This window comes from Tigriopus californicus, chromosome 3 (assembly GCF_007210705.1).
Source record: "Tigriopus californicus strain San Diego chromosome 3, Tcal_SD_v2.1, whole genome shotgun sequence".
Taxonomy (NCBI): Eukaryota; Metazoa; Arthropoda; class Copepoda; order Harpacticoida; family Harpacticidae; genus Tigriopus; species Tigriopus californicus.
Genome location: NC_081442.1, coordinates 1,464,977 through 1,590,310, shown reverse-complemented (window position 1 = coordinate 1,590,310; position 125,334 = coordinate 1,464,977). Strand labels below are relative to the sequence as shown.

Here is a 125,334-nt window from a genome sequence, read left to right as displayed (position 1 = left end):
TACTAATGTAACGGGCCGAAGGACTGCTAATCCGGAGAATGTTGGGCTAGGTCACTGACAAAGGACCAAGCGTGTCTTACTGAGACCGAGGTAGAAAGCGGCTGAGCGAACTGAACGCAATGTTTATTTGGTTCCTTAGAAGAAATGTGACCGCCATGAGAAACTCGGTGAAGTTTCCTATTGAAATCTAGTGATGGATCCAATCAAATTTCAAATTGAAGGTTGCCCGAAAAACGTTGAAAGTGACCGAACCCACCTGCCAGTTCTTTCGCAACGCAAAAGCTTAGGTTTAAGCCAAAAGGCAACCCTGGTTTGACGGAAGAAAAATCAGGGTTACTTCTTGAGGCTGCCTAATGGGTTTCTGCCAGAGTTCGGACTGACAACTCTACAAGTGCGAAGAAAAAGAGGAGACGCAATACAAGTTTTCAAGATCATGAAGAATATGGACCATTTGAAGCCTGGCGACTACTACAAATCGTAGAGCACAACCCAACAACAAGAGAGCAAACCATGAAAAACTTGTCCGTCCCAAGCGAGTTGGATCTACGGAAATATTTCTTTACGATTAGATCCATACCCTTATGGAATTCATTACATCCGAAGCTAGGAATGCGGAAGTTTGAACCAAATTAAATGCTTTTTTGAAATAACTTTTTAGATAAATAATGAAAATACTAGATATGATCAACCAAAACAACAACACCCACACAAATATCTTCCCAATGACCATCCCTTTGGTCCCTAAAGATGAAGTAAACTCTACTATATCACTCTATATCACTAATTTTCGAAATCAATTGAAAGAGCAATTTGGAATTTTTAACCTTCTGCCAGTCATCAATCTTTTGGTCCATAAGGCATCTGAGGACATGTTCTCTATTTTCGCTCCCATCGTAGTCGTTGAATTTTTACCCACTTGGTCCTACTGAGAGTATCAGATAGTTTCGTGAGCGCACATTTTGAAATGCGGCTGGGTAAACAGTACAATGGATGGTCTCCTGGGAATTGATTACAAACCCGTTTATTGTACTGTTTAGCCAACCGAGTGGTCGGTCGTCCGACATCCAGCGTCTAGAAATCCAAGTCTTAACCTTCCCAAAACTGATGAAGAGGCTGGGAAAAGCCCTTGGGACAAGGCCTTCTCGGCACTTCTTTCAACACTCCTAAACATCAGAAATGGAAATCAAAACCGCTGAATCGTTTTCTTATGCCGTTGCAACAAAGAGAAGCTTTCCAAGCCTGGTCTTGGATTTTACGAGTGAGACGTCGAATGCCAATCTGACAACAACAATCATCGCCGACTTCCTTTTTGATGATCTGAAGCTAGAGAAGCATGAAGTAACGAAAGTGTCCAAGTTTCCCAGTCCTCCCTCAAGGTTGAATTGCTCAAGAAAGCTGTTTGCAAATGCACGAGGGAGGAAGTCATCGTTGCCACACGGTTTGGCATCCTCTATGGTGGGATTGAGTTGAAGTGTCATATTCGAGGCGGAAGAAAGAACTCCAACCTGCGCTTACTGAATGTCCCCGACATTCCAGTATAAGTTGATTAGAATAGCCAAAGCGAACTATTGGCAAAATTATTTGACATCAACTTCCGCAATTCTCATTGAATATGGAGAGATGCCAAACACATTTTAGGATATGGCAACAAAGGCAAACCTACTACAAAATTAACGTAGGGCAATGTGGAAATTTACGGGAAAATGAAATAGCAACAACTTTCAACGACTATTTGTCTACAATAGGGCAATGTTTAAATGATGGACTAACGGATGTTGTGGAGGATATTGATTATCTAGACCACATTAACAACCCTTCCAATGGACGGAAGCGCTATTTCAAAGCAATTTCTTCTGACGAGGTCCTTTGAATTATTGAAAAAATGGCACGTAAAGACAGCTCGGCTTAGATGGAATGTCAAACACTGTTTTCAAAGTGATAAAATATGGAGTTGTGGGCCCATTGGCGAAACTTGTAAACATTTCATTGATCACTGGTTTCATTCCAAAGGAATGGAAAATTACCAAGGTCCTTCCTCTCCACAAAACAGGAAAGATAGATGATACCTCAAACTATGGATCAATTAGTGCAAGTTTCGCGTCAGATTAACTGGTCTTGAATATCCGAATTGCATTGCTCTGGTCGTACACTTTGCGGTCTTTGGACAATAGAAATCAACCCGGGAGCTCCTAGGTCAACATTTTCGACAATAAGCTTCTCTTTGCAAATCAGCTATTTAGCTTGAAGGACCTCAGTTAGGGTTGTCAACTTGAGCAAAGGAAGGCAGTGCCGAGCAATCAAATAAATCAAAATAATAATAAAAAATATATTAACCTAAATAAAACTTGGCACTTTGGGGACATGGAATAGGCATGCTGAAGGCTGGAATGGACATAAGGGAGGTTGCCTAAACAGGTCCTGGCCAAATGGCACATGGCCCGCAAACTCACACGACTCCTATCGAAAAATTTGGGGCAATTGGTGGCCATCTGTTTCCCCCAACGGCAAATTCCCATTGTAGATTTCTGCCAGTCAATCTCCCCGCAATGAACTTCCCCAACAGCAAACGCCCCAAGGGGTGAACTCCCCCACAGCGCAACCCCACAGTGAACTTCCCCACAATGAACTTACCCACAATGGACTCCCCAACAACAAACTCCCCCACAGTGAAGTCCCCCACAGTGAAGTCCCCCACAGTGAAGTCCCCACAGTAAACTCCTCCACAGTGAACTCCCCCCCCAGTAAAACCTAAATGATGCATTTTAAAACAAGCACCAAATATAGCAAAAATGATATAATATCCTTTCAAACCAAATTATGTAACCATTTATTGAGCACCAACAATGTGATGTGATTTCAAAGGACTCATTGTTCACTGGAATTTTTTGCAAAATGTGTTTTACTTCAATTTGCAAGACTTCATAAAAATCATTAGTAACCTATCTGAACAATCTTTCTAGTTCATCAAATTTTCTGATAGTTCAAAGTGGATTTTTTTTCACTTGAAAACAAAGTTTCAATTTTTTTGTTATTTAATTCCAAGTCATTCACTGAGTAACACATTCATTGCAAATTTAAGGAAAATCTTTTCATAGGGTATTTTCACATCTTTGGGATGTGCTGACGATCTGAAAAAGAGGTTTGCTTATGGGGGAGTTCACTGTGGGGGAGTTCACTGTGGGGGAGTTCACTGTTGGGGAGTTCACTGTGGGGAGTTCATGTGGGGGAGTTCACTGTGGGGAGTTCACTGTGGGGGAGTTCACTGTGGGAAGTTCACTGTGGGGGAGTTCACTCCTTGGGGAGTTTGCTGTTGGGAGAGTTCAATGTGGGGGAGTTGACTGGCGGAAAACTACTGTGGAGTTTGCCGTTATGGGAAACAGATGGGAACCCTGGGGACTACCAACACTAACCAACCCAATATCTAAGTCAAAACGGCCGGAACTGAGATTGATCCCAGAACCTTGGAGAACCTGATGACTGGAATGCCAAAATGAGTAAATATCTAAATTAAGATGAAAGGGTGTTACATTCGTAAAACAGCGCTTTTGGGATGCACTGCATGTCCATATTATTCTCGAAAACAAAAGCTCAGTGTTCTTTACTCCGCTCAAATTATTTGTGTAAATTATCTCGTTTTAGTATAATGGCATTAATATGCTTGGTAATAAAAAAAATGAACACATTGATTCTGTACTTGCCTTTTTCAGTGCATATTTATTTGGCATTTATGGCAGTACTTTTTTTACAACTCTAATGACCTTGAAATGTGCCATTTCGCACTTTTTTTACATGTGTCATCAAAACATGAAAATAAACCAGTTTGAAACAAATTGTGCAACTAAGGTCACTTTATTGCACCACTTTTGTTATGCCGTAGATAAGTAATCAAGAATTATCTAGAATGACTCGTAAAAATCGAGTAATTAAAAATTGATTGAAGCTTTTCAGAAACACTGAAATATGGCCAAAAGGGTTCGAGTCAATAAGGCCTCGTTTTCAGGAGAACCATAATTGTTCGTTGGCACATAATGCCCGAAGTCATGCAAAGCATTATCGATCTCAATCTCAAGGTGGTCGTCTTCCATGGCCACCAGATCGCTATGGCCCAACGTCCGGGTGGTCTTTTTTCTCTGGCTCAATTTGCCTTTTTTTCTCTTCTTCTTGGGCCCCGGTCCAGATTGGGCGGGGCACTCGGCTTCGTCTGGCTTGTTCTTCATCATTTGCGCCTCATGGAGGAACTTCCTCTGAGCGTCACTAGCGTATTTCATGATCATATTATGCGACAAGCCCAAATGTCGGCACACGTGGCTAGCTGAACACGCCTCATACCAACACAGCGTGCATTTTTTCTGCCCAGGGGTTAATGTACTCTCCGTGACCAGTTCCATGAGCCGCATCCGTAAATGATTGGACAAATGTTCCCGCGCCCGTCCCGGACGGCAATCATTCAGACAATCCGGACACTTGACCGTGGGTTCGCCATTTTGCGGGTAAAACGAGTGCTTGCTATCCTTCGACCGCTTCCGAACCGCCCGAATTTTCACACTGGGCTTCTTCTGAACCGGGACCTGGATCGGGAGGTCCGGCTCCAGCGCATCAGGCAGGCCATGGCGGTTCTTTTTATGCCTTTTCAACGCGATCTTTAACGGGAATATAGCGTAGCATTCGTCGCACACAAAAACCCGTGGTTTGGGCCAGTCCTGGTCGGCTTTGACTTGAGGTGGGACGGGGACTGGGACGGGGGGTGGCTGGGAGGGGTGGCTGGGCACGGTCGATTGGACGGCCTGGGCGGAAAAGAACTCGTCATAATCGGCGATGGGCACGCACAGTTCCAAAAGCTGACAGATATCGCGGAAAGGGGCGTAATCACTCTGGGCTAGGCGGACCTGCCCCGTGTAGATGACCTCGATGACCATGTCCATGTGCTCTTTGAGCACGCCGGGCACGGAGATGTTCAGGTCCAGCGGGATGAGTTGTTGGCCTATCAAGAAGCGTTGCATCAACTCTGTGAAGAGCCGCGAGATGCCGGCGAAGATCATTTGATGGGCGAACACGCGCCCGTTGCTGCAATGGAACACCAGGTCCGTGGCTTGAGCCGAGCTTTGGCACCGCCGAAAGTCGGCCAACACGCCTTGGCTCTCCCAATCCAGCAGCATGGGGCCGGTCGACGGGTTCGCGGGTACGCGGGTTGGCGGGTTGGCGGGGTCAAGGCGTGGGTGGCTGAGGGGGTTGAGTGTCAATGTTGGGATTGAGAATATCCTGAAATCCTAGGAAAGTCAACTGGGATTCAGTGTCACTTGGGTTTGGCTCGAATTGGGTGGGATTGCGCAGGATGATTCATGGATCATGGTGACCTATGGTAAGATTTTAAATGCTATGGTTGAGGCCAGCTCCCGGTACCAGTCAACACTCTTGCCTGCCAAAGCCAGTCATGCACATTGGGCCCTTCAAATTAGTTTGAATGGAGCGGACCTTTTCTTCATAGTACCCTAAAAAGCAGGATCAGCCTCTCAAAACCGAATGGTACCCGCCGACCACTGGATTTTGGCCTAAATGTCCCCATAGCCAAGGGCATAGGTCAGGCCAGGAGGCAGGGCAAATATTGTTCTTATCTCTTTTAATGAACTCTATGACTATTGACTAATCGAGGCGTCCAAGCGTTTGTTATTTATCAGTATTCATTGATGTATCATGTTAGCTTTCTCATCCCTCAAGTCACAAGTGGAAGACCTATGTATAGCGTGAAAGCCCAAATGAAAAAGGGGGTTTATAAACATATTTTTCTAAGTTTCGTACAAAATTTGCATCATTAAGTTGCAAATGTGTCGCTGTCCTGACCTTCTCTCAAGGGTAAAAAATTCAAATTCTATGAGCTTTTTAGATTTTTTCATTATTCATTGTCATCATTGATAAACTGGTTTTGAGAATATTTCCCTTAGCACTAAATCCCGTTTTATCCCTGATCATTTGCTTTAACTAAATCAGTTTCAGAAGGAGAGAGGCTATTGTGTTTTGCTTTTCAAATTGCGTGACAAGAGCAAGAGTAGGGTGCTAAGCCAATGAACATAAATGACAGAATAATAGCCCCCTTACGCTGCACGAAATCTGTTTTAAGTTCGGTACTTCAGAGGGCGCTATATCTTTCAGCCTGTGGCAAATAAATGGCCGATTGGGCCAATTCCTTTTTATTTAATGATAATGCGTAGGTGTTATTTTTGGCTAATTCTATCAAAATCTTATTTATGATTAATGCCCCGGGCCATATAATGTCAGGAAAAGAAATTTATTTAGCAATCTACCGTGCCTCTTCCCGTTTACTTTGGGCCGTGTGACGTTGCAAATAAGGGCCCCTATACGATGAAGCATTTTGAGATGAAAAAGGTCAATTTTAAAATGGCTGAAAAAAAAACCCTTTGAGTTTTCCGGAAATATGGACAAAAAAACACCTGGTTGCCTAAAGACGCCTCAATATGGCGACCTTATATTGATTCTATTTCCGCGTCTCCCTGATAATGATACTAAAATTCAACATTTACAAAGTAGCCCGTTGTTCATCAGATGTGGAGACACTGTTGACGACAGCTAGGCTTAGTTGGATAAACGTTATTCTCCACCGATTAGTTGGCGAAGCTTATTTTTAAATTTGTGGCAAAATGTTAAAAGCTTTAGATAGAGACTTTCAGGGTTATCAATATCGTGTTAGGTTAGGTTGGGTTAGGTTAGGTAAGGTTAGATTAGGTTAGGCTAAGATTTAAAAAAGTAGCACCGCCAACTAATCGGTGGAGAATAACGTTTACCGAGACCGATCGGCATGTTTCATTCATGAAGGGCCACCATATCAATCCAAACCATGCTCCAGAGTTAGTCACTAGAAGATCAAAACGCAACAAGATCTGAAGTCCAACAACAACATGAGTATGCGGGTTCAAATCGATCAGGAGGGCGTGTCCATTCTGGCCAAGTCTGTCGCAGTCTCCGAGTCCGATGGCATGAGCACGTTGATTGCGGGTTTGAAACAGATCCAGAGTGAGGTGAACGTTCAACTGACGACTCTCGTGGAGCGAGAACGCAGCCAATCCCCTCACGTGGAGCCCCTGGAGGATCAGCTCGAGGATCTGGACCAAGACCACGAGGACAGCTCGGACCAAGAGGAGAAGAGTTCGCCAGGACATGTAGCCAAGCGACTTAAATGCTGATGACTGCCTTGGATTGAGGCAAAGTTACATTTCAATCCGTGACATGAGGCAGCAAGAGGCCATTTTTTACTACAAGGTGAATGAAATGACTAGAGCGGCCTCAATAAGAAAAAAACGCTCGAGGGTTGAGTGATCGAAAATTGTTGGCTTTGATCGATCAAAGTTTACCTTTCAAAGGTTGATTACGAGGCCCTACGGTTTAGTAATGTACTCAAAATATTTTCTGCTGCCATAGGTTTTAAAATAGATAAAAATTGTTTAATAAGGTACAAATTTAGGCCATGAATGAAGTGTTTGTCTGTAGATCTATTATGAATTTAATATCACGTTACTCCCACTTTCAGCGCACCCGGTAGTGGCGATCATCTCAAAATGGGCAAGTGGAGTCGCAATCTGTACGAGAAGACGGATTACCCGGACACGTACACCCCGGACGATTGCTTCTTGGCTGCCATTCATCGCAATAAGAACTTGAATAAATATACTCTTCATGAGAGTGTGGCGTGTGCCTCTCAAGTGACCTTACAATTCAGCTCCGTGATCCTCTTCTACTCGGGCTACATCTACCTCAAGCAAGGCTGGATCAGCAGCTTCAACTTACTCAAGTTGGATCTGATCTTGGCCCTCATGGCCTACCTGATCGCCGGCACATCCAGCTCCTTGTTCGGAGACTTCCGCCATCTAATCATCTTTGTGACCTTTGGCTACGGTCTAACGCCCGTTCTCTTCAAGCTCACAGACACGATCAGTACGGACACTATTCATACAATGAGTTGGATCATGTTGTTCCTTCATCTCTTGCTCCATAACTACAGTGTCAAGGCATATGATACCAAACCCATGTCTTTGAATGCCTCGCTATTTAGTGCCGTGTGTCTAGCCTCGAGATTGGACTCCAGTTGGGATGCCTTTGTGTTGCTTTCGGTGGCGGTGGTTCTCTTCGTCTTGTTCCCAATGGCGAGAGTCCGATTGGACCAGGCGTTGGGATTGGCCTTTGTCGCCGAATCCGTGGTAGTGGGCGTGTGTTTCTCCATTTCGTGTGGGTTCGGTTTAGGCGTGGCTTGCGCTATGGTGTTTGTGAATATTATTGCGCCTATGCTGTTTGTTAAATGGCAATCGTACAAAGAGACCATTCATGGCCCTTGGGACGAGGCTGTACCATTGATGTGATGTGATTTAAATTGCGTAATAAGAACAATGTATTTCATATGATTTTTCGGTACAAAAAAAAAAGGTGTGATGTTACACGTGAATGGGTATTAAAATCAAATATAGAACTATGGCGCAAGGCGCCCAAAAACAAGGGTGAGAGAACATGAAATTTCGTCTCGGTCATCACACAAAGTCTTCATCACAATTATCTTGTTTCAACGTGTCTTGGCAAAGCAGGATGTCCATTTTTCTTCCTTTCACCCACTCCCACGTGTGGTAATTATAACCCTTCTTTTATCACAAGTGAAGAACTGGTGTGGCCCTGAAAGATCAATTATTATTGATAAAAAAAAATAAGAAATCAAACTAACAACATCCGTCTATAATTCACCGTGGATCTCGACTCTGACTTTCTCGTCTAGAGGGCGTTGTGCGAGTAGGTGATGCGAACGAAGTGGAGGTCGAAGAATGGCGGATCTTCACTTGCATGGCATCCATCTGTTGACGTTGCTTCTGTAACTCGACATCTTTGTTGTAGTTCAACTTACTCAGTTCTTCGATCCTAGGGAATAATTTTTTTTTAATATTAAGTTTTGACCGGTGGAAGGGTGACTTTACTTCGAGACTTACTTTGCTCGCAATTCCCGGATATCCATGGAATTGTCCATCCAAGGGATGGGTGTGGAAGCAGCCGTGCTGACCCTACTTGAGGATTCTTTCTGTCTCTCGTATTGCCTAAGAGCATTGGATAGCTTCAACTGAAGAGTGTCTCGCTCTTCCAATAACTGAAAAGAGGCCAAGTTCATCAAACACACAGACACACACATATTGCTGATTTTAGTACAGATACATATACGTATGTACTATCATTTCGCACAACCACCTTAACCCAAGGGAAGGAGTAGGAATGTAATTACGAAGTACTTACTAGTACCGCCGCCCGGTTAATAACCACCATGATAAAGAAGGCACTAATTATATCACCAAACTAGCTGTCATTCCAACAACTCCGTAGAGCGCGTCTCTCTCACCTTGGTGACTTCGAGTGTGAGCTCTTCCACTCTTAGTTGGAGAGCACCCACGGATCGCCAAGCTTGTTCTTGCTTGGACTTCAAGACGTGTGGAGAATCATCCTCGTCCTCGTAATCCTCCACCTGGCTGGAGTCCGACAACTGTTGCTTCCAGTTGGCCATCTGGGATGTAAGGTGGCGATTCTCGCGGACAGACTTGTCCAAATCCTGCTTGAGTCGGTCGTTCTCGGAGGCGAGAACCGTCGAGGAGCTGTCAAAGATTTGACTCACTTCAGGACTGTAGGAGGATCGCTTTCTTTCCGGAGTACTGGGGACCAATGAGGACACCTCCAAGGAGGACGGAGTCACTCCACCCGAGAGTCTCAGTTTTAACCGCTCGTTTTCCTCTTCCAGGGCTTGGTTGACCTGATCCTTTAACTGGAGGTCCTGCTCCATTTGCTTCAACAGTATCTGTTCGAAGCCATTACCCGCACCCGGTTGACCCGTCTGCTCTTGCTGCTGCTGTTGTTGCTGCTGTTGTTGCTGTTGTTGTTGCTGCTGTTGGAGGTGTTCATAAGCGTTTTGTTGTTGCTGGATGTACGTTCGCAAGGATTGGATCTCACTCTGAAGGTTCTGGTTAAGTTCTTGGAATGCGGCGTAATCCTGCACAGATGAGGCCTCGGTGGTTTTGCCGGTCATCTTTTCGCTCTCCAACGCTTCCAGTCGCAATTTGAGGCTTTCGTTCTCAACCTCCACGTTCTGGAGGAGCTCCTTTTCTTGGCTCAGCTGATCGATCCTCTCGCTCAAATGATCTTTTTCTGCCGTTAGCGTCTTCACGAGATTGTTCATGTCGTTCAACTCTACCTGGAGTTGACTGCACTTGCTCTCCATCTGACTGAAATTGTTACGGAGAATGTTGATCCGAATGTTCAGGCGCTGATTCTCCTCTGCAACGCCGGAAGAGCTCTTCTCCTCATTTTGCCCACGCTCTGCCAATTTCGATTGTACCTCTTGGAGTTGAAGTTGAGTTGCATTGCGATTATCTATGGCTTCTTTGGCCTCCAATTTCAGATTCTCCATATTGGACAATTGGCTTTGAAGATCGAGGATCTTGGCTTCCAAGTCGGTCTTCTGGGTTTCTAAGGTGGCGATTCGCTGATCCTTTTCGCTCGAAATGACAAGTAAGGCCTCGAGTCGAGTCTTTTCGCTCTCCAAGAACGTGAGCTTCTCATCTTTGACTGAAGTACTGGCCTGAAGTTCTTGAAGCTCGACGAGATTGGCTTGAAGGGCGAGTTGATCGGCGTCCTTGCCTTGAGAGGTCTCTTGCAAGGCCTGCAGGTCGGCAGTGGCCTTGTTGTAGGCCTCTGTGTATTGTTCAAGGCTCTGTTGAAGCTCGACCATGGTTTGATTCTGCGTCTCAGCCCAAACCTGCCATTGTTCAATGGCAGTTTGATATTGGGACACATCGTTGACTTCCTTGAAGGCCTGGAATTCTGTCTTCAAGGCCTCTTCGCGTTCTTGAGCCTCTTGCCAGTTCTTCTCCATGGCTTCAAGTACATGTTTCTCCACCATGTCAGGCTTGGGACGGGATGCTTGAGATTGTTCCAACTCTTCCAACGAGTTTTTGAGGCGGTTTTCCATTTCGGTCTTTTCCAAGATCAAGGCATTGTAGGCATCCAAGTCAACCTTATTGGCATTCAAGGCCACACTTTGCTCGTTCAAGGAATCAACCATTTGGTTGAGGCTCTGGATCTGAAGTCTCAAGGTCGAGTTCTCCTGTTCCATTTGCTCTACTGAACCATGTGCCTCTTTGACTTTGACTTCAAACTCGCTCACTTGAGCCAACAGAGAGCTCTTGTCACTTTGCACTCCGTTCAACTCGTCTTGGAGTTTCTGGATGGCGTTAAGATTGGAGTCCTTGATGTGCTCTAATTTCTTGCGCTCATCAAGCGCGTGTGCGAGTTCTTGGTTCAAGCGATCCCGTTGAGTTGTCAACTCTTCAACTTGGACCTTGGCCTCCTCAAAGAGCACCAAATCCACCGCGTCGGAACCTCGTTCAAGTTCATCCTTCTCGGATCGAAGAGCCTCGTTCGACTGGTTGAGCTCCAGGATTTCTTGATCAAGATCGGACTTTTCGCATTGGAGACGGTCAATGGTCTCCTTGAGGTCCTTCACCTCCAACTCAGTGGTTCTTAGTCGGGACTTGACCTTCTCCAATTCCTCATTGGCGTCTCCTTTGGACAACATTTGGCTCTTCATTGATTCCAATTCACTTGTAGTCGCATTATATGCGTCGGTGTAATATTTCAGACTCTCTTGAAGTTGGCCTTGTTCTTGACCTTGACTCTCGGCCCATGCTTGCCAATCGGCGATGGCTTGTTGATATTCCGTCAACTGGGCTTGGTATTGGGCCAACATTTCCCCATGGTTCTCTTCTCTGGGCCCATCCTCAATGGGCCCAGAGGTCTCGGTTCCAACCGAAGCGGTTTGGACGCGCTCAGGAGAGGCATGATGGCTTGAATTCGGATCCGGGGCGAAGAAGTTGGCGGCAGACTCTGGTCGAGAGAGATCTTGCGTGGGTGTGGCAAGGGCACTGGAGGGCTGCTGGGAAACGGGCGGAGCTGAGAAGTAGTTCGAGGCAGAGGTCACTTCGGATTGACTGAAATAGCTTGATGGATTGTTGGATGGTTGGAAATATGACACGGTGGGCGGTGGGGGGGGTTCTTGCTTGAAGGCATCGGCCACGGCTGGTTGAATCTCACTTTCCTGGGGGGCTGAGGGAATTTGCTCGAAAAAGTGGGCCTCGTTTCCTGGAACGTTTTCATCGCCAAAAAGCAAGCCTGCATGAACTGGTTGCATCAAAGGTTGAGAAACCTCTGGTTGAGGATCCGGATGGGGAGCCTCTGGGAATGGTTGATGGTGCGGCAAAGGCGGTGGATCAGAATGCTCAAAGTATTGACTGGCTAAAGAGTTGTTGTCAGCCTCTGGGGGTGGCTGTTGCTGGAAAAAATCAAAGTGCGGCTGAGCATTAGCACCACTTGCATCTTGGTTCTGGAAGAAATCGCTCGCATTTTGAGCCAAAGCCGGCTCTCTGTCAAACCATCCATGATCTTGCGAGGATGGAGGTTGGTCTTGCGAGACCAAATCGAATTGATCTTGACTGGTCTGCATGATGTCCGGTTGACGAATGGACGGTTGATGGAACGGCGTCACATCGGGTTGTAGGCGTTGGTAGGTCACATCCGGCGGGGGTCGATTAGACTCGGCCAGATCCAGGCCTTGTTGGGGTTGGGGTGGCTCACCCTCGGCTCTGGCTTGAGCAGCCTCCAATTGGCGTTGCAAGCTTGCAATCAAGTCGTCCCGCTGGGTGAGTTGGTGCTGAATCAGGTCCAACTCGTGCTCTTTACTCCGAAGGGAGGTGTTCACTTCACGAAGACTCTCTTCCAACTGAGCCAGATGCTGCTCTTTCTGCTGCTGTGATGCGTCCGTTTGTGATGACGTGGAGGACGAGGGCGCTTGAGCCTTTCTCATCTGATCGTGCATGTTTCTCACGTTCTCCAGATGTTTGCGTTCTTGCTCCTGGGAATGGGCCACATCATCCCGAAGGGTGTGGATTTGGGATTGAAGATTCGCGTTTTCGGCTCGCAATTCCTCAATGAGCTCTTCGTGGGAGGCTTTCTCATTCTCCAGATCCGTGCAAGTGGTGGCACTTTCCAACTCTTTCTCTTGGATTAATCTCTGGAGATTGGAAATCTGATCCTCGAGGTTTTGGGTCAAGTTGGAATTCTGTTCCTCAGACTCGGCTTGAAGTTTCTCCTCTTGAACTTTGGAGAGAGAGAAGTTCAAGTTCTCCAACTCTTGTTGCAATAGCTCAATTTGCTTCTCTCGCTCGTCCATGTCTTTGGTGAGTTCATCATTGCGCACAGATAGTGTTCCAAACGTGGACTCGAGCTCTTCATTGCGATGCTTCAAGCCACTCAACTCGGCTTCATGCGAGTTCATGAGAACTTGGAGCTCTTCAATCTGGCTCTCGAGGTCACTCTTGTGTTCACTACTCTCTTTGACCTTGATTTTCAGGTCACTTCGTTCATTTTCCACACTTTCCAGGTGCTCATTCACGTTCTGCAGCTCCGTTTCGGCCAATTGGAGATCGTCTCGCAACTTGGAGCTCTCACTTTGGAGCTCTTCTTTATACTCCTCCAACGATTGGATCTTTTCCTGAGCGGTCTCCAGCTCGGTTTTGACCTTCTTCAGAGGTCGGAGCTTCTCCAGTTCTTGGTAGGACTCCTCGAGCTCAATCTGAAGGCTTTGTTGCTCATTCGAGAGCTCTTCAATGCGTTGCTTGTAGTCCTCGATCATGCTGTCCGTGATGACCATTTTCTCCTTGCAATCTGTGGCCGACAATTGCGAGTTCAGCAACTCTGCCACTCTCGTCTCAGTCTCGCTGATGATCTTCTCCATGGCCTTTTCTTTGGCCGCGAGTTTCTCATTCATCACACGGATCTCTTCTTCAGCGCTTTCCTTCACGTCCACAGATGACCGCATACTCTCCTCCATGGCCGTCATCTTTAGTCGCATTTCCTTGAGGTCTCTCTCAAGGAACTCGATTTGAGCCTCTTTCTCCATCATCTTGCTCTGCCAATCAACCACCTTGGGCACGGATTCACTTTCACTCGCTCGCTCGTATCGATTAGGAGGGGTCGCTTCCCTGTCCTCAGAAGAGCCTCTCAAGCCGTCATCATCAGTCAGCTTGAGATTGTCTCCCAGATTCTCGGATTCGCCCCATCCTCCTCCCCAACTGTCATCCCCCCAACCGTCTTCGATGTCGGCCTCAATTTCAGGCTTCAATGCCCCGCTGGTGGAGGATAATGTACCCAAGCTCTGAGGTTGTTCCGTGGACACGTGGACGGCAATCGCTTCCTCTTTGACCTCGGGGGTCTTAACGCGTGTAGGTTCGTCCTGGTCCTCGGGTATTTCCACTGGGTCATCTTCCCAACCGCCCCAGCCATCATCGTTCTCGGAGAAGCCTCCAAAGCCTTCCTCTTGATCTTCTGGATCTTCTGGATCTTCTGGAGCGGATTGTTGAATTCCTTTCACTTGAGACTCGGATGAGCTCTCCAGGTTCAGCGTCTCGGTCACAGGTTCTTCATCTTCGTCAAAATTGGAATCTTCCCAGCCTTCACTGGGTGTAGGAACGAATCCCTGCGCGGCTGCAGAGGCTGCGATGGAGATGTTCTGGATGACGGAAATCTTCCTCTCTGTTTCCTCCTTGCTCTCGTCGTCCTCATCCAACTCACCCGGCTCTCCCACATCAACCTGACTACTCTCCTCATCCCATCCGTCGTTACTCCAACCTTCCTCATCTTCAAAGCCTCCTTTACGAGAATTGTTCTCGTCATCTTGAATGGTTGAGCCGGCTTCAGCTTGGACACTGGAGGTTTCCGGGTCGAAGGAGCCTCTCAAATTGGGTTCCTCTTCCTCTTCTTCCCTCAAAAGGGGACTGTCTAGCATTTGGGAGACCAAATGGGATTGGCGGATGGCGCCAATCTCCTTTTTGGCGTCTTCTAAGGCGGAGCTAAGTCTTACCCGTTCTTTTTGGAGCTCGGTGATTTCGTCGCGGAGCACCACTTGATTCTCGTAGATCTTGGTTCGTTCTTGTCGGAGCATGTCGTTGGCTTCTCGGAGTTTCAGAACTTCTTCTCTCGACACTTGGGCTTCTAGTTGGCCTTGCAGAGCCTGGATATCTTGGCCAAGCTTCGCATTGGACTCTTCGGATCCTTGGAGGCCTTCTTTCAGATACGTGCATTCCATCTTCAGGGCCTCAAGCTCGTCCTTGTGGGGATCCCTTTCCATGGTAGCCATGCGAGCTTCCACTTCAGCTTGGGCGGCTAGTGATGCCGTCAATTTCTGGTCTTTCTCCATGGCTTCGGTTTGCCACTTCTCAATCTCTTCATCCTTGGCCTGGACCGTGCTCTCAAGATCACTTAGTCGGCCCTTCAGGGCTACCAATTCCTCTTCGTGACCTTCATTGACCCCTTTAAGCTCCGTCATGTCACTCTGCACTTGTTCCAAAACGGACTTGACCTCGACTACTTCATGGTTCTTCTTCTGGAGTTGCTCATCCAGTTGTTTGCACTTCACGATCAACTTCTTGGCCTTGTCGGTCAAGGCCGCGTATCTGGTCTTCAGGGTGTCCCGCTCTTTGATCACATCCTTGTTCTCAACCCCCTTTCCACCCAATAACGCGTCATAGTTTTCCTGGAGCGACTTTTGGAGCACATTCAACTTGTCGTTCCTCTCCTTGAGAGTCTTGATCTCGTCCACTTGGTCGGTGATCTCCATTTCCAGCACTTTGATCCGACCATGGAGCACTTGATCGGCTTCACTCTGGCTATCCTCTTTGGCCATCATTTGCTCCGAGAGGGCGTTTAATTGTTCGTACAGGGCCATCTTCTCACTCTCGGAGGTACTGAGACGCTCTTGCACCTCCTCCAGTTCTTGTTTGACCTTCAACAAGTCTTCATCACGCTCAAGGAGCTTATCATTGGCTTGCTTTAGGAGCTCGGACTTCTCGGCCATGCCGCTTTGAAGCGAGGTGAACTCCTTGATGTTGCTTTCGGATCCACATCGACTAGAAATAGCAGACGGAGGCGACGACGTCCTTTGAGCGTACTCTTGTTTCAAGGCCGATTCACTGGCCAGTTCCTCCAGCTCTTGGATCTTGGCAATCGAGTCTTGAAGGCGGTCCTCTTGCACGGAGATCTGCGTGGTCAAATGGTGTCGCTCGTGCTTGAACGAGCTCAGTTTCTCCGTCAAGGATGAGATCTCCTCGCGGTAGTTTTGGACATCTAAAATGCCCGAAAGAGAAAAAAAAAACAAAGTCAATGCTAACCCCGAAATATCATATATGTATATATATGATATAGCAAACGTTTGATTGATCAAACTCACCCAAGTGAAGTTGTTGGACTTGCTCCTGGTATTTAGTGAGTTTATCCACTTTGGCCTCCAATTGCTGGTTGACCTCGTCCTTTTCTTGGAGGAGTTCGTTGACACGTTCGATCCCACTGGATTCGGCCAATTGATCTTCCATGTCGTTGATGCGCTCTTGGTAGTTACGGATGAGCTTCTCCTTGGCCGCAATGTTCACTTTGGTCTCCTTCAGAGTGTCCTTCAGGTCGTCAATCACGGCAGTTTGAGAGGCAATCTCTTCGCTATGGTTTTGAAGGTCTAAAAATAGCAAAAAAAAAAAAATCAAGATTATTAACTTGTCGTTCAAAATAATTATGGGTATGGCAGAACGAACCGAGGTGGAGTTGGAGCACTTGCTCCTTGACATCTTCGTACTCGGTGACTTTGTTCTCCAGGGTTTGGATGGTTTGGTCCTTACTTTCGATGACTTGCTCCAATTCCAAGATCTTGGAGTCGATGCCTTCGCTTTCGCTCAAAGCTTCCTTCAAATTGCATAGTTGGTCTTTCAGATCTGAAATCAGCTCGCTCTTGGAGAGAATCTCTTCGTCCCGCTCGGATAATTCTATATGAAAAGGAAAATGAATTAATGCAGATGCAATTCACGATCTTGTTTTCAGAAATGGGAATGGTGAGAGTGAATGAATATAGTACCTTTCTCAAGTTTGAGCCGGATATGTTCGTCATGATCTTTTTGGCTCCGGTCGTTTAGTGTGTCTTCGAGCTTGGATACTTGATCTTCCAAAGTCGAGATCTTTTCGCTCTTGGATAAGATATCGTTGTCTCGATCAGATATGTCTATGGAGAAATAAAGAATAGTAGAAAACACCCTAATCATTCCTTCCAAATCGAAGTTGTGGTAACTAACCTTGTTTCAGGTTCAGTTGATCAGCTTCAATCTCTGCCAGTAAGGCCAGTTTCTCTTGAAGGCCATGGAGCATGTCCTTCGATTCGGTCAAGTTGGCAGACAGTTTTTCGTTGTCAAGTAGCACGTCACTCAGTTCTCGGTGTTTTTCAGCCAATTCGGATTGAATTCGAGCGCCCTCTCGCGCCAAGTTTTCCGCCTCAACTCGATAGTTGTGAGCCAGCTCGGATTGAGCTTCCACATTGGCATTGGATGAGGTCAGTTCTTGTTGGAGGGATTGGATCTTGTGCTCCAGTTCGTCGATATTCAGCTCGTTCAATTTGGTCAAGACGTCTTGTTTGGCCACTTGTTCCTCTTGAAGGCGCGTGTTCACTTGGTTGAGGTTGGTTCGCAGCTCTTCTACGAGCTGATCCTTCTCGGCAAACTTGCCGAAGGATTCGGCAATCTCGATATTCTTGGCGAGCAAGAGCTTCTCCAGCTCTTTTAAGGCCACTTCGTTATGTTCGAGCTTATCACATTTCTCTATCAATTCCACTTCGTTCTGTTTGAATTGCTCTTTGAGTTCTGAATGAATTTGCTGGAGTGAGCTGTGTTCGCCTTGAAGGCTGGCCAATTTCTCCTCCAAGGCCTTGATGGGCGTGCCTTGGTCCTTCAATTGTCCTTCAAGCCTTTGGAGCTTGAGCTCGTATTCTTGTCGATCCTCGATCCATTTGTCTTTTTCTTCCTCCAATTCCAAGGCTCGCATCTCCAGAGAGACCATGGTTTTGGATCGGTCTTCATCAGTCGACAAAAGCTTGGAAATCTGGCTGGATTTGGCATTGATCTCTTCATCCCGCTTGAGCAGAACTGAAATGTCGACATGTAAACACGTAAAGTTGTTACATAGGCCAGTAAATGCAATAATGAATTTATACACAAATAATAAAAAAACCGAGTGTTCCATCAACATTGCAGACCAGCATACGGATTTTGGCTTAGAGCGTTGCATACTGAAAACTAGCCATTCATTAACTGATCTTCTTCAATTGCGACAGATTCGTCATTGGACCATTGTTAACGCTACCAAGAGACCAAAAATCAGAAAAGAGGGAACAAAAAGAAGAATTATAATTTTTCATTTGATTGGAATTGTTCGCGGTTTTTAAAGCCTACAAAAAAAAAACAAGAAAAAAAAATGAATAAAAATGTGCAGTTACAGTGAAATCGAAATAAAAAAAATATTGATAAAAAACGGAAAATATTTTTTTTTCTTTCAATTTCTTGACAGGTCGTAACTTTTCAATTAATTTTCTTGATTAAGTCTCCGGATGAATTTCAACATCATTAATTTTTCTATGATTGTTTGAGGAGAAAAGCGCACACGGCATTTGTAAAAAAAAAATCGATACATTTCCCCTCAACAGGTTACTATGTCCGGATTCAGCATCTTGGTTTCGTATTTTAAGTGAAGTACTTTACAAAGCAAAAGATGGATTCCAATGAAAATGGAGGTTATATCAGGATGATTTCTACTACCGAAGTTCTTCAAACGAGATTTGACTCTATTCAAAACATGAACGATTTTCAATCTCATTTTTCGCTTAGCATTTCATCGCCATGAACCTTATCCAAAACACGCAAGTCCGAGTCACTCAATTTTTCTCAAGCCTATCTCAGTTCTAGCAGGCATCTCTAGAAGGCATCTCAAGTATACCGTGGTTCAAGGAGGGAGAATGAGAAGAGAAGAGTGGTTGTAAAGCCTCTTCAGTCAGACTCGGGCTTAAGGTCCCAGAACAGCTGTTGGCCACTGAGACCGTGCTCGGCTTAATGGATGACGAACACCAAGATGAAGGCGAGGATTCCAAACAACTGGATCGCCTTCGTCCCCGATGTGGGAGGTTGTTATTCCGTGAGAAGAACGCCAGATTGTATTCATACAAAAGCTTGGCACTGTCGGAAAAGAATCCGGAGACGAGCTCCCGACTATTATTGAGGTATGGTTCATAGTCCTTGAACGGATACTCGAAAGTCCGGAGACGTTTGGGGGGTTGGTCCACTTCGAGCACTTCAAAGGCCAAAGCCCGTTTCCGACGACGATGCTTCACTTCTTTGAACTTGAAAGTCAATTCTTTGGCTTCGATGGACGAGTATTCATACGGAGAGGCGTGACCGTTCATCACGGATCACGGATCACGCTGTAGAGTGTTGTTAAGTTTGAGACGATGGAATGACAGGTCGATCACGAGACATTGGATTTATTGATTGAGTATCACAATATTGATGGCTTCATGCCGGATGATTCAGTGTGTATTTTGTGAACTAGCTGCTTGATTGAGAGCTTCAGTGGAGAATTTCTCTCTGCCCTTCCTTCCTTGGCCATTCATACTTCTGTGTACACTCACTCACTCACTCACTTATCGAGCCTTGAAGAGTAGTAGAACTGCAGAAGTTAGTACCCAAGTCTTTGCTTGCGTGGAAAGACGGACGAGCTGCGCTTGCGGCACAGTACACATGTTCCAGCTGTGACCATCTTCGCTGTGTGTCTAGTACCAATGTCCGGAAAAGAACTCCTGCGAATGGTTGAAATTGGAGCCTGTATTTTGACGTGAATGATAGCTGTTAATCTTGACGTTTTTCAGAGCGAGATGAGATTCGATGACCTGTTAGCACCCGACATATGTATGTGTTAAGATATTTGTCATGAAGGTCGTCGTCGTGTTTGAGAACAGTTGTTTTGCTCTTGGAGAACTTGGTAACGACGGAAAGGAAAAGTTGTGCTCGAATGATCGTCGAGATAGGCCACGTTGCTTAAACAGACATGCCGTCAACCAAAGAAAGGCAATCTATTCAAACTATAATATATAAGTGTTGTGTTCTCCAGATCAACGAAAAGCCGAATCACACGAAGTACGCATATTTCCGATGTGGTTTTATTAATAGGCATGCATCAACCACAACAAGGTTGGCAACCAAGCTGCCGGATCAAAAAAAAGCCTTAAAAATTGAAGGAGCGAACACCAAGATTTTTTCAATCGAAAAAGTGCTAGTTCCGATGAATATGACCTACATCGGTAAATGAATCATGAAAAATGAAGCTTTAATAAACTATCCAAAAGAGAAGAAACACGAACCGTTGTAACCTATCATTTTACCATTCACAATCGTTTTTCTCTATGAGTGGATCACATACTTGAACGTATCAAATTGTACACATAAAGAGATAAAGCACAAATGTGTATCACACCTGGTTTGATGAATGATGAATGGTTTTTTTTTTATCAATCACTAACAAATTTTGTTCATTTCTACAGATTCCATTTTTTGAGCATCAGATAAAAGAAATTAATTTTATATAACGACTAAAAAAGCTCTAGCTAATAATGGCTCATAGGGGAGGGAGGTAACTATTTTCAATCCACAAATTTCAGCATTAACCCAATCTAAAACAGAACCATTAACGATTTTAAATTCAATCACATCCTACCTTTTTCGCAGTACTCTTTTTCGGCCTTCAAATCGGCAAAGATTTGCACTTGATCGTTGAGGGACTCGGTCAGTTCTTGTATCTGGCTTTCCAACTGGGGGATCCGTTTCTGCACATCAGCACCTAAACCAAAGCAAGTCGAACATGGATACATTGAACTCTTTCCACACTGCCAAAATCCCGGTACATACCATTTTCTTCTTCGTAATCCACTAATTTCAATTGCAAGGCACCCTTTTCCTCCTCGACCTCGGCCAACTGATTTTGAAGATCGAATACCTTCTGTCCGAATTCGACGTCCGAGGCCAATTCGCACAACTCTTCAATGTACTTTTGATTCTTCTCGTCTCGATCCTAGTACCATTGACAATCAAAATGAAGAAAATACATTGATTTTTTGTGTCAGGGGAGAAACATCAACGAGGGTTAATCTGACCTCTGTGGCGTTGCGAAGTTGCTTCTCGAGCTTTTCCACGGTGTCGTTGAGGTCAGCCTTGTTTTCCACGAGACGATCAAGAGCCTCCTTGTGATCCTTCTTGACCTGGTTCATGTTGCTCTGAAGGCCCACGACCTTTTCTTGAAGTGTGGCGTTCCTGGCGCTCAAGTCGAAACGAGCCTTTTCCAGGTGATCGACATTCTCTTCCAGGCTCTAAAATAAGGCTAGATTCAATTAGGACTAGGAATCATCTGTGGGGGTGGAGTATTCAGGAAAGACAGTATGTGTATACTTCAAGTAATTAAGATGAGAACCTGGAGGGGCAGGTAGGTAAGACAGTAGTGACTAGATTGACATGAATTTGTCCATTTTTTTCACGGAAAAAAAAACGAAGGGGCCATTTCAGTTGAAATGGAATTGCAGGATTGATATTGACTGTGGACGTGGTTTTTTTTTTTAGGCAAACTCGTCAGCTTTGGATAGGATTAACTCTGAGCCTCTTTTCTTAACATCTGCTGTAGATCGTAACAAATAATGGCAAGTTACTTCTATAACATTTAATTTGCAGAGTGGTTTCTCCCAGAGTTATATTACAAAAAGTGTTTTTCTAAATTTCCAGTCCGATCCAATTTCTGGGGAAAAGAAGCTTTTGCTTATCCAGAATCTGAGGCGTATACATTCAAGGAAATGCTAAACAAATCATTCCTGAAATTAATAGATAAATCTTTTGATCTTGCATAGAATGATGTTACGGGCGAAATGAAATTTTCCTTTCCGTTGTGGGTTCATATCTATGACTAGTCCATATTTCTAGAAGTCCGTGCATTGTAGCATGTATCTCTCTTGTAACGGCGCCCCACGGTAAAATAGCGAGGGGGAATTTGGGGTATGGGGTGGGGGGTGGGATGTACATATTCAAAAGCCTTGACAATTACTTACACTTAAAATAATATTTTTAACGTCTTCCTTGATCAACCAGTTCACCATAATAACGAGCTATTTTTGGTTGCGGATCGCTCGCTCAATTTATAAGCAAAGCCATTCACACGTGTGCCATTCCAAACATACTTGACCAGAGAACCAGCCCTGCGTCAAACTATAAAGCCATTTAATTCATTCTATCTAGCAGGAAATATTTGCTCGGACACCTAGTATATACGAACTTGATATTAATGCATCGCAAAGAGCATCACATTACATGCAACGGGCAACATTACTTTCTGTTTGGATAAACTTTTTCCAGATCCTATTGGTTTGTGGTGGAAGGGTGTGAGTCAAAACTCGCTGAAAATTAGTACGTTTCAAAACGTTTCAAACAGATGGTTGAGGGCTTAAGGGATTCGAGTTTGGCAACACATATAAGCTTAGGCTTAGTGTCTCCTATATTCCCGTGCGTTTCTGACCCTGACATTCGAGATCTGAGAAAAATTAGGTAGTTCTAGAGGGCTAGTTTTTCAACGGGTTTTTCTAGCCACGACATTCGGGGACTGAGTTATTCCTCGAGCTGTAACAATGCCAGATTGCAATTCCTCTATTCGTATCCCTTAATGTACATACGCTGGCCACTGAATGTAAGGCTGTTCAGGGGTTGGGTTCAACAAGTTGTCCCTGTCTGATTTAATCGCTCCTAATCAAATATCATGAAAGGATTAAAACGTACTGAATAGACGAATTATAACATTTTCATGTTAATGGCAGTGGGGATTACATTCCTTGTAGCGCGCGGTTAGAAAAGCCCGTGGAAAAAGGAACCAACAATCTAAATATCCTCCTCTAAATAAATGCTTGTGTGAGTTGGCATGGTTGGCAGGGGTGTTAACTCTTCTTCTATGACGCTCTATAATCTAGATCCCGGATCCTGCACACCCACTGACCTGAACTTTCTGCGTTTTGGCCTCGAGGTCGACTTTCAGGAGCGAGTTGGTCTTCTTCCACTCGAGTTCTTGCTCGGCAAACTTCCGCTGCATGTCCTTCATGGCCACACGCGTGTCCTCCAATTGCTCCAAGGTGGACTGACCTTGAGCCGTCAGGTCGGCGGACATCAAGGCCACGGCCTGCGTCCGCACCCGCACCAGTTCAGACTGAGCGCGTAGGTTCTCCTCCAGTTCCAAGACTTGCCGTTCAAGGTCAATATTCTTCTCGTGGAGCTCGAGGATCTTCTCGTCCTTGTCCGTGAAGCCCCGACTGAAGCTTTCGAAGGCCCCACCCGCCGTGGAGTCGAAGCTGGAACCCAAAGGGGGCGAGTTTTGGCCCCCTGGACTTTGCTGGCCCGGACTCATGATGAACGGACTGCCGGGCGGACTCTCACGATAGCTGGCGATCGAGTATTGGTCCTCTTTCATGCGCCGAATCATTTTGTCGCGGTCTTCGATATCGCGTTGGAGCTCTTGCACAAAGTGCTCCAAGTCTTTCAAACGCTCCGTGTCCTCGGACTCTTTCATCCTAAAAGACATGACAAAACATTGGTCAACGAGAGCATGACCGGGGGTAGCACATCTGTGAGTACTTAGGGACTCGACTCGATCCTATTTTTCAAATAAAAGAGCTCAAATGCTTGGGGTTCTGGGTCGGGTTGGACTGAACTAAGACGGCTATTCTACCCTCAGTTCAATGATGTTCGCTTTGGGATGGCTCCATGGGATCCGACACACCCTTAAGGGCAAGCCACCCCGTGGGTCATCTCTCGACTCGATCTTCTTCTCTTGGGAACTTTTGGCAGTTTGCGACAATTACCTGGCTTCCTCTAGCTGCTTCTTCAAGAGGCGAATCTTGCCCGTGCCCACGGTGGGTGGCGGGGCCGCCGTCGTGCTCTCCGAGCTAGCCCCGGCCCCCATCACGGGTATGGGACTGGCGGTGGACAGCGGGCGATGTCGGATCTGGGCCAAGCGGGCCGCATAATCCTGCACTTGGCGTTCTTTGTGACTCAATTTGTCCTGATTGGACTTGAGCACGCCCTTCAATTGACCCAAGAGTTGCTCCTGTTGCAGGAATTGGTCCTTCAAATCGTCCAATTCCATATCGCCGCCCAGCCCCCAACCCGACCCTTCAGGATTGGGCGTGGCATAGGCGGCCAAAGGCGGCGACGAGCCGCTCAAGTCCTCTTCGCTCAAGATTTCCATGACCTCGGTGGGTTCGGATGAATCCGAGGCAGGACCCGAAGTCGGGGGCCCTTCCGAGCTCCCGCCGGACCCACTACCCGGCCACCACATTATGCCACCCCCGGGTCCAAGCCAGGTTCCGCCCGGGCCTGACCTTGAAACACAATCGGTCGGACAGTGAGAAGAGGCCTTAAAGGTCCGTCATCCGTCAATCCCAGTTGGTCCGCAGATGGACGGGGCTTAGCGTTGGTCTACGGTAGAATAAGTCAGGGGTGGTTGAGGCGTGGCCCAAGGGGGATTCGTGTGGGGCATGGAAACACAGGCCCTGATCTCATGGACTGACTCACTGACTGACTTGATCTAGACGATTGAGACTACTCAAATGTCTCTCTCTGCATAGTTGCCAAATTGGCCATTGGCCCACGGAGCCCCAAAACCTGGCACTGACCACGAAGAGTGGCCATCCTGGACATGGGGACAAGAATGCCCCTAACTATTTTGGCCATTTTCTAGCTCGTCCAATCCTTTGGGCTTTTAGGGGTTTTAGGGGTGTCCAGGCTAGATTACAAACTTCTATACCTGGGTCTACGTATACCCTGGGACCGGGGCATTTTGGAGCTAACACTGCTATAAACCAGACCATGGATTCCTTTGCAGCCATTGGATAGATAATGGGCTGATTTGAAGGCCACGGCCAACGACATGTGCTCCTAATTTCCGAGAAATAGGTCTTTCAGAGATGATAGTGTTTTTAATTCGTTTCGTTGCATAAATCTTGTCATCTGGGCTAGAAGATCTCTAAAGCCATCCAACCAAAGTTTCTTTTTTAATGGCTTAAAGGGCTACAAACATGATAATATTTGTGGGGGTATTTCATTAAAACTTCATAAGGCCTTTTGACCACCGTGTGAACGCTTTCATAGGAGAAAAATACCAATTTTGGCTAATATTGTGGACTTATTGAATATTCTTTGATTATTTGCAATTCCTTTTTCATTTGGACAATGGAGCCAATGATTTTGAGTCAAAAAGAAAGCTTAGATTGAGGTCTTTTCACCCTCCTAAATCAAGCACAACTGGGCAACTATGGAATGAAATCTCTCTTCCGAAAATCTTATGGTAAAGTAGAATCCCGCTATAGTGAACCTCATTATAGCGAGAAAAACTTATGCCAACGAACCTTATAAATGCTACTTAAAGCGTACCCCGTAATAAAGAACATTTTCAAATCTCAGAACCTGGCAATAGAGAAAATTCTAAATTACATTCCTATCCCTCAATACTTATTAGATGTAAAAGGGTGCCACAAAAATGCCACATTAGTAGAAAATTGCCCTCCTGAAAAGAAAGATGCCACGTAGGAAATTAGTTGCTATTTTGCTCAAAAGTGGCACTCCAAGTTGTCATTTGGCAACTCTGCTTTCCAAGACTAGCAAATGCAGCAAGTGCGTGTCATCATCGCTAGTGTCAGCTTAGGGTGAGGACTAAGTCCATCTTGGTAAATAGGATTTATGCAATACGAGGTAGTGTGGGGTTATGAGTCAATTTGTACATAAAACAAAAATAAAATTTAGTTTTTAAAGTTATGACTGAGACAATAAGGAGGTACATAAGACCTCGAGGGTGTGACAGAGGTGGGTAGAGAAACGTGAGATGAGATACCATTAGTCACGTCAAACTCACAGCTGAGCGGTGAGACTTGAGCTGTAGCTTGACGTGGTCCATCGACGGGATCAAGTTCACGGCTGTCTTTCTCGCTCTCTGCTGAAGACGCCGAGAAGAATAGGGACGCCAAATGGGTCTAGGGTTGACAAAATTGGTGAACATCAAACCTAAAGCTGAAATCACTGGAGCTTGATTTAACTTCAGACTAAACTAACTTTTGTCTCTAAATGGAACAAAAAGCGTGACAAAAGATAGACACGATTTGATTTGAGATTTTAAGGAGCTCATCAACGAACGAAATGCAAAATATTAGGATAAATATGAATTGAAGGATGTAATTAGTAGTTACTTATGACTGCGAATTTAGCGTGGGTTACGCTTTTCGAAATGATGAAAATGAAGAATACTATACGAAGCAAAATAGCCATTACCCTCCATATCTCCCAATCATTCTCCGAGCAAATTTAGTTAAACATCTGACACAACAGCTCTGTTCGTTGTGGCGGCCCTGACTTGATGTTTGACCCGATCATGAGGTTTTGTTACATTATCACCCAACCTTGAACAGAGGGGTCGTACGGGTCGTACAAGTACCGTACAAGTACAGTCCAAGGGACGGTTAAGATTGGACTAGGGGGGCCCTTTCGTCCATGCCTGTAACCCGTTAACTTGGGACTGAACGGGTCAGTGGATCATGGCCACCTTTTGGCGGGTTTGGGGCTGGTTGGCCTTAACTGCCCTGTGCCTGTTGCCCCCGGGACCAGAGGCCACCCTTTCGCAATCTGATAAAAAGAGCAAAACTAACCCCTCCAAGACCAAAGAGCAGTCCGAAAAAACGGGTCCACCGTCCACCGGACCCACAGGTCAATCCGTGTTCGAGCGGGGTCTGGTCTCTCCCACGGTCCGAGTCCAGGACATTCTGAGCCACCAAGGGGTCTATCAGCCCGATCCCGGCCCCGTGTGGACAGGTGGAGCGGTCTTGGGTTATGTCACGCCTTGGAACGCCCACGGCTACGACGTGGCGCACACTTTCGCCCCCAAATTCAGTTTGATTTCGCCCGTGTGGTTGCAATTATGGCCCAAAAGTCAACAGGACGACCAAGCTTGGGCTTGGGGCGGGGCCCACGACATTGACTCGGGTTGGTCAGCCCGGTTGCTTCAAACCCATCCCGACATGAAAATCTTACCCCGGGTTCTGTTTGACAAATGGACCGGTCCGGATTACATGGCCTTGTTCCAGTCCCGAGCCCAACAAGCCGATGTGGCCCAGTTCATGTGTCGAGGCCTCAAGCAATGGGGCTTTTCCGGATTGGTCCTCGAGCTTTGGAGCCAATTTGGCGGACGCGTGCGGAATGAAGCCGCTCAGCTCATTGAAGCCATTAGTCAAACCTGTCGGGGCATGGATTTGCATTTGGTGTTGGTCATTCCGCCCGCTCAATACCGCGGGGGCAGTCCCGGTATGTTTGGTCGCTCTGATTTCGAGCGATTAGCTCCGGTGGTGGATTTTTTCAGTCTGATGACCTATGATTATTCGGACATTCAAAATCCGGGCCCTAATGCCCCCTTACCTTGGGTTCGGGATTGCGTCACTGCCTTGGATCCCCAGGGCCACCGTCGGAATCAGATTCTCCTGGGTTTGAACTTCTATGGTATGCAATACACTGTCGAGGGTGGGGGCCCCATTTTGGGCCGGGATCTAGTCCAAACCTTGACCGAGGTCCCGGGTTCCACCAAGCTCAAATGGGACAAGTCGTCCCTGGAACATTTCATAGAGATCAAAGTCCGAGGCGCCAAGCAGACGCTCTTTTATCCGACCTTATATTCCATACAAAAGCGCTTGCAATTGGCGGAAGAATTGGGTACAGGCATTGCCATTTGGGAGCTTGGTCAAGGCCTAGACTACTTTTATGATCTACTCTAGGATTTGCAATATGTGTGTGTGTGACAAAAAGCTTGAAGACTTTAAGGCAAACGATATTAATAAATATTAGTCAATGCAAACACCAGTTTTAGTTGGAGATCTATAATTGTCCAACATGTTCCATATCAGATCGGAAAACCATGGCCACTTTCAAGCGAAAGCAACAACGACAATGAATAGTAGAGACAACGATAAGGTTGATCAAGCAAATGCAATCAAAACAAGTTCAATGGAAATCATAAACCAACACGCGGCGTCTAATCAGTAAATTTGCGGTTGGGATTGGCTCCGAAAAGCGCGCCACGAATCTCGGGCATGATCTGTTGAGCGATCATGGCCAAACGAGCCTCAAGGGTATTGTCCACCTTGATCTTGCCCTTTTGCGTGTACAACTCGATGCCACCAGCACTGAAAGTAAGACATGACACATTCTTACTCTCTTGAATACCTAGACCACTGAATTACCAATAAATCGGGGATCCATTGATCATTCACAGGTTGAATGTGTTTAGAACCAACCCTCACTCACCAATTGGTCGGTAAGAAGTTCTCATTGTCTACCTTGACCTGACAATCTCGTTTGATGACGTCTTTGATGCTATTGACGGCCGGAGTCACGGCATTTTCCACCAAGGTCTTGTCCACCTGACGACAACGGATCGTCACTTGACCCTCAATCAATTGACACAAACCCTGCAAGCAGATTGCAATTCATGGATAAACTAAAAAAAAGCTACCGTCAATGTCCGTCAATGTCCATCAATCGAGTCAAGAGAAGGAAAAGGGTGGCAAAGCTTCTAATTTAGCGCCCTGATTTTGGATCTTGCTGTTAACAGGTTTCTGTATTGGATGGAGACAAGCATTCCGATGAATCTAAACTGTGATCCAATTAAATTTTCAATGTTTTGGCTAAAGTATGTTGTGCAGCTATCGAAAATTGGGTTAGTGGCGTATTTTGAACACCTTGTACATTACTGTGGTGGTTTAATTCTGAACTATTATTTTCACAAATAGGCTGGCATTGTGAAAGGAACAGCCAATTTCGTTTTGGCGTTTTACCTGTAGGAGGGTAACATTGACTTTACTTTTGGACCATTTAGTTGGATTACGGGACCTGAAGGCTGGAGCTGAACGTTTTTTGCATGATAAGGAATATTGTAAGAATTTTTAGCCTTGTTATCTCTGACAAAAAAATCTTCCAGTATTCCATTAAAATACCAAGGAAGAATGTTCATTTCACCTCGCCATGCCCTAAGACGTGTTAAAAACATCAGTCTTGGCATTTGAAGTCGCGGCACTAGCGAAAGAGAACATGTGTAGCCTGGGCGAAAACACATGAAGCTCAAATTTTGAAAACTTATGCTGTACTGACTCCATTCGCTTTTCACCATATAACCACGGAACAATTCCCATTTCGCCCAAAGGCGTTTTCACACTGCCAGCATTTCGTGCCTCATGGAAACATGCTTTATTTCGAAACCAACGGCGATACAATACCACTCAGGTCCTCGGCGGGCCTGCTGTGTGGACTTAACGATAGAATTACCTGAGCAATGAGGGATTCGATCAATTGGGCGTACTTGGCCTGATCTTGTGAGATGAGGAGCATCCGCTTCTTGCCCTCCTCTAACACGGACAACACGTGATCATCCCGAGCCTTGAGCACTTTCAAGCGAGCTTGGTTCAACATATTCGACGATTGGCTAGAAATAGTAGACCCCCCTTCCCATGAGAATATCCCTTCCATGTCCTTGAATAAGCCTTGGCCCTCAATAATTTAGGGTGCTTACATCTTCTTTTGCAGCTCGACCTGTTTCTCTTTGCGCTCGTAGAACTCCATAATCTTGAGTCGCTGTTGTTGAACCAAACGCCCTTTCTCGATGTTGAACTCCTCTTCGGCCTTGGCATCGATCTCCTCGGCCTTTTCGTTGGCCTCCTGATCGATGAAGGCCATCATATGCTTGATCTAAAATGAGCCCAAAACATGATGACCCAGCAACCAACCTGCGCCATACACATGCCTACTGACCTGTTTGGACACATCGGCGTCGCTTAAAGCCATTGTGAAAGGCGGGACTGGGTACGAGTGGACCACGAAAATCAACCACTTGGGCGGGCAAGGGAGAAACGCCTCTTTGGGATCCACAAAATGAGAGTTCTGACCCGATCAACAGAAGAGCGACACTGACACAATGAGGATCAAACAGTGATGCTCAAACCTCAAAGAATTTTGGGCCAATGACTTCAGGTGTCAATCCGCGTTAGATAGTCGAGTGAGCGATATATTATTAAGTGCATAATCAGTGCATATGCTATTTGTATACAATAACATTCTGTTTGTGGCGATATGGTGCCCTTTATTCTTATTACGGTTCCAGGATACCTCGACACATGAGAAAAGCTAACATATTAAAGCACTACCTGTCCAATCCTATTTTTTTGATGATTTGACCAGCTTGATGAATTTGTCCCAATATTTGAAGAAGAAAGGTTTTGGCGCAATATGAAGATATTTATCTTATTTCAAGTTTCTTACAATCGGTATTTCAACAGATATGGTTCAATATGGTATTTTATAGCTGATTGGCAGGGTTGCATACTTTCAGTTTGCCACGGTGTGGAACTTTCCGCTTTCTCCACATTTCCTATGCATTGTGTTTTCGATTAGGTCAACTTTACATGCGTTGAGTTTCCAGATGTACTGAATCTTCCAAGCGTTCAATTTTCCCATAACGAGTTTTTCTTCATACAATCGAACTTCTATTGAACGATATTGCCCGTCAGCATAGAAAAATGTCGTTAAATCGAAACTTGCTAGGAAGTAAATGCAGCATTTGGCACGCAGCAAAGATATCGTTGAATCGAAATTGATCGTTAAATCGAAGTTCGACTCCATCAAGTTACCTTCGAAGCGTAAATGGTCAAGGACATGATAATTCTTGGCTGATGAGCTTTTCGTTTGGCATGCCTGATCCATCTGACAAGCTAAAAGTCATATGATGTAGGCACTAGGGAAGTCAAAAGACAGTCACTTAATTAGAACCTATCGCACACGTTTCTATTCAAATTAGTCAAGCGAGAAAAAATTTGATCTTTTGAAAGACTTTTTTTGCCAGATTCAAATATTAGATTGAAGGGTCTCATCTTACATTTTTTGATTTCGCTTTCTTTTGACTCATTCGTGTCAATGTTTGTCAGCACAAATTAATCCTGCCGGTTTAGCCGAGTTTTGAACAGCCAGCTAGCAATGCCTCAACGTTTTGTTTTCCTTGGATCAATCCAAGGTGGCTTTCCACTAGGTTGTATGTAGAGTCATTTTACATTTAATATTTAAGCACACCACCTATACGTACAGTATCCATTCTGACAAAAAATTCAATCCTGACCTCAGGATAGACAAATTTCCCACCGAAAATCATTTGATTAAAACGCTAACAATATACTAGCAAATATTGGTGACCAAATCCAGCTCGAAGTAGCTACATTTGGCTCCTTTCTTTTGCTTTCGAAATATGGCTGTTAATTGATTCAAGTGGGCTCTTTCAGCTATTTTAGACTTTTCAGCCCTGTTTCTTCTTTCATGAATTTTATTTTTTTTCCAAATTTGAAGGAAAATCTTTCCCTTTGGCATTTTTTTTAAAAAGAACTTGGTAATCGATCTTGTGGCAATGAATTTCGCTAATACTCAGACGGGAAAATCATTAGGGGGGTCAATGTTCTGACCGCTCTTGTACCTTCAGGTTCCTCCATGCTTTTGTAGGACATGCAACTCAAAAACACAATATCTATTATAGATTTAACTCTAACTCTTTGTTCATAGATTTAACGCTAGCTCTTGCTTCAAGCTTTTTTAACTCCAAAATAGGTTTAGCTATGGTTTATTGGTAAAGCGTCTGCTTACCATTATGGAACCCTGCGTCGTTTAATGCTATATCCAGCTTCTGGGTGCTATTAAAACTGCAACGTGTTTCACAACATCAATAACTGAAAAGACAACAGCCCAGTACCATATAACTCCCTTGGGGTCGAACGGGTCGAACCCTTTGGGTCACCATATATCTAATACTAATATCAGTTTTCCAAACCAAACGATAACCTAATATATCTACCACCAGAATCTAACCCACGCCCACTTAAATTTGAATTAGGCAATAGAAAAGTTCCGATCACGAATGTTCTTCCCCGCCAAAAACACTCTTAATCCCAGATTTGCCCTTTTTCTCCAGTCTGACCTTGGTCACCCTCCAGCTTGGTTCTCACTTCTTTTCGACAACCAAAGTCGATCATTTTCTCAGCTCTGGCCAGTAAAGCATCGGGTATTGCATTTCAAGTCCCACCCGTTGCCCGGTCCCGTGCCCATCTGTCCTGGTGAGCTGACTTGGGGCGTGTCCAAGCGTCACCTACCGTGGGATTGATCCGATTGGTGCCTGGGGAGGCGTGGATGGCCGGTGGATTGACTTCATCCCGGATTTTCATTTTAAGACCTGGTCTTCGTCCGTGGCCTCATCATCCTTAATCCGGCTCATTTTCCCTTTGGGGGAGGGGGGCGTGTGCCCGATCGTCAGTTAGGTAGGTGCCACCCCCAGTCGAGTCAATATGTCAACAAACAAAGCTTGATCTGAGCGTGTCAATAACAATAGTCAGGCCAAGCCGATTTCGGGTTGACCTGGAAGACGAGCCAAATCCAACCAGATCACTGGAAAGATGTCCAAAAGGTTATTCAAGTCCTTGGGAATGAAATGGTAAATTCTTCAGGCGTTGAAATAAGTTTGGTCATAAGAAGGCTAGATATCTACGTGCTTTGAAGTCATCGATGAGGTTACAATAATCGGGAGATGTTACTTGTTCCTTTAGGTTTGAGCGTGTGTTAGATGGCGTGAAAGCGTAGAGGCCTGGCTCTTGAAAGGTCAGCAGGTCAACTGAGGTCAACTAGTGGGTAATCGAGTACATTTCATTAGTTTCGGCCCGGATCCGGGAGGAATAGTTAAGATATTAGTTAAAAGGGCCGTGCAAATGTGTTGATTTAGGTAAGGGGATGCCAACCAAGAGCGAAAAGAAAATTGAAGACCTAAACCGACCAGATTACTGAGGCTAGACCACAGAGAGTGGTTGCCGGCACAGCAAATGTGTCTGACCCTTGTTCAGGAATGGGGATTTGGTCTGACGTTATGGACCTCGTTGTCGCTGGAGTTGTGGCGGCCAAGGAGGTCGAGTGATACATTACTCAGCCAGTGTCATCAAATTGACCATGAATGGCATTGGATGGATAAATTTTCGACTGAAATATCGCTGATGAACTCAGTGATGACTTGATAACCTGAATTTTCATACTTGTATTTCCTCCATGACCGTAGCAGTTTTTCCATTCCCATTCATTTTTACCCATCAGACCATTGAGCCACCCTAAACCCACACTATTCACTATTGGCTCAAATTCAGGTCTTGAGCAAATGACCGTGACAAACTGCGTTCGAGGCCCATCTATGGCTTTGACAACCATATTTATGGATATATCGCGTGGAAAATTGTCATCAATGCTAAAATCTGAGGATGAAATGTACCACTCGCATTTATCATCAAAACTGACCTCATTACAAACGAGAGATCGGTTTGATGTTGATTTTTTTTTTGCGGACTTCCTTCTCGTCTTGAACTGCTGGGATTCCAGCCCCGGTAGCCCTATTATTTTATATTTGAATGAATTGAAGGCCTATTTTGGTGAGGGTCAATCTACTACTGATGTGATTTTTTTTTTGCGGACTTGCTTACCGCTACTGGGATTGGAATCCCAGCAGTTCAAGACGAGAAGATTATTCATTTTACTTGACTTTTATTTTTATATATTATTTGATCGACCAACGAATTAGAATTGGCTGATCTTAACAGCATCGACTTGAAATCATCTTTCGTTCAAGATCTTTTCTTGCCAAACAATCACTCTTGAGACCGCCGAATTGAACTATTTTGGCCTATTTTCCGGGGGCATTATATGAGTGCGAATTTTTTTTCTTCCATTATCCTTCAAATTTAACTGCAGTCTGACGTTTATCAATACTAATTTCAGCCATGGGCTCACTGAGTGACCTCCAGCAATCGCGCGGCGTAAGTGGAGCGGGCGCGGACGGAATGTCCAATAGTGGCCTCCCGCGGTACATGAGTCGCGGCGATCCCAACCGCTTTCCGCCCACCTCGGCGTCGATTTCGCCCTCATCGGGTTCGTCGGCCTTCGCCATGAATCTCCTTTCCGGACCCGGCGCGCCCGGCATGCCCGCTTCAAGCCGTCACGGTCAACCTCTATTCAACCGGGATGTACGAGGCAAATTGTAAGGGACTATATGAGGGGAACCCTGATGAGGTGATTCTTAAACGGGATTGACTTTTTTTTCTCTTTGGCAGAGGTGATTCTTTATTGGGCCCTAATGCCTTTGATCCCAGTGAATTCCCTTCTTTGGGCCAGAACGCGGGTCCCAATCCATCAGTCTCAGGACGATCTACTAATTATGGTGAGTAGTGAATCCCATGAGGATGAGTGGGCCTTGTTTGGTTGGATCAAATGATGAACGCTCTGGGATATCTTTCTTGTAGTTGGGATTATGAAACAGCCAGCCATGGAGGCCAGTGAGTTCACAATGTCCCACGAGGACTTTCCCGCCCTGCCTGGCGCCTCTCAACAACAAAGAGGAGCCCCGGGTGACCCTGCGGGCGGACCCGGGGGCCTTTCTTCGGGCGGAGCCGGGGGAGGTGTCGAGCATCACCTGCATCACTCTCATCACCATCCGGATAATTCCATGTTCAACACCTCGGGTTTGGGAGGCGTGAGTAATATGGTCTCGCAGATGGTTGTGCCATCAGGAATCCTCCAACAACAACAACAACAGCAACAGCAGCAAGCCGGTTTGTTGGGCAATAGCAATCCGCCGGGATTGGATGCTCTGCAACAACAGCAACTTCGGAAAGGCATTCAAACATCGCCAGATGGTAAGACGATTTACAAATCAAGTGCGGAAAAACATGAAAAAAATTCGAAATTACCGGAATGATAATTCAGCTGATGATCGGTTCTGTAAATGCACTGCTTGAATACGGACGGACATGGTTGGGGGTCAAGAATTAGCAATTTTGAAGTTAGTAAATAAGTTGTGTTTTTCCCTCGAAAGAGATAGACCTCGGGTTGGTGCTATTGCTTGATAGAACTACTGGATCAATAGTTACGACCTCTCAAAGCGCAAGACATAACATGGCGCAGAATAACTGAACTAGCACTCTAGTTGTAATCAATTACCAGTAAAGGGGCTTGTTAATTCATTAGGTGCAGAGTAAGTAAGCGACCAGGAGTCAGTCTCATTTGAAGACGAAAGCACTGCGACGGCTCGATTCCGAAATGTCAGTTCTAGATCTTGGCATCCCCGTCCTCATTCATGGATTGTGAAGCTCCAAAAGTGATGTGTCCAAGTGAAGCCGGTTCTTTCAGTGATAGTTATGTCGTAAAAATGTAGCCTTGAAGGTCAAGTTCCAAAAATTCCAAGGGGTACTTGACTAATATAGTTATCTAATACTATTATTTAGTAGCTTTTCTTAGTAGCTTTTTTGCTTTGGTTTGTCGGAATGCGATCCATTCAGGTCGTTGGAAGTTCAAGCCTCATTATTTTCAGGCCTTACAAATAAGTGAACACACTTGTTGACATGTTTATAATGAACAAACTCCAACCACACACTTGTGCACGCGGCAAACCGTCTTCACGGTGAAGAGTAACTCTACATTTGCATTCATTTTCTCAGGTTCGGTAAAGAACATCCCTTCGTCTATGGTGACGGATCAATTCGGCATGATCGGCCTTCTGACCTTCATCCGAGCTGCAGAAACCGACCCGAACTTGGTCTCCTTGGCTCTGGGAGCCGATCTGACCACCCTGGGACTCAACCTGAACTCGGAGGTTAACCTCCATCCCACGTTCGGAGGACCTTGGGCGGACACGCCTTGTCGACCTCAAGATATCGACTATCATGTCCCACACGAGTATCTAACCAACCAATCCATACGGTGTGTATCTGTTATCGATTCGATCGGGGGAGAGAGTTACTTTTATCATTTGAGGCATTGCGAATTACGATTACCAAAAAAAGGGGCTTTTGCGTGAAGCTTGAATCATTACTTGACGATAGCTTGACGGATGAATAAGCTATATAATGTATAGATGAATCTCAGCGAAGTTTTTTCTAATTATTTTAATTGTCTTGTTTTACGCATGGATCATTTCTTGCCCGAAACCAAAGAACTTTCCGGGCGTTGGTGACAAAACTAGTTGGTTTATTGTTTGTAAGAGTAATGGCTTAAGGAAATCAGCTTGTAGGAAAAAGTGGAGGAGGAAGACAAAGGGGGGGAAACGGGCGAAACGAAATGCAATAAAACATGGAGTAAATCATAACTTCAGGCACATGTGCATTGATGTATGAAATTAGCCCTTAAAAAATCGTGATATGAAGTTTGATTTGATCTTTCTTTTTTTCCAGTGAGAAGCTCGCACCTGTCAAGTTAAATCGGTACAAGGATGACGTCCTTTTTTACATGTTTTACACCAATGTGGGCGATGTTCTCCAATTGGCAGCAGCAGCCGAACTGTAAGTGAACCTGTTGGGGGAGAGAAAGAGCCCCCAAAAGAGCCCCCAATCACTTATCAAGATGCTGATCTTGAGCTTTCATACCTAGGTACAACCGAGATTGGAGGTACCATAGGGACGATCGGGTTTGGATCACGCGGGCACCAGGAATGGGGCCCACGGAAAAGACCCAAACCTATGAACGTGGTACTTACTACTTCTTCGATGTGACTTCTTGGAGGAAAGCCCCCAAAGAGTTCCATTTGGATTATGACAAACTGGAAGACCGGCCAGCGTTGCCCGCATCCATGGGCGGGTCCCAGCCCTCGGGCCCGAATTCAGTGGGCATGCCCGCCGACGCACTTCCTTCCGGGAGACCCAGTTCGAGTCCCAATCCTGGCGGACCGCCCCCTGGAGGCGTGAGTGGTCCAGGTGGAGGAGGTGGGGGTCAGATGTAGCCACGGTCCAGTTCTAATGGCCCGTTGACGGCTCTCTTCTCAGATATTCACCCTGCTTACGACACGACATGACACAAGACTAGGCTTAGATCGAATCCATTGTACGATTACTGACTCTCGGGCAAGTGCTACTTTCCGAATTCCGATCGACTGCTCCATCCATTCTTGCGTTCATTCATTCATTCATCCATGTATTCACCATCAAACAATCAATCCACCAGCATGTTGTTTTGTCCTCGTGCTTTGACGGTCCTCACTAAACAAACGAATTTGGATAAAGACAAATACACTCTCGGTATCCTACTCGGAAATCCAGGTCTTTTGAAACAGCTGTACTAAAGTACGGTCACGAAAAAAGGGGTGGATTGAAGAAGTGCATGGAAATCATGCATGGAAACGTTTATTTATGAAGGCTCGAAATGGAGGGAAAATTCTCAGCATCCGCTGAAACGCTTGTAAGAACAGTCGTAGATCCAACCCCAATCAGTTCTTGGATAAATGGCAGTCCCGCCCACGGCGTTGAAAATGATGGCAAACGCCACGCCCAAAGTCCAGACCAGGATGCAAGTCACCTGAAGTTTTGTTTCCCATTTCTAAATCAAGAGGAAAGGATATTGATATGTAATATGGATGAAGCAATCCACAGAAAATCAAAGTTCAACCTCTTTTTACATATAGGAAAACTAAAGCGATTAAAAATCTTTGACTCAAATTAATGCTCAATAAGGCCTTCATGACCTTTTAAATTGGAAGAAAAGACTGTCAAGAAATGATGATTAAGTGTTCTAAGTTTGTGTTGCTTTTTTCCTGTCTTTTACAACTGAGTAAGATTATCAGGGCTCGGAGAATTATTTAAATCTTCAATTAATCTAAACTATTATAGAAGCTCCTATCAGCCAAAAAAATGTTTTTGACACTAACTAATTGACTCTAAAACCTAGTTATGGAAAAATTACATGGATACTTTTGAAGATGCATTGTAAAAGATACCTTTTGCACCTCCTTTAATATTTTCTGTTTGTTTAGATTTTCACGGTCTTATCTAACCGCTACAGGGAATGTAATCCCCAGTACTATTAAAATTAAAGGTTAGATTTCGTCTATTTATTACCTTTCAATCTTTATATGATACTTGGTCTACCAATGAATTTGAGTTGGCAGACCGAGCTAGTCCTTGAATGTAGGGTTGATCTGGAATGCTATCTAAAAATTTGTCCAAGTCTGACTTGAAAGATGCAACCGGATCAACCAGGCCTACGTATTCCCTACGAGTATCAGAGGGAAGCAAATTAAACAATGAAGGAGCCCCTAGAAAGAAGAAATTGTGTACTGTCCCAATCTTTTCAGTTTGTTACAATTAAGTAGTAGTTCTCAAATTCTCACACTAATCCTGCTTGCATTATTGTCAAAAGCTTAAGCTTTTCCTGAAAATACAACTAGAATCTCAGTACTTCACACGCAAAAGAGCAAATCTAAATATATTTGTATTTTAACCCAGGTCTCTTCACCCTGAGAGATAACTAAAATAAATTAGTGATTAGTCAGAGGAAAGGTTCAGATTTCTTCACTTATGAACACGTTAGTCTATCAATCGTTAATTAGTTAATTAATATCTTTTGGGTTGATTATGAATTACCGCTAACGTTAACTGAACCATGCCCACCCCTGCAGATATGATGCTGAAATTTAGCGTACCTCCACTTCGATATTCTTTAGGATGAGAACTCCCAATAAAAATCCTCCCAGGGCACCCCCAAAATGGGCGGCATATCCCACAGATCCAGCCAGGGCACTTTGGGCGGTATATCGAATATAGATGGCGTGACAAACGTCGAATAATCCTAAACCAATGACGTACAAACTGGATCGGAGACGGTCATCAAAAAAAGTAGTGAACGAAACATGGAAAGAGAGAATATCAGAATTAAACCTCCTCGGTTGGTTTTTTCCTTGAACCGAAACAAGCTAGATTAAAATAAGAGCGGATGGCATTGGGAAAGTTGACATTTCCAATTTACGTAAAAGGTTAAGAGTGATTGATAATCTTCAGCCGAGATCACGATTATTTCCCTCATCCAACCAAAAGAACGAGAATGCTAGGTCGTACAACCAAATGAAAGCATCCTTTTTGTGACTGATCTTCATCTTGGATATATTATCTTCTGGACAGATTTCCAATGTTTCTGGGAGGGTCTGGCTAAAACGGGTTTAGTTATATCGATTGTCCCAATTTTATCTTGCTGCGTATAAATAAAGATTAAGGAAGACCTGGATTATTCTGAAAACAATTCCAGACAAGAGAGAACGTTTTTCTCGCCTCTGTGATCTAGTGGATCTAGTTCATATCAAAAAATTTGCGGTCATTAAATTTTAAAACCAGACCAACAAAGTACAAAGAAAGGGAGATATTTTTAAACCCATGACATGCTAGCGTGAATTAGAAATCCACTTTAAGTTGGATAGGTTTGGGTCAGATGACGCTTTCTCATTAATTTATTAAAAGCCATTCATTAAAAGTTTCAAAATGCCGTAAAGAATCGTTCTGATTTCTCTTCTCTGCGAACACAATGAGGAAGTGAATGAAATGGACTCTGGTTTTTGCACTCAGTTTTGAAATTCCTATTTTCGGCCTAATTTGTCGAAATATTGATAGCTTGATCAAGAAATAATCAGTCCAAATCATTGCTTAAACATTTCTCGTTCATTTATAGGTCCACAATTTTGCGAACGAATCGACACTTTTTTAGCGAGGCCAACATTTTTCATCTTTTGTTTGTTAGTGGGCTAAATATGAATGATTCTCACGATGAAGCAACTTGGACCTTTTGAAGTCCCGGTCATATGAAGTTTGGGATCCTGTGACAGACAAGATATGGATAAATCAATTGTCATATCTCATAAAACCATATCAATGTGCATGTCAGAGATTCTTTTTAAAATGTGCGTGCTGGAACAATGGCTAGCTTTTTACAGGGTCGCTCATAAGTCCACCGTGACAAAACAATTCCGCATGTGCTATTTTTGTTTAGAACAAACCACACTTTACCTGGAACTATTTTATGCGCATTTAATATAGAAAAAAAACGACATTTAATTGGGGAAACAAAAATCGCTCTCAACAATGAATATCGCGATCATTATCTCTCACTTTACTTGTTCCATTTTCTCATTGAGCCTGACTAGAACTGTATTGATTGTCGGTGGAAAATATCCCTCCAACCGTGTACTACTTACACAAAAGCGCGTACGCATGAACAATGGACATACCATGAACCAGTTACTGTGTATGGTAGATCTGGATGGAAGCTTTCTGCTTCCTTCGAAGACCATTGAATAATTTAAATCTCCCAGCAAAGGCTCTGCCACAGAATATTAATCATAGTACAGGCCCGAAAATTGGAACACCACACCATTCTCGAGTGCCAATCTAATCGCAGTCAACTATCAACCAGGAGGTTCCAAAGGACATGGGAAAGTGCGGTTGGCCTTTCCTCATCCTCAAGTGCTTCGGGTTCACATCAGGAGCCAAGCCTGAATCGCGTATGGTTCAAGTCCGAACCCATGGGAGGTTCTTGTGGCGGAAAGTCCTGGTTTATCTTCACTCCATGATCCGGATCCGTCGTCAAAGATGCGGGTTTCGAAGAGGATTCCAGACCCGATCATCGGCCTTGTCTCAGCGAGGCAATGCCTTCGGATGCTTTAGAACTCGTCGAAGACACCGACACCATCGCCGAAAGATCCGATTCCGACCGCATTTCGATTCTGGAAACGCGTTGGCTGACACGCCGGATTCGGATAATCCACCGTTTGTAACGATTCCACTCAAGCACAAGATCATCCGGGATTGGAACATCTTGAAGTGGAGATTCCGAGGGATGAGGCGATTTGCCAATCGGATCTATCCAACCTATCCACGACACCTGACGACGCCCGAAGCCAATGCGATCTATAATATCCGGCTTCAAATCGGGGATCGGACTATTTTGAGTGCGAATGAGGCCAGGAGAACTAAGCGGCGATTGGAGAGGAACCTTCGGTGCAAGATCAACTTTGATCTGAGTGAAGGCGATATCGTATTGAGTTGCTTCGATCAGCTTCCGCAGACCATTTGTTCACAATCCGGCAACCCGAGCCTTTCAATGAAGGTAAGGTGGGTAAATGTTGAGAACATAGGGGCAACCCCTCTTTAAAAGCTAACAGATAAAACAAACCATCCATTGGATTTGTACTTCATAAGCTCGAGGAAGGAGACAAGACTCCAGTAACTACGACTGATTTTACGAAGACAGCAGGCAAGTTCAGCTCTATGGTAGAGATAAAGGAGGGTTTGTCTTCAGAAATTACATATAAAGCAGCCACGTTCAAAGTGTGAAAGAAGTGTCTGTGTTTGAAGCACAGCCCACGCCCACTTTTGGCCACGTTCGGCAATGTAAAATAAGATTTCAGAACCACTGAATAAGTGGACGGGCAGGCCAAACATGACATAGGATGTTGGCAGTTTTTGATCCCGATCCACTGGATGCTCATTCATCAAACGAGTGAGTGAAGGTGTTACCAAAATTGTCTCTTCCAATATCAAAAAAATGGAAAGGGACGTGCTCCTCAAGTCAAATCAATGAATTGAGCGGGAAACGGTTCTTAAGTCTGTATTTATTGCGAGAATGTCTCATTGGATCCGTTATTTACAGTATTTGTAATAAGATAATGCATCTATTAAGTCTTGTCCCATTCTGGGTTCAAGGAGTGCCATTCAAGGCGACGATCCATTAGAAAGGGAGGGAGGGTTGACCTGGGATCGAACCCATGAACCCGAGCTTATCTCAGTCGCGCGTTAACCAACTGCGCTAGAACTATCTCCCTTTCCACATCTACGCTTATCAATTCGTGTCTCTTTTGGTTAACTTTTTTATTTTTGAACAACTTGGTTATTTTCTTTTAAATTGTGCATGGCATCTTCTGTTTGGGCAGTATGTGCATAACAGAGCATCAATAGCAGCTGAATAAACAGGGTGAGACGAATTGTTGCATCCATATTTACATTCATTCGAAACCAAAAAAGCTGGATTTTCAAAAGGATTCTTCTTTGACTTGCTTTGTTACTAAGAAATTCAGAGTAATGGAACAAGAAAACCACTTTCATTTCATGTAACTTGTCACATAAGTTTAGCTTTAGGTGTTCATTTGAGTTGTACTACATAGATTATATCTTGAGCCTGGACAGGGTTGGAAGACATTCTTAAGTTTTCAGGGCCTTTTAATAAATAAGGCTCTTAAAGTGAATGAAATTAGCAAAATACCAAACTCACTTTTTCATGCTTCTACGTTACATCCTTTTGATTAGACATTCTTGTAAATAGAAATACTCAAAAAGGTAAGAGATGTGAGTCATTGGTAGCACCAAACATTGTTTGCTTGAAGGGCAAGGTAATAACATCTATTTATGTATTTCATTTCCACTCAAAATCCCCATCGGGGTATGTAGAATATGTGAGCAATTGTAAAAGTAAAATAAATGAATGAAATTGTTCAGATATTGATCTATTGTGTGGATTGTTTTTTTTTAAATTTGTGTGGATTGTTTTTAAATACATGATACGGAACAAGTGTTTAAGCTTCCGTTTAATTCGTTTGATCATTCCCATTGATTGAATGCCAAAGAATTCAAGTAAAAAATGTCTAAGCTCTGTGTTTTAGTACAGATTTCATTGCAAATTCTACTTCACGTTTTTTTTACAAATTTATAGCATTTTAAAAAATTCCCGTTTTGAAAGCATTCTGATTAAAAAACCATATCTCATTATCAGCCAAGCAAGTTTTTAGTGGATTGTCAATTCTATTCTTTTGCCTATTTGACAATTTGGTAAACGTTCTAAGGCCCAGAAAAGTGAGATGTATTATCAAAAGAGTCAAAAAGTGTCTTTTTTCCTCGCCCTAAGAAAAGATGCCAAATGAATTGTTAAAATGTGCTTGGCTATCAAAATGTGGAAATTAAATATTTTTTTCAAATAATACATTTTACATATATTTCATATATCAAAAAAGAAATGCCGAAAAAGTTACTATCAAGTCCCAGAATTTCAGCAAGCTAAGGCGTATTTTTGAGAATGTAGAATTTACTTGATAGAATCGTCAAGCGAAAAATTTATAGATGAAACGTAAGCAAAGTTTTCGTTATATTGTTTGCTTGATCAAAAGGAAGAACACTATTTCGTTGAAATGAATTCAGCGGTTAACATTAAGCATCGCCCACTTTTGTAAATCTCCAGTTCTAGCCAAAACATCATACCAATTTTGATCAATCATGCCACGTTTACCATACAGGGTTAGGCGCTAAAACGCATGCACGATACAATCATAAATGTCGAGGCTTGGGATCATTCAAAAATTGCCTTGGATGAGAAACGAGATCTTTGGCCATGAATTCCTTATTCTCCAAGTTTGAGAAGAGATGCGGCACATGTTCACTACAAATCCAAAATATCCTTTTTTGAAAGAAAAAACGCCAATATGCACTTGCTTTCAAATGCGAAGGCCACATAGATTGTGATGCAGTAAAGGAAATTCCTTTTGGCCATTTTGGGGAGGAAAAACTTTCTCGAACATCACAACCAACTTGCACTGTTATCCAATCAGATATTCAACTATTCATTGAAATTGTGTTACGAAACTCAAAAAAAGTTCCGTCACTGTACTCATTTCTTGGCTTAATGTCATAATATTGTTTGCTTCAACAAGCAAGCATATTGAAATAAGTGACAAATTTAATATATGCACAGCACTGGCTATGTTGTCCACAGTTTTGCTCTGGACATAGAATCCCATCAGCTGCTTGTTTTCCCCTTCACTTCTCAATTGCACCCATCTGCCCTATTTTCTTAATACAAGACATACAAACAATAATAGGAAATACATAAGACCTATTTAGAGAGTAATTGAATGACCAATACTTTTGTGTTGGGGTCAATGCAGATTGGTGCCTGTCCCTGTAGACATGTACGAACATTTCTCAATCTCTTTTCAGCGCTCCTCGAGTGTCAGTGACGAGGCCCGCACTCGCATTCAAAGACTCAAGAATCGACCCCGTCGCCGATCTTCCATCCAATCTCTTCCTGCTCGACCTCGAACCCCTTCAGCTCCAAGTCGACCGGCCTCCTTGGACAAAATTGCCATCGTCAGGCGAGCTGCCGAGCCCATCACCCAGGTCATATCTCCCAACGTGCTCGTGAACTTCGACGAAAATTTCGACGACGACGATTCCAGTGAAGAGGAGGAGAGCTTACCGACATTCGATGAAGGCATGACTTTGTTCATTCCTCCCATTATTGTCATAACCAGTCCCGCTTAGCCGCATGTTGAATAAATGCTTGTTGAACTCACTTGATTCCCCATTCCAACCAGGAATTCATGCTCCTGAAGTTCAAGATGAGGGTGGGAACATGGGCCGCTATCAAAGCGTACACGCCACCCGATGCTCCAACCAAGTAAACCCTGGGATCCACGACCGATGTCAGCAAGGACCCGGAGAGCACCCCACCCAAATAGATCAGACCCACACGCCACCATCCGTTGATGATTTCCAATAGCATTCCCAAAACAATTTGAGCTGGTTGGATATAAGAGACAAATGGTGGTTACAGAGGTATTTTTCGTGAGAAAAACAAGAATATGAAACTTCCAATGTCATTCATATTTTCTGGTTACAAAATTGCTTGTTACAGTTAGTTCCTTTAGAAACATGTGGTCTTGTTCATCACTTACTCTTAAACCATTGAACACAAAATGTATGTCACTACTTAACAAACTAATCTACAATTGTTGTGGGAACACATTGATGTGTAATGGAATAACGATTTCCAATGAGAAATGAACTTACAAGTGACATTTGATGCTAAATGCAACCATCCGGCATGAGTGAGAAAGTATGAGATGTATCGCCAGACCTGAAAGTATATATATATAAAAATAATTCATTTGTAGATTGAACGGCAACTACTATTTATTTTTGAATTACCTCATATCTGCGGTAGGGATTGTAAATCAAGGCCGAGCATATTGGAGCAGGCCCTGCGTCGTCAATGAGCAGACAATGCTCGGCTTGAAGATGAATTATATGGTACAGAAACACACCAATTTCCAAAGAGCTAAATGCAAATTTACAGTAAAGGTTTAGTATGATACTTCGATCAATTTTAAAAGTCATGCAGAACTTCGCATGCACTCAGTAACTGTTCCCGGTGGTACCCTCAAGACTTGTTCAAAAGTCAAGACTTCTTCCATGCTGAATTTTTCCATGATCAGACACGGACTTCCAGAGGAGTGGACTGCGAATGGAACTCAAAATTTGTTATCTGTTAATCAGTTCACTTTATTCCAAATGACCACAAGATCTTGTTGAATAGATGAACTTGATGAACTTGTTTTGAGCTCAAAACAATCCTTAGGGAACTCAAGAGATAAGGCCAAAGTTATGTAGTAAAAGCTACAAAAAATTCAAATTTTCGGCCTGCTCTTGGTCAGCTACATAAACTTTTCAAAACATAACTTTGAAACGAACCATTTTACAGTTAAATGATATAAAAATGACCCGCCTTCATTTGAAGCATTTTAAGTTCCATATTTCATTACTCTAATTAGGGAGGAGACATGGAGTAGTGGTTAGCGCAGTTTTCTAACATGAGAGAGGTTCCCCAGTTCGATTCTCCTCCCCAACCTTTCTCAAGGAAACTTTTAGACGCTTACCACACCCACAGATAGGGAACCAATCTGATACGTACTATGACATTGTCGATTGGAACAATATAAGGATGATGTAATGGCTGGCTTCGTTAGCCGGGCGAGGTTCACCCCTTCTACCCCAGCATTCCGTATACAAAAAATATTGAAAAGTGGCTCAGAGTTGCTTTGACCAAGAGCAGGCCAATTTTGGAGGGAAGCTCGTTCACAGTCCATATTTTTCGAAGTTTGGGGATCAGATTACCCCTCTCCTCCAACCATGTATGAGTAAGATAACCGACAGTGTGATTGAAATGCCAGATTGAGTTTTGACGGAAATATCCAACGAGATCTTGATTGTTTTAAACCATGAAAGTGTTTTGTTTGGGCAATATTTCAATAAATCAGTGAGATAAAAATTGTTCCTTAAGATTTTGCAGAAGTAGATAACTACCAATTGCATTTTAAGTGTTTCCTTCGAAACTTGAAAAGGCGCGAAAAAATTGTTGAGAAAAAAAATGAAAAATGTTGAACTGGTTTTTGCTCTTTTTGAACAAATTTTTGTTCCAATATTCCTATAACCTGCCGTCATGGGTTTGTTCCCACCCAAAGCTCAAAACTATTTTGTGAAAAAATGCTCCCGAAGCAACAAAATCAGTAAGCTCCAGAAAAGAATCAATGGTTTACTACGACGTCCGTATCAATTGAAAATTCGTCCCAATGTCAAACATTGCTAGAGCAAAAATGTTGATTTCTTGAAAATTCACTAGTTAACCGGGTAATTACATTTTGGGTACCTATATTTTGTAACAGATAAAAATGCAGCAGAGAGGCTTGAATGGCCAACAACAACCTTTACTACATTGTAACAATTCTTTTTCCATGATTAGTCCTTGTTTTTGCATTTTCACACCTTTTTATCAGTTTTGTCAAAAAAAAAAAAATTCTTCTTTTCTCGACTTTTCCGCATTTTTAAACTTAATTTGAAAACTTAAAATAAAAGAAAAACAAAATAATTCTTTTGACTGCAAAGACAACTTCTTTTCCAGGCCTATTGATGACAAAAACAAGATTAGACGAGAATATAGTTCTGGTTGCATTTTTCTGTGTTGAAATTACACATAGACCAGTTTTCGTATAAAAGAAATAATCTTTTTTATATCTCCGAGTAGTGAAGTTACCCACTTCCAACCTTTTACAACATATCTTCTTTTAAACCAATAAAAAAGAGAAATTATGATGAAGTATCCTTAATTACGTTTTCTATTTCAAAATCCATCGACCAGACGCTGAGACGCTGCAAAATAAATATATTTCATGTTTGTGAAGCACCAGAAAAAGCTAAAATTAGTTTCAATATGATTACATTGTGACCTTTGAAAGGGTACAAAGTTTGACCAAGCCGTCCGATTGAGCTCAAAATCAAAAAACATCGTCAGAGCGACTTGAAGTAGGTCTCATATGGAGATCACGTTCACGTTCACTGGAATAAGAATTGTTAATTTCCAAACTTAGCAAGCCCGTCCATATTCTAGTAGTTCATGTCAGAGGGTTGGCAGAAAATCGTCTGGGAGCCCAAAACTTTAAATTTGAAGTATTTAAAATTGGTGTCAACATAGATTGTTCAAGACCCCGTATGATTAATGCTTTCAAACTTTATCTGCAGTGCATTTGACGAGCAGATTTTCCGATGAGAGATAGTAAATAAAGCAAAGTTTATCTACGACCTTAAGTGATATGTCTTGCATCATTTCGAAATATCACATTCGAGATAAGGGACTTTGTGCATTCAATTTGTTTAATTTGAAAAAGAAAATACGATTTCAAAAAGCATGCAAATTAGACACTTGAGCATTTGCCATACATTCTTTTTTCTCACGACATCTATTCGTTCAACATTTTCTAGACACTTGTAATGGAAACTGACATGTGACAATTTTAAAGCCAAAATCTCGTTCACCTATTGAAATGCACTTTTACTTGCCTTGAAAATAGAATGAAGAGTGGGAAATAATATTTTCTGTTGCTCTTGCCACGGGCTCCCAAATCACTTTGATCTACTCCGTTTTCCTCATCATGACCATCCACATTGTCTTTAAGATTGCAATTCCTGTTCAAAAGCTCCACCTCATGTTTGGACACAGATTTTTTGGATTTTCTACGTAAGACCACTTGCTTTGCATGTTTGATTCCGAAATCACGGATCTGCTTCACGAGTTCAAAGTTTGACATGTTTGTCTGGCGAGAGCAGAACAAAAACCGAGTTCATTACCTATCCTTTGTTTTGATGTCTTTTAATCTTATCTTCACATTGTGCAATTTGATTAGGAACACAAGATAAAATGAAGCGAACTGAAGGCTTGTGCTAATTCGGGAATGAACTCGCAACTTGTCCTCGTTTTCGAGATTTCGTACACGGAGTACAAGATGATTAGTATCTGGGGGCTGAATTCAATTGTATTCTTTCGATATCAAACGTGAAGAGTGAATTTGACTTGTAAAAGAGCGCATATTCCGCTCTTTCTCAAAAATTGTACTGTGAGTGTGTCGGCAAATAACCAACATACATGCAACAGCCAGTTCATATCTTCTTGAGGTAACATTTTATTTTGAAAACAATGGTGCTCTTGAAATCAAATTACTTCGCTCAAAAGATCATCGAGAAAAAAAACATTTCCAAAAGCAAATGCTTTACAGTTAACGAAATCTAACCTTATAAAACTGCATACTCCTTTTTTGTTAACTTTAGAATATTCAATAATGTTTGTTTGAATCTTTTTGCCGGAAGAAACACCTCTTTATTAAAAATTTTCACGTCTATGGCCAGCAAGTATACCTTGAAAACAAAAAGCATTTTGAGCAAGAATATACGCTTGAATTGTTGTTAGAATACTAGGTATTATGTACGTACATTGATACATGCTCTAACTTTTTGCCTGCTAAATAGTAAAGCGCTCTGAATTCTGAGTCATTGACTTGGCAACCCTTTGTTAGATTCCTCACTAACACCCTACTAATATCATTGTGCGATACAAACTGCATTTTTCTCAATGCTAACATGCGAGCAAAATCTAACATTTCTTGCAAGTTTTCTAATCCCCTCGTGTTCTATCTAAATCCTGACAAGAGATCATCAAAACCTCCCTCATAAGGAACATCTGCACCTTTGGAGGAAATCTCGATTTCTCTCTGAAATTTTGGGGCGCCAGCTTTCCGTCGAAATGTTGGTTGTAAGATTCATCTCCGATATCGAAACAAAAACCTCGCTTACAAAAACGACAAATAGACATGCCTTGCTTGTCAAAGCAATATTCAGGCAGATGGATTGGTAAACCGAGAGCATCCAGTTGTCCCCATTGATGATGGGTGTACATATAGTACGAGTAGAATGCAGAGAAAATATGCAGCACGAGCTCATTTCGGCCTGAATCATCTGTTCGAAACAGCCGGTTCTTACGGAGCTACCCACATACGTACAGCACTGCTCTGAATGACAGTTCTTCGTCAAGCGCAAATCCGATGGGTTCCTCCTCACATGTGCTCGACATTCCTTCATCCATCGATCGTTTTGAGCCCGCGTAAAACACAGCTCACCTGCTCTGCTTGGCAACGTTGCCATCAACATCAAGTGCTGGAAAACCATTCAGATTTATGAGCTGGGGTGAGGGCCAAGGGGCCAGTAACATAGATGGGACTACCCTTGATTTTGCTAGTCCCACCTTCAAAAATTGGAAGTGCGTCGTGGTAGCAGAAAGTTCACATTTTACATCGAATTATAGGTCAAAAGTAGGCTCAAATCTAGTTTTAAAACATAACTTTGAAATTGCTTGGACTCATGTCTTTTGCACTTTGATTGTGGGTTTTGATTTGATAAAGACTGGGATTTGACGGTCAGTGTTATTTCGACTTGAGAAAAATGGGGAGTGATTGGAAATTTGGATGTCCTGTGAGCAAATATGGCGTTATTGTTTGAGGGGGAAGTCGTGCTAAATGATCATTTTCTTGTTGTGGACAGGACACAGACGGGAAAGTAGGAAGTCCAATCTCAAGTGAGCAGTGCAAATTAAAAAGCACTGTGATATTTCAGCAATACACAGTACACAGGGTTGTACGAATACCTTATCAAGAAGGAAATCTCCGCTCGAAAATCAAAAGATCAAGATGACATTTCAGACGGACTCAGGAAGGGAATTTTGCATTTGGTATCAAATACCTCTCCCTTAATATTTCATAGAAAGACATGGACGCTGACATTTTGGAGCCTGCAAACGTTTACATTGGATTAGATATGACCAACTAGTCCATATCATTCGCGATTTAAACCAAATGATATGAGAGGCGCTACAACAATCAAAGCATTGACATATCCCAGTGCAAGCTATGATGATGCACTTTTTTTGGGCGCGTTCAATTTCTTCAGGTCCCCAAATACCACTCAGCTCACTTTTTTGTTGTTGCTCCCGTCCTACCCACTCCAAAGGGAATCGTTCCAAGGGTCCCACAGGTCCTTTCCTTTGGAGAGCTTGCCCATTATTCTTACCTCTCATGAGCTTCAACCACCAGGTCGTCGTCATCATCATCATCATCCCCACAACAAGCCAACCTGACTCCAACTCATTAAGATCAAGAGTGGATGGTGGTGGTGGGGATGGATGAGGCACGGCTTTTTCCACATTTTGGCGCAAGTGAATCCCGCTTCCCGCGCCAGAATTGGCTTGACTCCAAAATAGCTTGAGCAACTCCTCCTCTTCTCGCTCAGTCTGATCGGTAGGTAGTCCCACACTAGCGAGTCTCTCATGTCAAGGAGTAACTGGGCACGGACATCTCCTCCGTTGGTTGAGGCTCTTGTGGAGGCTTCGCACACGCGCTCCATCTGGATTCAGGACTTTACAGAGATGGCAACGAATCTGGATGAGATCGACGATGAGGAGACGGACGACGAGGAGGAGGAGGAGGAGGAAGAAGAGGCGAGGAGAGCAAGCCAAAAAAGACCGCGGAGTTACCGAGTCACGAATCGGGAGTTCGAGAGTGAAGATCTCTTGCAGAGGCAGGAAGCATTCCCCCTCGTATTAAATAAGTTAGTAATTAAGGTAAGGACAGATTGTTTTAACGTGCTCAATACCAACACCATTGATCGAACCATATAGTGTTTTGAAATTTTGGTCAAAAAATTGCATTGTAATGTCTTATTTTCGATTGTTGTGGGGTGTGTATGAAGTACATACGGTACAGGTTTTTTTTGGCGCACAAGTGCATGAGCGGGGATGGGTGGGAAAAGCCGGTCCATGAAGATGTTATTGTTGGTGCTGAGGGTGATAGTTGTGCCGTTACCAACGCACTAACAGGGCTGAATCAAAAGCGGGTTCCTCAAGGACTTTCCGCCAAATTTGGTAATTGAATATGTTGCCTGATTAAATCGAGATCTTCTTTCTTTCGCCTTTTCAGGTACTGCTCAAAATGTCGGTTCCACCGAATTTTGCCAACTCTTTTCTTTCCCCCGTGGTGAATCGAGGTAAGCAATACACAATTTGAACTCTCCTTTTAAATGGCTCAGTTCAGTGAGGGTAAAGTCGAGATTTTGATCAAAGGTGGCTGACCCCTTTGGCCACGGACATGGTTGCCACGTCTTCCCGATCTCTTCTCTCCTTTTAATAGCTCGAGAAAATGAGCAGAGACATTTGCTCATTTGAGCACAGTTCGTCGCCCCATTCAAGTGCAGACCGATCTGTTATCACGTGATTGAATTTCAACGCTCCAGACATTGACCATCTTGGATGTCCACAATTTGGCGCAATTCTTCCGAGAACTTGATTCTCGGACATTCACACCCATTGGAGATTGGCGAAATTCTCATAGCAAAGGAGAACTAAATCGTTCTAGTAGATAACGCGAGTATTTCCCTGAGAAAAATCGTTTTCTCCAAGACCCTTGCGTCACTCGCAAGATAAGAAACCTCACTAAAAGCTTTGGACGGTTGGAGGCAATTCCGCGTCAAGGAATTTGTGGCAAAATGAAGCAAATAGAACAACATTGACTGATTGCCTGCCACTAACCTCATTTCAGGAGTCAGAAAGCCTTTCGGCGAAATTACCAATACACCTCCCAGCCAAAGCAAGAGGAATGCTCGTCCTGGAACAAGCCTGGAGCAGACCCCCGTCAAACCGGAGGTCAGCTCCACTCCCAACGGGGCCTTGGACGACAAAACCCTAACGCCCATGGCTAATCTGAAGCTGCTCATCAGAGTCGCCTCCGAGCAAGCCGTTCAACAGAAGCCCAGTCGGCGAGAATTGTTCAAGGAGGAGAACGAGGAGAACATGGACGAGAATCGGAGTCACGCCCTCATGGAGGATCACGATTACTCCCACGACAGTGGTCGTTTCAGTCTCAGCCAGGCTCCCTCGAGCGCCTCCTCGAACTGTTCCTCCGTGGTTGGAAAAGTGTCACGGAAAGATAAATCCTTGGGTCTGCTCTGCGACCGGTTCATTTCCCGGTTTCCGGTTGAAGTCCAGGGTGACGAGAAATGTGAAATTCAACTGGACGATCTGGCCAAACAGATGGGAACAGAGCGTCGAAGGATTTATGACATTGTCAATGTCCTGGAGTCCATTCAAATGATGACGAAGGTACGAAGGGTGCATATTTGTCAGTGATTTGATATTGTTACACATGGAATGTGTCTACTTACAGATAGGCAAGAATTTGTATCAGTGGCATGGAGTTCATCATCAATGCATGACTTTAGCCTGGCTGAAACAATTGGCAGAAAAACTCAACATGGGACAAAGATATCGAGAGGTGAAGGAGTTGGAGAGCAACGAAAACGCTCCTTTCGTTCATTTTTCCCCGCGTAATGAGAGGGACTTGAAGCGTAGTCCCCTGAGCTACTCACCAGCCAATTCATCCTTTTCGAGCATCTCCTCCGCTTCCTCCATGTCCCCCTCGCCGTCTCCAATCGAGCGAAAGACCTCTTTGGGCGTGGCGTGTCAGAAATTCCTGATGCTCTTCCTGATCGCCCATGAGCCTCAAACTAAAATCAACCTGGATTTCGCTGCCAAAGTCATACATGGCGTTGGTCTTCCTGAGGCCATCATGAAGACTCGGATTCGACGGCTCTACGACATTGCTAACATCCTCCAGTCTTTGAAATTGATACAAAAGATACAGGTGGTGGACTCTCAAGGAGGCAAGAAGCCAGCTTTCCAGTACATTGGGCCCCTCATCGAAGGCATTGGTGAGTCTCTCTCGGTCATTTAAAAACACCTTTGCTTTCAACGCCCTCCCCCCCCCCCCCCCAAAAAAAAAAAAAAGATATCCACACTCACGACACGTGATACCCATGTTCTTCTTACAGAAGTCACCAAAGACATATTGAGGACCCTTCCCGTGACGCGTCAGAGGCACTCTCTGTTGACCTTTGGTAAGAACCTCCTTAATATCCCGGATGATCCCCAAGAGGCGTCCAAGATGACAACAAAAACGTCTGGTCCCGGAAGATGGCTTCAATACCTTCAACGGAATCTCTCTGGCGCCCAGGCGGGAATTGAAAATGCCTAGAACCCAAAGTGTCGAGCACATGGATTTCAAGTTTGCCGTTCCACGTGCCAATCCTCCGGTTTCCCCGCTGACCTATTTGCCTCTGAAGCGGAGCTCCTCGCTCCTCGACCTCAGTGATGTGTGTGAGGCCGAAAGAAGCAAAATCCAAGACCACGGATCCGCCACCAATCTCATCAACTATCAACAGCCTTACTATCAGCGGTCCCCGATTAAACTGTCCAAACCCAAGCCAAAGATCTCGCCCATCAATCGACCCGGTCCCTCGTTACTCAAGCGAGCACTGACCTCACCCGCCCAACTGACGGCATTCCATACCTCTCAGCCCCTGAGCAATCGCCCCAGTCCCATCCAAGTGTTGCAATTCCCTAACGATCAGCCCGCTCCGAGTGTGATCAACGGACCGAATAATCAACAATTGGTCCGATTGAACCGCGTCAATTCCGAGCGTGTTGTTCAGGTTTTGGGCTTAGAGCGATCCAACTCCACGGATCGCGTGTAAATTCTTGACTTAAAGCAAATTCTCATTCTCAGCATGATCTCAAGGACAAAGGAGGAATGAAGTGGTTCCCCGTAGATTTTGGATTTTGGGCTCGTTTTAGCACGTGATATCTAAAAGAAACGAAAAATGAAAGTGATCCAGCCCAAATGAAGGAATCTAACGTGGACTGCCAGGTGTTTGATAATATATTTTCTATACAGTGAATGGTGGTAACATGTCATGGTACTGTAGTCTTTCAATTAGATAGAGATGTCAACGAATCTCAACCAAACGCAATGAGCAAGTGTAATACTACGTATAGAATGTGAAGAAACTAGTGGAAACCAATCAACCCCATCCAGCCAAACCCCTTTGAAAGAAGTTTCAAGTGCAATTGAAAGCAACTACCCCGGATTTTGGAATCTCAAATTTGAACCATTTTCGATTAAACAACAACCTTCACGATGAACTCAGTGAATCAATCTTTACGCTTAGAAATTATAGCAATCGCGCTTTTATGTTGTAAATTTATTGTCTGTCGCGCATACTTGTGAAATACATCCATTCATACGTTGTTGAAGATTACAAGAACGTAGGGTCGTCTTTCCGGGTCTCGAACCCCGTCCGATCTTGAGCGGCCTCGATGGGGCACTTAAGAATGATGTTGTTGATCCTGATTGTGGTCTGACGTTCTCTATGAACTGAAATGGAGGTCAATTTTCGATTTAATACCTCCATCTAGGTTTGTATTCATCGGTTTAAACCTGCACTACTTACACCTCATTCGGGCCTGTTTAATGCGTCGACCGGTGAAGAAATGAAAAATGGGCTTGGAGAGGGCCTTTTCTACAACAGTAGCATCGATTTGGACTAAATCGCGAGGCAACACGGGACGACCGATCAAGGAAAAATCCCGACCTCCCACCAACAATACCTGTTTGGAGGTAGACGGATAATTTACAATTGGACCAAGGAATGTCTCAGGGATACGAGGGCTTTAATATCATGAAAACTTCAAAACGGAAGTAGGGTCGCTCTCAACCTCTAAAATATTTCGGTGCAGAGTTGATAGGGGAACAAATTTTTTAAATACAATTCTAGATCAGCCCTTTTTTCAAAAGACTATCCATCAGCTTAAATTTCAGAATTAATAATAAAAGCTGAAGTTACATCTCCACTAGTGGGTAAAATAATCCGCAAATAAATGTGTTAGGGCCATCTTTTTGGCAATTTTCGGGTTTCAAGATTGCAAACGTGATTTTTTTTTATCTGTTTCAAACCCATTATATATACCAAGTATGGAGCCATAGAAAACTTGAGGGTTGGAAAATGCTCTGAACACACTAACACTTCAAGTTGTCACCTATGATTCGCAATATCCATTGTTCCTTTTAAGCAGTATCTCGGGCATGAATGGGATATTAATAAAGTTATGCGCCTGGATACAACGCCCCAAGGGACCTCCTACCTTGTCCAGTACGATTTTGGAGCCGGGTATGATGCCCAGGTCGTGATTTAACATGATGAGATCCCCGGGTGTGACTTTGAATTGGCGTTGATCGGCGTACAACACGGCGAACAAACGACCATAAGACTGATTTTGAATTTGCTCATCCACCAACGAAATCACCTCTGACAAAGAGACAAAGAAAATGGCAAGCATTACTTAAAAAAAAAATAGTATGTGCAGTGACCTTATCTAATACTCTTTAAAAAGAGTATTGGACATGACACTTGGCGAAGTAACGTCGAGCAATGTTAACAAGATTAACAAGATCCTAGCGCTACAATAAGTACCAGAGATGTTTGTGTCCGACATGAAAGTACTATTTAAAAGAAAACAATGCGGCAAATTCAATTTATTATCGAGCTGAATTAGCGAATTTATCTGAAGTTGATGACTTGCGTTGAAATATTCATAGGCTTACTATTAAGAAACATCTACAACCACTTCAAACCGATTATATACTCCTACTCTTTTTGATTTTGGCATCCTTCATATCGCATTGACATTACTCTTGAGTAATTGGCCTATCTGAGCCGAGGTCCACTCCTTTAGGTGAAGGTCTCCTCGCATCGTCTAGTCCATCTGAACCAAAAGTGATACATTTTGAGTTTTCAAAAAATGAAACCGCAGCATTAGTTCGACAGGGATTTCCCTTCATCCCTCTACGTAGTGCCAAAACCCATATTGGGCACAAGAAATGCAGTACAAGATTAATTGTCATGATAAAAACTGTAAAATCCAATGACTCAAGAATCCTTGCAATAAAAATATTCATATTTCTTTTTTTTAATATTGGAATGTGAAATAATTGATAGCATTTAGATTACTTTTATGGCTTACGATCGTAGTCGTTTCTGAAAAAAAGGAACGGATTTCACTATTCGCGTTTCTTTGGCCAAAGTGAGTAATTTTAAAGCAGCAATTTCTCGCGAAATAATAAAGCACCGTTAATCGTTCCAATTCTTTTTGCTGTAATCTAAATGGCTCTTATTTCAAGAATATTACCTCATCATGGCCGTAATTCAAGAAATATATCAAAAATAGATAACGAGTTACGCAACTAAAAAATCGAATAAGCAAAAGGAGCTGACCTTCAAGTAAAATCTAAAAAGATCCATTGTGCCGTTAAAAGCGTGTTACTGGGGGCGGAGTATATGTAGCAATAACAAAAAACGCGTATGATAGTAACAAAACATCAGTTATGGAAATATTGAAAGGGGGGGAAATTGGGTGTAACATAGGGTTGGCTAAAACCCACCCGTTAGATTTAAAAAAAAAACAGTCTTGATTTCAAGGACTAAATGGTAGGAAACTCTTCCTTTCTAGTGTTCAATCCTTAATGTTCTAAAGGTAGATTTTGGGTTTCCTGCACGGTTTTTTTTTTCAAATTGTGTGTCAAATGCAGTGGTTTATTTGCTCCAGTTCTTTTACTATTGCACTAATCCCAAATCAGTGGGGCAACTATCAAACACTTTTTACTTCTGCTATGGAAAATTTCGCCTCTTTACTTCTGAAATGAGACAAGTTCGTTTTATTCCCCCTCCAAAGCACCTGTATTGGTATGGCGTTACTACTTTTAAAAAGTAAGGTAATGGAGTAGTTTTTCTAGCGACAGTTTGGTTGTCTTTGGCTCAAAATTAAAAAAAAAGAAGGGTCTAACTTTAACATTTGACTGAAAATAAATAAAATCCGTCCGATTAAAAAAAACAATTAAACCCATCAAGCAAAAAAACTCGTCCCACCCGCCCATTAAAACCCTAGAAAAACCGCCCCGGGATTAACCCATTTGTCAACCCTGGTGTAAGGAACACGCCCGGCCAGCTACCTACTTGACAACGCCGGGCAGCAAGAGGCCCTTGGAGGCCAATTGTATTTAATTGAGAAGTTATGAACAAGGCAACATTGCAAATGTAACCAGATGCAAAGCCACACACCCCTTCAAAATCGCAATGTGGTTGCGATGGCACAATATTTAGCCGTGATCTACCCTATTCGGAATACACTGTGTCAAAATACCCTTTCTGAACGTTAGCCCCAGTTATGTTGAGTGATTCGGTAATTTCTGGAAAACATGCCAGTTTGCTTCATTTTCTTCAATTGCTATGAATAACAGGAGGGAGTTATGAGCATTGCTCCGTTTTTTGGACCATTACGATAACACCATTTTGCGATGGAATGGGATCACAGTTCCTGCTCTTTGAATGAAAAAACAAGTCACGGCAACTTCTGGACTAGAAATTCGGCTCCTATTGTCCTGGGTATAAATAGCGTTGAGACTCATTTTTTGCCTCATGAGTTTATAAATCCGATTGCATGTCCCAGTCTCACCCTCGGCCTGAGCTTGATCTTCGGGCTCAATCGCACTGGGGGGCGGCAGAATATCAGTGGGCGTGTGGGTTATGGGTCGATGAACCCCAGGGGCGTGAGACTGTACGCTATGCGGGGACTCGTAGTAGCCACAATCGCGTCGAACTGTCATCAGGGGACCCGTGATTGGGAACGAAAGAGCGGACGCCGTCATCCAAGGTCTTTGAATCCAAAGTCCGGCCCCCCTTTGACACGCCCTCCAGCCCGAAAACATGATGCTCAACAACGCAATGGCTCGATCGAGGGAGGAGAACTAGGCCGACCTCTTTACACTTTTCACAGCTCCATTCATGCCTTTGTTTGTTTACTTTTGATGCAGGAGTCAGTTCAGGGTGACAAATATTGAGAAGATTAATTCGGTCTTAGTGAATAGTATCATGAGGAATTTGGGTATCTGGACGACCGTTCGAGTTTGAATCAATTGCTATTAAATGGGCCACGGGCGCATCTTGTAATACTTTCCTTAATTTCGTTATTCGTTTTGGTCCGAGTATACGATTTTTATGGTTTTTCGATGCAGCTGGTCACCTGTTGTAGAGGAAAAACGAGGGCGATGCGTATTACCAGCTTGTGCCTTTTGGGGAGGTAATTATTCGCGAAACTTAATGAGAATTGGACTCCAAGGGTTATAATTGCTCGACTCATGATGTTCAACCTGCATTCAACTACGTTCAATGTTGCATTTGAGGATTCCAGGCTAATTGTTGATGGGCTACTTCTTGCTCCTTCCAGTGGCTTTTGTGTAACATATTTCAGGGTTGCTTCAATTGTTAAGTCAATTACCGATTGAGGACAAATTTCCCGCCATCTCTTCCTCAAACTACGGCTGGTCCTTTTTTCCTCACCTTCGACACCAAAAATCCACGTCGATATCTACCCAAATTGCCATTTGCCCTCATGCATCTTCCAATGAGCATCCCTGATGTCGTTGGTTCACTTTTGTTGCTATGATGGCTCTTTCAGCGACCCCATCAGAGAAGAGGAACAAAAGTCAGACGATCCCTCAGGCCTGCCAAATTGGCACCTGACCCCAATCTTTAGTAGCCATCCTCGCCATCCTCGCCCTGACTCACGTAAATGCCCACAATCTATCACATATTGAAATCCATCAATCGTTTGCTCCATAGATTCTAATTTTGTCTCCTAAATAGACTCAACCAATCAAACTCAGAGCAGTGACTGTTTTGGCAACACTGAAGGCATTGGCCTAGTGAATGGATGTATGGATTAGTTGTACTTCTGTGTCGTTCTGGAGGCCTCTTTTGGGGGTTAAATTGGTGTCGAAAACCTGCTCAAGTGCGGTCTTGATTCCTTCGTGGGCCTGGTTCACACTCATTGGTAAGCTTAGTGTCTTATGATTGATTAGTATTAATGATAATAGCCAGTCATGAAGGGTAAATACATCCGTGTATGTAGTGGAGGTGTGCGCTCTGATTTGGTCTTATCTAAGGTTTGAATAATGGACATCTGATACTCAAAGAGTGTTTTCACTCAGTTTTGATTGTGATGAGGCATCAATTTCGGTATGATTATCCACATGTTCTAATTAGATCCTAGTTTACCTCCCTTTTGGTCATCTCAATGGACGTGTGAAACTCTTGGGACTGACCCAATCATATCGATTTATGATTGATTTCGCATTTGTTTTTTCAATGAATTCTTTCCTTGTGTACCACGAGCTTCCAACGTTCATTGATGAATATTCAGGATAGTTTAGATCCCAATTATTGTTTTACATGTGTCCCAACTTCAAAACTTACACAATCGAATCTTGTGTCATGCTTATGGGTCAAATTTAGAAAAAAAGTCTTCTCAATCCCAATTGAATTGGTTAGTCGATCAAACTTTTGCGTCATGTTGCAAAATGCCCAGTGACCATGGAGCATGGAGAAACTCGAATCCAGTTGTTGACACAAAGGGGCTTGGATCAATACGTTTTGCTATCCATGTTAACGTTGTGCATGGAAAGTAGGGCTACACCAACTTTTTGTCCCATGCTAGCCAACAAAAATGTCAATTTGGCGATACGCTTGTAAAAGAGTGTTTTTCATGCGTTATATAATTGCGATCCCCACTCGGCAAGGTTGGGCCAATCCCGCCAGTCTAACGAAAAGCCCGTTCTATGGGACTTCCGAGATGACTTATTTTTTTCATGGCTTTTTAGGCTGTCGACGTACGTTATGTTATGTTATGGCTTTGCCCTGAAATTTTGAGATCATTTTGTTATCTATTTCTGACTTCATTACAATTGTCTCGGATTGTTTCTGTCAGAGACCTAAAACCCTTAGGAAGCTTCTTTGCCGAAGCAATTCCGGTCTCCCTTGAGGGGACCGAGGGATAGATAGATAGACCATGGGTTGCTTACTCTCGACTTAAGGTCTGCCATACTATCCAAGTTAACTTCAAAAGACCTACCCTAGATGCTTATTAACAACTAATTTGGGCCCGCCATGAAAGTGAAAAGTGTAAAGCTGATTGTGTTACCAGGGATACGAACAAAGCATAGCAGTTTTTTGTCACCCCAAGTTTTGCAAGGTTTGGCAAGTTTTGGCAGCCCAAGCCCAAATCATCACAAATCTATAGGGGATGTCAAGTAAAGGAAATTCAAGGAAAACTGTGGTCCGGCACCCTGATTTTGGGCATTTTGGGGAGAGAGAACCAAGACAAACATTTCAAGTCAAGTCGCACCATTCGCCCATTAAATTTTCAATAATTGAGTGATTTTGAGCAAGTTGTGGGACAAAACCTTACTAAATGAGCATGTTTGGTGTTAATCAGCTAACGCACAACCAAATTGGCTCAATACCACAATGCTAATTGCCTAGACAAACATGTAAAATGGAATAAATGTCAAAATCCAATGCATGCACAGTGCGGTTTGGCCGGGCATGTTGTCTTTGATTACTCCATGGAATAACGTCAGTTATCCATGAACGTGTTTACTTGACTAGCCCTATGCGAATCCACGGGACTAGTCTACCATTTATGTAAAAGATCTGTTCACAAATGCCAAAAAAAGGTGTCCAGATCAAAACTGTTCGTCGGTGTCCATTAGAAGCTTTTGAAGAGAATTGAAATTGGCCCAAAAATATAGATGTTCTACTGTAAAAAAAAAAATCGAAAACATGGTATCTTTTTCTATAGTGTAGGCTCAATGAAGAGTAAAACCTCTCGAAAATCCCTGAAAACCCGGAAATCCTGAAAATTGGGTCGGAGGAATATGTGGGATTATCTCGTAACCAACCCTGGCACACGAGGAAGCAAGGTGTGCACGGTCTAACTTCTATGAATATCCCTTTTTATGAGTCCAATTGATGCCATACATAGATGGAATAGTAGATTTTTGGGGGGTACTTTCCCCTCCAAAAAAAAAAGTTTTGACGCTTTGAGTTAAATGATGTGATTGACATTCGGGGGACGCTAATCTTGGATAACCCCTGTGTTTAAAGTAATCAGACTCTTTTTGTTGTCTTACCCAAATCAGTTGTTTTATTGTTGGTCTAATTTCTTGAGCACTGAAATAAGATAACCCGGGTAATCTGACTTGAAAAAAGATGATCATATTACTTCATAAGTAAATCATGCAAATAAAAGGAGATGCAAAACCCTTGAAGGACAAGTCTTTATTCATAGGTTGGTGCATTCATGTCACGCAAGGTTCTTGTTGTTATTAATGAAAAGGAAAAGATAACATCTTTATCTAGAAAAACCGTGGCTAGAACAATAAAACAGATGGTAATCCGATTGTGTCCAATCGCTCATCAATATCTCTTCTTCGTCCGAGTAGAACAGCTAAAAAACCAGTTAAATTTAATGCATTACCCGTTGCCTAAAATCCACCATTTGGCTCTGTTCTATTCCTAATCCAAGAAAGAGGCCTCCGTGAACTAACATTGGCTTCTCAGTTTTGGACAACAACAAGAAGCCATGAATTGAAGTTGTTCCTGTTTGGAATCCGATGGATTTACGATAATGTGTCATACATTCGTTCGTTCACAAGTGCATCTCTCGTTGGAGTATTTATCCTGTCTGCCAAAGTGGTTAGTCGATGGTTGGTTAATCCGTCGGGTGGTCGTCGTTCGTTTGGGGGGGGGGATGACCGTAACGGTGTTCGTTGAACTTGAATATTTGAATTGCCCCTGATTGGGGTCCTCAAATTCCATAGATCATACTTTTGTGAACGGACTCATTTGGAGCTGACAGGCAGACCCCTTACCGACCACATTTCCACGTGAGGCATCATGTACTTATGTGATCCTCACACACAATGAAGTGACACTTGTCCTCTCCTGTCCTTCCATCTCTGCCACAAAATCGCCCCCTCAACAAAAACAGCCATTATCCGAATCCTTTCAAAGATAGAGCTCTGGTAACGCCATGTACAATGAATGTAAAAAAAGTGAGAACCACTCGAAAGTGGATTGAAAGGCAGAGGATTTGTGAAAGATCCTCCGGTGGTAGAAGTCGGTGCCTCGGGATGTGTTTGTCCAAATCATTCCAATTATTCACATGAACTTAAAAAAAAAACCGTTTTATACGTACAGACAACTCGATTAAATGTCTCAGTCAAAAATGTAGCACTTTCAATACTTACGAGGTAGAAATGGGTAGTTCAATTCTCTAAGTAAAACGTTTTTTTTTGTAAGGCTTAGGCCATCTTTATTGATTAGGTCTCAGAGCACAATGCTTTATTTAGAAAGTCAAATTTTATGGTAAATTAAGAGTTTAGCCTAGTTAGTGGAAGTTGACACAAATTGAACATTTCGATTCTCATGTCTTGGGGTAATTAAAGAGCAATTGAAAAAATGCTAGAGCGTGTCCATCCTCTTTGGGAGAGGTTCTTGTTGAAGATGACTCAACCGTGACTGTTGTCTTGCCGCTGTTAAGGACACCAAGAGCAACGGACTGAGAGGTCAAACACCGACATTGAAGCCACGCTAGTTGCGTCAAAGGCTCCAAAGGCGCGCGTGCGCTCAATGCCCCTCGATTTCTGTCATGAACTGTCAATTCCAATTGGTCTTCCTTCCAGATTGGCCAGTTCCCGATCAAAGATGTCACGATTACCCCTGGCTCAGATCCGAGGACTGAGACGAACCTTCTCTCTGCAATATCAATACCACGCCCCTGGGGTCGTTTGCGGGTCGTACATCCAAAGCGATCGAACCCAAAAGACTTGCCGTAATCATCGCAACTTTGCCACGTTTAGCGTTCACTTGAGCAGCAACGGCAGCAACAACAACAACAACAACAACGGGAATGATGTGAACAAGGGCAGTAACAAGTCCGGAGCACCTACCTCCACCACCGGAGGATCTTCCACAACTTCCTCTGGGAACGGAGGCAATGGCAAAGACGGTCGATTGATCTGTCCCAAATGCGGCGATCCTTGTGAACACGTGAGCACGTTTGTGTCGTCAACGCGTTTTGTCAAGTGTGAGAAGTGTTCGCACTTCTTCGTGGTCCTGTCGGATCACGATGCCAAGGCCAAGGCCAAGGAAAGGCCAGGAGAGGCCGGAGAGCATCATCTGGGCAAGAATGGTGGCCAGACTCGACGGGCACCTCCACCGCCCAAGAAGATCTTCGAGTATCTCAATCAGCACATTATTGGCCAGGACATTGCTAAGAAGACGCTCTCGGTGGCAGTGTACAACCATTACAAGCGGATCTACCACAATATTCCCGTGCAGAAACGAGATTCGGGTCATGAGAACGCCTCGTCCATCATGTCGGATCAGACGAATCAACTGCCATCGCATCGCGATCTCTTGCACATTGCGGGTATGGGATCGGCCTTGGGCGTGGGATTTCCACCCAATGTCTCGCCCTCAGGGAGCGGCACTGCCCCTCCTCAACAGCCACAACAACCGGAAGCTCAGGTGGGTGGAGCGGGCTCGACGGCACAGGACAAAGTGAGCACTAATGCCCAAGGAAGCGACATCCTGGATGCTAAAAGCCACAATTTGAGGTAAGTCAGTCCAACGAGTGAATAGTGTTCACAGAGTTATCAAACTCAGGCTCTTTTTGAATGGCCATGTTTCTGGTTCTGAAGGTTGGAGAAGTCGAATATCATGATGTTCGGCTCCACGGGATCGGGCAAGACCCTGTTGGCTCAAACAATCGCTCGATGCTTGGACGTTCCATTTGCCATTTGTGATTGCACCACTTTGACCATGGCGGGATACGTTGGGGACGATATCGAGAGCGTGGTGGCCAAGCTCCTCCAGGACGCCAACTACAACGTGGAGAAGGCTCAAATGGGCATTATTTTCTTGGATGAGGTAAGTCCATTCTCTTTGTTAATAACACCCCTTAACGTCCGTTTCTGAATCGCTGACTGCTTTTTCTAGGTCGACAAAATTGGGGCTGTGCCGGGCATCCATCAGCTCAGAGATGTGGGTGGCGAAGGAGTTCAACAGGGTATGTTAAAAATGGTCGAAGGAACCATTGTGAATGTTCCAGAGAAGAACTCGGCCCGTAAAACCCGAGGCGAAACCGTTCAAGTAGACACAACGAATATTCTCTTTGTTTCTTCCGGAGCGTTCAACGGACTCGACAAGATCGTCTCCAGAAGAAAGAACGAGAAATACCTGGGTGAGTACCCTACCCTTGATTTGACCTCGTCGGACTTGAAGGTCGATCAAGAAGAGTCCTTATTATGTCTGCAGGTTTCGGCATGAAGAGCCCGTCGAGTGAAGGCCGAAGGGCAGCGGCTCAATCGGCCCAAAACGAAGGGAGCTCGGATGACGCGGTTGAGGACCAATTGGAGAAGGATCGTTACTTCACCGAAGTCGAAGCCGGTGACTTGATCGATTTTGGTATGATCCCGGAGTTCGTGGGCCGATTCCCCACCCTAGTTCCGTTCCACTCGCTCACCCAAGACATGTTGGTCCGCATTCTCACCGAGCCCAAGAACGCGCTGATTCCGCAATACCAAATGCTTCTGGGCATGGACAAGGTGGAATTGACTTTCAGTCAGGATGCCCTCAAGTGCATCTCACGGCAAGCCATCAGCAAGAAAACCGGCGCTCGTGGTCTCCGAGCCATTCTCGAGAAGCTTCTCCTGGATGCCATGTTCGAGGTGCCCGGATCAGATATCATCTCAGTGGAGGTAAGAGACAACGGCGCATGTACTGGATCATGACTGCAAAGGTCTTCTTTAACCATCAAGGATGGGAATAGGGGACATTTCATATGTCTTGGGGATCCATCTGATGTATAGTTCGAAGCCTTTTGAGTCCCTTCACTTTGGGGGGCGCTGATGAGCGGAGCAGATATGAATTCACAAAACGTCTTTATGATTTTTTGCAATTACTTATTACAATAAGGACACAATTCTCAACCTTCGTCGAAGGACCAGGCTATCCCTTTTTCATTTCGTTGTCATCGTAGAGGGAAAAGATATGAAGAGATGTGTTTTTCTAAGGAATACAGACTTTGTAACCGAAACAAAGACCGTTACTCAATTTGAAGATGGAATCGAAGCATCCGTCCCGATATAAAAGAGGGTCATTTAAACCTATCTCCATAGTTTGAATTGGTGCGAAAAACCTCCGAGTCTTCCCTATCTTTTGAAGGCTGACTCAATTTATTGGGGGTCCAGATTCGGGCGTGAAGCATACTCCGAATGGGACGGAACGCTGGTCATCCTTTTTTGCTTTGTCCATTAACATGAAGGGCCTTGCGAAAGGGCACCATGTTAAAAGAAGTGGGCGTTAATTATGTTAACTCCAAGATTTTATCACCTCAAAACCAAAGTAATCATTTGTTCTTTCATTTTTTTTGTTTCTGGATACTTCAAGGAGCAATTGCTTTCTGAGGTAAACAAAAAAACGTTTGCAAATGATTTAAGTTTTAAACGAACACTGCATGATATGGCTAACACACTGTTTCATTCGTAAAATTCAAATTTGAATCACGAAAACCTCTGGCGCCAAAATAGTCGAACAAAAAATCTCAAGAGTGACTGAATATCTATCTGGTCCTGTCAAGAATGTGATGGACACTAAATTTAATCAGGATTAACATTTTCAATCTCTTTCTTAAAAAGACTTATCGAACCGCTACAGGGAATGTAATCCCTAGTACTATTAAAATGAAAGGCTATAATTCTTGTATCTATTACCTTTCAATCTTTATATAAAAGACATTTCAGACTGTTGGTTTGATAAAGCTTTTTGAGGTTCAAATTTGGTGGAATTTCTAACTGCTACAAGAAACGTTTACTTTATTAATCAAGGATGTGTTTATTATGAAAACACAATTCTTCCTTCCATCCTCACCACCGTCATATAAACAATGACACTATTTTTTTCCTTTAAAAAACTGTATTTGCCCCCGTTCACAAAAAGCAAATCGTTCAACTGCTTTGTTAAACGTCTCTGTAACAATTGCTGGCCGAGGATGGATATTTCTTCAGCGAATGTGCACCCATTTGAAAATTGCCTTGGTGCAGTTTTTTTTGCTTTGTTTTTTCACGGGCTTTTTATAACCGCTACAGGGAATGTAATCCTCAGTACTATTAAAATAAAAGGTTACAATTCATCCATTCATTACCTTTCAATCTTTATATGATATTTGGTCTACCAACGAATTTGAGTTGACAGGCCGAGCTAGTCCTTGAATGTAGGGTTGATCAGGAATGCCATCTAAAAATTTGTCCAAGTCTGACTTGAAAGATGCTACCGGATCAACAAGGCCTACGTATTCCCTACGAATATTAGAGAGAAGCAAGTTAAACAATGAAGGAGCCTGAGAAAGAAGAGAAGTGGACTTCATTGTTCGAAATAGCCTGGATTCTCGAGGACTTGAAGGTGCTCTCAATACACACATCTAGCCTCCACGGTCACTAGAATTGACCCTAAATCCTGGGTTGGGACAAAGCTCATGAATGCTTTTGAAGACGTACAGTATCAGATACCTTTCGTACCTTCTCTGAATACTGTGCAGTCCCAACCTTTCCAGTCTTTCCCAATAGGAAAAAAAAATTATACCTTTGATGCTTCTGGTGCTGGGATGCGTTGATGCGACCTGCTCGAGCTTTTGCAAACCTGCTGAACTCATTGGAGCTCAAGCGGGGGAGGCATATTCAAGATGTAGCTGGACAATCGACTTGTACAGAGTTGACATCGTGATGCTGTCTCTGGACTTAAACGTGCGATATATCCAACCACACATTTGAAAAGCCTTACCCACCTTCAGCTGGATATGCTCATCGAACTTTCCATTAATTTGGAGGACTACACTTAAATCTTTCATAGATGAGACGTGCTCAATGTCTTTACCTCCCACGGTGTTCAAAAAGCCCTATCAAGTTTCCAGAGAAATTCCCAAACACAAATTGGCATTTTTCTACCTCAAGAAGTCATAGGGAACAACTTTAATTTTATTGTTTTATGGAATTCTAGTCCACATAAAAAACTTGCATACCTAAAAACATTATAAAAACTAAGATTTTCAAAAACCTACTCAATGTAAATTAAAAGCACACTTAGTTAGCTCTTGAATATAATTTACGATATCATCTATTTCACCGCTACTTAGTTACATCGGATTTAGTGGTCCAAATTTCATCGTTTTTAGCCCCAAAATGCCCCGGTTATATGTTAATTCAATTTCCCAAAGATGTAATATCGATTTTCACTATCGCAAAAATGAAAGATTATTTTTCCATTTCTTGCATAATTTCAAATTAAGTTAAAACCTTGTACAACCATATCTAAAACCCTCAAAGCAGATTTTTGAAAATTCATTTTTAAAAGCGTCCAAGGTACATTTAGTTGATTGGTCACTGAAAATTTCACAAATATCAATGAAGCCTTAAAGAAGCTATTTTCAATCAGTTTCAACAAAGTCTTCAAGAAACGACAAAATCTATAACATTGTCTGTTGTATGTACCGTCTTCAGAATTCAAGTGAATGCATAACTAAGTGTGCACATGATGATTGTAAAAATACATTTTCAAAGATTACACTTTTAGTGTGTTTTAAGTGACATTATATAGCATTTTTAGCTATTGTGAGACTATGTAAGAAGAGGAAAAATATTCTTTTGTATTTGTGATATTGAAAATCGATATTGATTCTTTCGGAAATTGAATTAACATATAACCTGGGCATTTTGGGGCTAAAAACGATGAAATTTGGGCCACTAAAATCCATGTAACTACTAAGCGGTGAAACAGATGATATCATAATTTATATTCAAGAGCTAACTAAATGTGCTCCCAACTTACATTGAGTAGGTTTTTGAAAATCTTAGTTTTTATAATGTTTTTAGGTATGTAAGTTTTTTATGTGGGCTAAAATTTCATAAACCAATAAAATCAAAATTGTTCCCCATAATTTTGTGAGGGAGAAAAATGGCAAGATATGCTTGGGAATTTCCATCAAAACTTTAAAGGGTATTTTTACCACTGTGCTCCATTATCTACGAGTGGAGTATTTAAAGGAGTTGACCCAAATGTCATTGAGCGGAATTTCATTCCGTTCAGGGCCATATTACTCTCAGTTACCCAAGAGTAGATTCGATCTAAGTCCTTTGCAAGGCTACTGGAATCTTGGCCATTCCTACCAGAAACTAACTTTGTATCGTCAGCATAAGAAGAGAGACTGGCAGTAATACTAAGCTTTTGAAGCGGGACAACGAATATTATATAAAAGAGGGGCCCTAAGATGGAGCCCTGGGGAACACCTGACCTGACATTATGTATGTCACTAAGGGATCCCACGACCTTAACAATTTGCTTCCTATCATGAATGAAGCTTCTTATCCATTTGAGAACCTTCCTTGGATCCCAATGTCATGAAGTCTATTTAACAAAAGGCCATGACCTACTTTATCAAAGGCCTTGGCAAAATCAAGACAGAAAAAATCAACTGACTCATGGCTCTCCAGTCCCTCAATGACCTGCTCTAAATGCTCAATTAGTTTGGTAACCGTGCTGAAATGTGCTCGGAACCCGTGTTGGCTAGGAGGTAGGACTTCTTTGACCTCAAGAAATTCAACGAGTTTGGACTGCATGATCTTCTCAAACACCTTCGCAATATTCGAAGTGAGAGAAATCTTTACGAATATTGTGATCCCAAGCCTTCAGGAGTAGAAGGCTATGACTCATTGAAGCGGGGAAGGAAGATGACGTCATCGTCAAATTTTGAGAGATCACTTCTACTGTTGAGGCTTCATATCTCTTTGCTGAGGGATTAAATTGAAGGTTCAGTTCTTTTATCCATTAAAGGAATGGTTCATGCAGGAAGGTATTTTTACAACTTTTTCATTAACCTGAATAAAAACTAGTTTTAGAAGACAAAAGCCGTTTTGCGGCTGATTTTTTTGTATCTTGGAATTTCGTATTTTTGCAATAAACTTTTTGAAACCTTAGAAACTGTTATTGTCCAATATTGAGATTTATATCTTGGATTTTTAGTACCTCTACTGTTATTGTCCAATATTGAGATTTATATCTTGGATTTTTAGTACCTCTACTGTTATGAAAAGTGCCCCAATGACCTCCCAAAATTTGTGTTGCTTTTCATCGTGCAGCTGCTACTTCATTGTGTCATTACGTATGGGTGAGCATCGCCCACAAGGAGTTCGATGGACTTGATAACTGACCAGATATCTGACAAGAACACATTTATATATACATGACAACAACAGATTACGAGCATGAGCAGCATGCTCAACACCGGGATACCACAAATTCCAAATAATGATTGAAATTCAAATTTTTACATTGAAAAATGTCAATATGTTTGGCTCCATCTATTAGAGATTAAGAACATATTGAGGTTTTTAACAAATAGGTATGTGTTAGAACATAATTTCAATGAAGAATACATTTTAGATTACTAAGGAATAATGAGCTAAGGTGAACAATTTGGGTTCGTAGATTCTCCCTTAACGAAGGGTTGATCTGATGTGGTTTGTCGACTTAACTTTAGATGTTATTTACAACTCGCAGGTTGGTCAAAACGATTTGCTTATTAACTCCAAACCTCTGTCTCTCTCCCACGTAGGTATCCGAAGACTCTGTGTTAGGCAAGGCTCCGTTAGTTTACCATTATTCAGCCCCAGAATCTGAAGATCAAGCCCTGAAAGACAGCCAAGATTCTGGCGATTCGGAGTCGGACACCAACGGTCAATCTCGAACTGCGTCGGCCATGGGAGAATGATGAGAAAAACAACTTGCCGACCTTACAGTCATTTGCCAGAAGAACTAAAACAGAAACCGCCAACGACGACCGACTACACAGAAGAAGAAAAAAGCAATTACTATTATTATTATTATTTTTGGAGGCCACCACTTAGTAAGAGAAGATCAAAGGGCGGATAAAAAAAAAATAAGATTTAAAATTACATTCTGCTGCTAGCACCTTATTTTCATTTTCATGTTCAATATTGTATGAAAACAAAAGCAACCTCCTTGTTCAAGATGGTGTGTGGTTGGTTGGCCTTTGAGACAGTGTTGATATTGCCACTATCCAAAGGAAACAATGTTCTGTTGATTCTGTGTGCGTGTGATTGGTCCTGTGACCCCAAATTGAGGTGAATCGTGGATCATTATGTCTAATAAACAATGAAAATCAACTCACCCCGCCCCACATTTAATTGGTCCTTCGACAAGATTAATAACTGACATTTTCAGTGTCGGGTTGGTTTCCCATCTCTATTCTGGTGCTAAATGCAATCTACTCGTACGTAGAGCGTAATTTTAGCAGGGGGAAAAACCCTTGACGTTCCGACCGTTTTAGATTAAAAATGTGATCGCCAGGAAATTGAAGGACAACGCGAGGGTCGCGAAATTGAGTGAACGCATTGCATTCCTCTTCAAGTGAGACTGGCCCCACGTCGCTAAAATTACGTATGTCAATTTCAAGCTTCATCAAATGACGGGATCATAAGTTATGCCCTCTTATTTCTCACCGTATAACTCAACGCTGATGAGAATGAAAATGGCGGAAAAAAGCAATTAATGTCGCAGAGTACTTTGGGCCCAATTGCGCTTTTAATAGCAGCTATGAAAGACGAAACGGTTTGGAAAAGGTAAATGTGGGTGCACTTTGAAAGAAAGGTGGGGTAGAAAGAATGTTTCAGTCGTGTTAAATTCCGATAGACAAAACTTGACCATGTCAAATAAAGAAATGTTTAGCCACTTCAATTCTACGTCAAATTAGTATTGAATTAAAAAAAAAAACCTTGTTCAAGTGCCCTGTTGTGAGTTTTCTGTATCTTTTTATGAAAGGATGCTGTGTCACGTATCCAATTGATTTTGGGTTTTCGGCTTACCTTGGAAGAACAATGGTGATTAATTAGAAGAAGAAAATACTTTCATCCATAGTGTGGCCATAATAAAAAAATGTATCGATCCATTTATCTAACAATAAAGGATATTTTCTGCTTGTTCCTGACTCAAAGTGACTCTTCCTTTGAGACTATTTCTCGTGTTTTTCAATTAAAATAATCCGCTCTACAACGAATTACAATCTTAACTCAAATAGAATATTACCCAACCCGACATAACTGAATCGCATTAACTGCGCTTGGGCGCCAGAAACCATCTCGTCAGGGATTGGCAAGTTTTTTAACGTGCCTGAAAAGCTTGTGTCTGCATAATAAAAGAGGACATTTGTAAAACAAAAATAAAAGGATGCTGAAACGTAACAAACAGTTTTTTCGGGCAAAAAAAGACCAAAATAGGAAAAAGAGACATTTGCCTTTTTTCGCAGCCCTGTTGAGGAGGGCTGGACTAGAGACCATGGATTCAGAGACGTGCGAGGTTTGACAAGTGGCTCCACTTCAAAATGTAAACGATCAGTAGAACTAAAAAGTTTCCGAACAAATATTGAACTAACGCTCTGCATAAGAAAGAGTTCTATTATGACAAGGATCATTGAATATTTTCTTCAAGGACACTGCCAAATTTTACTTGAAGACAAACTGATTCATGGATATGGCATTTTAGATTTTTACTACTATTTTGTTACTTTCTAAATCCTTTTAGAACCCATTTTTTCATAGGATTAGATTGCTATAATAGTTCATTAGATTATTCAGATTAACATTATCACATGTGTGCTTTCTGAATCTATCAAGACACAAGTCCCTTTACACTTTACAATGTTATTTGTTGAACATGGTAGTACTTTCTTTTTTGAGGTGCTCTAATCCAACTCAAGACTGGCAGCATGCGAAAGATCAGTGTGTCAAGTATATTTTATTGAGAAATACCACACTAATTCAATTGTAATGACAAGAGAGACTGTTAACCCTCTGGAATGAGTTGGTTGAATCCATGGTGGATCAAGTTTGTCATAAATCATTCGAATCTTTACCCTATTATGCAATGCAAACATGTGACCTCGTTGAGAAGGTTTCCAAACAAAGCCCATGTTCGTTGATAATTGGCAGCCAATCAGATCGGTCGAATTTGATGACGTGTACACAACCTCGCGTATCTATGTCTGAAGCATCTATAGGCCATATAGTTGTGGCCCTTGAAAATTAAGATGCGTAGTTGTTGCAAACTGGGGGTCAGCCCTGTTTTACTTGGGTCAGTCTAATTTGAAGAAGAATGAATTTCATTGCTTGTTCTTGACCCTAGTGACCCTTTCAGATTCTAGTCGTTCATAGTAAAAACAGGAAAGCTACTTGTGAAATTACAATATACTTCAAAAATGTTGAAACCCAATTGAGGCTCTTAACAGAATGTGTATTAATTTTTGTTGTCAATTATTTTTTTTTAATGGGAATGGTGCTTTCACAAACACGCCACAACAACATCATTACACTTGCCAAACTTTGTGTGACTGTTACTGAAAATCTTGCCGACAAGTTTTCGGTTTTAGTTTTGATGAAGAACTCTTTCAGATTATGAGTTACGATACCAAAAGCAAAAAGAATTGTTTCATGAGAAGTGCATTAATTGGTCAATTTGATTTGAAATAATTTCTGACAATATCATTGTCTTTTTGCCAAAGGGTTCTTACCAACCTTTTTGATATCTATCCCTTAGGTTCAGAATGATGTCCTTGACTTCCCTAATGTGTGACCGGGTCCTTGGCATTGGCCAAAGCCTCCAGGGAACCCCAAACCTAGAAGGCCATTGAGTTGCAAGTCTGGACATCAAGCTGAATCAAAAGGCAATGCACCTTAGTCAAGAAGGGAATGGAAATAAGAGGTGCTTGCAAACAAGGCCCAAACGCTGAATTAAAATCCTGATAACTAGACCTCGAGAAAAAAGTTGTTTTTTTTAGCCGAATTTCTTTTTTAAAGATGAGAAAAAGTTGAGAAGCACAATAAAGTTGTAAAAATGAGCAAAAAGGATTTTGATATACAAAACAAGTTACAGTAATACAAAAAGAATTATTACAAAAAGGAAAAGTTCGGTTTTAGCCCCTTTTAGCCTCTTTGATGCAATTTTATTGGTTACAAAAATTAGGTACCCAATTGTATTTACCAGCCTATTCATTGAGTTTATAAAAAATTAACATCTTTTTCTTGCAATGTTTGACATTTTTCAATTGATACAGATGTCACGGTAAACAATGGGGTACCCTCACGTGGTTTCGTAAACGCAAATTTTGAAATGCAATAGAATTAAATGTTACCCAGGAAAGAATAAATCAGCTATCATAGCAGTAGACCAAAGACTAGAAGATGCAAATCAAGGACAGACTTTTTCGGATCGAAGATTGACAATACCTAGATACATTTGACTAAAAAGATTCATTTACGAACTAAAGAAATAGCAGGGACTGACTAATGGTGTTATTAACGCCTTTCCCAATGTTCCCTTATTTTGTCGTCTCAAATTCAAAGTTCCAGTGGTTCTGGCCAGCAATTTCCTTTGAAGCTTGTTCATTGTTGTGCACATTATGGCCAGTAATTTGTTCCAAAGGAGTCTACATAATGCACACTGTGCTAATCATGGAGAGCGTGTGGAAACAGAGTACTTTATTTGACTATACCACTTGTACTTTGCATTTGCTATTATTGGTCCATGATTACACTATGACCAATTTAGAAACACTCAAAGATATTAATCAACCCAAAATAAATCATTACTAGAGAGCTCATTCATGGATACCTTTCCATTCCTATCCTTAATTGAGAGCTTTAGAAATCCACTCTCTCGCACTTTCAAAGTTCTTTGGCCTAAAAGCTGTCACTTAAAATGAAGCTCTTCCTGTTGATATTGTTGTTCCAAACGTGCTGGCCATGCCATGTCACATGTTGTCCCATACAGCGCGGGGCTTTAAGGTAAAGTTCACGGTGCCAGGTTTCTTATCAAGATAGTATCACGCAACAGTTTTGACTTCAACATTAGATTTTCGCGCCGAGCGTTGTTACAATACAGCAATGTTCCATGCAAAATAAGCATCCTTAAATGAGTTGGGTGCTAACATTTGATATTTGAGAGGTCTTCAGACATTGATATCAACTTATTAGCAAATAACAGTAATGATGAGTAACATTTCTGTAGGTTGAAAAACATGAACTCGATTTCGGTGTCTTGATCAAATTTCTGGAAGTCGGAATCCCAAAGACTTCAGGAATAATTTTTAAGAAAAAAGCAATTGTAAAGAGTACTTGCGTATTTTCAATATTTGGCTTTGCCGTTATATTACTAGTAACCAAGAATGAAGAGATCCTTTAAATATCTTTCAATATTGCGAATTAAAATGAAAAGACCCACCTAACTTTTAGAACGAAAGAAAGGGGCATATTTTCAATACATCGTTCCCGAGAAGACATTTCAGACTGTTGGTTTGATAAAGTTTTTTGAGGTTCATATTTGGTGGAATTTCTAACTGCTACAAGAAACGTTTACTTTATTAATCAAGGATGTGTTTATTATGAAAACACAATTCTTCCTTCCATCCTCACCACCGTCATATAAACAATGACACTATTTTTTTCCTTTAAAAAACTGTATTTGCCCCCGTTCACAAAAAGCAAATTGTTCAATTTTCCAAATGCCAGAAACATGTTTTTTTGTTTTTTATTGATTTTCGTCTAACATGGCATAACTTAAGAGTTTGGACTACAATGACGCCAAATAATCTGTTGACAAGGTTTTCCTTTGTGAAACTGCTTTGTTAAACGTCTCTGTAACAATTGCTGGCCGAGGATGGATATTTCTTCAGCGAATGCGCTCCCATTTGAAAATTGCCTTGGTACAAATTTTTTTTGGTTTGTTTTTTCACGGGCTTTTTATAGCCGCTACAGGGAATGTAATCCTCAGTACTATAAAAATGAAAGGTTACAATTCGTCCATGCATTACCTTTCAATCTTTATATGATATTTGGTCTACCAACGAATTTGAGTTGGCAGACCGAGCTAGTCCTTGAACGTAGGGTTGATCTGGAATGCTATCTAAACATTTGTCCAAGTCTGACTTGAAAGATGCAACCGGATCAACAAAGCCTACGTATTCCCTACGAATATTAGAGGGAAGCAAATTAAACAATGGAGGAGCCCAAGAAGGAAGAGAAGTGGACTTCATTGTTCGAACTAGCCTTGCGTTTCTTTTAAAAAAATTGGTTGTTTTACAATATAAATTTACTCTAGCCAGAATGCTAGAGCAGTGTAGCGGCCATAACGAACATAACATATATTTCAAATAAAAATTTTGTGTGGCTACCCCTTTAATAGCAACTAACATGAAAATGAAAGGCCCAGAATCATCACTTACTGTCAAAGTGTTGTAAACTCATACTTAAAACCTTATTCATTTTTGTTAGAGAGATGTACGTATCGTACATAGTGAACAGGTGATCCACCGTGTTTCGGATTTTTCGTTTAGCCCCGGAAGAGGGGTGTGATTGGAGTCTGAGCTTGCTTGTTCGCTCGTGATCTAAAAAGCAACTCCCACAATCATCATGGTCCCATTGGTCCCTTCCCCTATGTATGAAACTAGGGCTCTCTAATAGGACAAGGCTCCCATGGGAGCTCATGGCTAGGGAGGATAAAACATATTGAACCATACACTTAACCTAACCTTCCCCATGACACTGAAACGTCCGTTTTGGGGCTGTTGTAGTTGTGGAAGGGGTTGTTACATTATTGGTCTCTGGCTGCAACACCGTTTAATACACATTGAGGCGGGAAACAAGAGTCCAACTTCCATTGTACCTATCTTGAACTTCTGGACAAGCGGATATCTAGAAGTGCACATGTACTTCTGAACAATTGAACGTTCTCAAAACAGAACCAAGTGTAGTACTCACACTGCTTTCAAGAGTCCAGGTTTGTTATGATTGCCTTGGTATTGTTCTACAGTCGAGATATCCCAGAGGATGGCTCAGTTGAAAGTGGAAGAGGTCCCATATAGAAAAAGCAGGTGCAATCATCCTACCCTCCTTCTAGCAACCTATTTTCACTGTTAAAAAAAAAGAATAGAAAAATCATTTAGCCCAAATGGAAAGCGGACCTTGCCCCGCAGGATTGTGGAGTAAACTCGACCGAAGAAAACATTTGGCACAAAAAGTGATGAGCCCATTGTGATACCAAAGTCAGTTTGAAGCACACGCTGTCGTCCAGACCGTAAATCATTTTCATCAAGTACCCATGTTGGTTGCAAACTTATAGCTAGTATTTTTGAAATTTCACTAGGAGATGGCGCGGCTAAACAAGAGCAAACATGCAAAAATTGAGCATCAATATTTGTGACTTTGCTACGATAAGATATCATACACCAACTTATTGTTAGTTGAATGAGGTCTGGCTATGATCTACTGTAGCTTTGGAGTCTTATAGTTTCCCTGGTTAGCTACGAAATGAGATCAAAAAGGAAGCATTAGTTTTCTACTTATTTGTGGGGGTGGGAGCGACTCTTTAGAGACGCTGAATGCGAAGACGCGCAAAGTAAAAGATTAAAAGAAAAAAAAGTGTCCAAGCACATTTTGAATTGATGCACTGCATAAGTAACAGTACTGCCATTACAAACACCATTGAAGATTTAGTACTGTGAAACTGCCATTTTTTCCTTCAGGACAATCAATTTAGTTGTATTTATGGATAGATGCATTTGAATTTGTTATTAAAAATTTTGAAGATTTTTTTGGAGATTAAATTGATATAATGTATTATTTGAGGGTTGAAATTACTGTTGTAACCAATCTGCATTGCACAGGCAGATTGCAGGTTGTTAATAGAAACCGTGTTTTATGACAATCTTCAGTGTATGCATCTGAAAGCAATTGGAGGATTTTACTCTCTCTTTTGAAGTACTTTAGTCAACTTGTTACTGGCAGATTGTGAGAGAACAGTGTGACCACAAAATCTTACCATACTAATGTAACACACACTCTAGCCCTGTGGAATCAGTAGGTTAAGTCCGTGGCAGTTTACATCCGTCATAAACCATCTAGAACTTCTAAACAAATGGATGAGCTCTTCTTGGAAATGAATGACTCCTTTTGAGCTTTGTTTGGAACCTTCTACTGGTTCATCAAAAATTGTCAGCCAAACAGATTGGTTGAATTAGGAATGATCCTTAAAGTTCAGATGATTCCATTTTTTACTTGCCGCGGTGAGATAAAATTGTGTCGGAAGGCTGGTCGGGCACACTTAGACGGCTTGGACAAGTTTGAGCCGTTGCATGTATGTTTTCATTTGTTTTTAGCACTAACGTGGCCTTAACCATGAATGCAATCGTTTTGAATAAAAAAATAAACTTTTGGCACACTTTTCATTCAAAAAAGTATTTACTATTGGCCTGAAAAAATAGTGAGTGTTGAGTGTGATAAACGTGTTAAATTGACGGAACTGATTATCAGAGTGAGTTTGGCTTTGCCGCTGTGATAGTACAAGCCACAGAGAAGCCGGCCAGTAGATTTAACTAGAGACCCTCTAGACTTAACGACATAAATTTAAAAAGCAGATATTTGGCTCATGGGTGAGTAATTGATATTCTTTGAATGAAGCATGTGCCAAAGGGTTTATTCTTTGATTCTAAACTGTAACATTCATGATTAAGGTCATGGTTGTGCTAAAAAAGGAAAAAAAATACATGTGTAACGTCGCGATCCCTTTGTCAATAAATACACCTGAAACACCCGTTATCCTTGATGTGCTCTCGTTACGATTTATTTCCGATGACAGGGCACGCACAGACACACACGTAGAGCTGTGGCTCTCCTCCATACATTGAACCAATTTTACAGACAAATTACATACAACGTCGGATGAGCAAGCTAGACAACTCGGGCGGGAAATTCAAATCAACGAAGGTTGCTCGGCGCACCAACAACATGTAACGGCTCAAGATGGTCCAATCTGCCTAAGAGTGTCCGAACGGCCCTGTGACACTATCTTATCTCCTCGCGGTAAGTAAAAAATGGAATCACCTAACCTTTAAAGATCATTCCTCATTTGATGAGGTATACTACACCTCGCGGGTCTCTATGAGGGTCGCTAGGACTAAGTAGGTTTGTTATAGTAGGTAAAAGAACGGTAGTTTCGAACATAAATGGACTTGTCTATTAAGATAAAAGCATATGGTTAATTTAACGAAATTGGGTTGGAATAATTAGAATAAATACTTACTCCAGTCTTTTAGGAGACCGTGGTTACAACTAATTGTCTTGCATGGGAACTGAGTAAGTTAAAAAAAATAGAGTTGACACCATGTGGTTTGGTTCATGTTAATCAGTAGCTTGTCGGCAAATGCTTTCTCGGATGTATCAGTAGGTGTGACTTGTACGAGTATAGTTAAAGGAAACACGGCAACTTATAAAAGATAAAATGATTCCAGTTAGCCTTTTATTGGGACACGGTGTGATGATCCTTCAACAAACGCGGGTAGCGCCATCTAACTCGTTCATGATCTAGTCGTCTCTAACAATCTTCATAGGAAGACAATGATAAAACGTTGCATGCAAAACCGACGCAAGTTGCGAAACTTTGAAAAAGTTAAATTGTATTGAATATTAAGATGGAAAAATAAGATGTATTTACCTCTTAAACACGATTCCAAATCATTTCATTTTTATCAGTGTTTCTAAATGTGTCCTTGTCGGTGGGTAAAAAAAGACCGGGCTCCGCCGTTAGGCAAAGAACTCCATTTATAGGACCGAGTCCTCCCCTGAAGAAACGGTTCTTTTTTGGAAAGCATAGTGTTGTCGTGCGAAATTAAGTGAACCGTGACAGGCGGTGGAAATTAATTGCGCATGCACCGATTGTGGTCTGGTGATACCATAAAGACCTTCACCGAGAAAGTCCCTCAGAAGTCAATACACACCCACCCTTCCAACCCACCCACGCCCTTCCCGACTCTGTGATTCACTCACGCATTTGGTCCGTAACCATAAACACCACATCAGGCTCACCCGAAACATCATAGCTGAAGGGTAAGTAAGCGCTTTTGTAGTTGACAATATTCGGCTAGACTGAGAAATCTATAGAACTGGAAAACTAGTCAACGAGCATGACATGTTTTGGATCCATTTGCTACCTGAATTGCGCTTCAAACGGTGTTCAAATCCCTTTTTGAATATTTCAAAGACGACGATGCACGAGACATCCATATCAAGCGCACGTTCAGATACTGGTTTCTTGATAATCTGAAGTATTTTGAGAAGAGATGTTTGTTTTGCGATTGGTTTGCATTGATTCAGTTCTCGGTCCTCCTAATTTTGCGGGTGTAATCGAGTCGCATGGGGCAGGACCAGAGATGGTACGAATCTTCATCTTGTTCTCAATGTGTACAAAAATGCCATGAATTGCGTTTTTTCTAGTTTAAAAATTGACGGACCTGAACAACCATGGCAACTTTTTCATGCATAACCATATAGAAGACATCAACGATGTTAAATATTCTTTTTTTTAGGAATGCTTAATTTTCATAAGAATTGCTCTATTTCAACATTAATGAACAACTGGTACACCCAAGTTGAGCCCTGAAAAGTAGCCACTTGTAATGATTTTGATACAAGGGTGACAAAAATCTGCGATTTATAAAACTTTTTAGTTGATGTTTCACATCATTCCCTGGAACATTGAGGGAATGAGAGAGCTCTCGTATTGGGAGAGACAAGAAAGGTTAGGATTGTACAGCATTCACAGAAGGTACCAAAGGTATCTGATATTGTGCGTTTTCAAAAGAATCGATGGGTTCTGTTCATTGTAGTGTGTAGTTGTGTTTAGGGTCAATTGTAATGGCCGTAGAGGTTTAACGGGTGTTTTGAGAGCATCTTCAAGCCCTCGGGAATCCAGAAAAGTTGGAACAATGAAGTCCTCCTCTTCTCCATTGTACAAATTGCTTCCTCCAAATATTCTCAGGGAACAAATTCTTGACCAAAATTCCTGATCAAACCCATATTCAAGCGATAGCCAGATCCGTCAGCTATAGATCGTTGGAGTAGTAGTAGTAAAAAAATATGGAATAATAAAAAAAACATGTTTTGCATTTTGGATGCAGGGGTCGGAGGGGAAAGCCTTTCTTGGTCAGTTAACAGTGTCACACCCATTTCAGAATATTGAAGTGAAATGAGGACATCCCCGTATTGCGTTTCTCGTGTAAGACATGAATATAAATGCTTTCAAAATACTACCCTTGCATTTTTACATATTTTGATGATCTTTTAGCAATGCGTCGGATGTGATTGCGGAATCACACGAATAGAGACCAGATCATAGCATTTTCTACAAATTCAATGGGGTACCGCCACGTGGTTTCGTGAACGCAAATTTTGAAATGCGACAGTACTTACCTGTACCCAGTCCCATTTCAAAATGTGCATTCACGAAACTATCTGATATTCTCAGTAGGTGCAACTGGGAACTAATCGCATCTCAAAATATGCGCTCACGAAACCACGTAGGGTAGACCATTTTGTCGCCATGTGCCTTACAGAAAAAAGATTCGGCGTTTTTGCCTCAAAATTTCATTTTTGTGATATTTGGCTTGCTGCAACAGCTTAATGCAAGAGCAGCCGCTTTCAAATGTGCAAGCCCTGGTTTGATAACAGGCTAGTAGAGTTCAAGCTTCTTTACGGTATTTAAATTGCAGCACGAGTTGCTAATTAACAGCTTAAATAAGCAAAACTGCGGCGATTTCCTGGGGTAAGGTAATCTTTAATGTTGGTTGTTACGACGAAGCGGGAATATCCCTAAATTGGGACACCAAAAACATATGGCAGGCCAAGCAAGAGCTGCCATCTGACTTCAGAACAAACAAAAACCCAATATTTGGCCTTTTTGGGACAATGTCTTGTCACTTTGGTCAAAATACTAACAGAAGAACAAGTCCTTTGAATGCAACTGCAACAGTATATTCTGAACAAGAATTTTGATAAACAAGGCTTTAGCTAGCAATCTACTGCAAGATATGTGGACAGTCTTAGCAATTCAAGGGATAAACTCCTGTTTGAAGAATCCTCAACATGGCTTGTGTTGACCTAGGATAGCAAAAAAAATAAAAAATAAATCTTGCTTTGACCACATGGACTTTTGAGAATGAGGCTCAGTCAAAAAAAGAAGGGAAGAGTTGTTAGAAGGGTTAGTCTGCTTAAATTAAATTTTTCAATGCAAGCTGACCGAAGCATGTACTTCTAAGATATGATTTATGTTGTTCTGGGTCACATGGTTAGTGGTCTTATTGTTATGTTTATGACTGTCCAAACTTATATTACACCCTGAAGGTTTCAGGAGCATTATTGAGATAACTGCCTTCTCCCCAATTTTGATTAGTGAAACTTCCCTCAACTTCTTTAGCCTTCCTTTTATTTTCCCTTAATTTTTCCACATTTTCTGAATTTGCTTCATCTTACTTTCATTAAGTCAAAATATAGACCAAAATTCATTTTCAAATCTGGTTATTAGGCTAGCACCGTAGGGTACTGTAATTTATCAGCGCCTTGAAAAGCGCCCTCTGCCCCGTCTGGTGGCGGTCAAATAAATGGCGAATACCCCAGAGAGTAATGAAGAATTCTGAAGCTTACGTGACAAACAGGCCCAATACATTACGAGGATCCTGTAATTTGAAAAAAAATATCCAAAAGAGGAGTTAGTAAGCGGAAAGGAAGGATAAGCGGTAGAGTACCAGCTTTCCAACCTGATGCTCCTGATTCAATCTCAGGTTAAAAAAGTCCAAGTTTTTTCGGAAATCTGTCACAGCATGAGTCGTTGCTTAAATTGCTTTAAATATGTACCGTTAGGGGTGTATTTAAAGTATGCGACTTGCAGTTATATGAATCATGTATTAGAATGTCCCAAAGGATTACTTGCGAAAAAAAAAGTTTCAAATAATATAGCCAAAGAGTAACAATTGTTCGATTCGTGGTGTGATTTACCCCCACAGTAGCACCAGTGTTAACCTGAGAAACAGAGAATGTGTCTTGTCGAAATAACTACGCAAATCCCTCGAATAGGACTTCATCCCCAAAAGCGAAATAGTTGTTGTGTTCGGACATGATTGATGACTTCCAAAAATGTACTTTTCCATGATAGCGCTCAATTCGAGGTTTAGGGGCTAATTAAGCGACACTACCGAAGATTTACCAGAAATGGAACGGAAATGTTAGCGTTTGAATTTTGAAATGGCTACAAATTTATATTTTTAATGGCATAATTGGAGGAGACGTGGTGTAGTGGTCAGCGCAATTAGCACGAGAGAGGTCCCCGGTTCGATTCTCCTTCCCCACCTTACTCAAGGAAACCCACAAATGGAGAACCAATCTGATACGGACTGACACTGCCTATCGGAATGATATAAGAACGATGTGATGGCTAGCTTCGCTGGCCGGGCGAGGTTCTCACCCCTTTGACCCAAGCATCGCAAATACCAAAAAATATGTCATTTTTTGCATATCTGTCTGAAACCAGCCTGTCAGCCTGATAATGAAAGACAAGAAAGCTTGGAAAAAGCTTGGACTTTACTTAGAATGACCATCCATTCGCCACTCCATATTTTCATACTGAAAAGCGTCCACGTATCAAACTCTGAGGTAAGACCATAGAAAAAGCAAGGCCTAAAGAGTACGGTGCGAGCTGTCCAGGCGGACTCGTTTTCAGAGGGAATGGGTGATAGCTGAGTGGCTGATAGGGTATGGTTTCTATTTGTAGAGGCGCTGTTTTCAATTGGCTTGAGGTACATTGTTCAATTCAGCTGCAGTAAAAAACCACAGCAAACTCGATTTTTGCCCTTCTACGTATCTTCTTCTATTTGGGGTCGGAGTAACAAAATGTACAAATTGACAAGGTATTAGGTGTTCCTCAATAAAAGGAATGAATTACAGTTACATCAGTCAAAATAGTAATTCATTACACAACCATTGCTTGAAAAAAATGTAATGGCGTTACACGTTACAATTACTTTTACTAAAATTTTAGATGACCAATATTTTATGGTTACCCCATCCAGATCATTCTTCTCAATAGAAATAGATTTTTTTGACTCAAGCAGTCCTAATGTGTAACATTTGAAGATTTCTTGTCAACACTTTTCAATAATGAGCCTTGGCATTTAATCTTGGCATAATTGTTCAAAATGTTTTGAATCATTATACTTTGAGGAGTCAAGATTGTCGCAAAATTCATGATGAAAAACAGCATTAGATATTGTGAAGTCGGTAAAGCTTCTCTATAAGAAGTCCATTCCTTAAGTGAAGTGAAGTGAGGAGGCTTTGGAAATTTGAACCATCATATTCAAGCCAAGGAGACAATTTTCGTGTTTGAGACTAACGAACTTTGATTGAGAAGATGTAAACACTAAAGTAACAAATCCAACAAGATTCAAAACCATTAACACCTTCAGAGCGGTTAAGAACAAACAATTTCCAACCCTTCTGTGATTAAAATATGCTAAATGGAATTAACAAAAATGCCAATTTTTGTTGAGCTTTAAGGTTCTTCAGCTGTCTTGAGATAAGCAAAAAAATAAAGGCCATTCTGGAAGATGAAAAAGGAACAAGTAACAAGAAATTCTTGTAGATTTTGGGTCAATACAATTGCACAATTTTAAAATGTAATGCAATTACAGTTCCAATTTCGAGAAAAGGAACAAATTACTGTAATTTCGTAACTAATGCCCTGCAAATAGGACATGCTAATGGGGTCGTTGTTAACCCCTTTGCACTTGAGCGCTCCCTTTTGACTTACATAGGGATGTGTCGAGGTTTTGGCTATGGCATGAGTCAATAACAATAGCGTCGAAATAAGCGGAAAAACAAAGCATAGTGCTAGAAACGATAAAACTTTAAGCTCGCTTTGAAACAGAAATTAAATTGTTGGTTAAAAAAGCGGTGTCATTTTTACGTTTGACACATCCCTACATATCCGAAAGATGGCGCTTGGGCGCAAAGAGGTACAAAAAAAAAACAGAGACTGCAATCGTATCCTATTGAGCCTCATCATAACCACATAAACCTTCGGTTCTTGCACGCTTCAAATAACTGTTAGTGCATGGGCATCTCTGAATGGGCTCTCTGAAACCTCACCAAAGATATTTCAAATTTGCGTTACCTTCTATCCTAATCAAGTACTTGAACGTGAAAATGGAAATTCATAGAGCACTCTCTCAGCGGGAATGCATCTGAATAGGGGGTAACACATAGCTCTAAAAAAACTCACTAGAAGACGTTTGAGCTTCGTTTGAGTTTTCCACTCCATTACTGACGTACTACATGGAATGGCTCAGGCGGCTTTGTCAGTTTACCCTTTGGTAGAACTGTTTTGGGTGGGTCAAGAAATAGATTCGTCATTTGTTTTACGTCAAATTCACTACACATTCAATAAAGAAGAAAAACGTGCAAACATGTTTTTGGCACTTTTAAGCCATCTTTATTCCTCCAAAAGTAATGGTATCAGTAATGGTAACATCTCACTTGTTCCAAAAAGTAACAGGAATCGCAAATTGTTGCCGTTTTAAGGAAGTAACAGTAAAGATAACAGTGTTTTTTTAACGGTTCAAGACCTTAAAAAGATGTAAATTTGTCATGTTGGAAAACTGGCAATCCCTTGACAGACATCTTTGTTTCCGGTTGTTTGCTGATGAATGATAGGGATGCAAAAATTTGGCTTTGAACCATTTTTCATCTCAAAGCTAAAAAACTTTCTCAAGACTAAGTTTACATTCCTGGGAATCAATTATAAAATGATTTTTCTATTCAATTTTTGGGGGTCCTTTTGGCAAAGAGATTGAGAGACGGTTAGGACGAGCATCACTAACTCTTTTTGAGATTAATTAGAAGAGGGTCTGGCTTTAATTTGGCAATCCTGAAGACAAATCAAAGGCTCCGTTTTGATGATGGTGTAAGGTTTCTACTTTTGCTAGTATTAATAGGAAAAGGGCAAATAGCAAGTAATCAGAGGCACCCAAGTTTTACTTGTTTCCAAGTTTGGCCAAGTTCTAGAACTTGGGCAAGCTTCATTCAAGCAGGAATCAGCTTCTAATCTAGGAGGCCCAGATGGTTAGCTCGGGAAAACCGCAAAATGGGGAATTTTGGGGGGGTATTTAAAGTCAGTTTACCAAAACTAAACCAGGCATTGAACCAAAGCCACTAGCATGCCATTGTTGGTGCAGATTCCTACTATTCCTGAACAACTTGATCTAATTTGTCATAGTATAAAATATTTTGGAGTAAGCTTGGCCTCATCATTTCCCTTTCAAGCGTCTGTGTACAAAACCAAGTTGGGACAAGCACCTAATTGGGCAAGTTAAGCCCATGGAGTACGGTAGTTGTGGAGTGGAAAGCTCTCTGAAACCTCGCTTGAAGACATTTCAGTTTGCGTTACCTCTTAATTGAGTACTTGAACATAAAGATGGAATTCATTGAGCACTCTCTCAGCGATAATGCATCTGATCAGGAGGTAACGCATAGCTCTACAAAACCTCGCTAGAAGACGTTCCTCTAATCTCCAGGGTACTATCCTTGAATATCAAACTCCCACTAATCTTGAGATGACCACGACCTTCGTTTATTGAAAGTCGATACACAATTTCGTTGTATTCCACAGAACGCGCACTTACAATAGCATTCAAGAAAGATCAAATAGACTCTTCATTGCTTTCGATTCTTTCAACGACAAAAAAATCGGCATATTTTTGATTGATTTTCGATAAATGCTGTCTTATATTTGGTTCTATGTCCACACTCTTCTTCAGAACTTTAACCAACTTCATGGCTTGATTTTGGGACAAATCGGCAGTTTGAGCCATCTCGCTGATCGCCGTTGCGGGCACAAAGGTTTGCTTATGAAATAACGTCGAAACTGGCAATACCTTCCGGTAGGCCACTTTTCGCCCACCAGTCGATAAGATGGCCTTACCATTTGTGCCCGTTAAATTTGTCAGAACACGGGCAGCAATCTTCTGCATCAAAATGGGCGGCACTATATTCTGAATGTTACAAATAGCAGCTTTGGCATTGCAATTGTGGATCACGGATTGGAATATTCGACCAAAGCATTTCTTGGAGATGGATATAGCTTTGGGAGTGGCAGATTGAGATGTGTTCCTAACTTCTTGGGAAAAATGATGGCCGGGTTTCAACTTTGTACCTGTGGTTGCGAATCTATTCGTTGAGCAAGCCTTGCAGATCTGACAAATGACGCAAGGGTAAGGAACCTCTCCAGAATCTTTCGACTTTGCTTGCTCAGTCCGGAAGCGAAAGGATCGCATGGCGGAAAAATCCGGACATTCGGGCAACACAGACGAAAAGTTCCCTTTACTGAAGTGATCTAGTTTTTCACGGCAAGAATGGCACAACCCAAGGGACAAACGACGCTCGCTTGCCCAATAGCCGTCGATCACAAACTCGTTGATCAGTCTTTCATATTTTGAGCCGGATTCTATCACCAATGTTCCCTTGCCGGAACAAACGAGACACACGCGTCGCCTGGCCTTTTCATGATTTTCCATCTTATCTTGATCACGCAAGCCTCCGAAGTATTTGAACTGCCAAAGGANCCAATAGCCGTCGATCACAAACTCGTTGATCAGTCTTTCATATTTTGAGCCGGATTCTATCACCAATGTTCCCTTGCCGGAACAAACGAGACACAAGCGTCGCCTGGCTTTTTCATGATTTTCCATCTTATCTTGATCACGCAAGCCTCCGAAATATTTGAACTGCTGCAACTCCAGTAGCAGGATTTAAGTCAGATTTGGACAAGTTTTTGACTAAAATTCCCGATCAACCTCATATTCAAGGGTTAGCCAGATCAACCAAGTCTAACTCGTTGGTCGATCAAAGAATATTTAGAAATTAAAGTTAAGCAAGTTGAATAAATTTCTCGTCTTGAACTGCTGGGGTTCGAATCCCAGTAGCGGAGAGGAAGTTCGCAAAAAAAGTTCAAAAGAGAAAAATACTGGATGATGCTTAGTCTCTTTTTATTAATACAGAACATCTGAAATACCGGTTTTGAGAGGGATGTCGTTATTAAGCCAACTTGTGCATGAGTCAGTGAGTAGACTGCGAGTGAGCTAAATTTTGGTTTGGTTTCTTACTCTTGTCAATTAAAAACACTTGATGTCGTCCAGGGGCAATTTCTTGTCAACTTTTACTACCAAAAGTCCGGGCAACTATGCCCATCCCTACTCTGAGGGGCAACCTGAAAATGCTAGTCCAAACTAATGGATTCAATAAATTTGTGTCTAAAAGCATTTTTCCCAGAAAAAATCTTTTGCGGATTGAATGTAAAATTACTTGGGAATCCTTAGAAAGCTCACACGTTCATTAGTATTGTCTTTAACAGGGTGTGTCTTAAATTCACGACTAGTCGCCAATTATATGATTTAACAGTCCCGATATGTAACAAAGAGCATTTACTTTTTCTAATGGTCAAAATATTTTCTTCCCTCGATGTTGTCGTACCCTGATTTTATTCATTTATTTGGTTTGTTTTTTTCATGGGATTTTCTAACCGCTGCAAAGATTGTCATCCCCAGCACTATGAAAGGTTGAATTTCACAAATGATATTTATCAATGATTTTACTTATCTTCGCGATGTATGGTTTATTCAAAATCTTGATTATGAAAAAACGTCTACGTGACTCCGTGTCTCAGATCACTGAATTCAATCATATTTGTCCCACGAATTGGACGAATGAAAAATAACTAGAGCTGGATTTTCTTGGATGATCAACTTACTCGTCTCATCCCACTAGTGAGACAAATATCACGGTGGTTGAAAAGCCTTTTTAAAGGTTGACAGAAATATCCAAGAAACCTTGGTAACTTTTAGGGACAGAAGCGTTAAATCTGAGCAATAATTCAACAAGCAATACAATCAAAAGTGCTCCTTGTGATTTTGCCAGACATAGAAAATTGCTAAGTTGGTTCTGAACATTTCCCTTAAAACGTGACAAGGCTTTTTGACCACCATGATGAGAAGGGTGAGATGAGAGAAGAGGAGACAACCGTATCCAAGAATCCAACTTACGCTGACTCGTCCGTCCGTTTTTCACTTTCCCAGATACCGTAACACGTGCCTTAAGCCTATTTCTGTCAAACTCTGTGGGCTTTTCCAAGCTTCTTTTTCTGACCCTGATTGGGAAATATTAGAGGATAAAGCTTGACGGGAGTCTTCTGCCAACCAACTGCTCTAGTCACAATTCAGTCCGCTTTTGCTTTTCACCACTCCATCGATCTTGGTTACATTTTTTTATGAGTCAAGCGTGCTTTTACCTCTTATCGAGAACCAATCGCAATCGAGAAGTCAAAGAGGGACAGAAAAGTAGAAAGAGGTGCAACTGGGGGAGGGGAGACCTTCAAGGGGAGCACAAAAAACACCTCACTTCTTCCAGGTGGAACCATCCAATCCAGTACAGGGATTGTTTTTGAAGCCTTGGATTGATAAAGAATACTATTTTTCCCATGTACACATGAACATCGTTTCCTCAAATAGAGTTCTTTCTAGTTCATGTAGTCGGCGACTTTCTCAATTATGAATTAAATATTTTGAATTAATGAAAGTTTATCCTAAATCCAAGGCACCAGCTATCCTTTGTGATGGTAATGTGGCACTTTTCATTAAAGAGTAAAATGGCCCAGCGTTCCTAGGTAGATGACCTTTCTCCCGGCTTCAATATTTCTGTTTCAGTACTTGGTAAAGATAATATAACTGCTCAACCTTTGGTGATATTTGGATCTGAAAAAGCATAGAACTTTAAAAAAACTTTGATGCTTCACTGGGTGAAGGAATTGGGGAATAAAATGTTCCGCCAAGTTTTTGAAATTACACTTTGTCATTTTTCCACATTTCTTGATTTTTAACTGCCTCTTTCGACATGTTTTCATTTCCATTGTGGCCAATCAATGAAACATTGTGTCCCACTCTCACAGGTTTATGAGGTAATTGTAATTGAAATTACAATCGAGTAATCTTGATTTTGTTTCTAGGCAATTTTGATATTATCAGTCTCATTGCAACTCACAATAATTGTTATTATAATTTTGCAAATTTCAGCAAATGTCACAACAATATTTCAATTATAGGTTGATATTTTTTTTGCAGACTTCCTTACCGCTGCTGGGATTCGAATCCCTGGAGTTCAAGACGAGAAATTTATTCATTTTCTCTAACTTTTAACTTTTATCTATATGTATTATTTGATCGACCAACGACTTAGAGTTGGCAAATCTGGCTAACCCTTGAATGTAAGGTTGATCGGGAATTTTAGTCAAAAACTTGTCCAAGTCTGACCTAAATCTTGCTACTGGATCAAGGCCTACATACGTTCTACGAATATTTGAAGGCATATATTTACATCATAGCACATTCAAGGTACATGAGATTGTGTTCTATTCTTAATTTGTGGGTTTCGTTTGACTTTTGGGGACTTCAGCTTTGTCAAAATGGCCTTTTGAGCGTCTTAATTATCTGTAGGTACACATGTGTAAGTGAGTACTGCCAGCATATTAGGATGTTGGCCAGGGCCAGAAATATCAAAGGCGCAAGAACTTCGAGTCTTCTCTTTAACAAGTTACCAATTCAAATTTAACATTTTTGGGGTTCTTTAGTACTCGTAAGATCGTACAAAGTTCTTAGCTTTTCCAACTTGAAAAATGACTATACATAAAGGCCAAATAAAAGTCTAGTAATCTTTCATGCCGAAGCGGAATATTAAAACTGGCAGACAGTTATTGAGCTTCTATTTTAGTTTCAGAGTTAGTAGTGAAAAAAATATGGATATGATGATGGTTGTAAGTGTTAGGCAAATCGAAAAAGGTTTCTGTTTGTCTTTTGCTGGTAGCCAATTCAGCCACACAAAATAGCTTTGCCCTGAGTCAATAACGTCCTCCCTCTTTTCTGCATTTAGCGTCTCCTTATAAAAAGGTGCCTCTCCTGATAAGAATCGTGTCACTACAACCTGTCACCACTTTCCAGTTCCACAAAAGCTGTGGCAAAGGGTTTCCAATATGACACAGTGGGCCACCAAGACCAATGTAGAAGGAGGGGCTCGACGAGAGACTTTGGCAGTCTCAAGTGTTAGTGGCCGCCTCCAGGAGAACCAAGAAGATTATGAAACCACGCGCTTGGGCACAACCACCACCGCCACCACCACCACCACAACAGCAACTGCAACACCAATCATAACAACAATCACAACTTCCAAAACCGTCCCAGGCCAACGGCACGTCAAGAAATCATTCTCAGTCTCGTTCTCAACTTCGGGCTTAGAGTTTGGCAAGGAATCAGGTTCCAATTCTGAAGCGCAGAGTGATTCTACCAAGAAGAGATCCAAGTCCAAAGAGCACCGAAGAATGTTGGACGAGGAAATTGAGCGCTATCCAACTTATGAAGACTATCTGGATTCCCTAGTTAGCGAGGAGGATCACTTTTATTTGGAGGACGAGGCTATGGCCAGAACTATTGCTGAATTGGGCTATCGGTGAGAGCTTTTTGTTATTGTTTATTTATTATTGTTTATTGTGGTTACCACTCAAACCACCATGGAAGAGAATCAAGAGTTATACCTTGCTTGTGCGTGTTCTTCAATTCCTGTTCATGTCTATTTGTTGGAAAGATTCATTTTGAATTTTGGGTCACAAGCTAAAGTTGATTGAGCCATATTTCATCAAATAGTACTGTAGTCGTCCTCAATGAAATTGGGCTCATCAAATTCAAATAACACTTAGCAGCATTCGATATGTTAAACAGAAGAAACAATTTCAGGTACGCATTTCCTCGTTCATTGAACTTTCAACCTTCAAAAATGTTCCTCTTTATCGTACGTTTGTGGCTGCCACAACTAAACCAATTCACACACTTCCTAGTGTCCTAAAACGATTCTTTTTTGATGATGAAAATGGAACATCAAATAATTGCTGGACTTTGAGGGATCTTTCCACCCTCTTAATGACAGGCTGTCATAAAGGCTGACCCGAGTAGACATGTTTCTGAAGCATAGTATACGAACTCCGGATAAATGGAACTAGGTTCAGTCTTCATGCTAAGCATTGATTGAGTGGCATCAGTCGTGACCAAAGTGATCGATTTGCCGATAACGACTTTCAGTTCTATTCAGTTCCACTTCTCCGCCCTCTTTCCCTCTCCATACCTTTTTCCACTTACTGGGAGTTGGTTATTGTGTGAAGCACAGTAGTCATAAAGATGAAGCTTTTGAGGTTTACAGGAACGAGGAACGTATACGCATCTAAAAACTGGATTCGCAAGTTAGACCTCGTAACACCTACAAACATAATTTCTCCTTCGCTTTTCCCACAGGTCTGCTTGAAGCAAAGATTGGAAATGAAACATACAAAAATCACATTTGTAATGTCCCAACACGACTATCCACTTTCCAAAAGTGACCCCATTCTTGAAGTATCATTTTTGGCAGTGCATTTAAATTGCATAAATGTGCATCCAATTTTTAAATTTCTTTCACAAAGTTTGGCTAGGCTCTCACTATTGAGCCCAAATATTCAACGACTCAGACAACTTTGATACATTTTTAGCAAACTTACCAGGTCTTTGATATTTTACTTCACTTACAAACCACCTTTGTGGCAGGAAATGTTAGCCTAATATTCATTAATCCCAATCTCACCATTCCGCAAACACAAGTAGCAGTTCTACCCGCCATAAAAAAGAATGGACTTGGTTTTCTTATACAAAAATGACAAGAGTTCCTTTTCACTTCCAGCTCTTCGGGAGATACTCTCTCCAGGGAGAACTTCTATAAAATGAAAGCTCGTCTGGCAGAGAAGAAGATGCTAACTTCTAGGAGTCCAACTGACCAGAAAACGCGGATTGTCGCGGATGAGAGCCCTTTGAGCAAGAAGTCGCCTCTCATTCAAGCCATTCAGAACCGGATTAGTGAAATCATCTCCGGGCATCTTTGCACCTTGCTCTTCATGCAGATTCGAATCCCGCGGAAAACTAATCCTGATACATGGGTAGAGATTTCGGGTTTCATTGACCTCTCCAGTCGATTCCAAAAAGAGGATTTTGTGCCTTATCTCGTGGGAAAAAAGGATCTCGTGCCAAGAAAAGGGGACCTGATCTTTTACAATTGGTCGCAGGGAAAACCTATTCTTAAATCCTCGGAAAACATTGACGTCCTCGTGACTAAGTCCAAATTGAAGTTACGTCATCGTGACAGCGACATTCTCATAGATGTGAGCCGGAACTCGCTCGCGGAGGAGCCGGTTTTACAACGCAACGGGTTTCAATTTGGAGGCTGGACCCGGATCGAACAAGGCGATCTATCCTCCACCATGATTTTCATTTGTGATTTTCAGAACTTGGCGACATCCTTGGCTCCAAGATAGAGGGCGACAAGTCGGATTTTTGCTGTCCACGGCATGACAAGTTCCAAAGCACTTGTAACATGTTGTAAACATTGATGAATGACTCCCAGAGCAAGATGAAGACGTTGAGAGAACTCCTTTCACTTCTGGCGTTTTTCCTTGGCTCCTCTCAAGCGCAAGGGATAAATCTATTTGATTCGCACTTTGGGCTGAACCGCTTGGGGCCAGGATTTGTCACCAAGAGAAAGACCACAATGTTGACATCCACTCCGGGAGCATCAGTTCCCAACTTTAATGGTATAATTCACGAGGAATGCGTATGTGGCCACGCGAAACCAACTCGGGACCCCCTGTTGAAAAGGAGTAGAAGCCCTCGCGCAACCTCGACCAAATTTAATCAAAACAAAATTGTAAATGGGTATGACCCCAAAAATGCCCGCCCGTGGATGGCCTTACTAAGTGTCGGCAAAAGACAAGGGCAATGCGGAGGCACTCTTATCAACCATCAATACATTCTCACAGCAGCTCATTGTTTCTGCTTCGACAATGAGCACGACCATGACCTCTGCAAGTAAGGTAAATTCCATTCTTTCGCCATTTCTCAATCTTGCATTTTATAATTAGCATTTACCTTTATAAGACTTCATCTAATCTATAATCAATTTTCAGCCAAGCTGATATTGAGGGCGCAGCTTTGAAGGACAAGGTGAAGATCAGTTTGGAGGTGGTGTCTGTTCCTTCAAGCAAGCATTTCAAGTACCATGCCACTGCTATTCACATTCATCCCAAGCGTCTCTCTTTGGAACTGGAACATCGGAACCAGTCAAAACCAGACCAGGAATTCACCCCCTATGCCGGTCCTTATGACATTGCCTTGGTCAAGTTAAACGAACCAGTGTCCTTCTTTCACAAAAAGGCAAGCACTTGGCAAAGAGCCATCTCTTGTTACCCTAAGGTGTGATCTCATGCGAGAACTAAGACTCTGCCATTGCTTCAGGTAATGCCCATTTGCCTTTTTGATGTGGATTACCGCAACTTTTCCTTTGGTTATGTTGCTGGATTTGGCAGCACCAATTTTGGAGCCAATTGCTGGACAACCAAGGAAGGGCCCAACGCCTTTGAACAATGTAGGTCGGAATACAAAGTTCAAGGCAGGACTTATGTGGTAAGAGATGGTTCTTTCATGCCCCACAAAAAGTCAGATCTAGGGCTGAAAGTCGTTTCAGAATGAATGTGTCAAGGACAAAGCGCCACCAGTCGAGAGCCTCAAATGTCAAAGACTGTTTGATCATCTTAACCAAACCAAGGCCAAAATTGACTTCCAAAGAGTTTTCCTCGTGGATGCCAATGCTTTGACTAGAGAGGTCTGCCCGGCACCAGGAGCAGGGGGCCAATTTGGCTGGTGTGACATTGTTCCATCACAGGCAAGCCACGTAGATTTCTCTTTTTATATACTCCCTTTTACCCTTAATTTGTGATGTCGATGGTTTCAGGGTGGCCCATCAATCAATTCGGAGGGTACATGGGGTGTCTGCTCTAACCATTGTGAATCTTACAACACGTCGACTTCCATTCAAGAGGCTAAGTTATCATTGCTAACTCCGGAGAAGTGCAAAGATGCGACCAATTCGATGAGTATCGATCCCACTCACGAATTCTGTGCCGCCTTTCGACATAACGAATCTATTTCGTTTGTGACTTACGTAGAAAAAGCGAATGGCTTCGAAAAGATCACGGAAGGCGTGGAAAGTCAGACTTATTTGGGTGGCCGAGCTGCTTGCCAAGGCGACAGTGGAGGACCATTGTAAGTAGCCGGAGAAAAGATCTTCTTCCTTTTCCAATTATAAGCACGAGCTAATTTCGCTTTCTAGATGGGTTTGGGCCTATCGACATCTGAAACCAATGAGCGAATTGACGCTTGAGGAGAAACGTAAACTCGAGATTCGGGCTTATCAGATTGGCGTGGTCAGTCGAGGAAATGGATGTGCCTATCGGAACCAACCCGGAGCCTATACATCGGTCCACGAGTTTAAAGATTTCATTCGTGAAAAATCGTCGGCTGGAGGTTGTTCAAGCTACATTGCCAAAGAAAATTAAAACACGCTTGGCCATCAATCTTGCTCCATGAATGATTTACGGCGTTACTTTTGTTTAGGACCAGATCATGTTTGCTTGTTCTATCCGAGAATGCGATCACGCTTCCTTTTCTACTTAGTAGGCCTCTCTTTTTTGTACTTGAAGTCTAAGTGTTCCAAATTGAGAGATGGAACACACACGAGTGCTTCAACGGACCTCAGCAATGTGAATGAGCCCAATTCCCTGAAGGAAAGTGAGGCTATGAAAGAGAGAGTGAATCGCGGGAACGGAAATAACTCTCATTTTGCTGACAACCTGGAACGAAATAATCGGCTGAACAAAGGCCCGTACTTTCCCCCCAAGGGAGGACCTTCGCCCACGTCGGCAATGTCACGGAAAGGGACATTGGCTATCGATTATAGCTACGCACATGTTTCTGATGACGAGGACGAGGATGAGAATCTAGTCGATCCGGGTGATCCAAAGGCCAATGAGAACAGTACTTCTCAGACATCTCCGGTCTTGCACGATGAATTCAATCATGTATTCAATCAAGAATTGGATCCCAAAGAACCAAAAGAGGACATTTCAAAAGATATGAACGATAGAAATGGGACAGAGTTAACAAATCAAACTAATACCAACCCTGAGGCCACACCCATCCCTATCGTCCAATTCACTTCCCCTCCGGCCACAAGAAGGTTCGGCAAAGATAATCTAAAGAATGCTAGGAGAATCGCACGGATCTCAACATTCCAGGGCAACTTGTCTCAAAGGAGACTCCGACCTCGTCAAAAACTAGCTCAATCACCTCGACGCAGAACTCAAAGGCTCTTAAACAGAGTCTATTATGGTTATGGTCTCCCTCAACTTGTTCCTCTTTCACCTCCCAGACCCATTGAATTGTTCCGTCAAAACAGGGTTTCGGTGAACAGAAACCATTATGGTTATGAAGCCAATTACGGACAACCATTGACTGCCGCAAAAGTCCGCCAACGGATCTCGGTTGTTCCGAACAACATTCCCTTCATTAAATTGGAACAAGGGCAATATAGAGATTATCGACATGATTCTCCCCCGAGTGTCGTCAATCAAAATTGGAATCGATTAGCATCAGACTATGCCGCTAATTACGCGCCGTCATATACTCCGGATTACGCTAATCCTAGCTTTAAAAACTACGGAGTCGTTCCACTCAATGGGCCTAAGTCGAACATTGATTTGAGGCAACCAGCTCTTCCAAGAAATGACTTGAACATTGCCCCAGGAAAACCAGTCCCTGGAACGAAGTCTTTGACACTGAACAGGAACAGTGTTAATCAACCGGGTTATGACTACGAGTACAGTAATAATTATGACTACAATAAACCTCCTGGATATGATTACTCGAACAAGATGTACTTCAATCCCAACCAACCATTACGCCATTTGTCTGGTCTCGTTCCCAAAACGAGCCCTAGCTCTATCGAAGAATGTCAGTGTGGTCTTGGAACACCCTCTCGAAAAGCCCCTCAAGTCAATCGAATGTCCACGAACAGCACTGAAAATAAAGTGGTTAATGGTTACACTCCCGAGGAAGGACGGCCTTGGATCGCACTGATAAAGGTACATTGGCCTTTATGACCATGAACATGATAGGCATTTCTCTCGTTTCACTTTCATACGGGGACTACCCAATTTGCAGGTGAAAGGGGGCGGACAGTGCGGAGGAAGTCTCATTAACCACAAGTACGTTCTCACTGCGGCCCATTGTTTTTGTTTCTCCAATGGCCGACACGCGGATCTTTGCAAGTAAGCTTCATCTCTGGGAACAAAGAAGACACCTTTTCCAATAATACTAGAGTACTTGAGCAATCAATTATATCTTCAGCCAACCAGACATAACCACTCCCAAATTAATGGATATAGTGTCCGTGCAGTTGGGCACAAGGGATGTGGAAAAGATCCCAGGCTTTTTTTACCGTGCCAAAGCGGTTCATATACATCCCACTCGAATCGAAATGGAATTACGCATGAGGGCCAACAGACCTGGACAATTCTTCCAGCCTTACGCAGGCCCATATGATGTGGCCTTGATCGAGCTCGATGGTTTCGTGGAGTTCAAACATGGCTCGGTAACATTGGCTAACCTGAAAATGAAACCATTGAGATGGGTTCAACCTTTTACACTTTCAATTTACAGGTTCTGCCCATTTGCTTGTTTGGCATTGACCTTGCCGAGTTTGATTACGGTTACGTGGCAGGTTTTGGAACAACATCATTTGCTGACACGTGTTGGACTAGTAAAGAAGGGCCTAACGCTTTTGAAGAATGTGACGTGAGTTCAACAACGAACAAGAAACCCTTTTTTTCGGTTTCGTTTCATCTTGACCAACAAGAAACAAGATTCAACCAGGGAATTTATCTTTGTAGAGGAACGACTGTGTTTTTGACCGAGCTCCCCCTGGGACCCAAGGATGTCAGGAGTTGTTTCAGTCTCAAAACGTTCCCCAAGAGGCGGAACGAATCTATCTCAGAATTGGACATGTCACAAATATTTGCCCTACTTCGAAGGCGATTGAAAAGAATGGATGGTGCCAACTCAAGGACTCGAATCCGGTAAAGTAACTTTTCCATCCTCGTTTCGATCCAAGACACAGCCACGCCCGATTGAAATAACCCTGCATTTTGAAGAAATCCAGGCTAGTTCGAACAATGAAGTCAACTTCTCTTCTTTCTCGGGCTCCTTCATTGTTTAATTTGCTTCCCTCTCATATTCGTAGAATTATAACCTTTCATTTTAATAGTACTGGGGATTACATTGCCTGTAGCGGTTAGAAAAGCCCGTGAAAAAACAAACCAAAAAAAAGAAAGTTATTTCAGTTGTTTGCACAAAGAACTTTGAAAGGTGGCTTCCTTGGTGAGTGTGGTCCATTTTTTGTCCAAGCGAAACAAAGTGGAAACTCACTCAAGGATCATTACCAAGTATAAGGTCGGTCTAATTTCACGGTTGATGTTGATAATTTTTCCTCCGTAGAATGAGACGGACGAACCTGAAGCAAGTTGGGGAGTGTGTTCCCACCATTGTCATACCAACAGCACGAAATCTGTTCTCCAAGAAACCCGACTCGACCTCCTGGAAGACCACCAATGCTCCTTAATGGGCCAATCCTCGGGATCTAAGACGGCCGTGGAAATTTGTGCCGCGGCCAAGAACGTGGAACACGTTCCCTTTGTTCGATACAGACAAGCTGAGCAGAACTTTCAGAAGGAAGAACAAGGGAACATGGTTTTGAAATATTTCGGGGGCACGGATGCTTGCCAAGGAGACAGTGGCGGACCATTGTGAGCATATCAATCACTAAAAGAAACTGTATGAGTAAGAATGGAAAAGCCCCTCCTACCTCTCCCGTCTTCTTTCAGGTGGGTGTGGACGAGGAATGGGAAAAGATTGGAGCAAGAAACCGAGGGTGGGAACAACATCAAAGCCTTCCAAGTTGGCATCGTGAGTCGAGGCGAGGGTTGTGCCTGGAGGAACAAACCCGGGATATTCACGAGAATTTCCATGTTCAAGGATTTCATTCAGTCGAAAATGGCTCCAGGTGGATGCCTCAGATATAGACTATGAATCTTGTAGGTCTTCATTCCGAGATCTGAAAAATAGTGCCATAAAACCGTGAGAATACCACATTATCGCCTTTGCCAACACGAGATAAAAGAGATCCAGGAATACGAGAGGCGATAAAGCGAAATGGTTACTCTTTGTGATGTTTGGCACCTCTCCTACAAACCGTCTTGGAATTTGGTGATTTCGTCAATGGGCAATTATTTGGGCCGATAGACCTTTAGGACCTTGGCTTGGCTCGTCGCTCGCTCAATAACCGACTGACTTACTAGCTAGAGTCTTTAGACGAAGACGTTGACGTGATAAGACCCCATAAACAAGACTGACCGCAACATTAGTCTATCTTAATCAGTAACATTCTGCTCCACAACATTGACAACCTCAAAGCCATCTGAGACACCGATTTGAAAAAATCGTAGTCGCCCACCTGCGAAGAACTTGATAGAAGTTGGCAGTCCTTGACCCCGAAATTCCTTCTTTTCGTGTATCACGTACACCTGATACACAGTTTTAGTCCTGTTTCAATTGTAATGACTTTTGAAGCAATTTCTTATTAATGGACTCGGATGAAACTAGCAGATAAAAAGGGTTTTGCCTGACTTCAAAATTACAAAAAGAATCAAACGAATTTGGACAAAAAATTGTAGACAGGCTTGCCAAAATACAGGCACTAACAAGTTCAGGAGGGATATCCAAGGGTTAGTTTTGCCTTTCATATCAAGAAGCATCTAAAATGAGAACTTGATTGCTTGCTGGCACGTAGGCCCACCCTTCCAAAACAATGTGGGCCTAATGCCGTTCGTTGAAAGCATCTTACATACCTAAAAAGAAGCTGGGATTCGGGGCGCCAAATGACGTAGCATACCTTGCCTAGCTAGATCACACATTATTGATGAATTCAGAGCAGCCCTCAAGGCCAACAAATCTGGACGTAAGTCTGGTTTGTCCCAAGTTGCTTAAACTTGCTTCTAGACACAATCACGGGCCGCCCCCAAAACAAACAATCTTGCCAAGAGAAGGTTCCCCAAAACGTCATTTGGGAGAGTAACTGCATTTGACGTGTCTGTATCCGTACACACTTGGAGGAAAGTGATATCACTGATATGACAACATGCAAGCTCCTGTCAGAGGCACACATGGTCTTCCCCAGAATTTCCTGCCTTTCCTAGCCGTGAGATCCCATTAAGTCTTTCTTAGGCCTGTATGCAGCATTCAAGATCTCGCCAATGCCATGGAAAGTGGAACTGCGTCCTCACTAGCCTTTGAAATACACCATGAGAACGAGGGACCGGGGAACAACCAGGACGTAACAATGACGCACCCATAACACAAGGGTGACCATGATTTGTGCTTTCAAACAAAGCAAAAGTCATGAGAGGGCTCCTCGATGGAGCTCCAATCCTCAACAAATTGAAGTAATGACGTTCTAATATAGTTTTTTTTCGCGGTAAGGAAAGGGCTACTTTGGCGGGCCACTTAGCGCCATAGATTTCTTCACGGAAATTCCTCAAAGGCAATGGTTCCCGGATGGTTTGAAAGTGGTCACCCAATTTGAGAGAGAGTTAAAGGAGAGGAACCGATGTTCCCTCTCCAGAAGTGGCAAAGGTGAAGTAAGAGGAACAAGGAAGGGAAGAGACTCTCATGAGAGCTGACTGCTATCGAAATACAAGGGTGTGCTTCACCATACCAGGGCTCTTTCCTCGAGCTCTCAGTCGTGATCTAGACGGGTGATAGGCCGGAGATCCACCAAGACATAGGAAGGATATTCAAGGGAGTGCGCAACCGAGTGGACCGTCTCTTAGCTTTAATCTTGGAATTTGGGAACACAGACACCCGGGAAACAAACTAGCTATGTCATCGCCGTTGATTGAGGTAGGCAAGTTGGCCTTTGTAATAAAGGTACCTTTGAAAGGGACGCTAACGTAGAAAAGAGAGTATTTCTATGACTTAAGTACGGAACTGGCAGTCCGTGGTTAACGTTCAGATTAAAAAATCATGAGGGGACTTGCGCGGAAAAGAGACAGGCCACGCCCCGGTTGAGATTTGGGTTGGCCATGAAAAATCGAAATGCAAGGCTGAGGTGTTTTTCCTTTTTCCGATATTCTATACATACCCGATGCAAGCTGCGACTTTTCATCTCAACTTGAAATTCCGCATTTAGAAAGCTATTTTGGGAGAAGGTCTGCAAATGTTCTCGAAAGCAAAAGTTTTAGCGCTTTCAATGTGGACTAGATCCATTTTTGTTTGGAAGAAAGTAGCCTTATCTTGGGATCCGAGTTCGTTTCTATTGATTGATACTGATTACGGATTATTTCTTCCCTTCCATAAGATTAATCCTCTGGATTCGTAATTACAACCTTGCTGTACATTAATCAAAAAACAGAAAGCTTGCGACTTGTGATATTTGAAGCTCGAAAATACACATGGACAAGTGGATCCTTTTAAAAGATTGGCTTTCTGTTGGGCTATTGCAATTGTTTCAGAACCATGAATGGTACCAGTACAAGTAACTTTAGCGATGGTTGTAAAATTTTATGGCTGAAAGGGGGAAGGTTTGTTGTGAATTCTCGGTTCCTTCGTAGTGTTAGTGTTCAATTGATGTGGCACGCAAATATGGAACCTTGTCGGTGAAGTGCCAGGAAGCGTTCAAAAAATATCCATCAAGCCTCATTCTCTGTTAATTCCAAGTGCAATTCCAATGAACCATCTTTTTCAAGTGCACACTCCATTAATTTTTTCTCTCGTCAAAGCCAGAACACCCATCATTAGCACGAACTGGAGTTAGACGAGGTGAATCGAATGTGGGTAGCTCATTGGAAATTCCAGATAAATGATGTGTATTCATTAGCCACAACCTCGTGTCCATTGCAAATATTTAAATGTGAGGGACATGACATGCTTCCATGGCAAGTCAAGGCCTCAAAAAAGACTGCACGTATCCTCAAGTACCTAAAAAAAATCCGCTAGTCAAGCTTTGGCTCGTGGAATAGTTGTAAATTGTATTAGCTGACGTTCTTTCACGTTGTTCAGTCACTCCTACGCTCTTGAAGCAAGCTTAGGCTCGACGTCATTATTCCAAAGGTTGCTTCTCAAAGTTAACGCAAGTCTTGGGAAGAATTTCAAACAGATTCAAATGAGTGGGATTCAATTTACGAGACCTAGCCAAAGACGTTAGGTAACGTTACCTAACCCTTCTGTGATCGATGAGTGCCGAAATGTTCGTTACGCCACCAAGATAAGTAGTAGGAAAAATGTTACAAATTCGACGACCTTTCAAGACTGAAACCAGATGGACCCCTTTGTCACAGTTTCTTGATTTGTTAGTATTATTTGTATGGCTGATCCAACCTAAATTTACTTCAGCCTCAAAATGTTGGTTTGGGCTGTTCTTTTGAATGGGTTGAATCAAAGGGTTTTTTTCGCCTGAGCTCTTTGGATTTAAGGTCTGATGTTGTGGCTCATTGCTCAAAATGCAATTGGTGGGGGTTTTGAATGTAATTCCAAACGTCGTTTAGATGCACTTTTTATTTGACTACCGGTAAAACATTTTTGAAATTGAAGCTTTTCTGATGTTTCATTTGAGTGCAAATGTGGGCCTCATTTCAGCACTAAACTTGTTGGCCATGGCAATATTTGCGCAAAAGTCTTGATCAAAGGAAGCAATTCGCTATTCATTTCTTGAGGGGTCAGAACACATCAGATGAACAAATGTACTTATGATTAAAATTTCAATTGCTAGATATAATTTAATTTCAATTATTTACATAAAATAATTTCATTAATTAAAGATGCAGCATTCTTTACAATTAATATTGCCCTTTTCAAGCATAAATTTGAGTGCAATGGTCAAAAATATTTCAAAGTCATGAGGCTTAGGTACTTATTTTATTCAAACTTTATGACACAAAAGGGAAAAAAGGATATTTTAGAAACATTCATTTTGGACAAGTTCCTGGGAAAAGTGTAACCTACAAGGAATAAACGAAACTAGTGTGAAATAAGTTGAGTTTCCTGTTAGTGCATTTGTATATGATTACAATTGTTTAGTAGTTGAGCCTTGGTGGTTCCCCATGCGAGCTTTGAGGAGAATTTGGTGGGGGTGAAGCTAAATTCATTTTTTCTTTTAATGTTGAAAAGTTGATAAAAGTTATAAATGAAGTTGATTTGATAATCCTGATGTGACTGGCTTCCCATATCAAACATTTGCAGTCCTGCAATCGATAAAGGCCACAAATTGAAATGTTTCGTTGAGAAGCAACTCATTACGGTCGTGTAAAGGTCAGCATCTTCCTTGACTTCACTCATATCCCTTTTGATAGCAAACTCTATGATGTAGGTAAAAGCTAAAGCAATCAAAATCTCAACAAGCAAGTTCATTCTACTTTTGAATCGAATGATCTTTATGCTTTGCGAAAAAAAGTTCATGTTCCGATTGTCATTGCTTTTCTAATTAGCCTCGTGTAAAAGAGAGAATTTAGGCGGATACGCAAAAATGGATTTCATGTATGTTTGAGTTCACATTTAAGTCATTTAGAATCTTGGGCTTGAATAGGGTTCAAGGGAGCACAAAAGACCGGCCACTTTTTGGTTAAAAGCATGTCACAAGAAGTTTATTTAGCAATCTGGTGTGTGACTGCCTCTTTTAATTCGGGTCACCGCCTGGCGAGCCTCACATTGCAAATAAGCCTCACGTCCTATGAAAACAAGGTTTCAAGATGGAACCAGTAGTGTTCACCCCACAATCACCAGGTTGGGGTTGTTCCACTCCCAAGGAACCCATTGGAGTAACATGGGATGTGTTTCCTTGAAAGTTGTTGCTCTCTCTTCATGTACTTGATTTTTGTCGTGCGCATGACAAAGGTCATTAAATTGATTGGTGCGGCCTCTTGGCGGGTGGTTCTCAAAAAGTTTCATGTCCAGCATTTCTCCCTAGAGGCGACTCAATAAAGATACGCCATCAGAAACTTTGAATCCCTCCTCTCCTCTTCCTGTTCCCTTTCAAAACCCGAATTTGAGTTTTGCAAACTTTAGGGAACAAGATGAATCCGCCTTATTTTCCGGCCAAAGACCGAGTACATTAGCGATGTAGCCATTAGCCATCACATTCTACCCAAAGTACCGAATAAGCTCTGGAACGGAACTTCTGCGAAATCCAATCCTTTTTACAAGTTTGTTCGTTACAAAGCCGACACACAGGTTAAAGAGTGCTTAGGTTCAAATCCCGTGCCTGAAAGCCATGAATTTAATGCCTGACAAAAAGGCAGAGGAAAAGGGTAAAGGGGACATTTGTAAAAATATTGACCCAGTTTATGGATCATGGAGCAATCTTTTTAAACAACAAAAAGGGACTCTATCCCGAAGATTTATGACCCTGTGTTTGGGTTATGAAAAATGAAGCTGATGACAGGTAATAGTGCCAAAAGTTTTGTCAATGGTAGTGTCCGAATTCAATGTAGAATATTAGCTGTACTGGGACATTTTCCCTTAAGTTGCAAAAATGACCAATAATATAAGCAAAACTTGATCGGACGTTCAATCAAAAACATCGCAGCTAATCTGTTGTCTAAAAAGAAACCTATTTTTCAATGACGATTTTCTATTGTACGTGCTTAACTTTTATTGACTTTAGAATTTGGTTTACTCCATCATGTGGACGAGTAAGCAGATACGTCTTTTAAAGCCGGAAGAGATCGAAAGTATCTCGATTAATTGAGGAAATGAGAAATGAGTATCCGAAAAGTGGAAGTCTATCTCTAAAACGAAAGTTGATATCTCATCAAACATGCTGGGTGGTACAAATCACTTTCACGAGGACTTCAAACAAATCCAATAACTTGCACTTTTGTGCAGTTTCTAGACAGACGAATTGGGAGTTGAATGAACGTGTTTTTCAGTTATCATCACAACGGAAAACGTATGAAATTGAGAGTCTCTACTAGCTGGAGTTAGATTGGAAATAAATCTTGTTCCTTTCCACCACTGATCCTCTCTCTCTTGGGAGAAAATTCGGTTCCTTGATTAAAGATCTCGACTGAAAAAAAGGATGTAATTGTCTGAAAAGCAAAAACTTGGATCGCCTCCGAACGATTTCATGAGAATGTCTTCGGATGATTTTTTGGTCGGGAACGTTCTTTTTCTGTTAGAAATTTTTGTGGGCAAGGGAAAGTTTCTGAAGTCCAGACAACCCGGCATACCATTAGAACACGAATTTTTTAAAGTCGGTCGATACATGTTGCATTTGTTACTGGTTACTAGAGAAGCAAATAATAAAAAAACATTTTTTTTGTGAATTGTGTTCCGAGATTTTAACTTTCTGCATCGCACCTAAAGCAACAATAAAAATAGTTATTTAAAGCCACAAACACCTAGTAAGGTTTAAATAAATTCAAATTTCTAGCCTGATTTTCACGTTTCGTGGAATTGTGCGTTTAACAGGAATGTGAAACTAGTTGTCATCATGAACATTATCCATTGTCGAATAAAAAAGAAACAAAGCAAACATCAACTCAAGGATTATTTCGTCAATTGGACCATGAACAACTGGAATATGGACGGGGACGCTTGGTTTGGGAATTAGCTTTTCGCGATTGAGTTAACGCATTATGTTCTTCTTCAAATGAGAATGATCCCAAACTACAACAATTACTCATTTCAATTTTCAGCTTGATCGAGCGACTGGATCCAAAGTTATGCCGTCTCAAAAGGCACTACAAAGCTCTTCAATGACTGAACGAACTAGCCCTCTTGTGGTAATTGCTTACCAGAAGAGGGCTAAGTCATACATTCTGTGCTCTGTTATGTACTGCACTTTGAGAGAGCATAACTTTGGACCCAGTCGTTTGATTGAGCTGACATTTGAAATACGCCATCGCAGGGATCTGGGGCCAGCCTTATTTGACGAAGAATTTGATTCATTGACTTGAATTGGAGTTGCTAATTTTCAACCCTACCATCCCCGTCCATACTCCAGTGGTTCATGATTGAACCAAGCCTCTTTGACATCGATTTTTTATTTTAGTGAACCCTCAAGTATCAAGTTTGTTTGATCCACAACCTCTGGCTTAAATCCAAAAGTCAAATGGCCTGAGCGCAGAAATTGGATTGTGTGGTGTTGAATGCACTTCAAGGATTTAATTCTACTAATTCTCGGGCACGATCTCAAGTTAATAGCTTGCGAATATGTCGCTTTTAAGAGTTTATATACATTTAAAAAGTCCTTGCAAAAATATGAATTGTATTTACACGGTGACCATTTTAGTATATCCTTTTTTTCAATATCCTTCCCTCCCAGCTCATGAATGTTTTACCTTTTATTGAGTACAAAAAGGCGTCTTGCTCTGATATCCTTTTCATTTAGATATTATATACATAGGTAGAAGCGGTCTCAACAAGACTATACCTTCTCATTGGTGAGAGAGAATGAGACTTTCTTCTCATGGATCGCCAGTATGTTTGACCTTTTCGTCCCATTATGGACTCTGGTGGTATCTTTTTTATTGGTTAGATGTGACTCGGAGTTCCGCATCTTCTGCGTTATCCTGAATCGCTTACAAGAGTCATGAATAACCCAGGAAATCTATGGGCCCACTAAACAACGAAAAGGCCTCATACAAACCATGTGAGTCCTCTTTCATGTCTTACCATGTTAAACACATTTAGGTTTGGATAGGGTTTGAAAGGCCTTTAGATATTCAGTTTAGTGCTTGCTTTCAAAAAGCTTATGGTCTAATGCTTCTTAATACATTATTTTTCAATAACAATTAACCTGGAAGCTGAAGTTTTTTTTTTGCTTTTGTAGAGACTTGCTAAATGTCAAACTAAAGCCCTGATTTCGTTTTAGTAGGCATGTAAGATAGTATAAAGTAACAACTGCTTCATTAGCAACAGTGAGCAGGGAACTTGTATTTCAAACAAGAACTATCAGAGAGCCAAAAAACAGGACTACCCCTCATGTCAAAGAGACCTTGATCCTTGTTAATGAGAGTATACTTAGAACATGAATAAATAATACAACATGTGTCCTAACGTAGTACTTAAATATTAACTTAGATAGTGGGGAACCTATTGAACGTAAGTAGATTCTAGATGGTGGTGCTCTTTTCGTCCCATAGATTTTACCTCTATATTCTACATTTCATCATAGCCCACATGGCTTATAGAGCCACTGAGGAGCGTTTGAACAGATTAAGTCTTTCGAAGCAAAGCGAGAGTTTTGTAAGCTAATAGTATTATGTCCAAATAGTCGGCCATTTACATTGATAAGTTTCAACAGACTGGATCACATCAGCTCAAAATGGAAGCACCCTCTTGATATGGCGAAGAGTTTAATACTTAAAAAAGGTGTCGGTTTAATGATTTAGATAATATTAGTGACCAAATAAGATTACTGTAAGTTTCCGATATGTTTTTGATCTACAAATCTATAATGGATAAAGCAACATTAGACAATTGGTTTATTTCGTGCCAACTAGATACTGGTACAAAATATTGGTCATGACTGCGAAAGGGCAAAAATCTATATCCGTGTTGCTGTCGTCTCACTTTCCTTACGGATGTGAATAAGGATCAGAATTATTGTCGAAGGTCAAATGAACTAGAATGGCTGAATTGTTGACTTGTCTTGCAACACTTAATATTTTTGTCTACAGGGACAGGCGCAATTATGAGTGCACGTAACTCCAATAATACCCTCATTTAGAAATAATTGGCTTCGCACTTCAGAATGCTTTATTTTCGTTATCCAAAAGAAAACGCAGTGTCCTCAGAATTTTTTGCCAATTTTAAATGCTTTAAACTTTAACTGACACCTTAAATTTAGGGCTAAACCCTACCGATTGAACTTTGAAGGTCAAGAAATAATTTCAGCAATTATTTCGCAATATTAGTATTTGACGTTTAGAGCCCGGAGAATCGTTCTTTGCCCTTAGTTATTATTGACGTCATGAATGCCTCTTCATACCTAACCCTGTTCACACATTATTTGTCACAAGAAATCGTATGAAACATGGACAGACGCTGGCACTTTACCTTCTCCGACGTATGAGACGGTCTCGGAGGGTCTGATAGTGAGCTTGTTTTCGAATGGGGCTCATTGGATTCGTACATCTGGTTGGAATTTGATCTGGTTCACCAAATTTGAACATCAAACCATGAAGGTATTTCAAGATGCCTACCTGCTCATTACGCCGATTTGTGTGCTGTTGAAAATTGTGCAAATTTACCTGATCATCCCTGTAGATAGAACAGGACAAATTTTGACTCTAAACATACATTTCTGGATGGGTCCGAACCAGACATAAAATCCGTTGACATTTATTTAAGGCATTGATGAAAGAAGGAAAAAGTATGTTTGCGCTTGTAATTGACGGATGACCTTTGAATGAGGGCAATCAAGTAGTCTTAAGTAGTCCGACAAGAAAGATGGTTGCTAGGACCTTGGACGGTTTAGTTTATGCAATGCATGAAATGGCACAAAAGATGTGTCGGATTCAGGCTAAGCTATGCTATTCAATACTAATTGACGTGACTAATTCACTAAAACTTTAGCGCATAGTTTGGCCACAATTTCCAAATCGATGGCGGATGAGAGACATAATACAAATTGCAAAATTCGAGCCAGATGCGTTTTTAAGAATAGCGCGTGGCAATTAAGTTGTTTTTTCCATACTACATTCATGAGTATATTTTCTACGAAGCCATGTTAATAACACGTCGCTGAAGGCTTTCAAAAGATTTCTATGAGACTTTTCTTTTGCCCTATACAGCCCAAATTTTTTCCCTAAAAAGACGATAGTGTCTAAAACTTCGTCAATATAAATTCAACTTGTTTAGTAACGTTAATCAGCTTTTTCAGATTCAAATAAAAAAAAAATGCACTGCTTAGAAGCTTTGGTTCCTTTGAAGAAAAATATTTCTTGGGAAATTTCTCAATTCAAATTTGGGACTAGTTCTTTGTATATTTCTCGTTGAGAAATTCGAGGAGAATGAAACTCTGTGCACAACAAACAATAAATGTCAACATATCCTCAATGATGCCTTCAAATTTGCCAACGATGTCAGCCTTGTAAATGTCCCTTATCTGTTCTTCGATCGAGACCTACTAAAATGGTTGCCTTCCAGCCTTTAACGAGTTTTAAAACTTTGTCTGAAGAGCCATACGAGTCCCTTTTTCGCAAACAAAAGCGTGTTCCCAAGAAACAAAGAATGCACTAAAGAAGCTAGACTCACCTTTGCTTGCCTTGTTCTTTTTGCCCTTCACTTAATGGCAATTTCATGCGTTTGCTAACCCTTTCAAATCTTTCAAACCAAAATCAGTTGGTGCGACATGCGACCGATCAATGATTCAAATAAGGCTAAGGCCTCACTCTCTAAATGCATAAAGGTCGGAAGGCTGCTGGTTCAGTACTCGGTGCTCTCTCATTTCTTTTTTCATTGCCCAATCCTCAGGGAGTCTACTTGAAACATGAATTGATGGTGCAGACCCCGTGAGCATGAAAAATTGTCCAAAGGATTTGCTACACTGAGGCCAAGAAAGAGATACTAGTAGAAAGATGAACCGTTCTCGAACTGACCGGTGATCAGAAGTAAAGACCCACGAAACTTAAAGTTTTATATTTAGTGTAATGAAACAGGTTCAGTTGAAACCCGTTCCATGGCCCAAATAACCTTTTAGCTGTCAATCTACAACAACAGTCACTACTTTTTTCTGAACAAAAGTCCAATAAAGTTTCGACTCATTTCTCGCTCTTGCTCTTTGAGGTAAATATGGCCGTAATATAAAGGGAAACCTTGAAGGTTGGGGGGGAAAGGTGACATCTCTTTAACTTGAATTCTTCTACAACTCATCTTTATAGGTGTTTTCTTTCATGCACATGGCTTCATACTCATGCATTGCTTGAGGATGAATTTTGTATTGCAAAGGGCAATGAATCATGATATTGAGCAATTAGGAAATTACTCACGGCCAAATTGCCAAATGTCGGTTGAGGCTCCCTCCCCGAAAATTATCGTCAATTGTCACATGTCAGTTCGTCGAAGTTAGCCTAATCCCAAGTGATGTTTGTACTTTTGCATTTCAGGCGAATGCTGGCAAGCTTGGCCAATGTATGTATTTTCTAAAGGTCACTTGCACCTTTCCACTTTGCTCACGGACCATTAAATGCCCAAGGCCAATTTCATTCAATAGCAATGCCAGTACTGGAATACAAAAATACACCAACACAAAACCATGGTTACAATATGCCCGTGGGTTTGGACTTTGGTTGACAGAGGCTTTTTCCATGTTCGGAAATTGGAAATTGCCTTCGTTACATTGCATGTCCAAATCGAGGAACATCTGCTTATTTCCATCAAATCCGAAATCAAGCAAAGGAAAGCCTTGATTGGATTTCCGTAATTTGGAAACGGGCAAACTGTGTGATCTGAAAACACTTGAAACACATTAGCATTATAATAAATTGTTTGTGTATGAGGAAGCCCTTCATATGATGGTTCAAAGAGGAAGGGCCATATTAGTGCAAAATTATCAAATCAAATCCATTATCAATCGATTTCTTAAAACAACACACTAGCTCAAAAAACGAAGGAAAGCGCACTCTGGCGTAAAAAAGCTTAAACCATTTTTTCGTTCAGTCTGCTAAGCAATAGTTCACCTTTTCAAGGGAAACACGATGGCCTGGATTGTAATAAGTGTTCTATTTTCATCTTCAGGACGACAGATGATGCATTCATTAGAACCACGTACAATGAGCTCGAAGGCCATGATCAAACACGGAGGATATGAAATAAGACCACAATAATGCCTACCCAAACGGACGAATTTGCCCGAGGAGAAAGTGCTGAACGTCTCAAATAACCCAATATCCCAGTCAGCCAAACTTTTCCGACCTTCCCCCTGAGAAGGGTATGTTTTTGTGGTGATAAGTTGCGACATATCTCTCGACAAAGGCCATGATACTCCGGGTGAAACGATCCAGCCATAGGCCAGGATCCGGGCGATTGAGCGGCCTTGGCAGTCCAGCAGGAATGACTCCGCCTGTCGTTGGAGCCATTAACCAACAAGATTCAAGTAAGACCACCACTGAAGGTTAGCCATTGCGGTTAGTACTCCTGCCAGCCTTTGAATGACTAAGAGTCACTCTCTCGATATTGGAAGCGGCCTCGAGTGCCAAACTCGACAAAAAGGTCGGAGTTGGTTCAGACAAAGAAAGAAAAGGCCATTGAGATAAGTGTATTTTCTCACGGTGGGCTTACTGCTTAGTGAGGTTGGGCATAGTATGCAATTTTGCGGTGGGATTTTGAATAAAAGTCTTGAAATTAAATTTCACAACGGGATACTGGCGAAGAAGACGAATCCATCGGGTTCGTAATACATCGAGCATCGAGACTTCATGAAATGTCAATTTCTAAAAATTGATCCAGGTCAGATCATCAAATTGGCGAACGTGGGACTAGACGGAAAACGAACGAACTGATTGAAAAGGCCAGACAGACTTTCAAGTACGAATGATGTCGAATCGAGCTTTTGTACATGTCTGAGTGATGGGATTGTTTCGGAATCAGTAAATGCCTGAGATAATTGGCACCCTTTGAACGAATATCTATCCTTCATTACCTCGGTTAGCTAGCCCACGGACTTCTAGAGACGTGGACTACAAACGGGACCCATAATTTCTAATTTCCTGAACCGTTCACTTTATTCCAAATGAGCACATCATACCAACACAAGATCTTGTTAAATAGATGAACTTGGCCAAATTTAAGCCCAACACTATGCTTAGGAAACTAAGGAGATATGTCCAAAGTAAACACGTAGTAAACACTACATAAAATTCGAATTTTCGGCCTTCCCCCTGGGTGAGCTACATATGCTTTTGACAATATAGCTTCGAAACGTACCACTTTACAAGTAAATGATATAAAGATGACCTGCCTTTCCTTGAAAAGATCTACATTCCCTATCTTATTACTTTAAATCGAAAAGTGGCTTCGAGTGGCTATGACCAAGAGCAGGCCGATTTGGCGGGTAACTCCCGCACAGTCCATGTTTCTAGAAGTTCGTGACTGATGCGCAGTTGTTGTTTTTGTGTGCTATGGTAACCACGGTAGAAAAGTACCGTCGTTAAGAATAGGCAGGGTCATATTCAAGAAGATATTGAGCGAGTTTTTTCATTCGTTTTTTTAAATCTGTTTTTGAAACAAGTGTAATACATTATTATTGCTGTACATAAACAGTTAAGGGTCTGGATTGTAATTTGAAACCAAGACGATTGACTTGAATTCGTTGAAGTTGAACTACGTTTTGTCTTCCAAAAAGAATTGAAAACACTTTGTAGACATCAATTAGGTCTCTAATTCTCATTCATACAGAAAATTTCGTCGCTTCTCGTGAGGGCCCCAAAAGATTAGCAAGTGCAAAAAAAACAAGCAAAATCAATCTATTTAAAACTGACTCATGGAGCGATTTAATGAACAAATTGATCAAAAGTTAATGCCGTAATTTGCAAACTAATATACTCAATTTTACAAAATGTAAACGTGTGGGGATCTGATTACAATTAATGAGCTTTTGCAATGGAGTGTTTTTTTGGGCGAAAATCTCACGCAACTTTTGAACCATACAAAATTACAAATTGTAACTTACGTCTAAGTTAGGTCATTTTGAAGACTCCTACTAGCACAAGAGCAACCACTAAAAAGCTCTCGAGAACGATTACTCAATGGCTTTTGTTATCACACCTGGAACCATTTTAGCATGAGCATTTCCATTTCAGATTATGGGCCGAGATCTTATTCGGCCGAATTAAGCCACAAACGTGGCGAGGCCACCCAAACGTACGGAATGGTCCTGATGCTTCTTAGTGAGTTATTTATTCCTCTTGACGGTCCACTAATTAATCACGAGCTCTTGTTCTCCTTCTACCCTGAATCGCTTATTGGCCTTCACTTTACAGCCTTGGGCTTCTTTGCAACCATATTTTGTGCCTGCTGCCTTCGGCGCTTCTTTGAAAAGAAACGAACAGGCAAAGACCAGAAATCCAAGAATGGCAAATCTGGTGTGGACCTCAGGGTAGGCATGAAGAAAGAAAGTCTTTTTATCTGATGTTCATAACATTTCTCTGGCATGGTTGAGCTGTCGAATTATCTTACGTAGATTATGACGACATAATTGTCGTCTTTGTTCTTCTAGTTCATATTGGTAGATACTAGCTAGATTCAAGTTTATTATATCGTTAGTATTGATATTCCTCCGCATGCATTTACTTACAGACTGTGCAACTTTTGGGCAATGCCTACAAAGAAAAGGTATGATTGCAACCCACTTTCATAATAAATCATATCATTATTTAGCGAAAGTTGCATTCTATGGAATTATTGGCACGAACTTAATCTGTTAAAAATTTACAGTATTATTCGGAAAAGTGAACAGGTTTCCTCTTATTTTTACGACGAATGAGAGATAAAGCTCCATTCAACCTTTTTCAGGTCGATCAAGACACAGATGAACTTATCAAGAACGAGGAAGTTGATCCCAGTACGAAGCCCTCAAAGAAGAAAGTGCTTGGAAGAATCAACTACAAGGTAAATTTAACGCACATGGAAGTACTTAACAAGGATCTTCCAAGCCTCTTTTTACGTCACTCATGCACAATGAGCTAATCGATGCTCCCCTAGCAATTAGCCTTTCAACTGGAAGCACACATGCCTCATGTCATAAGTTGGTAGACAATGAGGTAATTTGATACTCGCAAGGAAGACACCAAGCGTCTAATCCAATTAGGGGAAGATCGCCATTAATTTTAATAGTTTCTTATTCATTATTAAGAATTTCCCGTGTCTGAGACCATAAGTTATGCGGGCACTATAGGGAAACTTTTTTGTGCATTTCGTGAACACGTGGAGGATCCTGCGAACCTGGATGGGAGTCTTTTATTTGATTTGCACTGGACATCTATTAATTTTGACCTGGAAACTATATGATAATTGGGAAATTCTGTGTGTTGATACCTTGATTGCTTACATTTTTCTACAAACTAAATCCATCCCAAATTGTCTACGGAAATTGCGCTCAAAAATGCCATTATATTTTTTGGTACTTATCAGTGACATCGGAGAGAAAAAGAGAAAATGAATTTCATTTTATGTCAAAAGTGCCCCCCCCCTCCTCGCTTGTAAGACTCATTGGAATTTGAGTTTCATAATGAAAACGGAAAACTTGGCACCACATCCATTTAAAGTACTCGCATGGTGATTTCCAGGTGGAGTACGACTTTGCATCCAGCATTCTAATCGTGAGCATCATCAAAGCTGAGGATTTGGCCGCTATGGACATTGGTGGAACCTCAGATCCTTACGTGAAAATCTATCTCTTGCCTGACCGGAAACGGAAACAAGAGACACGCGTCCACAGAAAGACCCTGAATCCCACTTTCAATGAAACTTTCAAGTTTGAGGTAAGACCTGATTAGAGCATGCACTATACACGAAGTGAGCGATAGCTCAAAAAATGTAGACACCTGATAGTATTTTTTCGAGCATTAGCTTGACGAATGAATCCCCTTAGGAAAACGTATGCTTCTTATGAAAAACTGCTGTTTGTAAATTCTTGATATGTAACAAATATTACCCATTCCGCAAGTTTTTGTCAGCTTTATCAGTTATTATCAGAAGCAATGTTTGTCGTCAATTAAGATCATAAAGTGGTTTCTCGTCGAAATATGGTGCGAAAGTCAATCGAAGTCTACACACGTCTTACGTTGAATGCAAATTTGTTATCACAAAAAATAGCTAATCAAGGTTTTACTACTGAGCTCCTGTTTAATGCATTAGTACGTGTGAAAGAAATAATGAATGAATGCATGAATGAATGAATGGATGGATAAACGTTAGTGTGTTTTTAGGCTTGCACATTATCAATTTGTCTTGATGACTCCATAAGACCGATGACGTCAATAGATCATGGCCTTTCATGAGGCTTTGTCAAAATACGTCAGTTAGTTCACTTTTCCTCAATCTCAACCACAGACTTCTAGAGATATGGACTGTGTACGGAAAAAAGTAAATTTTCATCTCCTGAACCATTTATTTGATTCAAAATAAACAATTCATAGGATCGCCAGATCTGGTCGAACAGATAAATTTGTTCAAATTTGAGCCCCAATCCATGCTTAGGGTACTCAGGAGATGTGCCCAAAGTTATCAAGTAATCAGTACATAAAATTAGAATTTTCAGCCAGCTCTCGTCAGAAACATAAGCTTTTGATAACATAATTTTGGAAGAAACCATTTTACCACTAAATAATATAAAAATGGCCGATTTTTCATCGAAGAGATCTACGTTTCTTATCTTGTTACCTTATTTCGAAAAGCGGCTCAGATTTGCTATGACCAAGAGCACGCCGATTTGGCGGGAAGCCCGTGCACAGTCCATATTTTTAGAAGTTTGTGTCTCAACCTTTGATTCAAGTCGATCGAAAAATTGAAAGTACGAGTCGCTATTCTTTGGCGCCATAAAATGCTCTTTCTTTGCTAGCCTTACGTGGCTTCACTCTAAAAACTCTAAAAACTCAGAAAGCTCCAGGAATTTACGAGAGAACGACGCCCCACAGTGTCTACATATTTTGCGATTATTGCCTTATTTGGCGCAAAAGTGTGGTCGTTTCCTTTAACGCAGTGTTCGACTGTGCAAGCACTACGAAAAAAAGTTTTTGGGGGATGATCGTCTTTTACATTTCATAAGTTCTATTTAGGATGATTACTTTCTAGTTTGATTTTTGCAATACAGATAAACTTGATACTGAAGAACGGAAATTTAATTAATGATTTTAAACTTTATGACGGACGTGCTATGATTGGAAAACTTGGGGCTGTTACTAAATACTAAATGTACGGATGAAGAAACTAGCTTCAATGCTTAAGAATCAAGGCAATCGAGTTTGATCAAATACTCAAAGTTTGCCAAATAAAAGGCAATGCGCCGCCAAAGAAATGCCTTTTGCAAAGCTGACACATATTGATTTCAACATTTATAGCCGGTTTTCCCGATATCCCGGTGGAAAAAACGGTGCTCTTTCCACTTTAATATGTAGAAGTTCTTTCATGTAAGTAATTCATGCGTGATATTTGCGAAGAAAATGCCAACATCGAGAATCTGCGAATCCTCTCCTTTCTTCATACAAATTGCAGAAATGGAGAAAAGCATGAAAGTTGGAAGTAAATCATGATCTTCAATTTCATGACAGGATCTTGTCCACTTGAAAAACGGAATATTAGGAAAACGATCCTTCATTTCTCAATTGGAAATGATTTCCTTTTGAGGAGAAAAATTTGCACCTCAAGGCCCATTCATTTGAGGTTTCAAGAATGAAAAATAGGTTGGCAATCGTTTAGGGTTTTCAATGACTACTGAGCTGTCTTTTACTCCTTGGGACCTGAATTAGGCCGTTTAGAACTGAGGCCTACCATCTCACTTAACGAGTACATGTACATGAATGGGCGAAAATAGCCACACTCCTACTTGGAACAACCCTCATTTAACTTAAGAATGCCAAACTCCCTAAGTTTTGGACATCATTCCCTACCTTCTTGTATATCGGTCGTTTGAAGAGCATTTTCTACTATGCTCTCTTTGGTTACTTACGTCAAGAGTGTCAGAACGACTCTCACTTTTGCCAACACTTGGCTGATTCTTCCCACAATAAAATAGTGGCTGGGTGTGACCCACCTAAGCTAATGATAGTCGCATAAAGTTACATTCTATTCAAAACTCACTGTTTAATTCCACAAGTGTTTGCAATTCTACCATTGTCGGATTTGAAAGGTCTTCTGGAGGAACCAAGGCATACCGTCGTTATGTCGGATAGTTTAAAGAAAATGTTTCCAAAGACAAATACCTCGTCAAAGGGTAACATCTTGGAGCGTGGTCTCCCGTTTCTACGATTGTTCGTCCAAATCTAGACGAGGCAGAGGGCGCTACTTCCACCCAATAAAAGATAATTCACTTGTCCAATATAAACGAAAATCACGATAATTCTATCACGGAGGGTACCTCACCTTGGTGCCTTTCATTTAAGAGTCAAAATGAGAGTTGCAAAACGTTGCAGTCTCAAATCCAAAGAGACAGGCTATGCTATGGCAGACAGGCAAGCAAGCTCAATAAATACAGTACTCTTACTCTCCCCCTTTTCTCCACGGGGACTTCCGTTGTGTGGACTCCAATGTCCATTTCAGAACATGAACGCATGGAAACAGTTAGTGCTGGGGCGAGTCTGAACTCAAGTCCGAGGGCGCTCGAGCCTTTTACTTGATTTTGGAGAAATTAGCCGGACTCGAATCAGGACTCGTCAAAAAAAAATATTCACTTTTTCCTAGAATTGTGAAAGACGATTCGTTTTGCTACACCTGACTTTGGAGTAAAAGACTCGAGTCCGGAATCGGCGAGTGCGGCAAAAAGTCAAAATATCAAATGACTCGTACGAGTCCGACTTTTGCCGGACTCGCCTCAGCACTAGAAACAATACTTCTTTAAGTGGTCACATTTTTGGTCACATTGAACATAATTCAATACCAATTCCGTGCAAAACATGGCAAATTTGGGTATTTAAACAAGTTACTTTTCAAGACAGTTGTATTTTGCACTAGATAGCAATAGCTTCCGAAACTGACAACGCCATTGCACTGCTATTGTTTGAAGAAAGGTGGTTAAGTTCAAGTCATATGCTCAGTCGCGGACTTATAGAAATATGGACTGCGAACGAGCTTCCCGGCAAATCGGCCTGCTCTTGGTCATAGTCACTCTGAGCCATTTTTCGATTTAAAGTAATAAAATAAGAAACGTAGACCTTGTCAAATAACGGTAGGTCAATTTTATATCATTTACATGCAAAGTCGATCGTTTCAAAGTTATGTTGTCAAAAGCTTATGTAGCTGACCAACAGCAGGCCGAAAATTCAAATTTTATGTAGTGTTTCCTACATAACTTTGAACATGTCTTATGAGTTCCCTAAGCATAGGTTTAGGCTCAAACTTGGTTGAGCTCATCTATTCAACAAGATTTTGTGGTCGTATGAAGTGCTTAATTAGAATAAGATGAGCGGTTTAGGAGATAGGATATTTTTGCTTCCGTTTGCAGTCCATATTTCTAAAAGTCCGTGGCTTAGTCAATAATGTCACTAAGATTGCTTCTAAGTCCTGCTAAATTCAAAACAATGTTAAATATTTTCTTAAAAAAAGACTCGTCTCTCACAAAAGTTGCTGATCTCAATACATGAAGCATGCATGTCAAATGGCAATCTTACATCCTTTTGGGAACTTCTCAACCGGCACTGGGAATATGATCCTTTTTTGAAACCGTAGAGTATCAGATACCTTTCGTACCTTCTCTGAATACTGTACAGTCACAACCTTTTTAGTCTCTCCAAGTACCTCCCACCTCCAAATAGTCTCTCATTCTATCACGAATTTGGTCATGAAAAACCTCTACGCAATCATATCTAACCACTCCCTGGGCCAAATGAAATATTTACTTGTAATTAATGAGGCATTGAATTGATCAGTTAACATTATATAGTATATGAAACACGTAGATCAATTAGCCATTACAAGAATACATTCCTGAAAATATGTCGTTGGCATTTCAAAGTGACATAACCAAAACATCGTAAGGTAATTGAGACTTTCCTTCACTGTCTTCTAATATTTTTATTATGCTACTTTTTCTTATCCTTTCGTAGTTTCTTTGCACATTTTCATGTTTTGCATTCGGAAAATTCCCCCTTATTATTTTTGTAGCTTTCCTACTAACGTTACCTTGTTGCATCTTGACATCCATAACATTATTTACTATCATTATAAGTATATCTTAGATTAGTATAGTATAGTAGAAGTATATCCACATTTTGTTTGGACCTGTGATCGAACCCATGAACCCGAGCAAAGCTATATCGTTGCGTTAAAACCATCCATACAGTATGGCAATTAAGTATGGGACTCAAAAGTAGCTAAACCTAATTTTCTCTTAATTGGTTCAGATTCTTGCCCTCAAAATTTGCAAACGCCCTCAGTCAACAATGCTAAACAACTTTGCATAAACACTCCTAGTCGAAATTTCAAACATGAAGGCCGCTACTGAGCTTCGAAGTGCAATCGTTGAGCTTTACAAAGCAAACCATAGCAACAATGAAATCAGAAAGATCCTTGGGCCGGCCAGAGTGACCGCAAAGCTGATCAGGAACACCGTCAATCGGTTCAAGGAGACTGGCAACATCAATGACAAGCCCAGAAGTGGCCGACCTACGACAAAGCGTACTCCAGAGCTCATCAGAATGGTCAATGACAGGATCCACAAGAAGAACAGCCAAAGTATGAGAAAGATTGCAAGGCAGGCTGGTGTCAGCCACACCACTGTTTAGCGGATCGTCAAGCATAACCAAGGCCTCAAGGTATACCGGAAGTCCAAGCTCCACCTCATCAGTGATGCTACAAGAATCAAGAGGCTGAAGAGGAGCCAAATTTTGCTTCGTAAAATCAAGCTGGATGACCTTGGCCCAGTGTGCTGGACAGACAAAAAGATTTTCACGGTCCAACCCATCCACAATTCCCAGACCAGCAGGGTGATCGGAAGAGCTTCCGCGATATCCCTTTGGCAGAGAGAGCCATTTTTCGCCGCCAGAAGCCCGCCTCTGTCATGGTGTGGGCCGGGGTAATGTCAGACGGGAAGAAGTTACCTTTGGTGTTCATTCCTCTCGGTGTCAAGATCAACCAGCACAAGTACCGTAATATGTTGGAGTCCGATGTGGTCCCCTGGCTCCAGAAGACCTATGGCGATGCCCCATTTGTCTTCCAACAAGATGGAGCGCCTGCCCACACTGCCAGAATGGTCCAGGAGTTTTGTACAGAAGTTTTTCCCACCTTCTGGGACAAAGCTATGGGGCCCCCCTCAAGCTCTGACCTCAACCCAATGGACTTCGCCATGTGATCCATCCTTGAGGAAAGAGCTTGTTCCAAGACTCATAGAAGTGTCGGGGCTCTGAAACTTGCCCTTGAGCGCTCATGGGCCTCAATCCCCAAGGACATGGTGATCCGAAGGTGCACCCAAGTCAAAACTCGACTTTGCCGCGTAATCGCCAACAAAGGTGGCCACATTGAAAATGTATAAACAAAATTTGTAGGCCTTAGTCCTGTCTATTTCTGGAATAAAAAATCAGCCCGATATCTTTAATCATTTATTTTTTATAGCCAAAAAAACAGAGTCCCATACTTAATTGCCATACTGTAATTTTAGTTAGTGATGAAACGCATCAACTGAGATATGACCATTTCAAATTGTTCAGAAGCCCGAGGCAGGTTCTTTGAATCACGTCTAACTCATTTGATCCATGAATCAATGCACGAACTTGACCGAACTAGTAAACGACCACACTTTTGCGTTATTTAAATCAAGTCTAAATTTGGTGGCGACTAATTCACTGGCTAAACTAGGCGCCAAGAATTGACCTCTTAATTCGCCGCCAAACTGAGAATGATAGAGCCATGGCAAACTCTCTGGCTTTTGCTTTTCAACTTTCACTGAAATAATTCAATTACATCGCACGAAAAGATACCAATTGCCAAAGATTTTTATTTATTGATATTGTAGATACAGATAGCTTTTGAAGATTTTGCAAATCCGAGCATTGAAGAAAATTCATTTTCACATGGCTTTTGCTTTTTCCTATATTTTGATGGTTTTGATCCTTAGTTTTGATCTCAAATATTGTCTTGCGCTCTTAATGCAAAATGACCCATAAAACACAATTAATGGCACATCAGACTAAAAGTGCCGAAAAGCAAAATCATTAGGTACATGAGTTGCACCTTCAGTAAAAAATTTATGGACATATGTAAACCGGCTCCTTAGCAAGAGCAAGTTGATAATTCTTGTTTTAAATTTCAAGTAGCTTATCCAAATTTCAATTGAAGGGGGGTAAAGCTTTCAAAGTTGTGCTGTTTGGAACTATCCGACGGATTTTTTTCATGAGCAGATTGACGTCTATCTTAAAAATGTGAGAAGAAATCTGGTAGATATTGATACATAGATGTGCCGAAATGTGGTTGCATTAACCAACAGGGAGAGACTGCGTCCTAAAATCAGCATGACACCAAAAGGTTTTTAAGTCCAATATTGTTTCAGGAGTCGATTGCTCAGCCACATCTTGAATATGCTTCACCCATTTGGGCTCCACTGAGTTCAGCAGGTTTGCAAAAGGTCGAATAAGTCCAAAGATGTTTCACTAGGAACATCACAGGAATGAGAGAGCTCTTGTATTGGGAGAGACTAAGAAAGTCGGGACTATACAGTGTTCAGAGAAGGTAGGAAAGGTATCTGATACTGTACATCTTCAAAAGCATTTATAAGCTATGCCCCAACTCAAGATTTAGGGTCAATTCTAGTGACCGTAGAGGCTTAATGTGCATTTTGAGAGCACCTTCAAGCCCTCGAGAATCCAGGCTAGTTAAAACAATGAAGTCCAACTCTCTTCTATCTCGGGCTACTTTATTGTTCAATTTGCTGCCCTCAAATATTCGTAGGGCTTATGTAGGAGTTGATCCAATAGCAGAATTTAAGTCGGACTTGGATAAGTTTTTGACTAAAATTCCGGATCAACCTTATATTCAAGGATTAGCCAGATTAGCCAATTCTAATTCGTTGGTCAATCAAATAATATATAAAAATAAAAGTCAAGTAAAATGAATAATCTTCTCGTCTTGAACTGCTGGGATTCCAATCCCGGTAGCGGTAAGCAAGTCCGCAAAAATAAAAAATAAAATATGATACATATGTATATGCGAGAGAAAGAAGATTAATACAGTGATATATCGTATTCTATTCAGTGAAAGCAGGGGCAACAACTTTACAATGACGATGTAGAGAAAAAGAAAATGCTTACGGTGCCAGGAAGTTATGTTCGGATTAAAAGTGATGTTTTCTCGTTGTAGAGTACAAAACATAAAGCTGGCAAGCCAAAATTGGTATTTAATGACTGATATATATGGAAAATAAGGGAAACAAAAGTAGGGAAAACATGCTTTCTTCCATTTCGAGGTCCTCGCCGTTGTCAAGCGGTTTCATCAATCTCAATAAGGTTCCTCTTTGTTTTAGATATCATACGGAGACGTAATGGGAAAAACTTTGGTTTTCGCAGTCTATGATTTCGATCGCTTTTCCAAGCACGACGCCATCGGCGAAGTTCGACTTCCAGTTTGTCAATTAGACTTAGCTTCGACCGCAGACAAGTGGAAAGACTTACAGAGCATCCAAGGTGATGGAGTGGTAAGTACCAAGTCCTTTCAACTTTATCCCTGAATTGTGAACTTAGGGAAGTGTCTCATCACCTGATATTACTAAATGGTCCCTTTTGTATTGGCCAAGCGAATTATGACGATTGACTCTAGTAATTCTTATACCTCGCTTCTTTTTGGACCTCGTAGTATGTAAGTATTTCGAGTGTTTAACTGAAGATGTGTGCAATGTATGGGGCCACTTTTCCTTATACCCGGTAAAATGCTCCAAAGTTCCCAAGCGACATGGAATCTTTGTAAAACGCGACCTCTTTTTTCTTTTATGACTTTCCTTCGTTTCTTTTCGTGAAGAAAATAATCCACCCTTGACTGCTCCCAATGCACTTGAATGAAAACTCACACTAATAACCATCGTCTCCCCTACACACCACCCTAGCCATGGTTTTCAATGATGCAATTGTGTTGTCAAGTGTGTCAATAATATAATAAGCGCATTTCCTAGTGCCAGTATTAACATGCCATCTTATAAACAAATAACCTAATGATACTCAGACACCCACGCTTACGGAGAAGAGATCATCCTCATCCCAAGGCGCTTGTGTTTCAAGGCTTTGTCTCATCTATGACCTGGGTGACGTCACGGTGGCTTATCAAAAAGAAACCGTTAAGAAACAACATTGATTGGTGTGGTATAAAAACGCAAGGCAATAGACTTTTCTTCTATCAATATTTCAATAGTCACGATATTAAGCGCCTAACCTGGCAAAAATATTCTTTACGTTGATTTTGATAACTATCCTAATGGTTTGTCCCCAACCTTATTTCAACATTTCGTAAAAGCATGGTAAGAGAACGCAAGGGTTCAGATTGTAAGGTTGGTAGGAGAAATGGCGTAAAGACTCAAGAAGAGGAAATCTTTCATTTGAACCCATTGTTACACGCTTTGCAAAAGAAGCCCTTGATATGTACACCTTTGGTTTCACAAACTTGTTCCGAAAATCTTGGTTTGTTTGGATTGCCAGATATAATTCTAAGAGGTATTACCTGAATCTAATCGGAGCGCAAAAGGTAGAAAACTATAACAACTTTTACATTGAAAAACACTGAAACAGTCTTATTCCTTGGTTATCGCGGCCAAAAAGAGCCAACAAGAATACAAACCAAGAAAGGATTGAAATTTAAAACTGTTGCCTGTGACAAAGAGGGATTTACTGGAGTTCAATATGAAGACTATACACGTATTCCCTCATGACAATTGGGATATAATTCCTTCTTCAAGAAGTGGAAAGGAATCTCTGGAAATAAATTGGCTGATGTACCATCGGTGCAAAACTGTGCATTGTAAATGTGACATTTGCAAACCTCGTAGATGTTTTAAGGTAAACAACCTCTGTTTAGTAGAAATAAGCTTGTCTGGCATTAATGAATCTCAAAGAATTGCTCGGCTTGAAGTTATTTACATCTTCGCTGACGGAGACAGCTTTTGAGCTTTCAAATGACTGGATTTTCTTCTCACTCATCAATAATATTTTGGATTAATTTCGCCCTTATTTATTGTTGTTATGGAATAAGCACGAACATGTGATTATCCAGTTTTCTAGACATGTATTAATTCGATGGTTATTAATAAACTAGTCAGTTTCTTAAAACACGTCAAGTATTGACGAACGAGTTGTAAACGACGATCGCGCTCAAAAGGCTTCGTTTGCAACCCAGGGTGACCAGGTCTAGGAAAAACATCCCAGATCTAGAAACTCGTTGTCACATATTTAAGTGACAAAGTTATGATTCACATCTCACATGCTGACCCCTGTGCCGATTACACTACAAAACCAACTTCGAGCAAAGTTTTGAAATTGTCCTCTACAGAGTGTTTGTTGTTACCAAATGCTCAGTCAAGAACATCTGTAACGTTCATGATTGAATAATGCATAATGCTTTCAACTGTTTTATACACCTTGCGCCTTGGCTTAATAATACCGCATGTCACCCTAACGATTTTCCACAATCCAACAGAAACCTTGAGCCACATCAAAAACAACAGTCGATTCTTCAACTCTTTACATTCTACATAAAACGTCTTAGATCGGCAAAGAAGTTAACGAACAATACAATTTTTGTAAACCATCTATTTTGAACAACATTTTTTTCTAATTTGATAGCATATACTTCAAGAACTGTCAAGGACCTTCTTTTGCCTCTTGGAGGACTTGCAATATCCCTAGAGAGAGAACTCGACCCCCGTTTGGGAACCTCTGTTTCGGGAACAAAGAGGCTTAAAAACCGTGTTGCACGACAAAAAACTCCCCAAAACGCAGCCTTGTTTGGTAAAGCTTTTGAACTTAAGGCTCTTTGATTGAGGTTTTCAGAATGGTGGGTGACAGCTCCCTGCCAGATTTGGAAAAGAAAGCGATTTCCACTTCTGAAAACGTGTTCCCTGGCAAATCTTGCACCACTTTGAACCTTCCAACCTATGATATTCATCTTGGTTCAAAACAATCACTGTCCTCATTGTTCTATCGCACCCCCCTCTCATAACCCAACCCCCTATATATCAGATATATTTTACTGCCTACATATCGTCATCCAAATTGCGTTTTGTGTTCCAGCTGGGTGATATTTGCTTTTCTTTACGTTATGTGCCAAACTCGGGGAAACTCACCATCGTGGTCTTGGAGGCGAAGAATCTCAAGAAAATGGATGTCGGGGGACTCTCAGGTAAATATCCTCTTCCCCAATGTATCACGTCCCTCAATGTGTGGCCTTCATGGCAAGCTTTTTTCCTCGGCCTTTTAGACCCCTACGTGAAGATTGCTCTGATGCAAAATGGCAAACGGTTGAGGAAGAAAAAGACTTCCATCAAAAAGTGCACTCTCAACCCATACTACAACGAATCCTTTTCGTTCGAGGTGCCATTTGAGCATATTCAGGTAAAAAAAAAAATCTAGCTCAAAAGCAACGTTAGAGAAACGTTTTCTTCATTTTGTAGTATTTCTAACTCAACTCTCTAGGCAGAATCTTGGAGCTTCATGTTTTTGCTGAAAATAACTCTTTCAAAACATAAACCCCCAACAGATCGACCAGGATAAACCCAACTTACCTCACTAGTCGAGGAAAGCTATTGTTCATTTGCAATTGCCGTCTTATCGATATATTCCCAAAAACCAAGAAAACAACTCGGTGCTAATTCAACAACAAAAATATCATTTTAGGTTGAATTTTGTAAGCAAAAAATGTCGAAGACTTGGAAATTGGAAATGATCAGGGAACGAGTTGGTCGTGATGTTTGTTTACAGTTCCCTTTACAAAACAAAACTTAAGCAAACCAAAAAGGCCACTAAGTTTGATTTCCTCCATCTTTCCTCCTACTTTAATACCCCAATATCATGGGTCGAATCAATTCGCTACGTATTCTAAAATATATGCCTAGAGTTACTTCTTGTGAACGCTTGCCTCTTGAGCCTTTGTATCGATTTTGGAGAAGCAAACAAATACCTGAATAAACAACATGTTTTTTGACCGATCGGTCGGGATCATTACAATACAGTAAAGCATTTGGTTATACTCATTCCGTGTAATCCAATATCATTTGTCAGCAAAAGTAGGATTGGTTCAAGTGATACAAAAAAGTTGAAGTTCGATCCCCACCATCGAACACTTCACCTGAATCCATCAAGTATTTCCTATCCGGATTCAATTTCGATCCTTCTTCAAATAAGTAATCTGTTTCCTATATGTAAACAAAAGTACCAATAGTTTATGGAATACGGCTGCAAGTAGTTTTTCAGAGATCGATAATTGATCTAAATATGCGTTCCTTAAGGAGATAGATAACTACTATTGAACTAACGTTTATGAAGCGCTTATCAAAATTAACGAATTTTTTTTATACCTGCGTCTTATGTGCCTTCTTCCCACTTATAGGATGAGCCATAAAGTTGACAAAATCTGACGATTGAAGAAGGTCAATTATCTAAACCATGTTCATTTTCGGGACTTCTTTGTTTCTCTAAGGCAATGGCTAAAATGTTCGTATATGACTGAATTTTTGACAGAAGATTGGACTAACTTGAAAGTTAGTAATCCACCCCAAGTTTTAGTGTATTTTTGACCTATAGACTTCAACATTCGTCGATAGAACAGAAGCTTGCGTACTTCTTGAGAACACTTTCTTTGAAATTCATACTGGCAGTCGAAAAGTTGGAAGTTGGTCAAATGCAAAAAT

General features: G+C 41.8%; 15 protein-coding genes across 19 annotated transcripts in view; 10 read left to right on the top strand and 5 right to left on the bottom strand.

The window, feature by feature from the left end:
• Positions 1-4,038: 4,038 nt before the first annotated feature.
• Positions 4,039-5,562, bottom strand: LOC131878612 (uncharacterized; the record flags this gene model as incomplete). Its single annotated transcript, XM_059224668.1, is given in 1 exon segment — positions 4,039-5,562. A coding segment is annotated over 1 exon segment (1,118 nt), but the record flags the coding sequence as incomplete, so codon positions are not given.
• Positions 5,563-7,129: 1,567 nt separating this feature from the next.
• LOC131878621 (phosphatidylinositol N-acetylglucosaminyltransferase subunit C-like) lies at positions 7,130-8,403 on the top strand. The gene is made up of 2 exons (XM_059224681.1): positions 7,130-7,272; positions 7,541-8,403. The coding sequence occupies exon 2, from the start codon at positions 7,569-7,571 to the stop codon at positions 8,364-8,366; it is 798 nt and encodes a 265-aa protein (XP_059080664.1). The 5' UTR covers positions 7,130-7,272; positions 7,541-7,568; the 3' UTR covers positions 8,367-8,403.
• Positions 8,378-24,485, bottom strand: LOC131878062 (protein lava lamp-like). The gene is made up of 14 exons (XM_059223964.1): positions 23,825-24,485; positions 22,966-23,533; positions 21,092-21,304; positions 20,847-21,009; positions 20,656-20,778; positions 18,886-19,356; positions 17,196-18,038; positions 16,982-17,125; positions 16,665-16,892; positions 16,310-16,588; positions 9,380-16,206; positions 8,979-9,133; positions 8,740-8,910; positions 8,378-8,670 (listed from the first exon to the last, which is right to left on the bottom strand). The coding sequence occupies exons 1-14, from the start codon at positions 24,298-24,300 to the stop codon at positions 8,646-8,648; spliced, it is 10,686 nt and encodes a 3,561-aa protein (XP_059079947.1). The 5' UTR covers positions 24,301-24,485; the 3' UTR covers positions 8,378-8,645.
• Positions 24,486-26,403: 1,918 nt separating this feature from the next.
• Positions 26,404-27,794, top strand: LOC131878604 (chitinase domain-containing protein 1-like). The gene has a single exon (XM_059224652.1). The coding sequence runs from the start codon at positions 26,549-26,551 to the stop codon at positions 27,773-27,775; it is 1,227 nt and encodes a 408-aa protein (XP_059080635.1). The 5' UTR covers positions 26,404-26,548; the 3' UTR covers positions 27,776-27,794.
• A 67-nt stretch (positions 27,795-27,861) lies between these two features.
• On the bottom strand, positions 27,862-29,987 carry LOC131878627 (V-type proton ATPase subunit E-like). The gene is made up of 5 exons (XM_059224689.1): positions 29,805-29,987; positions 29,566-29,741; positions 29,322-29,478; positions 28,305-28,468; positions 27,862-28,183 (listed from the first exon to the last, which is right to left on the bottom strand). The coding sequence occupies exons 1-5, from the start codon at positions 29,835-29,837 to the stop codon at positions 28,033-28,035; spliced, it is 681 nt and encodes a 226-aa protein (XP_059080672.1). The 5' UTR covers positions 29,838-29,987; the 3' UTR covers positions 27,862-28,032.
• A 1,932-nt stretch (positions 29,988-31,919) lies between these two features.
• On the top strand, positions 31,920-37,142 carry LOC131878602 (CCR4-NOT transcription complex subunit 2-like). Its single transcript, XM_059224648.1, has 7 exons — positions 31,920-32,344; positions 33,840-34,098; positions 34,172-34,278; positions 34,361-34,753; positions 35,555-35,816; positions 36,287-36,394; positions 36,483-37,142. The coding sequence occupies exons 2-7, from the start codon at positions 33,842-33,844 to the stop codon at positions 36,829-36,831; spliced, it is 1,476 nt and encodes a 491-aa protein (XP_059080631.1). The 5' UTR covers positions 31,920-32,344; positions 33,840-33,841; the 3' UTR covers positions 36,832-37,142.
• A 54-nt stretch (positions 37,143-37,196) lies between these two features.
• Positions 37,197-45,960, bottom strand: LOC131878620 (protein rhomboid-like). Its single transcript, XM_059224680.1, has 5 exons — positions 44,843-45,960; positions 44,705-44,771; positions 44,209-44,434; positions 38,527-38,692; positions 37,197-37,424 (listed from the first exon to the last, which is right to left on the bottom strand). Exons 1-5 carry the CDS (start codon positions 45,029-45,031, stop codon positions 37,266-37,268), a joined length of 807 nt encoding a protein of 268 aa, XP_059080663.1. The 5' UTR covers positions 45,032-45,960; the 3' UTR covers positions 37,197-37,265.
• Positions 39,935-44,207, top strand: LOC131878617 (uncharacterized). 2 transcript variants are annotated; one of them, XM_059224676.1, is made up of 2 exons: positions 39,935-40,981; positions 43,853-44,207. In XM_059224676.1, exons 1-2 carry the CDS (start codon positions 40,299-40,301, stop codon positions 44,055-44,057), a joined length of 888 nt encoding a protein of 295 aa, XP_059080659.1. In that variant the 5' UTR covers positions 39,935-40,298; the 3' UTR covers positions 44,058-44,207. The 2 variants fall into 2 exon arrangements, with proteins under 2 accessions (XP_059080659.1, XP_059080658.1); XM_059224675.1 differs by having other exon boundaries at positions 39,939-40,976.
• A 3,901-nt stretch (positions 45,961-49,861) lies between the features above and the next one.
• Positions 49,862-54,155, top strand: LOC131878600 (transcription factor E2F7-like). Its single transcript, XM_059224647.1, has 5 exons — positions 49,862-50,633; positions 50,989-51,055; positions 51,607-52,166; positions 52,231-52,774; positions 52,895-54,155. The coding sequence occupies exons 1-5, from the start codon at positions 50,340-50,342 to the stop codon at positions 53,095-53,097; spliced, it is 1,668 nt and encodes a 555-aa protein (XP_059080630.1). The 5' UTR covers positions 49,862-50,339; the 3' UTR covers positions 53,098-54,155.
• Positions 54,083-57,774, bottom strand: LOC131878625 (large ribosomal subunit protein bL21m-like). The gene is made up of 4 exons (XM_059224686.1): positions 57,411-57,774; positions 55,044-55,207; positions 54,353-54,509; positions 54,083-54,276 (listed from the first exon to the last, which is right to left on the bottom strand). The coding sequence occupies exons 1-4, from the start codon at positions 57,661-57,663 to the stop codon at positions 54,158-54,160; spliced, it is 693 nt and encodes a 230-aa protein (XP_059080669.1). The 5' UTR covers positions 57,664-57,774; the 3' UTR covers positions 54,083-54,157.
• Positions 57,775-58,628: 854 nt separating this feature from the next.
• Positions 58,629-70,035, top strand: LOC131878597 (ATP-dependent Clp protease ATP-binding subunit clpX-like, mitochondrial). The gene is made up of 6 exons (XM_059224643.1): positions 58,629-58,787; positions 62,479-63,414; positions 63,499-63,727; positions 63,797-64,040; positions 64,115-64,557; positions 69,465-70,035. The coding sequence occupies exons 2-6, from the start codon at positions 62,501-62,503 to the stop codon at positions 69,618-69,620; spliced, it is 1,986 nt and encodes a 661-aa protein (XP_059080626.1). The 5' UTR covers positions 58,629-58,787; positions 62,479-62,500; the 3' UTR covers positions 69,621-70,035.
• Positions 70,036-78,753: 8,718 nt separating this feature from the next.
• LOC131877344 (cilia- and flagella-associated protein 299-like) lies at positions 78,754-92,420 on the top strand. 2 transcript variants are annotated; one of them, XM_059222970.1, is made up of 3 exons: positions 78,754-78,801; positions 89,716-90,288; positions 91,546-92,420. In XM_059222970.1, the coding sequence occupies exons 2-3, from the start codon at positions 89,816-89,818 to the stop codon at positions 92,171-92,173; spliced, it is 1,101 nt and encodes a 366-aa protein (XP_059078953.1). In that variant the 5' UTR covers positions 78,754-78,801; positions 89,716-89,815; the 3' UTR covers positions 92,174-92,420. The 2 variants fall into 2 exon arrangements, with proteins under 2 accessions (XP_059078953.1, XP_059078952.1); XM_059222969.1 differs by lacking the exon at positions 78,754-78,801 and adding an exon at positions 82,314-82,398.
• Positions 92,195-94,256, top strand: LOC131877342 (uncharacterized). The gene is made up of 6 exons (XM_059222965.1): positions 92,195-92,723; positions 92,822-93,068; positions 93,150-93,317; positions 93,379-93,576; positions 93,646-93,956; positions 94,024-94,256. The coding sequence occupies exons 1-6, from the start codon at positions 92,248-92,250 to the stop codon at positions 94,247-94,249; spliced, it is 1,626 nt and encodes a 541-aa protein (XP_059078948.1). The 5' UTR covers positions 92,195-92,247; the 3' UTR covers positions 94,250-94,256.
• An 83-nt stretch (positions 94,257-94,339) lies between these two features.
• On the top strand, positions 94,340-97,900 carry LOC131877340 (uncharacterized). The gene is made up of 7 exons (XM_059222963.1): positions 94,340-95,833; positions 95,913-96,019; positions 96,099-96,342; positions 96,411-96,545; positions 96,641-96,826; positions 97,245-97,552; positions 97,631-97,900. Exons 1-7 carry the CDS (start codon positions 94,340-94,342, stop codon positions 97,833-97,835), a joined length of 2,679 nt encoding a protein of 892 aa, XP_059078946.1. The 3' UTR covers positions 97,836-97,900.
• Positions 97,901-99,377: 1,477 nt separating this feature from the next.
• LOC131877343 (synaptotagmin 1-like) overlaps positions 99,378-125,334 on the top strand; it is a 29,067-nt gene continuing 3,110 nt past the window's right edge. Inside the window, exons 1-10 of one of the 3 annotated variants that reach the window (XM_059222966.1) lie at positions 99,379-99,704; positions 109,542-109,899; positions 111,605-111,691; positions 111,785-111,900; positions 112,101-112,136; positions 112,317-112,412; positions 113,090-113,284; positions 120,970-121,140; positions 123,719-123,827; positions 123,906-124,039. In XM_059222966.1, the coding sequence (XP_059078949.1) occupies positions 109,782-109,899; positions 111,605-111,691; positions 111,785-111,900; positions 112,101-112,136; positions 112,317-112,412; positions 113,090-113,284; positions 120,970-121,140; positions 123,719-123,827; positions 123,906-124,039 (1,062 nt within the window). In that variant the 5' untranslated portion in view covers positions 99,379-99,704; positions 109,542-109,781. Of the gene's footprint in view, positions 99,705-109,541; positions 109,900-111,604; positions 111,692-111,784; positions 111,901-112,100; positions 112,137-112,316; positions 112,413-113,089; positions 113,285-120,969; positions 121,141-123,718; positions 123,828-123,905; positions 124,040-125,334 lie in introns of all 3 variants that reach the window. The other 2 variants (XM_059222968.1, XM_059222967.1) reach the window with 2 other exon arrangements.

What these genes read in the sequence shown, in the direction of transcription:
- LOC131878621 (XM_059224681.1), top strand. Translation starts at nt 7,569, where the DNA reads ATGGGCAAGTGGAGTCGCAATCTGTACGAGAAGACGGATTACCCGGAC.
- LOC131878604 (XM_059224652.1), top strand. Translation starts at nt 26,549, where the DNA reads ATGGCCACCTTTTGGCGGGTTTGGGGCTGGTTGGCCTTAACTGCCCTG.
- LOC131878062 (XM_059223964.1), bottom strand. Translation starts at nt 24,300, where the DNA reads ATGTGGTGGCCGGGTAGTGGGTCCGGCGGGAGCTCGGAAGGGCCCCCG. An exon ending in CCGGCTCAAACTTGAGAAAG is followed by an intron (nt 16,893 to 16,981) that starts GTACTATATTCA and finishes CTTTTCATATAG; the next exon opens with AATTATCCGAGCGGGACGAA. An exon ending in AGTCCAACAACTTCACTTGG is followed by an intron (nt 16,207 to 16,309) that starts GTGAGTTTGATC and finishes CGGGCATTTTAG; the next exon opens with ATGTCCAAAACTACCGCGAG.
- LOC131878600 (XM_059224647.1), top strand. Translation starts at nt 50,340, where the DNA reads ATGTCAAGGAGTAACTGGGCACGGACATCTCCTCCGTTGGTTGAGGCT. An exon ending in TTCCCCCGTGGTGAATCGAG is followed by an intron (nt 51,056 to 51,606) that starts GTAAGCAATACA and finishes ACCTCATTTCAG; the next exon opens with GAGTCAGAAAGCCTTTCGGC. An exon ending in CCATTCAAATGATGACGAAG is followed by an intron (nt 52,167 to 52,230) that starts GTACGAAGGGTG and finishes GTCTACTTACAG; the next exon opens with ATAGGCAAGAATTTGTATCA.
- LOC131877344 (XM_059222970.1), top strand. Translation starts at nt 89,816, where the DNA reads ATGACACAGTGGGCCACCAAGACCAATGTAGAAGGAGGGGCTCGACGA. An exon ending in ATTGCTGAATTGGGCTATCG is followed by an intron (nt 90,289 to 91,545) that starts GTGAGAGCTTTT and finishes TTTCACTTCCAG; the next exon opens with CTCTTCGGGAGATACTCTCT.
- LOC131878597 (XM_059224643.1), top strand. Translation starts at nt 62,501, where the DNA reads ATGTCACGATTACCCCTGGCTCAGATCCGAGGACTGAGACGAACCTTC. An exon ending in GCTAAAAGCCACAATTTGAG is followed by an intron (nt 63,415 to 63,498) that starts GTAAGTCAGTCC and finishes CTGGTTCTGAAG; the next exon opens with GTTGGAGAAGTCGAATATCA. An exon ending in AAAGAACGAGAAATACCTGG is followed by an intron (nt 64,041 to 64,114) that starts GTGAGTACCCTA and finishes TTATGTCTGCAG; the next exon opens with GTTTCGGCATGAAGAGCCCG.
- LOC131878627 (XM_059224689.1), bottom strand. Translation starts at nt 29,837, where the DNA reads ATGGCTTTAAGCGACGCCGATGTGTCCAAACAG. An exon ending in ACGCCGATGTGTCCAAACAG is followed by an intron (nt 29,742 to 29,804) that starts GTCAGTAGGCAT and finishes GGCTCATTTTAG; the next exon opens with ATCAAGCATATGATGGCCTT. An exon ending in AACTTCTTACCGACCAATTG is followed by an intron (nt 28,184 to 28,304) that starts GTGAGTGAGGGT and finishes TCTTACTTTCAG; the next exon opens with TGCTGGTGGCATCGAGTTGT.
- LOC131878602 (XM_059224648.1), top strand. Translation starts at nt 33,842, where the DNA reads ATGGGCTCACTGAGTGACCTCCAGCAATCGCGCGGCGTAAGTGGAGCG. An exon ending in CGGGATGTACGAGGCAAATT is followed by an intron (nt 34,099 to 34,171) that starts GTAAGGGACTAT and finishes TCTCTTTGGCAG; the next exon opens with AGGTGATTCTTTATTGGGCC. An exon ending in AGGACGATCTACTAATTATG is followed by an intron (nt 34,279 to 34,360) that starts GTGAGTAGTGAA and finishes TCTTTCTTGTAG; the next exon opens with TTGGGATTATGAAACAGCCA.
- LOC131877340 (XM_059222963.1), top strand. Translation starts at nt 94,340, where the DNA reads ATGCGATCACGCTTCCTTTTCTACTTAGTAGGCCTCTCTTTTTTGTAC. An exon ending in CGACACGCGGATCTTTGCAA is followed by an intron (nt 96,020 to 96,098) that starts GTAAGCTTCATC and finishes TTATATCTTCAG; the next exon opens with CCAACCAGACATAACCACTC. An exon ending in ACGCTTTTGAAGAATGTGAC is followed by an intron (nt 96,546 to 96,640) that starts GTGAGTTCAACA and finishes TTATCTTTGTAG; the next exon opens with AGGAACGACTGTGTTTTTGA.
- LOC131877342 (XM_059222965.1), top strand. Translation starts at nt 92,248, where the DNA reads ATGAATGACTCCCAGAGCAAGATGAAGACGTTGAGAGAACTCCTTTCA. An exon ending in CACGACCATGACCTCTGCAA is followed by an intron (nt 92,724 to 92,821) that starts GTAAGGTAAATT and finishes ATCAATTTTCAG; the next exon opens with CCAAGCTGATATTGAGGGCG. An exon ending in GTGACATTGTTCCATCACAG is followed by an intron (nt 93,577 to 93,645) that starts GCAAGCCACGTA and finishes CGATGGTTTCAG; the next exon opens with GGTGGCCCATCAATCAATTC.
- LOC131878620 (XM_059224680.1), bottom strand. Translation starts at nt 45,031, where the DNA reads ATGACTTTTAAAATTGATCGAAGTATCATACTAAACCTTTACTGTAAA. An exon ending in ATCCCTACCGCAGATATGAG is followed by an intron (nt 44,772 to 44,842) that starts GTAATTCAAAAA and finishes ATATACTTTCAG; the next exon opens with GTCTGGCGATACATCTCATA. An exon ending in TGGTTGGAATGGGGAATCAA is followed by an intron (nt 38,693 to 44,208) that starts GTGAGTTCAACA and finishes TCTCCGATCCAG; the next exon opens with TTTGTACGTCATTGGTTTAG.
- LOC131878617 (XM_059224675.1), top strand. Translation starts at nt 40,299, where the DNA reads ATGGGAAAGTGCGGTTGGCCTTTCCTCATCCTCAAGTGCTTCGGGTTC. An exon ending in ACCCGAGCCTTTCAATGAAG is followed by an intron (nt 40,977 to 43,852) that starts GTAAGGTGGGTA and finishes ATCTCTTTTCAG; the next exon opens with CGCTCCTCGAGTGTCAGTGA.
- LOC131878625 (XM_059224686.1), bottom strand. Translation starts at nt 57,663, where the DNA reads ATGTTTTCGGGCTGGAGGGCGTGTCAAAGGGGGGCCGGACTTTGGATT. An exon ending in AGATCAAGCTCAGGCCGAGG is followed by an intron (nt 55,208 to 57,410) that starts GTGAGACTGGGA and finishes TCTCTTTGTCAG; the next exon opens with AGGTGATTTCGTTGGTGGAT. An exon ending in TAAACAGGCCCGAATGAGGT is followed by an intron (nt 54,277 to 54,352) that starts GTAAGTAGTGCA and finishes CCTCCATTTCAG; the next exon opens with TTCATAGAGAACGTCAGACC.